Below are 110,544 nucleotides of genomic sequence, written 5' to 3' on the forward strand. Positions count from 1 at the left end.
TATAATTAATTAGAATTATTTAAAATAATTATAATTAAATATTTATAATAAGATTTTTTTTTTAAATCCCTCTGTCCGGCGAATTTATGGGATTTGGCCGGAAAGCGCACGAAAGGGATGAAGTTACCTTCACAATGGCGAGCTCCCGTGGCTGCTTCCGATCAAAGTGTGGTAACTTCCGATCCAATGGGAAGAGCAAGTCGTTGGAGGGAGCAAAGTCGGTCAGCCCTGGTGGATCCGGAGAAGAAGCGGAAGGGAGAAAGTTTCCTTCACACCGAGCGGGCACCCGTTGTTGTTCCGATCAAACTGTATTAACTTCCGGTCGATTGGCAGGGAAAGTCGTCGTTGGAACGAAGTCGCCCAGCCACGAAGATGTCGAAGAAGCCACACGGAAGGGAGATCGTTAGCTTCACGACGGGCTCCCGTCGCTTGCTCCGATCAAAATGTCGTTGCTTCCGATCGCAGGGAGAAGAGAAAGTGAGAGGAAGGGAGAGAGCGGGGGAGGGAAATTGAGAGTAAGAGAGCCTGAGCTCTCTCATTTCTTCGGTCTTTTATGAGGCAGAGGAATCGTGTGAAGTCGTGTATAGACCCGTCGTTGACGCACGAAGCCATGATGCGGGATGTCCGAATGCAGGATTTTCGGGATTTTGCGATCGTGTGAGTCGGCGCCGGACGTCCTCACAGGTACGCAAAAGAATTTTTTTTTATTTTCTTTTGGTTGCCGTATACAGGTCAACAGTTCAATGGTGTATACTCCATCTCTTGTCGAGGCTTATGTCATAGCAATGGGGTCTAGGTGGCAGGTTACCCTTCCCTTATTTATTTCGCTGTAAGAATGTGTTATCTGCTCTTGGTGCAGTCATATGCTTTCTATTTATTTGCTTAAACTACTTTCTATGAGCATTTATGGCTTTATCTGTAGATATTTATACCTCCACACGATGGATCATGTTAGTGTATAAATGAATTGTGTCTCGCATAAGCGCTAAGTAAAAGGGACTAGGACGAAGGCCTCTGAGGAAAACTCCTCTCAACAATTCAAGATCTACTCCTAAAATTTGTTGACCTCAGTGAAAAATCGTTAAAAATACTCATTCAACAATTCTCTTTCACTTTGGTGGATCCTAGAGAGGTTAGAAAAATCCTTAGAAATTCTTCAATTGGCGATGAATTGTTCGACGAACAGTTTGGCCAATTTGAGAAACGTGGGGATCATTCTAGTTAGAAATTAATATAACTACATTCGATCTTGTCCTTTAAGAGTAGCATAAAAAATCTAGTAGAGGAGTGTATCTGAGGCTTGTTGGTATGCTCTATAGTGATCAATATGCTCATACGGATTAGATATTCCAACATAGGAATTGATGCTGGGTAGTTTGAATCCTACCATAATAGGTTGTTAAAGAATGACTTCAGTCAAGGGTGCTGGCTCTTGGAAATCCCACTGATGAATAGATTTTCTTACACCTCCCACAAGGAACTCTTCTTGGACCAATCGACTAAGGAATGTGATATGCAGTATAAACAACAAAAAGGTGGGAGTAGTAACCTATAGTAATTATATTAAAGTAGCAATGACATTTGCCATGCCTCCTACAACATATTCTAGTATACTAGTGTATATGTCAAATAACTACTAATGCCAAATCATTTCAATGCTTAAAACAAACACCATAATAGGTATCCTCGTAGCTCAAAATGACTTATCCTTCATTTATTGTTTTCAATTCATGTCCAATTATATATTTATACATTTATATGTATATAATTATAGTTAGTTATCAAATACCCATCATCGATAAGGTAAACACCAACCTAAGTAAATTTAGTGATGTTGCTAGCCAAAATCCTATAGAGTTCTACTAACATATACATAATTATACATTACAAAGTGCTTTTTTTATAAATAACCAACATGTATGATTTAAATCAACATGAAAAAAATAAATTATATAACCAATATGATTAACAACAAGAGTATCATTTATTAAATTAAACAACACTGATATGCATGAATTGGATTCTATACTACATGAATTATTTTAAATTATAAGAGCTTGTACATTAATAAATCAAGGCAGCATTATTTCTATCACATGATACTTTCAATATGAGCAACAATAAAATTTCTAACATGCATAATGCTAATAAAAATGGAAAATATGACTAACAACCTAATATTTAGAAACCTAGCACAAGAAGCAAGGATAATGCTTTAACAAAGAAGGGTACTCGTATGATCAATATTGAAATCTTGAGATCTTGATACATTTTCATGCTCCCAGGGTGAACTGAATACGGAGCAGTGTGTCTCTCGAAGTATCACTTGTCAAAGTTTAGCGTGATCTAAAACACATAATCGATATTTACATTTTAAGGCACCCGTATGATCAATAGTGAAATTTGACTTTAATTCATTCTGAACTTGATTTCTAATTTGCACAAAATTTAGGCCTTCCATATGAGCTTAACGAATCTGATCGACAATTGTCGGTTGAATAAACACGATAAATGTTTAACATAGTTGCATCCATATGTTATTATCTCAAGCTGAAGTGGCTCCATATCATACACTAACTATTGCTCCTTGGTGATCATCCATATTACATAAGATGAAAACTTTTTGATTGAAGCATCTACCACAATATTAAATTTTCTCGGACATTATTGAATATGTAAATCATAGTCCTTCATCAACTCAAGCTATTGTATCTATCTTAAATTCAACTACTTCTTAGTAAAGATATATTTCAAGCTCTTATAATAAGTGAAAACTTTACAGTGATTGCTATAAAGATAATTGCTCCAAATCTTCAATGCAAAAATAACTGCAGTTAGCTCCAGGTCATGTGTAGGGTAATTCTTTTCATGCACCTTGAGCTGTTTGGATGCATAAACTACTACTTTAATGTGTTGCATTAAGACACAACTCAATCATTGATGTGTAACATCATTGTAAATATGAAATCCATCGTTACTAAAAAGAATTGTCAAATTAGAAGCTAACACCAAGCAATTCTTGAGTTTTTTAAAACTATGCTCACAACCCTTGGACCATGTGAACTTTGGGATCCAACATCTGTGGTTCAAGACCACCTACAACATTTTGATATGAAACACTTGAAGATCTCATGTAAAACCTATCAATCTTGAAAAAAAAAAACAGCGAGAAATATCCACCAAACTCCAAGGAAAAACCAAAAAATAATAATTTTATTGCAATAATCAAATATAAAGGAAAGAAAATACCAAGATATAGTTGATCCTCAATTCGAGAGGAGGATCTATCTCTCCCAATCCCTAGATGCCGCTAGAGCCCAAGACGCCAAGTACCAAAGACACCTAAAACATCCATAATTATCAGATAACCCTAACCCTAATTTTCTCTTCCTATTTAAGGCATAAACTAAAAAAAAAAACTTAAACAACACAAGACAAATCCCCGCCTAGCCCTAATAGCCCCCTCCTTCCTAATTGGATTCCCTATTGGGGTCCACAATTGCCTTTGGCGGCAATTCCTAGGCAGCGCACCTACTTGTTTCGTCTCATGTAAACTTGGGCCGACCCCTTGCCTAGGGCCGACTAGACCTGTCCAGCATGGATTTGCCTAACACATTTTAACTAATAAGTTTTTAAGATTAACATGTTGGCTCCTCTTAAATAGCGCTTGATGTATCGTAAGAAAAAAAAATGGCCAAATATACAACTAATATATATCTAATTTTTAAGGTGACTTTTTAATAAAAAAAATCTTGAACTCAAAATTTTTGTACTAGAAATTTGCTTTTAAAAATAGTAGTCACAAATAAAGCCTTAGAAACAACAAAGAATTTTGGCGTGTGATTCTAGTTCAAAATCTTACGAGACTTTCATCCTGATTAAATTTCCAAGAAACATAAATTAATTGATTGTGATGTTTCAATACAATCCGGCCTATGTTAAAAAATATAGTGATATAACTAAAAAAATTAATTATAAAGTAATAAAAATGATATTTTTTTATTAAATTTAAATGAGAATTTGACTCTTAATAGAACACAAGAAAAAAAGATTCACATAGCCAAACCCACACAATGAGATAAAGACTTATTATTGGTGATGTTTCAATACAATCAATATTTTCTTTTAATTTCTATATATGAAAAATCATTTTAAAATTAAATATTATTATGCATTAAGTTAAATATTGATATCCATGTTAACTTCAATAAATAATACAAATTTAATTATGTAATATTATAATATTTCTGAAATTTTCCAATATTATAATATTGTATAAAATTATACTATTATTATCAATATTTATATCATGATATTTATCTTATATAATATAATATAAATAATAAGTTATTTGTTATTTATATCATAATATTATAATAATTGTTGCACTTATTACGATCATAAAAACGTTTATAATATGTATTTAGTATGGCATCCAAATATTATACTAAAAAATGTTATGTTAAATTATATGAATTTGACTTTGCAATGCCAACATTGCCTATTTAACCATCCAACATTATCAACCATTGTTGGGGGTAAAATTTTGCAAATATGTTATAATTAAAGCATGCATCGAATGACTTGTCACCTTATGCAATATATCAAATAATTCCTCACAAAATTTCACTTCTTTCTTATGCTTTTGTAAATAAATTTGAACTTAGTTGTATACAAATGTTGCATTACCAGTTACAATTTTGATATAATATACAAATCTCATGTAGATAAATCTGATAATTCAAAGCTCATTCAGGCTAAACTTAAATCACTTTCTTGATCCAAATATTTTCCAATACTATATCAGTGTGCTACATAGACAATTATATGCGATTAGTAGATACACAATGAAGAGGATTTACATGAAATGCATTTGGATTAATAGTAAGAGTTTTTTTGTTATGATTATTTTCGATATTATTCAGATTTGGAGATAGCGTCTGGAAGTTTATAAGTAGGAGGTCGATCCGCACCTCTGCTGGAGTACTCTCTCCATCTCCTGGCTGCTGCTGCTGCTGCTTTATTAGCTCTCTCCTTTACTTCTTCCTCTGTGAATAAAGCAGTTTTGGAATAATCAGAATACAAGTACTTCGAGAATCAGAGCATGGGATAAACGGCCAGAATGTAATACCTGTATTTTCATAACGATTTAGATTTCCCCAAAGATTGCTCCAAGACCCGCTTCTATCATAATAATCCTTTTGCTTCATCATTCTCGACTTAGCCTTCTCCTGCATCCATCAAGAAGCTTAGGCAATAATTTTACAAACTGGGAAAGAAATGTTTTAAGTGAAGATTTCCCAGCTATGATCATACATAAAATTCTAGAAAAACTATTGAAGCTTTACAGACTAACGAAATATAGCAAATGAGCACTAACATAAACATTATTTCAAACATTCAATTGCAAAAGACAATCATAGCATGATGTGACAAAGACAAAAACATTAAAGTAAATGATTGAAAAACTAGAAAAATAAATTGAGAGATGATTTTTTTCAAGAGATGGTGGGAGTAAAACCACTAAGTAACGTAATAAAAAAATACATTTAGCTAATATGAGCATGTATAGCAAAGAATAGAAGAGAAACTGATAAGATGGTAAATAAGTTGATGTGAAAGTATAATGAAAGTAAAAGATAGCTGAATGCAGATAAAGTAAGGCATGTAAAATAATTGTTAAGAAAGTTAAAAGAGCCCTGAACTAGAAGATCTAGGCAAACAGAAAATATAGATGAAGTTAAAAGAGGATCATACCAGAACTTTTGCCTGTCGCTTTTCCCACCTTCTATTTGCCTAGCATATGCACATGGAGATATTGTTAGTTGAGCAGAGGCTCAAATGAATTACTAGCGATAAGTAGCAAAGTGAACACCTAAACAAAATTTTAAATCAAATCAATAATGAAAAGCATAATGAGACTCCATTTATCCATGAAAGTCTCCACAAAATTGTTCTCAAATTGAAAAAGAATAATTAAATAGTTTAATTTTTTTGAAAAGACAGATTTTGATCAACTACATGACAGGTTGAAAAAAAAAAAGCTTCATGTTGGAAACATTTGGGCTAAAGATGCTCTAATATGCTAGTGGATTGATGCTATCCAACTCAAATACTTAAACCAGTGAATACGAGCCACTGTTGTTATTGGCAGTAAATCCACCCATTCTTGAAGAAAGATCTGAAGCACTCATATTGGAACCTCTCAAATGACTAAGTTGGCTATTGACACACAGAGGCTATTTTGTACGTAACTTATGAATCTATGTAGGTATACGTGCCGCGTCAAATAATAAAATAATAAGTAAAATATCGTTCCCATGAGGATAGGAACTACCCTAAGATAACTTTAGTACTGCTTATATGAATTCCTAAAGTTCTAATGACAGCTATTAGCTATGGTCTCAAAAAGAAAATTGTCTTTGAGACTTTGAACTTATGATAGTTACAAACTCATGATTTCAAAAGTTAGATCTCTATTAATGTTGCTACAAATCAGAGCATAAATACCATCATATCTGTTGAGTTTGTCGGAATGTCTAGCTAAAATTTCTTTCAACTACAATAATTATATCTTGTGGGCTCCGAAAATTAGGCCCCAGCCTCCGTCCGCTCTATTCACTTTTCTTCGGCGAGGGAGTTTTAACGGAATAAGTTCTGGGGTAAATTTTGGAAGGCAGATGAGTTCCCAGAGATTTCGCCCTCATTTTGCGAGGACTTTATGATTTGAGTTCTGGTTTCCTATAGGCGCAAGCCCCTATAGTTAATTATCCTTCCCGATCACGAGAGAGAACTTTCAATTAAGGCTAGTCGTCAATCAGATACATTATATCCGTAGACACAGTATCAGGTGTATATTAGCAACAATGGGCTTAGGTATTTGGAAATTGTGTTTGAATTTGGGATTTTAATATTTAAAATAGAAATTTTCACCATCTTTCACTTAAAGCGGATGGTGGGGGAATGGATAATGGACCCGATCAAGATCCCATGGTCCGTCGTCCCGGGCCATCATGGTCCCTGGTCTACTTAGTCAGAGGAGGTAGTCGACCCAACCTGACAGAAGATTTCTTGTCGGCAGCCATGGGTTGCTTCGTCCAAGGGGACTTTGTAGACCTAGGGTGAATGTTTGTCTAAGGAGACAAATTTGAATCCATCTTAGCTGACAAAAGGCTTTATGCCCTATCGATTATATCATATTGATTCATATCTCAAGTATTTGATGTTAATAAGGAACGTGCTGGCTCTGGCTATAACCGATATTTCGTGGTGTCATTTGGCGACAAAACCACTCGGTTCAAAAGGCCCCGGGTCATAACCGTTTATCCTGCGGTGACATTTGGCGACAAAACCGCCGGTTAGAGGACACATACTATGTCCTTACTAGCAGCAGATTATTTGAGAATGGGTCCTGGTGATATTCACGACCAAGCATTAGCTCTATATGAGCTAAAGTAAATTTCAATTTGTCCACTTCGGCAAACTGTTGCGGAAGGTGGATGAATTTTGCTTTAAGTTGCTTTTACCCCATTTATTGTACCTATGTGTATACAAACTATGGTGCACATGCGGGGGTAATCCTCTTGGTGTCATGGCCAAGTACTTGTGCTGCTGGCACCATCACAACTCGCCACACAATCCTCAACATCTCGACGCATCCCTACTCAGTATAACTCCGCAGACAAATGACTGTAGGTTTTATGAACTCCTGAGTGCCATTAAATTTCATTACCATGAAACTCATGCAACAGTTTGGGAATGTACCCCGATGTCCTTGGTAAGATGAATCGTCCTTGATATAGTAGTTAGGGCCCCCTCAGCATGTAACTGAGATGACTTTTTGGTCCTGCAACAACTCAACTTTGATCTTCCTCAAACCCTTACCTGTTCGCTCTCCTATTTCAAGGCTTCCTAGTCTAGAAGACTAGAACCATAGGTAGTCATAGAGCTGTCAATTGTGGTTCATTCGTCTTTCTCGATAGTACATCCATGACCTTGTATATCCGTAGACACAGTATCAGGTGTATATTAGCAACAATGGGCTTAGGTATTTGGAAATTGTGTTTGAATTTGGGATTTTAATATTTAAAATAGAAATTTTCACCATCTTTCACTTAAAGCGGATGGTGGGGGAATGGATGATGGACCCGATCAAGATCCCATGGTCCGTCGTCCCGGGCTATCATGGTCCCTGGTCTACTTAGTCAGAGGAGGTAGTCGACCCAACCTGACAGAAGATTCCTTGTCGGCAGCCATGGGTTGCTTCGTCCAAGGGGACTTTGTAGACCTAGGGTGAATGTTTGTCTAAGGGGACAAATTTGAATCCACCTTAGCTGACAAAAGGCTTTATGCCCTATCGATTATATCATATTGATTCATATCTCAAGTATTTGATGTCAATAAGGAACGTGCTGGCTCTGGCTATAACCGATATTTCGTGGTGTCATTTGGCGACAAAACCACTCGGTTCAGAAGGCCCCGGGTCATAACCGTTTATCCTGCGGTGACATTTGGTGACAAAACCGTCGGTTAGAGGACACATACTACGTCCTTACTAGCAGCAGATTATTTGAGAATGGATCCTGGTGATATTCACGACCAAGCATTAGCTCTATATGAGCTAAAGTAAATTTCAATTTGTCCACCTTGATAAACTGTTGCGGAAGGTGGATGAATTTTGCTTTAAGTTGCTTTTACCCCTTTTATTGTACTTATGTGTATACAAACTATGGTGCACGTGCGGGGGTAATCCACTTGGTGTCATGGCCAAGTACTTGTGCCGCTGGCACCATCATAACTCGCCACACAATCCTCAACATCTCGACGCATCCCTACTCAGTATAACTCCGCAGACAAACGACTGTAGGTTTTATGACTCCTGAGTGCCATTAAATTTCATTACCATGAAACTCATGCAACAGTTTGGGAATGTACCCCGATGTCCTTGGTAAGATGAATCGTCCTTGATATAGTAGTTAGGGCCCCCTCAGCATGTAACTGAGATGACTTTTTGGTCCTGCAACAACTCAACTTTGATCTTCCTCAAACCCTTACCTGTTCGCTCTCCTATTTCAAGGCTTCCTAGTCTAGAAGACTAGAACCATAGGTAGTCATAGAGCTGTCAATTGTGGTTCATTCGTCTTTCTCGATAGTACATCCATGACCTTGTTCTCTAATCTTATACGATATTGGATCTTAAAATAATATCCAAATAACTTGGAAAATCACCTCTGATGCTCCTCAATCACTATCCTCTACTCCAGCAAAAACTTCAAACTCTTATGATCTATCCTGACGATAAAATGCCACCCTAACAAATAGAATCGCCACTTTTGGATGACTAAGACAATCACCATCAACTCCTGCTCGTATACGAACCTGAGCCTCACCCTGGTCATGACAACCTAGCTGAAATAAGCAATGGGCCGATGATCCTACATGAATACAACCCCTAGTCCGTATCCTAGTGCATCCCTCTCCACTACAAATGGTCTGCTGAAGTCAAGAAGTGTCTATACTGGCACGTTGGTCATGGCTTTCTTTAGTTGCTCGAAGGCCTGTGTTGCTGCTTTGTCCCAATTGAAATTGTCCTTCTACAGCTGCTCTGTTAGTGGCCATGTTATCATGTCATGCCCTAGTACATACTTCGGGTAGTACCCGGTGAAACTCAAGAGCCCTCTCAACTCTTTCAAATTCTTAGGTAAAGACAAATCCAATATAACCTCAATTTTGGATTGGTCAACTACTACCCCTGCTCTGATAACCACATGTCATAAATATTCCACCTATGGTTGTGCAAAGGAATATTTCTTGAGGTTGGCATATAGCTGGTGCTCCTTCAAAGTTTCTAGCACCATCCTCAAGTAACACACATGCTCTGCCTCCGTACGACTGTAGATCAAGATGTCATCAAAAAAATACCAGGATGAATTTTCTGAAGTAGGGTTGAAAATCCTGGTCCATGAGGGACTAAAAAGTAGCTGGAGCATAGGTAAGGTCGAAATGCACCACTAAAAACAAGTAGTGACCCTCATGGGTCCTGAAAGATGTCTTATGCGCATCCCTCGACTTCATTATGATATGGTGGTACCCCAACTTTAGGTCAATCTTTGAGAAGATGAACGCCCCAAATAGCTCATCGATTATGGGGACAGAAACTTGTTTAGCAAAGTTTCCTTGTTTAGGGCCTATAATCCACGCAAAATCTCTTTCTCACTAGTAAAACTAAGTTTGAAAAGAGGCTCATATTGGGCTTGATAATCTCTGCCTCAAACATCTTTCTTAAGAGCCTCTCTATCTCATCCTTTTAAATCTACGGGTACCAGTACTATCTAACACTGATAGGAGAAACTCCCTCCTTCAAGGTAATAGCATGCTCGTACTGCCTAGGTGACAATAATCTGCTAGGCTGCTGAAAAACCTCAGGAAATTGCTGCAAAAGCTAATGTACACGCTCAGGGATCAAGGTTTCAAATTGTGTAATCGGGTATTGAGGCATTTTTCTTTCGTGAGACGAGGCGTAAGCTTCAAGGCGTTTTGAGGCGTAAGCCTCAAAATAAAAAAATTGCATAAAAGTTTCTATACTTCTAACCATCCTAATCATAATTATTTTTACACTAATCAAAGAACCATTTAAAATATTATGAAATCATCGACACTTATAAGTAAAAGTGTAGAGATTTCGCAGATATGTCGGGGGTCTAAGGGGGCGTGCCCCCTGATGGGGTTCGACCTGCATTGGTAATGAGCATGGTACCTCTCAATTCCAAGCGGTACCAAGCATTGGTATTGAGCATGGTACCGAGCGGTGGTACTAAGCATGATACTGAGCATTACGGAGAGGTACCGACCAATACTGAGCATTTTTTTAATTTTAAGGGGTGTTCCTCCTAGTAGAAATTAGGCGATTCGCGCCTCCTTTAAATTGAGGAATAAGCTTTAAGGCTGAAACATGTGAAATTGCAGTGAGGCGCGCCTCTTATTGCGTAATTTTAAACCATGTTAGGGATCTCAACCGACTCTAAATCTCGGACCTCCTCCAAGCTTTATAGCTTCACCAAATAGCTCAATCCTGCTCCTTGTATCATTTTGACCATGTTTTAAGTGAAATCATGACTCTGCACAGGCTAAATCTCCATAGTCAAATATTTCTAGTCCACCTTCGTCTCCTTCATCGCCTATAACCACTTCATCCTTAAGATCACATCAATGCTCCTCAAATCCAAGGGGAAAAATCTTCCACTATTTGTATGCCCTACAATGTCAGCACAAACCTCATACAAATCCTCCATAACTTCCCTGTCCTTATCATGAATCCAAAGCTCTATGTATCCACCAACTTCAACCCCAACTGGTCTGCAACTTGATTTGAGATGAAGTTATGATTAGCCCCGCTATCCACTAAGATCACCACTAGCCGCTTCCCGATCTGTTCCCTCACCTTCATGGTGTGATTTGAAGTAAATCCCACAGTGGGTTAAGGACATTTTCGCTACATCAAGGTGCAGGTGCTCTCCACCGACTTTTTCTTCCTCCAACTCCTCGCTATTGGTCTCCTCCTCACAAACCATAAGGACCTGGAGTGTACAGTCCTTGCACTGATGACTTGGTGCATACTTCTCATCATATTGGAAGCGTAAACCATTCGCTCTCTTATCCTGCACCTCTTCCTCTGTAAGGTGCTAAAAGTTGCCTTAGGGAAAAGTACCCCACTCTTCTCCCTCGTCACCTCCCGCTGAAATGACACCGTCTGAGTCCTCAGTGCTTGGGAAGTCAAGGCACTCTTGTTAGAGCCTCCTGTGACTCCGCTCCTACTAGTCCTCTCCATCTATCTTTGATCCTCCATTATCTAGGATAGCTCCATCGTCTCCCTCAACCCATTCGGCCTCAACAATTGAAGGTTTGCTCATATTTCAGGCTTTAGGCCCTTCATGAAATTTTTCTCTAACACTGCATTCGAAATCCCCCTTCATCGCCCTGATAGCAACTCAAATCTCTCCCTATACTCCATGACGGTCCTCTCCTACGTCAAGACAAAGAATTGCTCATATAGGTCCCCTTTTAGAATGGCTTGGAAATGCTCCAAAAAAAAATCCTTAAACTCCTGCCAAGAGTGGATCAAATATTTAGCCTCCCTCAGAACCATGCCACGGCTTTCCCCTCTAGACATAGCCCTGAGGTCGTAAACTTCTTCTCCTCAGTCATCCCATTCACCGTGAAATACCTCGCTCTGATACTAATTTGATGCGTCTCAGAACTAAAAACAATAAAATATACATAAGAAAAATGTAGGAATATAAATATGGAGATTAATTTTTATTATTTCTTCAACAATAACAAATGATACCATTGATCTACTATTCGAGAGGTAGTTCGGCTCTACCACAAACCCTAGCTACTGCTAGGAAACTTACACCAAATCCTAGAAAATAAACTCAGCACATATATAATAATAACCCTAGGCAAAACTCCCCCTTAAATATCCTTCACACATAATAAACACAATTGGAACCTTTCTAAATAGCATAACTACAATTAGGAAATATTCCTAAAAAATTAAAACCTTCTTAAATAGCATAAACACAATTAGATTTTTTTTTTAAATAATTAAAAACCTTTCTAAACAACATAAACACAATTAAAAAAACTTCCTAAATAGCTCCCCCTTGATTCCTCCTTACATAATGAATAATAGCTTCCCCATGCCCCACTAGGGGGGTCAAAATCTCCCCCTCTGTTGCCCATGATTCTGCCTAGCCAAAGGGCTAGTTCGGCTAGGGCTAGGCCGGTCGGTTGTGCTGGCCTAGGCCGATCTGGCTAGGCTAGTCTAGGCTAGTCTGGGCTAGCCTCTTGGCATATTAGCCTCACCACAATCTTGTTTAATTTGCCCTTAAGTTTGAGGGATACTTTTCTATCACACAACAAGCCCAATGCATTCCTCCACTTCAACCATCCAAATCGAATTCTACTAATAATATCCCTATCTATTTCACCATCACACTAAACAATAGACCCAAATTCTTTAAAACGTGTATTCTTATTAATGACATGATCACCCAAAGTCACAACCCCCCTAGATCTATTACTACTAAAATTACCCTCCATGTATTCGATGTTAGATCAACTCAAACAAAAGTCTTTAGACTCTAATATTAACCTCCATAATTCAAGTTCACCTTCAACTCCCTCTCTAGTCTCATCAAAATAACAATAATAAATTACTGATACATTTGATTGTCATCCACTTGACTTTTCATGTTCAATGATGCGTGGCTCAATAATAAATGAGTCGAACACATATAAAACTTTTTCAACTCATTAACGAACTTGAGCTCATTCTTACTTGGCTCGATGATTAATGAATTGAGCTGAAGAAGACTCTAGTCCATTCATGTTCAACTCGTTTGCATCCCTATTTGTAATCAAAGATAAATGGCATTTATGATTTTACATGCATTACTATTTAAAAAAAGAATAAATTATCGATGCATTTGATTGTCATCAACTTGACTTTTCATGTTATTCCATGTTCAGCTCAATAATAAATGAGTCAGCAAATAAAATTTTTTCAGCTCATTAATAAGCTTGAGTTCATTCTTATTTGGCTCGATGGAAAATGAATTGAGCTTAAGAAGACACTTGTCCGTTCATGTTCAACTTGTTTGCAACCCTATTTGAGATGAAAGGGAGATGGCATTTATGATTTAACATGCTTTGCTTGAGAGCTTCCAAAGGTGCAACTTTGTGAGATCAGATCGACAAAACTATGTAATAGTTAATTTAATTGTGCTCTAAAATAGTTAGAATCAGATTTGCAATGTTGCAAAATCCATAACATCATGTAGGAGAAACAAGTCAGTGTATCTGAGAGAAGAATGGATTTGGAGAATTAAGGCTAAAATATGCATTCATTTCAGTGACAGCATACCATTGCAAAAACATCAGTGGACGCACCACCCATTCCAGCAAGCATCAGACCAACCTGTGAAAATGGAAATCCAATGCATCAATGAAAATGTACTTTCAAATAACTTTCATGATGGTAAAATTTAATTTAGAAATCAATTTCGGACAAATTTAATAAGCAGTGTTACAGTAAAATTTTATTTTGTCAAAAAATTAATGTTGGCCAAAAAATTAATTTTGGACATAAAAAAACACCATGATATAGAGACGAATAATGTGTGTGTGTAAATATATATACCTCGTTTGAGAAGAATGACAACCCATTTCCCTCTATACTTCCCTATATACTTCTAAGCACAGTACATAAGAATAAGATTGTCCATCTTCTTCAATAACATTTACAATAGTGGTATCGATGATTGCATAAGAAGAAATTAGTCGTTTTCACATCATTAATTATTTTAAATGACATGCAGCATAATATATGGATTGTTATTTGTAGTATAGTTGATGATTTTAAATTGTTAATACATTGGCCAAGGTTATTTTCTCTGTCATTTGTAGTCAAAAGTCCTCATTTTAAAGCATGTTTCATAAAAGGAGTCAATAAAAAAATAAATGAAATATAATCATGAATAAGATGAAATGAATAATCTCATTTGTGGATCCAAGAGATTTCAACATCAATTAGTTAAGTCAAAACACAAGCTCAAATACAAAGCCTAAAGTTAAAGCAAAAGCCAAGCTCAAAGGCCAAAAAGGCACGTGGCTCACATAAGACTACATGGAGGGTACAACATGGGCTATAATTCAAATAACAAAGCTTTGAATTTAAAACCCAACTCCCTCTCCTATGATGGAAGGTTGATCATACAAAAGAAGGACCATTCCTTGTAATCAAAATTCAAAGATTATAACAATCAAGAAGGGCTGTTATCGAGATAAGGGATTTGTTTTATATGATAACCTACAGTTCTCTAATAATAAAGGATTACCCTTATCACTATCTATTTTTATGATGTTTATCAAGGATTTTTATAAGTTTATAAATACCAGACTTGTATATAGGTTTATTTATTCAATTCAATTCTAATCAAGAACCCTATTATATCTTTTCTCTCTCTCTCTCTCTCTCTCTCTCTCTCTCTCTCTCTCTCTCTCTCTCCCTCCCTTTCTTTCTGACATACACATCCTAACCTAGTGGACTAAAGGAGGCTCTCCTCTTGCCAAATCTTGACCAAGGCTCACTTGCCTCTCCAAAATTGATCCACCATCATTCTATCTCTTAGAGTAAACCAACAAATGGACTGAAATTATATCCCTCAATCTTGAGATCAACAAATGGACTGAATTGCATGGCAATGATGCACCTTAGAAAGGGGCCAAATTTATGGACCTTAATAGTAATATCTTAAGAGACGGGACTAACCAGGAGACTTATCAGAATGCTAGCTGATTGAAATGCCACCATTTAATTCTAAAATTCAACAAGATACTATATATATTTTCAAAGTGTGCAAGATTGAAGTTTAACCTTACATTCACTCTTTCCACCCTGCGCATTTCATCTTCAAGTAGAGATAATTGTGCAGCGGAAGTCCAATGGATACAATCAACTGGGCTGAAAAGATATTAAATATTTTGAATGAACCAGGCAAGAATAACCAACAGAAAACCAAAAAAAAAACAATAAACAAAGCCAGAGTTTGATGGATGTGCATTTCAACTTGGTATCCAAAATAGTATCAAATCTTAAACCTCAAGTAACAGAAGCTCACAACAGGACGACATCATATGCAAAGAAAATGGAATATAGTTTCGGGTCTATGCTTTAGTGATCAAAGGCTCACCAGCTATCAATTGCTTCTTGGACTAGGGCCGGATTTCCGGATTGACTACATGCCCTTGCTCTTCCAAAATCTTCTTCAATTCTAAAAACGTCTGATGCTACATTGGCACAATTTTTACAACCTGTATTGCCCAAGCAGAAAAAAAACTCATTTAGACTAGACGTCAAAAGTGAGCAAGAGAATGTTTAAATGAAAGGTTATCCATCATGTAAACATAAAAACGGTTTAGTGGCAATCCATGTATAGTCTAACAACACTTGTATTGTTATTCCGATTATAAAGCAAGGTAACTTTGATCAAATTAACAAACTCCATCAAATTTTATTATTCATGGTTTTGACATAAGAATTAAAAGAACTGGAAAGAACTTCTTGAAGCACTCATACCTATGCAACTAAACTCATCAACAAATACATGATCCTTGGGAGAAGTGTCATCGAAGAAGGGGTTGATTGCACTCAACGCATACCCATGTATTTCATCATATATCATTCGCTGCACAGGATCACTAAGAACCTGCTCTTAAAACAATTTTCAGAGTTAATTTCGAGTTTTGTGTCAGCTTACCTAATAAAAACTTTGAACCGAGCATTGATGAATTCATTTTGAACTCATGTTTGAAACCCACCTCATAGACTTCATTAATGAACATGCAAAAGTTTGTAACCTCCGGATCATTTCCACTCAAGTCTGGATGACAAGACTTCATACAATTATAATATGCTTTCTTTATCTGTTGTGGACTGGCATCTGGAAGCTAGCATTGACAATTTTACGGATAAAATCAGAGCCAGAACATAATAATTTTATAAATAATCTCAAGTGAACTATTCTTGTGACTATTTTGACTTGCAAAGAAGGGATGCATACGCTGCTGCAAATATGTAATGCCGTAAAACAAAAAAATGAAAAACAATGGTAAAATGTTTTAAGTGGTGCATGGACAGCATTTCATATACCTACTTCATAATTTTTAATTAAAGATAAGACCAAACATCAAAGATCAGGATGAATAGGGCAGTTTAGTCCATATGGAAAAATTCGAAAAACCTTTTGAGTGACAGTAAATCCTTCCTTTAATCTTTGGGTAGGACTTACGGAAAACATTATTTCTTTATTTTTTACTAAATATATTATCATTTTATTTGGAACTGCACAATTACTATTAATGGCAATCTGAAGTAAACGAATTAATTGAAGCACAATAATGTCTCTACTGAAGCACCCCTTTCACAGAAATAAAATAAGATACATTCATATTTTCTTGCTATTATTGTCTTTTTTTGCTCTGGATTATAATTAAAATTTCTTTTCGACCCCACGTAGTGGGATAAAGGCTTGATGTTGTTGTTGATCATAAATGCTGTATAAAACAACTTGGGATTTATAAAGCTTCTTTTTCTATCATAATTGCTGCATAAAACAAGTATTGGGCGTAATAAATGAATAAAAATAAAGAAATATTCTTACATCTATGTTTTCATGGAATCAAAGGCAACCTTCCTTTGATCTCCTCTCTTCCTCAGGGCCAAAGAAATCAATATTGGTGCAACATAAATGGACTCCTTAGAAGACTACAAGTCTCTTTACATTCATCACATCGAGTACTTCGTATGTTCATCAACAAGTGATCATCATTTCCTTCAAATTACACAGAATAACCTCAATTGGGAGGGTACCATCTCAATCAGTTATGTTCCTGATCTAAGGGAAAGAATAAATCAGCTACCTTACTAGGACGTCAAATAACCAAATGATGGAAGAACTAGCTACACAATTTGGAGGCCTAGAATTCCACAGCGATGGCTTCATTGATAAATTTTATAGAGCTTAAAATCGAACTACATGGAAGAATTAGGATATGTTGCACGAAATGTACTTCAATCTCAAAAACACTACATTATGCTTTGAAATTTGATATGCTTTTAAGAATAAAGGAATACACTATGGCTATGACCAAATAATTTATTAAGTAGAAAGAGATTGATATGTTTTATGAAACTAATTGGGGTTGCCAAATATAATTTGAAATATAGCCAAATGTATCAGAAAGAACACGTCTTTGAATTCCTTAATGGATTAATAAGGAACTGGATGATAAGAGGTTGTTTAGTGAGAATGAAGCACCATCACAACCTAAGAAATGCCTTTGTGAAGGTCCGATGGGAAAAAGTTGGAAGGGGTTATGCTTAAAATTCTAAAAGAAACAACCTTAGAAGTCAATATCTAAAATTCCTCTCTTCTGCCAGAGGGATTAGACTTGGCATGAACATCATTCTACAATTAGAAAACTAATCAGGCTTGGTGTGATCAATGACAGAACTCTTGTCAAATTAAGAATGATGTTGGAAATTTATGCCAAAAAATTAGAATTAAAAAAACAAAGAAAATCTATCTGAAGATTTCATGACACTACAAAGGAGGACAAGTCAGGCAATATATCTTTCACAAGCAAATAGCTTAAGCAAATATAAGCCTTCCTTGGCCAATCCAAATTGTTTGCGCGCGCATTGATTCCATCCTTGTTCTCTTCTAATTGTTCTATAATACAAAAAGGTAGTGCCAAATTGGAAGGAAGAGGCCCATGGATTGTGGATTTCAAGCATGCAACCATAAGACTAAATATCACACATTGTTTGTCATATAAACCTTACCCCATTAATGCACAGATTCGAGTGCTCGACGGATGTATTCCAACCATTATCAATAAAGGATGCATTAGAGTGGTTTATTTCATTCATTGTACAGATCTTCTTTATCGAGTGCCTTGCAAACAAGGTATAATGCAAAAGCCACAACAATTAGAACTTGTGCGCATTGTTTTGATATGGCATGGAAATTTTGCATTAAGTACCCATTTGTGTTGTTCCAACATGATGAAAAATCTTACGTATTCTCTCTTGGAAGTAATAAGGCTATGTGTGCTTTTTTAAAAGGGGTGGAAATGAAGCCCCTAGCCCCAGTGCCTCATGACACCTATCATGCACATTTTTTTAAGTATTGTGGGAATGCCTAGTACTCCCAATAGATGCCTTTTATGCAAGGAAGATACCAAGAGGCTACCGAAATATATACTAAATGAACTAACATGGAATAATCAAAAGAACCTCTTCGAACATGAATATGATAAAATGAAAGAATAAAATTATAAAATAATGACCAAATTGAATGCTTAAAGTGAGGTGCATGAGGAAGTAAAAAATATATGTACTCCCCAACCAATAACATGAACCAAATGAAATGAACATAAAATTGAATTTGAAAGGACTAAATGAACTTGTAATGATCTTGAAAGCTTTCCACAAGCACAAACGGAACTTCTTCAACGCACTCAAAATTCTCAGGACAATAGAACAAATGAATTGGAATGATAAAATGAACAAGGCAATAAATAGGAGAAAGGAGAGATTCTATGTGGCGGCTATCACATTATATTCCAATTTCCAACCATGTGAAGACAAAAAATGTCTCATCACCAAAACATGTGACAAAAGATTCTAATTCTTCTTCCACACCATCGAATCTGAAAATAGGTATATGCAAGAGAACATAATGAGAAATATCAAATTTTAAAATAAAAAAGTGACACAGGAATTTTAATGCAATACACTCGCGTAAATATTCAAAATTCGTTAAAAAAGGGTCGGTTGGCTATATATGCCACACACATCTTTTAATTGATGGGCGATGTATGGTTAACAAGACATATGGCCGACATAATTTATGGATGTTATAGGGTTGGCTTGCTCGGCTAACCCTCTTTTTTTTTAAAAAAAAATATTCAAAATTCGAATATTTTGGAATAATTCACATGTGTAATGAGATAAATTTAAACTCTACTAAAATACCTTGAGATAAATGTATCATGTAAACTTTTTAAAAGGCATGCAAGGGCATTGACAAAATGCATCAAGAAGCATGCAAGTACATTGTGTTCACCAAAAAGCATGTAAATGCATTATGTAAGTTCATTGAAAATCTTCTAAATGCATAAAAAATCATGCACGTTATTTGAGACATGTCAAATCACTAGAAGACAACGTTCGTATATGCTCTAATAAGCATGCCATCTTGAAAAGCATGCAAGCCGCTAAAATCAAATCAATCTCGATGTGCTCCAATAAATATATTAAATGCTTAAACATAAAGTCTAAAAACCCTGTGTGAACTAAAAAACAAGTTGAACACAAATTTCCCTGCTTTGAAAAGCATGCAATTATTTTGGAAACATATAATTATTTTCATGATTCAAACTCAATTTTGAGATGCACACGCTCTCAAGCGTCTGCCTTGCCTATAGGACAAGATCGTAGGTCTGATATTTCAAGTTCAATCCTCCACATCACAAAGATTGTAGTCAATTGAACCCAAAAATTTGATCATTTGCAAGAAATCAAGCAAAATTGACAAGGTTTAATACAATAAAGTCTAATCATTCCAATACACGTGATTGACGCAATTATTGCACGTCATAACTGGAGGGATCTATTTTCACAATTAAGCTCTCAAATTGTCATTTCAATAATGTAAATGATCCTACCTTGATGGTGGTTGTAGTGATTAGTACATCTTAACCGAAGGAGAACACTATCACTAAGATGCTCTGAAATCACAAAGCAAATCTCTTTGGGCTCAAATATAAAAGAAATTTAAATTCCAAAAAATAAAATTCAAATTTAAAAAATATTTAAGCAAAATATATCTCCTTAAAGCTTAAAACAATAATACATCCATTTTTCATAACAGCTTAACTGGGGTGAAAATTTTAATATTAAGCTTTGCTCATAAATTGCCAATGTTTTATTGAGCGTATCGCTAAAATTTATCTCAAAAATTTTCATGCTAATAAGGACATGACTCATGTCCTAAGCAATGGTTTTGTCGCCAATTAAAATCATTAAATAATAATTACAACCAGGGTCTTATGATTAGGTGATTTCAGCAAAAAGTGACGTCATTATATTACGATCAAGGTTATAGCCAAGATGTTCACCAGTGGCTCCATCCCACTTGAGTTGTGAATCATAAGGTCCACTTAATAGGAAATAAAGTCATCTGCTAGCTAAAGTTGACTTCAAATTATCTTCTTAGGTAAACATTCACCCCATGTCTACAAGTTTCCCTTAGACGATGCAATTCATGGCGCTAATAATGATCCTTCAATTAGATTGAGTCAACTATCTTTTTTTATTAAATAAACCAAGGATCATGACAACCGGATGAACCATGGGATTTTGATCATGTTAGTTATCATTCCAAACCATCAACTTTGAGTTAAAAGGCAATAAACTTCTCAACTCTAAAATTTATAAAAAAAAAAATCATTAATGTCTTATACTAAGCATTTAGCATCTATCAACTAGCCTCAATAGAGATTTCTCACTTGTTATTGGAGAAGTATTTCACCAACCATAGTGGCTTGCACCTATGAGAAATTGAAATATTAAGAACCTATGAGAAATTGAAATTATGTCTTAAGATCCTCGCAAAATAATAGTGAAATTTTTGGGTAGTATTTTATAAACAATACAATATGCCTTTTGAAAATTTAATCCATAACCAAACTTTCTCAAAAAAAATTGGGTGCAAATTTTCTGAGCCCATATATTATTATGCAAAGACTTTTGGAGTTATTATGCTACAAAGACTTAACTATATTTCATGTCTCATTCTACACTCTATTTAATTGCTTTTATGTGTTAGATCAATGATCTATTGAGATCGATATTCCCTCTATGAGCTATGTTTGCAGCGTGCAATAGATGTGCAACAGATATAAAACATAAAATTAAAAATAAAATAAAATAAAAAAGTGAACGCCCTGAAGAACTGTTTGTGTATGTAGATGCAGCAATGCCTAATAAGTACTTCTATAGGGCATATTCAATTTTCACAAGCTACAGCTTACAGAATATTAAGAATTTTATAGCAACTGACAAAAGAATATCGAGGAAGGAAGCAGATTCATTCTCTCCACGCCTTAGTCGAAGTTTGACGCAGATAGCCAAATAAAATAAACGGTTTGAAATCGGACATTAGCTAAGAAGAAAAGAGCAATGAATTTTACCAATCCCAGAACCTCATAGTAACCATCAGCAAAATCTTCCTTGTAGAACGAATCTTCAGCCATGGCCGCGATCACGTCAGCCCGTCGTTGCCGCCTACAGAAGGAGCGGCGGCGCTTGGTCCTTAACCGTCGATGATCCTCAGATCCCCGCAAGCCACCTCCGGAGAAGTTCCGAAATTTAAAAATGACTTCCATCGATACGGAAGAGAGGAGCTGCGCCATCACCGACTCCAAGTATTCTAGCTGCAGCTTCCTACTTCTATTCACTTATTCTCCGCCCTTTTTTTTTCGTTTTCTTTTTCGAATTTCTTCCGATGCTCGCCTGCGCAAGCGAGACCAGTAAATGGCGCAACAATCGTCTCTGTGCGAAAATTAGAAATTTGTAACCTACTTGGGCCACCCCGCAAAGGCGAGTGGCTGCTATCAATTGGTGGCAGCGGTAAGATGGGGAGTGGGGACAGTGGAGACGGGGATGGACCTCATCTGCATCTTCTGGCATCGAATATGCAGTGGGGCGCACCAATTATAGCCAGGATTTACCTGATATATTCAGCTTAAACTTTATTAGCCTGAAATTTGATACTGCCTAATATCATTTTTATTCTAATTTTTAGTTTGTCAGGTGAAAAAATATTTTGGTTAGATAAGATTGTTTTTCTTTAAAATAATTTACACTCATCAGTTTGATCAGGAACTTCTACGTTGATAGATAGGGGTTAGGCATCTGGTTTATCCAATTGAGGGAGGGAGCCGCGGGGGCACGGAAGGCATAGGTAGTAGAACCATAGGCACAAGTTTATCTTTTGACTTGTGGAAAAAAGACATTCTGACCAACCTATCTTTAGTGAAATTGAAGAAATAGGAAGCTCCTGGGTTTTTCATGTTGTCAAACAGTTGAACAATGAAAATAGATGGCAAGTGCTTGATCGAATTGATCAGGTCGTGTAGGAACAAGATTCAAATCTCTCGATCTGTTAGGATATCTCAGCTGCATACATCACTGCACTTCCACTTGACACCTATCGTAATGATAAACGGCTCATCTCGCCGTGACATTGTCTTGGTTTCTCGATACTTCTGTCGCTCCATCCCCGCTGGGGCACAGAACCCGCCACTGTGTCGACTTTGCTACCGAAGGCTCTAGGGAAGTCCAGACTCATCTTGGGGTGGGCTTACTACTTATAAGCTTTCAACAGTTATCTGCTTAGCACTTGGCTACCCAGTATTTATCGTAGACACGATAACTGGTACACTAGAGGTGCATCCTTCACAAAGGGATTCCAATGTGAATTGAAAGACGAGTTACACGATCTAATATACTGAAGAGCTTGGGGGACATGGAGGGCATAGGTGAAGTACAAGCACCATCATTGTTTCTTAAACTCTATTAAATATCAATAATTCAAGATGAATTGCCAATCTCTATCCAATATGAGGGAACCTTTGCATGCCTCTGTTACTTTTTGGGAGGGCTATGCCCCATATAAAATGTCTACCTGAGACTTTTCCTTGGCAAACTGTAACATGTGCTTCTTTTCTTTCCACGATGATAATATTAGTTTAGTTTAATATTCTTTTAAATGTAAATATTATTGTCAAAGGATTCATTCACGCCTAATTCATATCGAGTAGGCCTTATTGTTGTGAGAATTCTTAATTCATGAGTTGAAGGGAGGGACTTATGTCACCACAAATAGAGACTAAAGTAAGTGTTGGATTTCAAGCTGGTGTTAAAGATTACAAATTGACTTATTATACTCCTGACTATGAAACCAAAGATACTTTTATCTTTGCAGCATTCCGAGTAACTCCTCAACCGGGAGTTCCGCCTGAAGAAGCGTGGGCTGTGGTAGCTACCGAATCTTCTACTGGTATAGGGACAATTGTGTGGAGTCATGGACTTACCAGTCTTGATTGTTACAAAGGTAGATGCTACCACATCGAGGTTGCCGACGGGTCAGCTTGATTCATTTGGTAGATCCAGTCGAGGTGGTTTTCATTTATCAGTGCTTAGGTGGTCTAAGTTCCTATAACTGAGTCTTTCCATCCCCTGTGAAAATCTTTCCTGAAAGTTTTGAAGTGGGCATCTCTCTTTCCGGTGAAAAGTGGTAGGTGTCCACTAACTGTTATTCATGGCTCAGCTCCGAGAATGCAATTTTGGGAGGAGTCGGTAGTTGGGCACTAAAACCCTTCAGACCAACATGTGATGCTGGGTCAGGGTTTGGTAAACCAACAGGTCGCGCATCTAATTGAAGTATCCCTTTCTCGTTTCCTAGGTTATACCTTCGAAATATCCCAAACGGGGATTTTGCTCTACTCCCCCCAATCTTCACTTTACGCCATGCCAACTCTCCATCGTGGAATTAGACCAAGGGGAATCCACATAGGACCCCGTCTCCCACCTCCTTAAGTGAAATGAAGAAGGAGAGACCCCTATCCCAGTCTTGAGGTAGGAATCCTATCTAATATTACTACTTCTTGAAGTCAATTATTTTTAAGCTAGCCCTTACTAGCTACTTCTTTGATGCCTCCCGAGCAAAAGAATGAAACATCTAATCTTGTCGGAAAGAAGGGTAGAAGTGAGGATGTTTGACTAATCAATTCTTAACTTCATAATAGAATAGCCCGTTGGGTACTACCGAACACATTGAGAAGAGAAGCGGCTCAACCAGCAACATATTCATAAGGCTTGAATAGCACAGTTGTCACTAGCGAAGCAGTCCAACCAAAGTTAGGGGGCACGACGCGCACTTAACAATCCATCATTCATTTGTTGATGAAATGAAAGAAGATTGTCAATTTTTTTATGGATGACACAGTGCAATCTCAGGGTATCGGTTGCATGAACACGAAATATGAGTGTGTGACTTGTTCTAATTGATCCTATTGAGTTGATAGACTTCTTCATCTACTATACAAAAGAGAAGGAACAACCTATGAGTAAGGGGCAGAATCGGACTGACTTCGTCCCATTCTCTTTATTGTATATTGTTTATACTCTTTAAGAATTACTTGATTCAAGAACTACTAGCAAGGTAATCAAATTTTTCTAACTTTGCTCTTGTATGAGCTGATTCGGCCCCTAGATTGAAAGATAAAAATGTTTGCATTTTCCCCATATTTTTGATCGCATTGACTGCTTACTTTCTTAGGAAGAAAAAATGAAAGAGAAAAAAGAAAAACAAAAAAGAACTAATGAATAGACATGCGATCTCATAGAAAGACATCACGATCCTTTGTGGGAAAAAAAGAATTTGGTAAGACAAAAATACAAATATAAGATTTTTAACAAGATAATTGGAAGTTCCAACCACTAATAATTCTAGTGAACCTAAAAAAAAATGATACATGGCCAGCAAAAATTACTTATTTTTTGAGACCCTGTTAGAACATATCAAAGAAAGATGAATATAAGCTATGCGGTTGCATTGAAATTTCTCTTTCACTCTCTTTCTTTTTTTTTTGTAGGATAAAAATTAAATACACTTTCAAAGAAAAGGAGGAGGATTTATCATAAATACTGACAAACTTTTAAAAAACTTGTAAATAAACATCCATTATAAATCCCCAATAAAAATTTGTTTGCCATAAATTTGATATTTACTAAATATCATAGTTCGGCATATTTAATGTAATTTACAGATATGTAAAGAGCTCTCCCACGGAGTTCTTGTCGTCAAGTAGGTGGAGATCATTTATCTACAGCGTAAGGTTCATGAATCTCTGTAACGTACTGCAAGCTCCCTCATTTGTCTTCCTTCTTGAGTTTTGATTCTTCTTCTTTCTCTCTAATCTTTATATTTCTATCATCTTATATGTATATATGTTGAAGGTATAGTTTCCAGCCTTTTTTTGCATGTTCTATAAGTTGTAATAGTTTATTAGTTTGGAAGTGCTTATTTCTATATGTTTTATTTATGTTATTATGTAGTATGATGCAAATAATTTTGTGAATCCACCTAATTACATAAATCCATGTATTATGTAAATGCTGCAAATTATTTCAGCTAATGTAATCATCTTCCTCCTCTCTAATCTTGGTCTTCATCCTATTGTTGCAAATTATTACGTGAATCCAAGTATTTTATTATATTCTCTCTTGAGTAAATGCTTTTGGTTGTTTTAGTATGATAGAGTATGCCGTATGTTTAGCATGCTATTCAAATAGTTAGTAGTATGTTTGCATGCTTAGTTGCATTTGTGACATAGTAACAAACAAGGGAAATGCTTTTTTTTATCTTTCTTTGTTGTCATTTTCCTTGATATTGGTTGTATTGGTTGGCTAATTTTACCCCAAATAGTCTCTTGCAAGAATCTAGTACACTTTGTATTTATTAAGATGTGGAAAATGTTTAGAGAATCTAACTACCTTGTTCATAATAGAAACCTATTATTTAGAGAAGACCATGGCTAGAAAATCAAGATAAATAAATCATAAAATTTGATATTCCTTAATAGTATTTATTGTTGTACTAATAGTTCAATTATCCTTTTGTGATATGTAAATTTTCGCTAAAAATATATTTAGGCTATACAATTTGTTTCACCTAAATAAGCTAATTTTACAATTTAGGTCACGTAGAACATGCATATACAAGGAGCTACATCGACCACGTACCGACATGTCATTCAAGCATGGGAAAGTAAAAACCAATATTAGGTTGAAACAAACTATATACAATAAGAGATCTAAAAGGAAAAGCTATCATACAAGGATTTTGATCAAATGGTCACCCATGTGTAAATAATGATGTCTCCTTCCACTCATGACAACCAAAAAACTCAACGTGGTGTCCAATATGACCTGAGTAGCATAAGATTATACTAAAGGAGCTCCTACTTAAATAGTTCTTATATTGAAATTTTTGTACTGAAATCTTGAAGAAGGAACAATGGACAAACCTTGCGAAAGTGACCAATATACATCCAAATACTAAGTACAATGAAGCAATAATCATGATAAGGCTCCAAAATATGAAAGCAGACTTCAGAAAATTTTATCAACTTATAAATCAAAGAGGTTGGGAATGGGATGAAGGAATAATTGATGATGATGAGTTGTGGGGAGAAATAAGTTAAGTACATCATCCTATGATTAAAAATATATATGCAGTAATTTATTAGGTGAATAATTAGTTAAATATTTTGAATGATAATAGAATCCCAAGTTGGACCATTTTTTATAGACACACTTTCCATCAATACAAAATATTTGAGAAGATATGCATTGAATATATTGCACTTGGGATAGGTGCATGCTCCAGTAAGATAGCATGAACTATAACTTAGAAGAGGATGAAGTTCCAAATATTGCAGATGATTTCATGTCAGCCCATGGCAATAGCTTTGAGGATGAGTGCATCATTAATTGCGCTTTAGTATATGTTAAGGTCGACGTTGAACCAGAGAACCAACTTGATTAAAGTATAGCCTAAAAGGTCTAGTGAAGAGCATGCACTTACCGAGAGGCATACTAAGAAGAAAGAAGGAATAGATGCATTGAACAAGCTATTAGCTGAGTCAAATAAGAATGTGATAATGTTTAAGGAAATGGTTAAAAAAAGTGATCCAACATCACAACATAATATTTGGCTAAATTAGACAACATTGTGAACATTTCCTCTCAAGAAATTCTTGTAGTCTATGATGCACTCAGATAACACAAGGACAACAAGGCTACCCTTATGACATAGGATGGAGAGCTTCATAAAAAATGGATTAAATATATTGTGAGCTATCACCCATACTTCTTTGCATCCCAACATGGATGCAATAATTATAGTTGTTGTGCTTATTTGATAGTTTGTTATATTTCATCATTTATTATCAATGTATTGTATTCCATATTTCATCATTAGTTGTATTTCATCTTTTATTGCTATAATAATCAAAATCCTTAATTGTTATGTATTTCCCACAATGGTAAATTTCATTATTATTTATTATTTGTTATGTTTCATTAGTTGATGTATTTCAAAGCATCATCCACTATTGATTAACTTCACTTATTTTAATTAATCTTGTGTAAGAATGGAAAACTATTTACATGGGGTACTTTTGAATGCACTTTGTGAAAGAGTTGATATGACATATACATATAAATGAGGCAATTGCTAAATTAACTTTTTCCATCTTAGAAGAGAATAGCTCCTCTGAGGAGGAATTGCATATAATACAACCTATGTTTGATATGACATATATGGGGTCTTCAATAGGAGGATAATGTGCTAACTAGTAATCCAATACTAGCTTATCAATGCTTCAGATTACAATCATATGATTTTGGGTAATTGGGTGACCTTTGTAATATTCGTTGTTTGAAAACCAATGTAGTTAAGGTTAATCAAACTCAATGTTTGTTTGATTTTAATTTAATTTGTGATTATAAGTCCGATAGGGTTTAAGGAGGCACTAAGTGGATCAAGAATTGAGTTGGAGAAGTGAAATTTGAAGTCATCAAAATAATTTTGGAAGTGTCACATCATTGAGCTCTCAGGAGGGGAGGTGAATTTAAACATGTACATCGGAGCTATATGGCACCATCTTAGCTCCAAGGCTTCCATAGTTAGATTCTAGGGGAATCTAGAATTTTCTCTAGGAGCACTGCAGTGTTGAGGAATAGCACTACGACGTCGAGGAGGGTAGCGCCATGGTGTCAGGAAAGATTAATGGTTTGTATATATTAAAAAAATTAAACCATTTTCCATTACGCTCATCCAGCCTTTACTAGAAAAGAGAGTAGGAGAAGATGAGAGAGAGAGAGAGAGAGAGAGAGAGAGAGAGAGAGAGAGAGAGAGAAGAGGGGACTTGGCAATCAAAGCTCAAAATTCATCTATCGACCCGATTAAAGATATTATAATGTACGATGTAGACTTCTGAACTTTTATCTTTGATTTAAATTCCATTAGTTTTATAAAAACTTATGAATAAAATTATATTTTTCTCAAACTTCATGACATTTTCATTGCATAACTTTTAATATGTTGTTATACACTTTATCCTGAATATTTTGACTTTATGACATCATATTTTTACTGGTTGATTTTCCCTACATGAATTTTATAGTATATAATTTGATTGAAGATTTTTTAGTAATTACAATAGTAGTATAAAATTCTTAAAATAATATCCCTTTAAAGTTGGAAGTTAAATAGGAAAAGAGTTTAGTGGGTAAAATGTTATAGAAGCAATGTGACTTTTAACAAGAAATTCATGCTTTATTTATGAGTTATGAATATATAATTTTACTTTAAAATTATGGGAGCTGGAGTATAGGTTGCGGCATGGTACTAATGTTTCTCAAAATCAATTTGGATTCATGACAGGTAAGTCTACTAAGGAAGCCATACATTTATTGAGAGGTTTGATGGAGAAGTATAGAGAGAATAAGGCGGATATACATATGATATTTATTGATTTAGAGAAGCATATGATAAAGTTCCAAAAAAAGTGTTATGGAGAGTTCTTGAAAAGAAAGGAGTTAATAACACTTATATTCAAATCATTAAAGATATGCATGCAGAAGATATTACTTGTGTTCAAACACAAGGTGGTTTGACCACGTATTTTCCTATTTCGGTTGGATAACATCAAGGATCATCCTTAAGCCCATATCTTTTTTGATTTAGTGATGGATGTTATCACTGGAAATTTACAAGAGGATGTACCCTTATGTATGCTTTTTGTTGATGATATTCTTCTTGTTGATAAGTCTAGGAAGGGAGTTGAAGGTAAACTTAAATTATGGAGGTCAACCTTAGAGTTTAAAGATTTCCGCTTGAGTAGATATAAAACTATATATATATATATCTATCTATCTAGAGTAGATCTAAAAATATATATATGGATTATAATTTTAGTAGTAATAGACCTAGTGTGGGGATTGTGACTTTGGGCGATCAAGTCATTAATAAAAGTGTATGTTTAGATATCTTGAATCTATTGTTCAGAGTGATTGTAAAATAGATGAGGATATTATATGCATAATTCAAGTTGGATGATTGAAGTGGAGGAATGCATAGGGCTTGTTGTGTGATAGAAAAGTCCCCATCAAACTTAAGGGAAAATTATATAAGATGGTGGTGAGACCTGCAATGCTTTATGTTGTTGAATGTTGGTCATTAAAAGAGAAGCATAATACTAAGTTAATTGTTGCAGAGATAAGGATGCTCAGGTGGATGAATGGCTTTACCCTTAGAGATAATATACGAAATGAGCATATACGTGAAATAGTTGGAGTAGCTCCAGTGAAATATGAGATTAGAGAAAGTCGTCTTTGATGGTTTGGTCACATAAAACGGCGGCCTTCCGATGACCCAATTCGGAAAGTAGAGGTATTAGATTTGACTTATGTTAAGAAAGATAGAGGTAGACCTAAAATGACTTGGTTAGAAAATATTAAAAGTGATATTTCTTTATTAGATTAAAATGAGATTTGACTTTTAACATAACACAATGGAGGAAAAAATATTCTTGTAGTTGATCCCACGTAATGGGACAAAGGCTTGATGTTATTGTTGTATTAAATATATAATTTATTTATCGTTGCATTTGCATTTTTATAGTTTATAGTATTGTTTTGGGGATATTCTGATATATAAAAAGTATACTTTCTGATATATTACAAGAGCCCTATATTTTCCATTTTGGCTCCATTTATCTAGTGTGAATGTAGAAGGGATTATGACCCCACTTACTAAAAGTGGTTGTGGGAGATTATATGGCACTATTATCTTCTGATTCTAGCCTCACTTGCTAAATAACCATGTGTGAAAGGTTAAAAAGAGGCATACATAGAAGTAGAGTTATAAGCAAGTATAAGGACATGTATATGATAATCATTATATTAAATGTATTAATAGTTTAGTGAATCAAACATAAGTAATATGCTAAATTGAATGTTAGTAATTTTTGATTTTTTGTATGAACCGTGATAAGATGTGAAAGCCAAGTGCTAGTGAATCTTTGATAGCAAGTATTCTATGATGATAGTAAGTGTGATGTAAGGTATTGAAACACTATGTGAAATTTGTTTCAAAGGTAAAAGTGAAAACTCTGAAATCAAGTAAACCCTGAAAACTAAGAAAGTGTTATTTTGTTAATACTTTGTTTATTCTTTATAAGTCATTATATTTGTTTAACAATATATAATATTTTAATTTGGGTATTGATATATGTAATGAGCTAGGGAAAGAAGTATGTTGAACTCCTTATGCTCATTCTATGATATTTTTTGATATTTCAGAAAAAGAAAAAATCTCTTCTATCTCTTGTAATAATGTGAATATAATACTCATTGTGGCACCAATCATTGCATGAAGTTTATTTTATAATTGAGTACATCCTTTTATAGCAAATCAGACTTTAAATTTATCAACACTTTCAATTGTTTTATAGTTCATTGAAAAGATTCATTTGCATCAAACTAATTTTTTTTCTAGTTGAAATTCAAAAACTTCTCACGTACCATTTTTTTTCTAAGGCAAATATATATTTTTTCATTACACCTTTTTCCACTCAAGTGTTTTAGAACTTCATAATCATTACTTGAAATATGCATTTTTTTTAAGAAAAGTGATGAAAACATGAAATCTAAGTGAAAAACCTTCATAAGCAATGTAAGTATAGTTCGAGCGTTCGGTTCTTGACACCACTCGTTGCCTTGCCATAATATGATAGTAGACACTGATATCATCATCTATAAATTTATTTTCAATAATTTGTACATCATTGGTGCTTTAATTAGGTTTGAATCCTTAGGTATATTAGAGATATGTTGATTGCTCCATTTGATTTTTTTTTTTCATATGCCCTCCTTGTATAATAATGAAGCTTATTATGCATAGATTGAATATATTGCAAGGTAATATACATCATGATAGATTTATGCTTCATTTGGGATAGCAGTTGGTGGCTGTTTTTTTTTTTTCCTTGCTTTGAAAAAATTTTGTACAAAAAAGCCGCTTTAAAAAGCAGTTAGAAAACTATCCCAAACAAAATCTTGAGTGTCAAATTTGTTATGGCACTACAAATTAATATGAATAAAGACTTAGGCTTCGTTTGGGACGGCTTTTTTATTGCTTTCTAAAAAGGAGTTTAGTATAAAAATAAAAAAAATTTGTACTAAAACTCCATTTTAGAAAGCAATAGAAAAGCCATCCCAAACGAAGCCTGAATCACCTAAAAATTTGTAGAAGAGTATAAGAAATAATTTTGTTCAAGATTGAATGTGAAGGATTTAAATAAGGATTTGAAATTTAATTATATTTGAAAAATATTCTAATAATAAGTTTTGTAGCTATTAGGATAGTATGTCCCTCAATATTCATAAGAAAATTTGAGGAGAATATTAATAAATCTAGTCACCTGTGAGCAATAAATAATTATTCTCAGAAATTTATTTATTCATTTATAATGTGCCCCTCCCTCCTTCCTTCTTGCGCTTAAAACTGCTGCTTGTTTCCGTGGTCAGTGCACGGAAACTGACAACAGGAGAAGATTCGATCGGAAATCGACACAGAAACCCTAATTCTTCCCTTCCAAGCCCCTTCCGAAGTTCGATCCCAGCGAGAAAAAGGATAGGTAAGGTGCTTTCTTCTACCCTCAATCGATGGGACAATACAACCCCAAACATTAGAATAAAGCCACCCTCTCCCTCTCCGCCTTCACTTATTTAGGGCTGTTTGGCAACAAGTGGGATTTAACTTTAGTGGAATTTAGTAAATCTTGTAAATCCGGATTTAGCAAATCCGAAATGTGTTAAATTCTGAAAACTGTTTGGTATGCTAAATGTTAAATCCTGTTAAATTCGAAGAAACTGTTTGGTAACATATTTCAGGATTTATAGCAGTTAGGCATTTAAATGTGAAGAAGATAATTATAACTTAAAAATAAATTTATAATTAAAAATAAAAAATATAATGTGTTATAAATTTAATAATATGTTAAGTACAAATTATTCATTAATTAGTATTTATACAATTAATTATATATTTAATAATAGATATATTAAGTTATATTAATTAATCTAATTATATTAATATTTAATTACTAACTATATAACTAAGTTAAATTAGATAATTAATTTATGCACTAATTATACAAATAACTATTTAATTAATTTACTTAAGTATTAATAATTTAAATTATATTAATTAAGTTAATCAATATTAGAGGCGAGTAGGGTTGCCTTTCATCTTCTCCTTTCGTCGTTGCTGTCCGGCTCCGTTGCTTTCGCAGGAGGTGTAGGGATTGCAGGCGTCACTTCTTCGGCTCCTTCGTGGCTGTTCGAGTTCGCTCCTGCGACGACTTCATCGGAAGTTACGACATTTTGATCGGAAGCAAGAACGGGAGCTCGCTGGCTGTGAAGGTAACTTTCTTCCTTTCGCGCGCTTCTTCGGATAAATCCCGCTCGGATTTACTAAATCCGGCTACCCCTCGGATTTACTAAATCCCGGATTTAAGCTGTAAATCCGTAAATCCGGGATTTACTGAATCCCGGGATTTAACGCGCGCACAAAAACTGTTTGGCTGGATTTAGCGTAAATCTGACTTAAATCCCGCTGTAAATCCGATACCAAATAGCCCCTTAGTTCTTTGAATCTAGCACAGTCTTCGTTCATTAAGGCTCGATCTAATGGAGGAATGCTTAGGAGAGCGGGGGAGATGGATTCTTGAGTTTTCTTTTTTGATAGTTAATAATCCAGGATCCCTGGATTACGTTTTTGATCTGATGAACAGCTGGGGTGGAATGTTTTGATGATAGATTGAGTTGCTAGGATTCCCGCATAGAGTGAATTTAACAGTACAGTGTGCATATCCATATTTTTTCCGTAATTTTTTTGTAAAAGGCAGATCTTAAAGATCGAGCATTCTATTGGTTATCTGCAGTTTCCTTCTACTGATACAGCATTGTAAGAGTGGAACGAAAGGAAAAGAGGAGATGAGAGAGAGACACGTGGCTATGAAGGAACAATGACTGGAGGGTCATTGGGTCTTCGCACGGGGAGTTATGGATCATTGCAACCGCAGCTACAGAACGGTGTTGCATTGCCAATTCAATCGACTTCGGTCTCTGCACGAAAACCTCCTAAGATGCTCCCTCTTGGATCAAGAGAAAAGGAGAAAATTATCCTGCCATGGATCTGCAAGTTCTGTGGTAAGAGGAAGGTTGGAATGCTACTTCTCCTCATAGCGTCAGTTGCAGTTTTCTTGTCATTCATTTCCGTTCTCAATAAAGGTTTGACCTTTCTCCTTCTTTCAGCTCTCTCATGTTATGTATGGTTTGGGCGTCCTTCATTAAATATATAACCATGAGGCAATTGACTTTTCTTGTTGCATGAATTTTATGAAGGCATTTATCAGTTGTTCCCTCCCGTCTTAGAGTCACAACAAAAACTTGCTTCATAGAGTCATAACAAAAAGCCATCTCATGCACAGTTTTCAACCTTCAGATGTTTATGAACTGCTGTAATTTGTGCCCCTCCTGTCATAGAAGTCACTCAAGCATTATTTCTGCATGATGCGCATGCACAAATTATTCAAAATTACGATATTTTCCATTTATTTTCAGATTCACTGGAAAATAATTGTATTCTAAACATGTAAGTGCTGTTTGGTTGCATGATTTGACTTAAATCTTGCAGAGAATTTTTTTTTTGATCATTAAATCCCATAGTCCTTGTAATCCCTTTTTCTCTCCGTTTTGTGCTAAATCCAGGATTTATTAAGAATTGGGAGAACCAGGATTTAGCAAAACTTAGGAGAACCATTATTTAAGCAATTTATTTCTACTTCTCTCTTGCTCACTATCAACTTAGACAACATGGATCCCTATCTCCTTTTCCTTCTCATGTTTCTCCTCCTCTCCTTTTTGGCATTTGCAAGGTTTTAGCTCGGTACTAGAATATTGTCTACACTCCAAGTACATGCTCTAGTTTTCCATGTTTTAGGTTAGCATAAATTTTGCTAAGAAAATTATTATTTGGAAATCATGCATTTAACTTTCTTTCCAACATATGTCCCATTCCAAATTTTGTATTGATAAGCTACACGCTAACAATCAATGTGACATTTAGTACATTCAATGTTTAATTAACTATTAGTGATGTAATTACTTTACTTATGCAATAGTAATTCCTTACTGCACATAATTAAACTATAATGGGTAGTCTAATTATGATTCATTTCATCCCTAACTAGCTTTAATAATATACTAATCAATAAATATGATTATTTAATATTCAATTAAAATTTCAAGTTTTTAATGCATCAAGTAAAGCCATATTACTTTCTAATTATCTAAGTTAAATATTATTAACTTCTAAATTACATATTAATTAAGTCCAGAGGATCAATAACCTCATAAATTTAGCTATTTAGTTTCTGGAAATTATAGCCAAGCAATTTATCAGCATTCAACCAAATTTAGCATATGCCAAGCTAAAGAATTTTTAGGGTTAGCTTGATTTGGCAGCTGCAATGGCCAAACGGTACTTAGGACAGAACCCCCTTAGGATTTACTAAATTCATAATTACAGGATTTACTTAATTTTGCTCGTGTTAAGTTCTATTTCTAGCCAAACAGACCCCTATAGGATAGCATACACATTTTACGTATAAAAGTATACTCATTTACTTGCAGTGTTACCTTAAAAAATTGATTTTCTTAAAAATAATGTTTTTATTTTTCATTATTGATTCTACAACAAAATATATATGATATATGTACATATTCATATTCGTTTAACACTCCTTGGTTTTTTACTGAGCCACCCTCTTACCCACTCATAAATTCAATGTGGGAGGGGCTTTCTTTATGGTTATGCAAATTACATATACAGTTTTTAATTGGTACCAGTGGTAATTAGCTGAGTTGACTGGTGCTTACATGCAACTGTCTGCTAAAACCGTAACGCTACTCTTGTTGTTTCTGTTTTACAACTATTATAGTTAGAACCGGTATTTGAAGTCTGTTACTGCTTGTTTCTGGATGGTAGCATATCTTATTTTCTCTCATAAAAGATGATTATGTTTTGTTATTGTTTTTTCTTCAGATGATGATGCATCTTCAGGTCTTGAGACTAATCTTTTTTCATCGGATAATGTCTGGACTATCACGAACCATGACATAAAATCACCATACACTTTGGGTAGCCCTTTGGCTTCAGTAAATAATGATATGGACAACATATCATCATCTGGATCTCAGTTTCCTGTTCCAATGTTTTCTCCTAGCATTCTTCCTGTGCGACATCCTTGTGAGAATATTTCCCTTTATCCTGTACAAATTGACAGAAAACGTACGGGCCCACGCCGTAAGTTTTTGGGGACTTTTTTGAAAGATTTCTATTATAGTTTGATTCAAATGCAGGCTAGTTTTTTGTTTTTAAATTATTCTTTTGTCTAGTTTCTTATGCTAATTATTCTTTTTGTTTTATCTTTTTAGCATGCCCGGTCTGTTATGTCCCTGTTGAGCAAGCTGCGTTCTACATGCCAGCTTTTCCATCAAAGTCACCTATCCTAAAGAATTTAACTTATGTTGTTGAAGAAAATTCATTTTCTAATGAGTCCAGTGGTGGCTTTATTTTTGGAGGACACCCATCATTAAGCCAGAGAAATGATTCTTTTGATATTAAGGAATCAATGACTGTGCACTGTGGGTATGATCATTATTTTCAGTTCTTATCCCTTTCCTATCCTTTTTTGTCTATGGTACTTTTATCTTAAATTTTACATTATTTTTAGGCTCCCGTTTACCTTTGTTCACTCTTTTCATTTGTTGTGCATTCATATATAACTGATTGCATCTTGCTTTTAGATTTGTCGGTGGCAAGAAACCGGGGCAAGGAACTGGATTTGACATTGATGACGACGATCTTCTAGAGATGGATAAATGCCACGGCGTAGTTGTAGCCTCAGCAATATTTGGTATGCTAAATTGGCCAGAGTTCCTCCTTCTTGTTAACTATCATATGCATTTCAGTTACGTTTGTCTTGTTGGTCAGGAAAATATGATGTAATGCAACAACCAAAAAACATCAGTGAAGTTTCAAAGAGATCAGTTTGCTTTTATATGTTTCTTGATGAAGAAACGGAAGCCTACATAAAAAACTTTAGTAGCGTGGACAGTACAAAAAGAGTGGGACTATGGAGAATTGTAGTTGTCCGGAACCTCCCTTATGAAGATGCTAGACGTAATGGAAAGGTATCTGTTTTTATTTTCTTTCAATTTAGCTTATTTTTTTGCATAGCCTCTTTAATACAACTTCCACTGATAATTTTCTTGAAGTAAATCAGCATAAGTGATTTGGAGAAGCAACAAAAATTCTGTTCAGATGTCCATTATAGAATATTTAAATATATTAATCTCTCAATCATGTCAAATGAGTGATGAATGATTTTGATTGACAATTTGGTTGCAGAAGATTCCTTCATTATTTAAAAAACTAGTTTTCTCCATGTTATATAAATGCATTCAGATATGATGCTAGATTGAGAATGAGTCTATTATACTCACTAAATCATCTTGTCCACAATTGCGTTGATGGTCGATAGAATGTTGTTGTCCTTGAAGCATGCCTAGTTTAATTTCATAAAGTAGATATACAATCTCTTATTGTTGTTGCTCTTTTTGGCAATAGCAAAGTTAGCGATCTATTATGAGTATTGGTACCATTTTGATGAACTTAGCCTCAAGGAGTTTGTTGACCTCCTTATTGATGAATTTTCTTATTATGTCACGTCTTTCTCTTCTTTATCATCTTAATGCTCGACAAGATGTTCAATCAGTGACATGATATGCTCAAATCTACTTTGGGTATCTTGGATGGCCTCATTAAAAAAATATTTAGTTTAATTTTTATGATTAATTTACTTTGTTAGAAATTTATCTTTGGGAGATTTGAAAGATCCAAATAGGTTTGTTCTCGAACGAAAGCACTTTTAGGACTTCAATAATTATAGATTTGATTTTTATAACTATCTGTGGTAGAATGGAAACTAGGTGAATTTAGCCTCAAGGAGTTTTATGACCTTCTTGTTGCTGAATTTGCTTTTTTCATCAACCACTCTTCCCTTTCCCTGCTTATCTTGCTTACTGCTTTGCTGGACTTTCAATCAATGACATAATATGCTCAAATCTACCTCAAGCATCTTATATGAGTCAAATGCAAAAATATCAAGGTTATCTCATACTAATGTAATTTACTTTGATAGAAAGTTACCTTTCAAAAGGAAACTAGTTTGGAAGGTCCATGTAGGATCCTTCTTTGACTTGACACCTTTGTGACACCTCAATGGGTTATAGTTCTTCACAGTTTTCAACAGTTGTTTATAGTAGGATGGATGGATTGAGCATTTGAGCTTAAATTCGATAACATATCCTGGATTGTACCAGCTCCTTTTCAAGATCCTAGTAAGGTTGTCACCTAATTGGCCATGTGATAGATTGATTTGACTTCTCAGAATACAATAAGGAGAGGCTTGCTGAAGATGGCGTTATATGTCATTGATAGTCTACTTGTATGGTCTTATAACATTGGTATCACCCAATGAATCAGTGTGAGTGATTCATCTATTGAATTGATTCGTGACCATCCTTTTATGCTCCACAAGTTCTTGGAATTGATGCCCAATTTGTCCATGCGTGAAGGAAGAGGATGCCCATCAAACCTTTAAGTTGATGAGGATCTGATGAACTTCAAACTTGTTGATCATAACCTTAACAACCACTTTGATGTAGTTGAAAGCATTGTTATTGGTTGGTAAGGCCTCATTTTAAAATTTATAGGACATGAGTTTGGGTCAATTTATTTCATTAGCCTATAAATGCTTGAGTGTTAGGAAGCTTCCAATTCGGCTTATACCAGCATCTTGTATATGACACCTGTCTATGGTATGGCTTCATTAACCTTGATTTATGAAAAACTTTTTTTTTGCTAGAATTGACACATTTTTGCTACAAATTCCTCTCAGGCGCCCCTCTTTCTATAGTTGCTCCAATGGGCACTACAGGTGATAATATTCTTCCATCTTATGGCCATGGCTGTTAATGAAAAAACTTAAATGGCCCTTTTTCTTGGGATTCCAAGTTTTGTTGGGCTATTTGAAATATTCCTTACCCTCAATAGCACCCAACAATTGGGTCAGATGATTAATCAAATTTAGGTAATGGCTCAGAGAGATAAGATGACCAAAGGTAAAAGGTCAAATGCTCCCAAGTGAGGCGGGCTCCTTTTAGAACCAGACATGTGACATCCACAAGAATTGATAATGTGATCATTTGCAGTATTTTATATTTTTACCTTTAGATGTGGACTAGATGCTGAGGTGGAGAACTAGAGATCCCCTAATGATCTCCTCGGCATTGATGTACCTGCTTGCCTTCTGTAGGAATAAAATAAAAAACTCGTTTGGATTTTTGGCGTCTGTGAACTTGAGATGGCCATTTCAACTCATGCATTTAGGCAACCTAGGTAATAGAGTATTTTAGATATATCCAATTTCTCTCGATTAAACAGTGATGTAAGCCCATGGGAAATTCATTCTTCCTCTTTCGTAGATAAATGTGCATTTGGTGGTGCTTTCTTGGCTTGATAGAGATAGTGAATTGATAACTACGTTGTTTTTGAGATCTTTTTAAATTGCACTAATTAGTGAAGCTTTAAAAGCCAATGAAGCACTGCATCCTTTATAGTAAAAGGACTCCACGCTTAACCACACCAGATACAATGGAGAGGGCTATCCTCAATACCAACGCTTAACCACACCAGATACAACAGAGAGGGTCATCCTCAATTCCAAGGAGTTGCTCTAATGGGTGCGCTGGACATCCATAAGGTTTCAACTAAGGAATCTTGCTTGTGCGGAATCAATTCCTTAATGATATCAGTTGTGAATGTTGATATAAATAGAGTGACGATTACATATAATCATGATCCCTCTGCCCTGATGAAAACTTGCTCTTTTTGTTCGACTCGAACTCTCTACAATTATGTGTTGAAATACCACTGGCCTTAATATTTCAACCACTGGGCTTTGCTCTTAGCTGTAGAGTAGTTTTCTTTTGCAACCACTCTATTTCGAACCTCCTATTTATGAATAATGGTGGCCCCTTGACCTACCATTACAAATTGTGCCAAATCATTGAGCTTGAAACTTAACTCATTTAACTAAACTTGGGTATCACAATCCAACCACCTTGGCTTTTATTTAGTGACTATTTATTTACACTTTCTTTCTTAGCATACAAAAGGTTTCGTAGCATCATCCTACTCACCGAGTATTCTTTTCTTTGTTCTCGCCATGATCTCAATGAGGGCACCAAGAAGGGGTGTTAAAATTTGATTTATGGACTAGAAAAAATTGAGAGAAAAATTGATGGGATTGATTACTTTTAGTAAAGATGGAGTGAGGATATGAAGGAAATGAGGGAGAGATGGATAAAGAGATTGGGAGTTAGACTTGTATTCAAGTGGCGAGCTCTTAGAGCAAATTTTTTGTTAATGCTTAAAAAGATGGGGCCATAGGAAGAAGAAGTCCAATGCTCGTGAGTTACATAGTATTTTTGGTCATGTTCTAGATCAAGCTTGTACTATGGGAGGCTCTTTTTTGTGGTTCAATCATTTCAGTTTGCACATGTCAATGACTCAAATGTAAAGCAAGATAAATCCTCTTTTCTGGTTAATGATTTAGGCTGGCAGATTTTAATTAATATCTCAACATGCAATATCACAGCAATTTGTCGCTTCAAGGACATGGACGACCAATGTTAATGATGTTCTTGCTTCTGGCAACTACATTCTCCTATGCATATATGACTCACGTTCTTTGAGTATTGGAGGAAGAGGGCATCCTACTTTTCTTAACCTTTGCGATGTGTAGCTTAAGATGCTTTAGTTCTTGATCTTTATTTTAGTTGGATGGAGCTTTCAAAGCTGAGCAAGGAGCCTCCTTGAGTTGTGGAGTCGACTCTACTGTTACTGCAAAGTCCCTGAGTTCTTAGTTGACCATGTTTGCCAAGTAGCAAAAGATTGAACTCTCTAGGTGCTTCGAGGCACATGAGCTCTTTTGCGCTCTCTTACCATATTGAATCCCACATCACTCTATTCCTATATTTCATGCACACGAGATATCTTGTCATACGTACATTTCTTATTATTTTGCTAGTGGGAGTAATTTTTTCTCATAATGAGAGTTACATATCTTTATCGACCATTTAAAGGACAACCTTACACTACCATTATTGGCATAATTGACTACCGTTTTGTGTAGCCTCTCCATTGTTTCACTGTAATTGATGCCCAATGCCATCACTATTGTCATCTATGTGGCTTGATCTGGAAGTGAATAGGATCAACTTGTCGATTGACCTTCTCCTTTGGATGTTTCAACTTAGGAGTGTTGCCTTTTGCTACTTCCTCTTCTACGAACCATGAAGGATTATGATGTTGGGGATCTTAAGATAAATTAGTAGGTAGAAGACATGTTGTTATCTTGTTGTAACCTCCCTTATTGGTGGCTTATGTATCTTTTCATTTACCACACTCAGATGCTCCAAATTAAGGACGATTAATGGCACTATTATGGAAGCTTTTGAGGCTCATAATGACATCCTTTGCGCATGAAGACACTCCTTTGGTGGCTAAGTCATCCAAATTCTTCTATGCTACAGACTAGTTGTCTAAGTATTAAAACTTCTCACTAAAGGAGCAAATGGGTAGCATCTAGGTGTGTATATGTCACACCCCATTTTGATCCCGTTCAGTCGACTTGGAGTGTAACAGATAGGGAGAATCCAAATAGATATACTTCTTAATAACACCAGCCTTGATCTAGTTCTGTCAGGATAAAATGAGTAGGAAATAGCCAATATAGACTATCCAAACACCTCAAGGTTTTTTTTTTATGTTTTAAGATTCTATCTCAACATTTATAATTGGAAGCATATTCAAAACACATTAAATAAAATCCATAGTTTACTAAACTTTCAAATAAAATTTAAATACCCTGCATAATTTCCTACTCTTGCTTTTATACACACCCAAAATGTATGTACATAAAAAATGCAGTCATCCTCTTGTCTGGAGTCCACTGGCTCTATACGGTTCCTAAGGCTTAGCTCGTCGGGTGTTTCTCCTTTATTTGTGCTGGTCTATCCCCTATAATATGACTTTTCTCATTTACATTTTCTTAACATACATTTGTATATCCAGTAAACTCAACTAAACAATTGTTGAACAATTAAATCGTACCGTCCCTTGGCTCTTGATCCTATGACCAGCATGAGGATTCGTATGAGGCTCACTTGGATCACACCAATCTCCTTCTATATTTGAGTGGCTGATTTAGGAAGGATTATATCAAGGTAATTATCTATAGTTATTTGTTTCTTTCGTAAGATATCTTGTATAGATCTATAAATAGGGATATTTTTGTATAATAAAATTAAGTTTTTCTCTCTCCAATTCTTTGAATTTAACATGATATTAAAGCTAGATTCCCACCACCAGCCTTTATTGCTGGAATTTTAAGAAATCTTGGTCCTTCCACCGGCCTTGATTATTGGAATCACTGGATATACAAATCGAAGGAAGTGGAGAGGAGCAAGCGGCCTTCATTGCGGTTGGAGATGGAACGAGAGTTAAAGCGGTCCAAACTACTCGTGCCCTCTATTTCGTGCCTGCAACCAGAAGAAGTGGAGACGGGAGTCTCTTGCGCATCCAAGCCTAAGGAGAGATTGAGCATGAGGTCTCCTCTTGCATGCATTGTCAAGTGAAAGTCTCCTCTTGCGTGCATTGTCAAGTGTAAGTCTCCTCTCGTGTACATGCGACTACACGAGATGAGAAATTGTGGTTCTAACAGCAACCATGAACTCTTAGGAGCGATGACTTTGGGCTCGATCTCGTTCTTGCGTGTGACGTACAGAGTTGATCGAGCAGAATCAAGAGGAGTTAAGTGCATGACCTCCTCATGTGTTCGTCTGGACAACGGCTAGGACCTCCTTTTTGGAACGAAGACATCAGCCTCAATCTTTATCCCTGCGTGCAATCTAGAGAGGAGCGGTGTTCCTCTTGGTCATCTACTTCGTGTGTCTCTTCCTGGAAGCCAAACAGAGAGGAGTAAGCAGGAACCCTCATACGCACAAAGGAGACCGAGCCTCTGTGTGTGCATTCTTACCTACACAAAAGAATTGAGCGCTAGGTGGAGCCGTGGAGTCATGCAGGAGTTTCTCTACATGTATGCCTGGGAAGAGCCGAATAGGTTGGATCGGTGCTCTTGTGCGTGCCTATAAGGGACTGAAAGCTTGGAGCCCTTATTGCCGTACTTGCAGCCTCTCTCTTGCACATATGTGCAAATGTCGCCTGCTAATTCAATACTAGAGGATGGGGTCAAAGACATTGGGAATAAGATGGAGTCTCCTCCATCTGATTTGCAACAGCTTCTACTACTTCTTGATAAAGCTGAAAATTTATTGTCAAGATTGGAGCAATCTCCATCTACTTCAATGTTGACTGTTGTTCAACCTGTTGTGAAGTCATTGATTGCCAAGGATCTTCTGGGGCACTCAAACATGGATGCAAAGGTTTCCATTGCATCTTGTTTTAGTGAAATAATAAGAATAGCAACACTAGATGCTCCGTATGATGATGATATAATGAAGGAGATATTTGGGTTAATTGTTGGAGCTTTCAAGAATTTGGATGAGATGCCAAGCCGTTCATTTCCAAAGAGAGTTTCAATACTTGAAATTGGTGCAAAGGTCTAATCATGTGTTTTGATGTTTGATCTTTATTGTGATGATTTGATATTGGAAATGTTTTAGCATTTCTTGAAGACAATAAGGTCAAAGCATTCTGATACCGTCTTCTCCTCAATGGAGACTATTATGACACCTGTTTTGGAGGAGACAGTATTTATGAACAACATCTTTCATGTCTGTTGGATGATGTGAAAGTTATTGAAAAGAATATTCTATGCACAACCGTTAAGCTGCTGAGAAGTGCTTGTTAACTGTTTCTTGAAGCTAAAGTCTTATTTAGCTAAATTATTTAATGGTAATGTTGCTCTGTTAAGTGATTACAACAAAATTATTGTTGTTGTATTTCAGGGGAAACCTAACACTTTGATATAGAATGAAATGAATGTTTCAGGTGAAAATCAGTAAACTGGCCATAAATTATCTGAGTGGTTCCTTTCTAACGACTCGCCTCAGGGATCTGCACAGCAAAAGGTGAAAATTTTCATCCTAAAAAATATGTTGATGCTGTAGACAGATCTTCCAAACCGGTAATGAATAATGGATCCTTTTAGAATGGGAATTGTGATTCCATAGTTGCAAAGAAAAAGGCTAAATTTTGCCATCGTAATGGTAAATTTAGAGTTAATATTGAACATAGCTTGGATTTAGGTACAATAAAGCTTGATAGAAGATCAGATCTAAGCTTTCGCAAAGGATGAAGAAATGCTTCATTGCAGTTGCCAATTAACAATAATCATTATAGAGTTGGTCATAAGAAAGAAGTTCAGAATAATTCTGACACAATTGTTGGTTCAAAGATAAAAATTTGAGTGGCCATATGATCAGATGTTTTATGATGACATTGTTGATTCTTTTGATTGAAGTACAAGAATACATAAAATTTTGTATGATGGTGATGTAGAGGTGCTGCTCCTAAAGAAAGAGCAGTGAGAGTTTATTGAAGGTCAAATCAAGATGCACGGGGTTCAGGAAAAGGATGAAACTTATTTTGCAAACATTCTTATCAATGAACTTGATATCTCTGCCTTTTTAGGACTCATTACCAAATTAGTAATGATAGATATGTATTCCCTGATTTGAGGGGGAGTGTTAAATCTCACCCATCCCGTATCTCTTAATCCTATGGACAGAATGAGGATCTATGGGAGGCTCACATGGATTACGCCAATATCTTTCTATATTTGGGTAGTTGGTTTAGGAAGGATTATATTAAGGCAATTATGTATGATTCTATAGTTATTTGTTTCTTTATTATGACATCTTGTATAGATCTATAAATAGGGATAGTTTGTATAATAAAATTAAGCTTTTTTTCCTCTCCAATTCTCTGAATTTAACATGAACTCAAGTGTACAAGTAAACAAATAACATGATTAATATAGGAATAATACTACCAATTTTTCATAAACATACTATCACAATTATATTTAAATGGCACTATTTCCTATATTACAGATTAGGTATCTCACCTCGGTCTTTAGGGTTGTCCGATGAATTTATTTTCCTAAAATACCATGACTTCTTTTTCTTTTATAAACAACCTAAAGAATACATTTTATTATTTATACATGAATTCAATAAAAAAAAAGGTTATATGAAAATTTATCTTAATTGAACTCTTCCTTATTCAACTTAAAATTTCCTTCCCTCTCCTTAACCTCTTTCCTTGCTTCCCTTCCTTTCCTTTCCTTTCCTTATCTCCTTACACATTTTCAGAAATCAGCCGAAGCAGTCCTTCCCAGATCGCCTCCTGCTCGCGGCCTGGTCTTTGAAGGGAAGGCAAATTTAAGTTGACATGTGAATGATAAATCATTTGCGATAGCAATTAAATGTAATTAGAAGAAGCAATACAATTACCGTAATTTAGGAACATGGTACTCACCTCAAATCTAGGTATTGTGATACTTTACTCCTTACTCTCGCATTGATGGATTTAACACCTATATAAAGACCTTATCGTTAAAATTTAAACGATAAATTGCTCTTGATTTAATTTTTTTATTTTATTTTAAATTAGTTTGTTATTTATTTTAATTTCTCATATTTATTGAGAGGTTTGATGGAGAAGTAAAGAAAGAATAAGGAGGATCTATATATGATTTTTATTGATTTAGAGAAAGCATATAATAAAGTTTCGAGAGAAGTGCAATGCAGAGTTCTACATAAGAAAGGTTTAATAATGCTTATATTCAAGTCATTAAGGATATGTTTGCAGGTGCTGTTACTTATGTTCAAACACAAGGTGGTTTGACCAAGTATTTTCCTATTTCAGTTGGATTACATCAAGGATCAACCTTAAGCCCATATCTTTTTGCTTTAATCATGGATGTTTTGACTATACATTTGTAAGAGTTTGTACCCTAGTGTATGCTTTTTCCTGATGACATTCTTCTTGTTGATAAGACTAGAGAGGGAGTAGAAGGTAAACTTGAATTACGAAGGTCAACATCAAGGTTTTTGTTTAAGTAGATCTAAAACTGAATATATGGAGTGTAATTTTAGTAATAATAGATCTAGGGGAGGAGTGTGACTTTGGGTGATTAAGTCATTAATAATAGAGAACATGTTTTAGATATCTTGGGTCTATTGTTCAGAGTGATGGTGAAATAGATGGGGATATTATTAATAAAATCCAAGTTGGATGGTTGAAGTGGAGGAATGCATTGGGTTTATTGTGTGATAGAAAAACCCCTCTCAAACTTAAGGGAAAATTCTATAGGATGGTAGTGAGACTTGCAATGTTTTATGGTGCAGAATGTTAGACATTAAAAGAGAAGCATAATATTAAGTTAACTGTTGTAGATATGAGGACGCTCAGGTGAATGAGTGGCTTTACTCTTAGAGACAAATACGTGAAAAGGTTGGAGTAGCTTCAGTGGAAGATAAGATTAGAGAAAGTCGCCTTAGATGGTTTAGTCACATAAAATGGCGGCCTTCTGATGACCCAGTTAAGAAAATAAATATATTAGATTTGACTTATGTTAAGAAAGGTAGTCCTAAAAAGACTTGGTTAGAAAGTATTAGAAATAATCCTTCTTTGTTAGATTTAAACGAGAATTTGAGTCTTAATAGGACACAATGGAGAAAAAAGATTCATGTAACCGACCTCAACTAGTGGGATAAAGGCTTGTTGTTGTTGTTGCACTCTCTTTCTCTTTCTAAATTTACTTACAAAATTCAATCGAAGATTCATAACCTAATAGATGATATTTTAAATCTACTATTATAATTAATTCAATTCCATTAAATATGCCAATTATTCACAGTCATTTAATCAATTAATTGTATAAGTTAATTTTTTTATAAAGTTTTTGTTCTCGTATGAAAATAATCTTTCTAATTTTGAATGTATTTTCTAAACTTTCTAATAAATATTAAATTTATTACTTAATTATTTTATTACTTAAAGAATAATTTAATCAAATAAAATCTCTCATAAATTTTTATAATAAAATTTACTCACACACTCTTCTCTCTATGATATATTTTATAAAAAGTATGCTCTACTCAATTAATTAAAATTTTCCCATAATCTCATTTATTACTTAAAATCTCTCACTCTCTCTATATAAATATAATATCACAAATGGAAAAATCATAATCTATTTAGATTTATTTTCTAATATAGTCTTATTTATTAGGATATTTTTAATTTATAAAAAAATACTTTTTCAACCTTAATCAAATACGTTTTAAAAAGAATTCTTAGTTTTAATTTATCCTTTAAATCTCTAATTCTTCGCATTCTAATTAAACTCCTCACTTAAATTCATAAAATTAACAAAAGCTTTATAAATAAATTTTAAATAACTAACTTGAAGAACTCTCTTTCTCCTTCAATAGTCAGTTGAGCCTTAGCCCTCGCCCGCACTTGTCTCTTCCACGTGCCCGTTTTAAGCTTGGTCTCTCTCTCTCTCTCTCTCTCTCTCTCTCTCTCTCTCTCTCTCTCTCTCTTTCTCCCCCCCTCTCCCTCCCGTTATTTCTCTATCTTTCTCTCCCGGTTTCATCCTGTATCCCTCTCTCATGATTAATAAGAACGATGAATCCATCCTTTCGTCTCTTGCAATGCCAAGTGACGAACCCCTCTTCGGCTTCCACAACACCAAATGACGGAAGCGAGCTCCCTCGTCTTCCTCAATAGAACCTGAATTAATGGAAATGACTCCTTCGACTCCAATTGATGAAGCCGGCCACGACCAGAAGGTCGAACAACATCGGCGCTACTTCGTCTTCATCAAATCAATCGAAGAACTCCTCCTTCGCCCAGTCTTCTTATGCGAGAACGAACTTCAAGTGACAAACTGTCCTCTTCGTCTTCACGCGTCAGGACCCAATTCGGGATCTTACATCATAATATGTGACAACAATATCCTCATTCGAAGGAGTGGGAAGGGGTTCTAGCTTAATTGGAGGATCTAAAATATTACACTTAAATGTGGATGATGTCATGATATATTCCTTCGGGCTAAGCATAACATTGGGAGAGTTTGAAGGCTTTGATTTTATAGATCCATGAAGAGTTTGTGCCAAAATTTGTGTGCAAGATTGAGCAGAAGACGGTGGGGAGCAGGAATCTTCATGAGTTGTGATAGATTTTGATTATCTATATGCTCCCCTTGAACCTGACTGCCTCAATTAATTGCGGATGAATTTCTTATTTTTGGATGAGCTTTAAAGCAATCAGAATATTTGTGCCCAAAAACTTTATAAGATGTCTAATGCAATGGAATGCTTTCAAATTCAATATTTTGCCAATCTCCACAAGAGGGAGACTCGATCTGAGACTCTCTATCTAAAGCTGAAATAACATCCATGTCAATTAGAACCCTTGTCATATAAGGCCCATAAAGATAAGTGGTGACAACATTTACTTACAATGATTTATCAAAAGTAGAGCTCATAGAGTATAATGTAGACTAATTGAAATAGTGTTGTGAAAGTTGATGAAAGAAACCTTAATTGAAGTGATAGGAGGTTCCATGGATGAGTCAATGCGAGGAGACTACTTTAACATGCGCATTGAGTATCACATACATGGTAGGTTAGACTAGAAAAGTTTAGAGCAATCTACTTTAACATAAAATTTGATAATAATACGATGGGATCAAGAAGTCTAATAGAATATTCACCAGTTGAACACAGGCAAAGCTTGATGTCATGAGGCATAAACAAAATGTTGGCAAAACCAGACAAGAAATAGAGTGAGAGAGCACTCAGCTAGTCGCGATCGAGCGCAGAGCTAAGCATGAGCATGATTGGCGCAGAAGTGAGGCGTGGAAGCATGTCATGGAGGAGGATCGACAAATTCATTCTGATAGGTGTTTGTTTGTCTATAAATACCTAGTCTTTATTAGCATTTTTATTTAATTCAATCAAGAAGTGCCTTTATAATTTTCTCTCCATTTCTTGCCATAGCTGGCCAAGCCCTCTTCACCAATTTTCGTCAAACTCTCTCTACCACAATTTTCTTTCTCATCTGTTCTCTCTCATCTCTCTCTCTCTCTCTCTCTGTGTATATATATATATATATATATTCACACACTTAAGATGGTGAAGAAGAAGAAGATAGGCCTTTGGATGCATTAAAAAAGGAGAAACGATGGTCAAGTCAGGGCAAAGCCAGAAAGGAAAAACAAGCTAGGCATCAAGGAGGAAGATTATGGATGAATGAAAAGAGAAGCAAGATCAAAAAGCTTCAATTCAAGGAGCTGGAGAGAGGCTTGGTAGGGCTCCTCCCCCATCTAGCTTCTTTATTACTTTCTATATATATTTTTTCCCACACTCTCCTGATTTCTATACGTATCCCTCATCAATCCAGTGGCTTAAGTCCATAATATAAGGGAAACATGATTAGGCTGTCCTGTTTTATAGGCCTATCTTGGAACCCAACAATGTAAAAGAATTTATCTTTTTTTCCCCACATTAAAATTCTTAATCATGGGTAATCTTTTGTAATTCTTTCTTAATTTCATTGGCCTTCAGAGATCAAGGCTAGACTTAGTCCTGCCTGCTCCTTGAAACACACCCTATTTATCATGGATTTAAAAGGAAGGTTCACCAATTACCATCCCTTCAAAAATTTTGAATCACCAAACTGCGCTACTCCTCATTTCTTTTGTGCTGAGTTTTTCTACAAATTTTCAATTCTCATTTTTCCTTATATTTTTTTCTAACAACTGAAGCATGGAATTACACCTGCCCCCCTTTTTCTGGTTACCTACTGCTTGATCTCTGTACAAAAGGTAGAGAATGGGGGTCTGGGAGGTTGAGATTTCATTTTGTTTCAGAATGTTAGTTGCAAATCTAAGGCAGGAGAATGCCTATCAAACCACTAACCTGTGGCATCACGTTATTTGCTTATGCCAATATTGACACCTAACTACTACTACCTAATTCTAGATATTGTTTTATGCTTTTACTTTAATACTTAGGCCCAGTATTTGCATGTTTATTGTATTGGCTTAGTAAGATCCAATCATGAAACTATTTATGAGCATGTTATTTTCGCAGCTTAGAATTGGTTGTGCTGCATTTATTAGCAAAGGTTATTTGTTTCTGTACAAATGATGTTGCAAAATAATGAACTCATATACTCTTGTTGAAGTGTAAAGTGATTGTACGAGCTATGGGAAATGATTATTAAAAATTTAATTATATTTTATGAACTCACCTAACAGAAATTGGAGTAGTCCAAGCAAGAACTAGAACCGAAACTAAAGATTGGAAGGCACTTTCACCCAGATCTTTCAACCTGAGTGAGGATGGATTAACAAATTAACATGACTGAATAGTTTGGACAATTCATTAAGGCAATCTCATGTAATTAGTAAAACTTTGGGTATTGATAGTTTTCATACTAGTTGGAAATACTTGTGTAAAATGCATACATATTGATAGACTGTTAACTTTGAGTCTTGGTAGCATACTAGCATTCATATTGGAAAGAAACACTTGTGTTAAATGCATTCTAATTTAGATAATTCGACTTTGCAAGCTTGGCTATTCAAATACATTTGGCGATTTTATGCCGTTCCTTTTAAATATTATTTGTTAATAAGTTGATTTGCTTTTTACTATTCCTGCTTCTAAAGTTTTTTTTTTTCCATTTATATGAAAAGGACACACCTTGTGCACAAGGTTTCCACTATTTGTGGTTTATGCATAGTAGTTGTTACATGCAGCCTTATTCTTCCTAGCGAAGAGGTTATTTTCATTGTGTATCCATGATCCTGAGGTTAAACCGAGGGCATCCAAACTCTTTCAGTTTTCCTACCCTCCTTTTTTTTGTTGTTCGATGAAATTCTAGATCGCTTAGAAGTTTTTTGAGCAAACATATAATGTTTTAAACAGTTTCTTTACTGTTACGGCAACCTAAATAAATGAGTTTTCTAACTGTGCACTATTTTTTTAGGTGCCAAAGTTATTACTTCATAGACTTTTTCCAAATGCTCGATTTTCTCTTTGGGTAGATGGGAAACTGGAGCTTGTTGTTGATCCATATCAAGTCCTGGAAAGGTATAAACAAGATTCATCTCAAGTAAATGTCAGTTTCTATCTATTTTTAACAATCAATTTAGTTTTTTTGCAAAGTACTCGATGCTGCAATTTTCTTAGTTTTGCTTGTAATATTTGGCCATCGAAACTATGTATTTTACATTTGCTTCAAGTGATTTACTGTCTTTTCGCACAAAGTACTATCAAGTTACAGCATCATAGGCGGATTTCTCTTGTTTTTCTGATCTCCTATGTTGCTGGATAAAGTACTGAGCTGCAAAACTTTCAAAGACATCTGGTGCTAATAAACTTTTAGCTACTAGTCTCAATGTCAGCTTTAATATAGTTATAATCTTCTCACTCATTAGAATTTAATTTATAAGGCAAGACCAGATCATATAATTTCTTGAATGAGCATTTTGATAAGGAATCCAGGCAGCTTATGTATCTCGTTGCACTGCTAATTAAGGTGCATTCTTCTAAAGGGTATCATGGGGTGTTTCCAGTCTTGAGATTATTCATAGATTCTTGTCCGACCTGCTTTTGATTGACAATTTCTGTTTTGGGCTACTTTGCCTTTGCTACGTTCTTATTAAATTATCTCGAGAGCGTATTATTTCAGTCTCTTGTTATTAAGATCTTTCTATGTGAATGTTTTTGATGTGTATGCTAAAGTGGTTTTCATTATTTGATTTTTTTTTAGGAACCACCTATAACTTCGATTTGGGTGGTTTTTCCTTGTCATCGTATCCACTACTATAATCAATATATGTTATGCTCTCTTGCTTCTATCTTTAGTAAACTTTTAACAGTGGAAGCTGCCACTACGCTTTTTATGCTGTCTATGATTAGGTTCTTAAAAATGGATGTTATTATTCCTTTTAAATTAGGAGATTTAGATTGGCTTCTCCTCAAGTGGTTGAATTTGATGGCATTCCCTCCTGCTATGATTTTATAAAATATGGGTCTTAAATATTCAAATTGCTTCAAGGCTCATCCTTTTATGGATTGTATTGTTCAGGATAATGGGATTAATACAAGTGATTAGAGCCAAACTACAAACTTGTAGGTTTAGTTCCTCCTTCAAATTTGGATTGTACTCAAATTGTGGTACCTACTCTATGTCTTGCCATGGAATATGAGCCTTCTTTTACTGTTGATGCATCTGTTCTAAGTATCAAGGATGTGGTAAAACCTTACTCCTCAAATATCAGCATTGATTTATGTTCAAAAAACATTCTCTATCAAATCTAACTCCATTAATTTTACTTTAATTATGCATCCATCAATATTCCACTAAACCCAGTAGTCCTACAACTTATTTACTACATGCCGCCTCATTGATTTGTGGATTTTTTGTGGCATCTCATCACCCCATGAATTATTGTAATAATTATTATGCCAATTCATTAATATGTACACTATTGTAATGATTTTGTAATTTTTACTCCTTGATTTTTTATAGTATTATAAGCTCTCAAACTATTGTATAAATGCTACATAAACGTTGAAATAAAATACTCAACCAATTATTGTCTCAGCATCAAAGTATTAGATTTTTTTCATCGTATTTTATAATCCATAGTTTTTTCACTACATTGCCCAGAACTTTCAAGCTTTAATTGTTGCAAGTCTATACTATTTCTTATAATCTTTTTATTTATATCCTTTGTCGCTACAGCCTTATCTCTATCATTCTTTCTCTTTGTAACCCATTAGTACCATATTTTTCCGTTCAATGAATCACAAAAGTACCCGTGTTCTGTTGGTCTTTAGTTCATTTGGAACTTGAGATCGAAAACCCAAATTCCATGGGAGAGTTACAAAAAATTTATTCAACATATTGTTTGAATGGAAAAAGTTACCCCTGGTGACATTGCGCTCACGCCTTGAAGGGAGGAAAAAAATTAGGCCATTTAGTTGGCATTTTATCTCAGCAAGGCGATCTGACACTCTGTACTTGGGCTGATTAGAACTAATCAGTGATACCTTAGTGTTGCAACTCCATGATTCATGAAATATTTTATACATGCATGTTTATTCATTAAAGAAAATTTAGAATATAGTCAATCAAATATATTCTAAGCCTTATGATGCTGTTCAAATCTATGAGATTACAATTAAGATCTCGACCACAAAAAAGGATGATGATCCATCACATAATACTTCAATCTACCGCCAGCCTTCGATAAAATATGTCTTTTTATCAATGCATCCAAATGGAATGTAGTAAAAATGCAGCCCTCTTTAAAAGTTTTGTTGAAAAAGATTTAATTTATGATTTTTTTTTTGGAAAAAAAAATTTAGTTTGTTGTTGTAAGGGTACATATTCTAGGAAAGGAGGATGTGCACTCCCTAAATGAAGTCATTGCCATCATTCAAATGGAAGAGAGTAAGAAGAAAGCTATGATTTCTAATAACCCCACAAAAGGTTTGGCTTTAATGTCAAATGTTGTGAACATCAAATATCCTGAGTCAAAACTCTTTTCTTTTGAGAAGCATAAGTAGCCCCACAGAACAAAAATTTTCAATAGAAATTCTTTATGATGCACTTATTGTAAGAAGACTCAATCTATACAAAAAAAAAAAAAAAACTAGAATTTTAATGGCAAGCCACTAAACAAAAAATGGACAACACTAGGAGGGCAAGCAAAAGAACAGAAATATGCATATGTAGCAGATGCGAAAGAAGGTAACATAAAAGAATCTCTCATTGAGTTACATAAAAAAACTAATAAAAAATTAAAATATTTCATGATATCAGTAAACAAATTTCTACAGTAGGTACTTATTTTTGCATTCTTAGGCATCATCTCATCTACTAATGGTTTAGAAATGCACAATCCTAGCTGCTGGATTATTGATGCAGGAGATACATACTATATGACTAACATTTCACACAAATTTATTCATAGACTCCGGATTCTAGGAATAAGAAAATGACAATTATTGATGGATCCTTAAAAATTGGTGTTGGTTAAGGAGACATTCCTATAAACAAATCCCTCATACTTTGAAATGTCTTGCATGTACTTTATTATTCACCAATTTGTTATCTATCAAAAGTTAATTACAGTGCTATTTTTTCAAGGTTGTGAAAAATTGATTGGACATAGAACCAAAAAAAAAGGAGAGTTTTAGGTTCAATTGTTCAATCGAGGTTGTTTCAAATGATGCAATAAATAATAAAATTATTTAAATATGATTAATAATATACTAATTTTGTTAATTATGCAATAATATAAATTTGTGACTAAAAATAAATATAATTCATACAAAAATAATATATTCTTTAATTTTTAAATATATTCAATATTTAAATTTGTTTTGTATTTAATTTAAATTTAGTTCACCTATAAGTTTATAAATTTAATATATTACTAATTCATGCTACATATTTAGATATAATATAAACCTAAATATTATATAATAATTTTATATTATAAATTTGTATTTATAAATAATTCATTTTAGATCATTTATCTTTGATAAATAGATAAAAAATTAAATATTATTCATTAAAAATAAACATTATTCTCATTATAAAAAATTAATTACAAATTTTTTTAAAAAGTATTATATATGATTTGTAAATTTGAGAACCTAAATTTATTTATTTAGTCCCAAATCACTTTGGAACTTTATCTTAGTATTTTTTATATAGTTTTTTTTGGTTTGTATATGTTATGAACTTAAATGGGATGGTGGCTTCTGTGATAATGGTCGGTGTTTCTTCAGAAAATGATAATTATATGCATTTAATTCTCATTAAAAAAATTAAATTAATTTGAGTTTAATATTAAATGATCAAGTCAATTCCAAATTACCTGTTATATTATCTTTCTATTTTGAAACTTTTAAATCCAATAATGAAAGGATATTGCTCCAATACCTATGCCTTGGATATATTTTTTTATTATTCTCAAAACTATGTTTTCCTTTTTATTAAAAAATATTAATAATGAAGAGTTTGATTGTGATACTTGTGAGAGCAAAATACAAGTTTTCTAATATTCCAGTATGTAACACAATAAACAACAACATCAAGCATTTGTCCTATTGCGTGGGGTCGGCTACATGAATCATTTTTCTCCATTGTGTCTTGTTAAGAGTCAAATTCTCATTGAAATATAATAAAAAATGTCATTTCTAATATTTTCTAACCAAGTTTGTTTAGGTCTACCTCTACCTTTCTTAACATTTGCCAATTCTAATACATTTACTATCCTAACCTAGTCATTTGAAGGTCTTCGCTTTATGTGACCAAACCATCTAAGGCGGCTCTTTAATCTTGTCTATCAGTGGAGCTACTCCAACCTTTTCACGTATATGCTCGTTTCATTTTTTATCTGTAAGAGTAAATCCACTAATCCACTTGAGCATCCTCATCTCTGTAACACTTCACATAAATTTATGCTTATCTTTTAATTGCCAACATTTTGCACCATAAAGCATAGCATGTCTCACCACCTTCTTATAGAATTTTCCTTTAAGTTTGAGGGATACTTTTCTGTCACACAATAAGCCCGATGCATTCCTCCACTTCAACTATCCAATTTGAATTCTACTAATATATATCCTCATCTATTTCACCATCACTCTGAACAATAGACCCGAGATATCTAAAATATGTACTCTTATTAATGACTTGATCGCCCCAAAGTCACAATCCCCCCACTAGATCTATTACAACTAAAATTACACTCCATGTATTTGATTTTAGATCTATTCAAATGAAAACCTTTAGACTCTAAGGCTGACCTCCATATTCAAGTTTACCTTCAACACCCTCTCTGGTCTTATCAACTAGTTTACTTTCAACTCCCTTTCTAGTCCAATCAACAAGAAGATTATCATCAACAAAAAACATACACCAAGGTACATCCTCTTGGAAATGTCTAGTAAGAACATCCATAATTAAAGCAAAAAAGATATGGGCTTAAGGTTGATCCTTGATTTCCAACAAATTTAGTTTCTCGAATACACAAAATAGTTACTTCCTATGAATCATAATATCAATTAATTTCATTAATTTGTCTATAAGGAAACTTACTTCAAGTTCCTATTATAATTCAACTTTTATGTTCTAGCTTCTTTGCCCACATTCGTCTATGATGTATGAACACTTGCCTATTTAATATTGCACTCGGGAGTCGATGTAGTGACCCTAACACATTTTTCGTTGTATTCAAGTCATACAGCATGTGGCTTCTAGGGAATGCCCTAGCATTAACATATTGTATTAAATTATTCATGTCATGATTATTCGATAAGTTTTATGTTGGTTGTTGACTATCTAACACAACCGGTTACTTTTTTCATCCAAGACTTGGGACATGGCAACGACAGTGTTAGTAACACAGGAAGCCAAAGTCATTTAACTAGAATTTGTGTTTAAAATAATTAATATTAAGATGTTGAAGGCCATACGGCAATGCCATGTATTAGCCAACGAGAGAGGAGACGACAATGTTGTTAAGAGTCGGGCATTGATGCTATGCAGTAAGTATCAGACATCAATGTCAAGAGGGTGTCTCTTATTAATGTTGAGAGGGCGTTGGTCGTCGATGTTAAGATGGTGTTAGACAAAGATGTGCTGTTAAATTGTGTGTAGAAATTGATAGCATCGAGCATCAATGTTAAGACAGTGTCAAACTTTGATGTTGAGATAGTTTTGAAATGTCGATGTTGAGATAACATTGGGTATTGTTGTGAAACTAAAGTCGTGACTCATCAAAGAGGTATGAAAATGAGAATATTCGATGAATGGGGTATTGTGTGCGAGCGATTGATTTGGTGTTGTGTATAAAAAATAAGAAGTTTAGTTTTATATTTTAAATAAAAAAAATTTTATATACAAGAAATTATATTTTAAAATTATTCATAAAATATTTTAGATTCGTTTCCAATTTGTATTTAATATTTTTTTAATTGAACACATTTTTTGCATGTCTTACATGTGTCAGAGGTGTGCTGGATGCGTGTCATGTTGAATACGTGTCAGACATTGCATGGCTCTTTGAGGAAAAGTGTCAGTGCATCATAGGGGGTGATTTGATGCAAAAACGACCACTTGCTAATTGCTTTCATAAGAGCTCTTGTTTTTCAAAAGATTGTTCCAAATTAATATTGGGGATGATGCTTTAACAAAAGCTCAAATTATAATTGATTACTTATGAGGGTCATTGGGTTCAAGAGTTTTATATGAATTATAACCAAATTCTTTCCCCCTTGAACATCTCAAAAACTTTGTTCCCATAGTATTTGAAAATATTTCTTTTATCCATATACATTCTTAAAACAGAAAATTTTGAATAAAAAACAATTAAATGTATCTTTATTAGCTACCCTTCCATTCAAAAAGGGTACAAAAGCTTTCATCCTTCTACAAGAAATGTGGATGTTTGTTAATATCACTTTCAATGAAGAGGATTTCTATTTTGTGACTATTTAACCCAAGAAAGAAATATCATTCACAAATGAATTCTCTCTCTTAAATGGCCTTTCCATACCCTTCACCCTAGCTAACAATTTTACTCAAGGATTAGCTAATCATGCACTGATTAAGCTTACCAGAATCACATTTAACTTGGCCATTATTGGCATACTCAAGGAGGAATACATCTTAAGCGATGCAAGTCTAATCAAACTAATAAAACCATAGCTATAAACTCGTTAAGTAACCATTAAGCCCACAAACAAAAGTACTTCAAGCTAATATCCCTTAAACTTATTCTTTTTAGACAAAAATGTTTCTCATCTTCTTTTCTAGCCTTCATACTATTTTAATCTCTAAAATTTTAATTGTGCTTTAAATAATTAAATTAGAATAATACTACCAGAGCAGAAATGAAAACCTTTTAAATGAACAAAAGTTGGAATTGGTGACACTACTAAAAGAGTAGAAACTAGTATGATGTAGATGGGTGTTTTCTACAAAGTACAAATCCGATGTGTTATTAGAAAGATATAAAGCAAGTCTAATGGTAAAAAGCTGCACTCAAACATATGAGATTCTTGAATTTTATTTCTTTATCATTGCTAAAGAAAATACTATTCAAGTTATTTTATCATTAGCAGCATCAAAGATTGAAAAATATAACAATTCAATATGAAGAATACCTTCTTATGTGGTGATCTGGAGGTGTATATAGATGTCTCATTGGGGTTTGACTCAAGCACAGAACAAAAGATATGGTATTAAATAAGTATTATATAACTGAAGGAATCTCCAAAGACATGATTTGAAAGGTTCTCCTAGATAATGCTTATCATGGGATATAAATAGAGCCATGATGATCATACATTATTTGTGAAACACATGACTTTAGGGGGAGTCTTCACACTACTAATTTATGTTGATATTGTCATTGCAGACAGTGATTTTGGAAGGCATGGAGAGTTTAAAGTACTTGCTATGAGAATTTGAAGTCAAAGAATCAAGTAAGCTAAAGTACTTATTTGACATTGAGGTTGCAAGTTGGTATGCTAGCCTTTCGGGAGCTCTATGAAATTTAATCATAAAGTTTTAGATGCTCTAAAAGTTAGCCATATAAAAAACATTATATCAAAACCTTGTGTGAAGGCTTACCTACTCGCCACATACTAGACCGGGCATTGCATATGTCGTTGGTGTGGTAAGTCAATTCATCAATAATTCGAAAGTATCACATCTTAGGGCTATACATCGATTTTTATATTTATATGAAAGGAACTCCTACCAAAAGAATTTTATGCAAAAGGGGGAGGATTTGACATTTGAAGCCTATATAGATGTTGATTATGCAGGATTTACAATTGATGTGAGATCTATTTCAGGATATTGTACAATACACATTCTTAGGAGGCATACTCGTGGCTTGGAGAAGTAAAAAATAAAATGCAGTGGCAAGGTCTAGTGCAGAAGTTAAATTTAAATGTATGATACTAGGAATATGCAAATTCTTATGGTTAGAACTATCCTACGATATTTAAAGGTTGATATGAAAATGTCCTATGAGATACTATTGTGATAATAAGTTAGCTGGCCATTAATATTGTACAAATTCCATGCAATATGACCAAACTACATATTGAAGTGGTTAAGTATTTTATTAAGAAGTTAGATAATGGTCTAATTTGTACTCTTGTTTCTCCCAAGAGATGGGCAACTTTTTTATGTTATCACCAAATGATTATTAGAAAAAATATTTCAAAAATTAATATGAGCTTGAAATGGACACCATCTATTCATTCGCTTAAGGGGGAGTGAAAAATTCAATCTCCATAACATGCACCTTCATTAGTGTTTCACTGACTTAGGAGTCCACATTCCTTATTTACTTCATGCCACCTCAATGATCCATAGATTGTTAGTGTCGTCTCTTCAATCTGTGCACTATTATAATTATTCTATAATTATTATTCTTCAATTTTATATATTTTTTATTAAAAGTTAATATTGTATAAATACTACACAAATTTTGAACTAAATAAACAATAAATTCTCTCCAATTCTTTTTATTTTAGATTTTCTAGTTATGATAGTGCGTGCTCCTCTTAATAATCCTTAGGTAGCGGATGCAGATGATCAAATATTTGAGTAGTCAATTGCTTATGATGGTAGTCTCCCGGGCTTGAAGAATAAGTGGATAAAAAGTTTCAAATTTTGTTTCGATCGGTGGGGCGATAATAGGAAAAGGTAATTTTTTTTGTTTCTTTAAGGCTTTATTGGACTTCAAGTAAGACATAAAAATTCTCTCATTGACATTGGTACCCTTGACTTATTAAAAATGCATGGGGTTCATCATCGTTAGAAGTATATTTTCTCCCATGCTTTTATGTTATCATTAGTTCTGTATTTTGGAAAACATTTTCTCTCTCGGTAGTTCTTTGTAATTGCTTCAAGTTATACCCGTTATATTAAGATGATCTTTTCTGCTCCTAGTACGAGAACATACATTCTTCTCTGAAATTTGTTGGCTAAATTAAACCATTCTGTTGTCTTCAAACATAAATGAAATCTACATATGGAATTATCGACCAGATTTCATTATTTTTATAGAACAATTTAATCTTTTATCGATCATGCAAATAAATAAGGATGATCAAACATATTAAAACAAGTTGTTAAAAAATGTTGAATGTAAAAAAATTTTAAGATGAGTCCTTGCATGTAATTCTAGGAGAGCTCTAGGACTCTGCCCTAGGAAATTAGAATTTTCTTCCTTTTATCAAAACCAATGATTGAAAAATTTTTCTTATATCTAATGGATAACATATCACAAAATTTTGAATGCCGCTAAATTTGTCTTTGAATCTACCACTTTATATAATATTCAAACTCATGATCACATAATTGATTGTGATCTACAATATAAGAATTGAGGCTCATCTTAAAAGAAATTTTGCCTCATTGCACAGGCCATCATAATTTTGTCAATCAAACCTGCATGACATTACATTTTATGTACTTCTTTTAACATCATTATCGTAAAGTTTTAAAATATACTTAGCTTTTTTTTGAGCATGCAATCATTAGTCTGCATCAATCTCACAAGAAATTATACAATCCTCTTACGCATCTCTTTGCATCATAACTCTGGCTTGAACCACACCGCGTAGTGGTAAATTCATGACATGAAGAAAAAAAAAAAAATTAAAAGAAAATGGTATGGATGGCCTGCTTTGACATTGTACTATTTTTACTCATTCTTTTATTTGCCTCTGGTCTTTCAGGTTCTTATGGCGGAGGAATGCCAGTTTTGCTATATCTAGGCACTACAAACGCTTTGATGTTTTTGAGGAAGCAGAGGCCAACAAAGCAGCAGGAAAGTATGACAATGCTTCTATTGATTATCAAATAGAATTCTATAAGAGAGAAGGCCTGACTCGTTATTCAGAGCTAAAACTCCCCATTACCAGTGGTAAGCATCGGAAACCTCGAGCACTTGAGCAGCTTAATCTCTGAATGCTTATACCGTTTCATTACTTCTGTCTGCAGATGTCCCTGAAGGCTGTGTCATCATCAGAGAACATATTCCAATAACCAATCTCTTCACCTGCATCTGGTTTAATGAAGTAGATCGTTTCACTTCCAGAGACCAACTCAGTTTTAGCACTGTTAGGGATAAAATAATGCTGAAAGTAAATTGGACTGTAGACATGTTTATGGACTGTGAAAGGCGGAATTTCGTCATCCAGGTACAAATTCTTTATCATTGCAGCTGTTTTACCGGTTTTAAAAAAAAAACAGAGCTAAATGAAAGTGGTTCTTGCAATTATTCATTTGACAAGTGCATGTTGCAGGCTTACCATAGAGACTTGTTAGAGCAGAGGAAAGCACTTGCCGCTCTGCGACAGCCTCCACCATTAATGCTGATGAAAGAATCACCGAGTAAACCTGCTCCCCAGATTGGAGTTCCAAGATCTCCATTGAAGAAACTCCCTGTTAAGCACAGGAAGTCTGGTTCTAGAAGACATCGCCCAAAGGCTGTTAATTCAAAAGACCAGTTGAATATCACAGGTCTATCTTAGTATACTGTAGAGCTTCTCGCGGTGAACAATAAGTTGTACTTTTTTTTTTTTGGTCGAAAATCATTGTTCTCCATTCATTTTTGATGTAAATAACCCATTGAAAAATAAAGTATTATTTGAGCTCTCTGCTTCGCATAAAAACTATATGTATCAAATTTTGTTTAAGATCCGCTCATTTTTCCATTTTATTTGATGTGTCTATTGTTTTCATTCATTGGAGTTGTGAAAATTATACTTTCTTTTTTGTTTTTTTGTGAAAATTAACTTTTGTATCTGTTTTGTTCAGAATGTTGCAATATCTTATCCTGTATTATTAGGAATATTTAGGCACATAACTTATAAATGGTTCTTATTTGTAAATTTTTTGTAACTAATAAATTTTTTATGATTACTGGTATTATCTTATGATTTTTATATTTGGGAGAGAGTTAAAAAAATGATTTTAAAGGCATTTATGGTGATTATAAGTTTGGAGCAATTAATGATAGTGATAAGATTAAATTAGATTTTTTTTAGCTTATGATTTTGTGATTCCTAATATGTTATTTAAGAAAAGATATGAGCATCTCATCGCTTAAGAATGAATATAACAAAATTTAAATTGATTATTTTCTTATAAAAAAATAAATCGTTTAGATTGTAAATTTTATAAAGTTATTTTAGGTGAAAATTTATATACTTAATATCACTTATTAGTTTTAAATTTTATGATTAAATGATAAAAAATTAAAAATAATATGATGAAATATTGTTCTAAAATTAAAAAGGGACATTTAAAAAATATTAATAAAAATATATTTAAGAATAGCTTTAAATCTTAAAAATTTATTTGCATAATGAAGATAATGTTATGTAAAAAAAAAAAAACTAATGATATTACAAGTATTGCAAAACATATGGTTAGAATACAAAAGATATAAATATTTTAACTTTTAATAACTTATATAATGGATTAAATATTAAAAAGGATGGAATATATATGATAATCAAATAAAGAAATATAAGTAATAAAAAATTTAGTTAAATTGAAGTATATTAAGGGTAAAGACCTATAGGCCATAAAAAAAAATAAAAAAATAAAATAAAAGACCTATAGGCCTTCTTCATTTTGCAAACAAGGCCTTCTTCATTTTGCAAACACTCATTCTTTATTTATAATTATTACTCCAATGAGGAAATTGACAATATTGTCATAACTCATTATACATATAGTGATTGTATTTAATTGTTTTAAAGTAATTTATAGATGCTGTGCAATGATTTTATATTTCTAATTATGATGTAATAGAAGCATTGAATTATGCTCTGTTTGGCCAAACACTTTAGAAAGCTATAATCAAGCATTGTTCAAAATTTTTCGAAACATGCATTAACTTATCTTAAAATTAAAATATATGATTCAAATATGGTTCAAACAATGTTCAAATATGACTAATTTTTTCTCAGATATTGTCATAACTTTGATCAAAGATTGTTCGAAACTTATTTGAATCAATTTTAATCTAAACATACTAAAAATAATAACCTGCAAACCAGTCTGAGTATTTTGATCCAAAGAAAAATTTCAAATATAATTTCCTAAGAAACAAAATATAAAACATATTTCCCTAATTTCAAATATCATTAACCATATAAATGAAATAAACATTTACAATCAAAGCTAAAAATCACAATAACACTGCAAAAAGACCAGTCCAAAAGGTTTCAACTGATGCAAAACATTCTAAAATATGGTTTAGGACATTTAGACATAGTAGGAACAAGCTGGAAATCTTATACAGTTAGACAAAATTTAAATCATGTAGTCTGCAATATCAGAGTGGCTTAAGATGATAGCACGGAATGGCAAAATGATTGAAGAAAACACAAACCTATGAAACTTTTAATTTTATCATAATATCAACTTAATACTAATCATTCTTCAAGAAAAGCTCGGGACAGATTTGTGGCGAGGGCCAGCCTAATTTCGGTCAGCGCTTCGGGAGGCAAATAGGTCTGAGAGAACTCTGGACATAACTGCGCCATGGATAGCTCTTGCAGTTTCTTCAACAAGAAGTTGGTTTCAGAAACATTCAGAAGAGGTTGATCCTTCCAATTTAACAACTCAACCTGAAATGATAAAGGAGGGTTTGGTCATTATTATGATCTAAATCATTAATGAGTGAATCCAGAAATGAACGATTTGTTTAGAATAAGAAAAAAGGAACAACTGGTGAAGACTTTTTCGTTCATAAAAGGAAACAAAGAGCAATTTAAATGATATACAAAGAACAAACCAAATAATCTGTGATAAAGAATTAATCGCCATTGAATTATGATTAATCACTATTATGCAAAATTTTGGCGCAATCCACCAGAAACAAGTTATGAGCATCTTAAGTACCAGAAATAGTTAGATCTTTGCGCTGGAGCGATGAGTATGAGATAGCTAGGAGTAGCAATTGGACCAGGAGCACATTGGATTGCAATTGATTAAAGAGGTTCCTATCGGTCTAATTCATAGATATAGGTGAGAAGATGGTTCACTATATTTATTTAATCCCCAACCTAATAGAGTTAGCCAGAAAAGCATTTGGACCAAAAAATTATTAAACCTTTTCTCTCCCAACTTAAATTATGTGAATGATCTTTCGAGGAACATAAGCTCAGCTTTAAGAGATCACCCTCACACTGTGGCTCACCACGTCCATTTGCCATGGATTACGGCTCACGGAGGCAATGTGAGCCCATTGCCGCTCATCACGCTCATCCGTTCTCTCATTGCACCGACCATAGCGCTTGTATCAACATCCTCACTCGCACCCTTGGGCTTGCTTTCTAGTGCCTCTTGAAAATCACCTTGTTAAAATAGTATTAGTGAAGAAATTATTTTATATTTATTAATTCATGTTCTATTGTATTTACTCCATTCTTTCTATGTGATTTCATATGTTATATGCCCTTATTTGGATTGAAATGCATGTATTATGATAAAATTAAAAAAAATATGATTTTGCAAAATATTAACGTTTTTCAATTTGATAAGTTGTTTTAACAGGAATTAGTCATTGGACATTTCTTTTGTGTTGTGCTGGCCATTGGAATCTAATTTGAAGACTTCTCCCATATAATTTGCATATAAGTTAAGGGATCATTGAGGGCAATAAATACCACTACCCAAGGTTTTAAAAGGTGAAATCGGGAATCGAGGCGTTTCTTCTAAGCGAGGCGAGGCGTAAGCCTTGAGGCGGATCGAGCCGTAAGCCTCAAAACGATTAAAATAAATTAATTTAAAATTATAAATAATGACAAAAAATAACAAAATATTATGTCAACTATCTTCCGCTCGGTACCGAGCATGTACTGCTCGGTACCAAGCTGTACTGGAAGCCCATTACCTGCATGAGCAAAGGAAGAAAGCCGAAAGATAAGGAATTTGTTCTTCGCTGTGAGCTCCGTCGAATCCTAATGAGGGTCGCCTCACGCTGCCTCGAGGCGTTACGCCTCGACGCGTACGCCTCGCTGAAAAAAATCGCACGCCTCATCAAATACATTGCAGCTTAAGCCTCAAGGCGCCGGGTTAGCGCCTCGAACTGAGTCGCGCCTCTGTTCGCACGCCTCGACCGCTTTTTAAATCGTGGCCGCTACCAAAGCAAAAGAGAAATCCATTGAGAAAATGAAACTTGGAGAACAAGTTCAAATTTTTCAAAGAAAAATTATAAAGTATTCCTCCATCCCATTCCTATTGTTCTTCATGTTAGCGACAATTTAACTTGATCTCTAGGAGCCTTTTATATCACGTTTTTTTTGTATTTAATTTAATTATGATTATTATGCTAATTAAAAAATTAGTAAATTTAGACCACATGAATTATCATGATAGATCTAGAATTTTTTTTATAAGATTTTTTTTTTTTTTATTTTAGTGTTTTTGGAGCTTATTTAATTTGTTAAAACTAATATTAATATACAAAATATTATATACTTGCTAAATTCAGGCTTAATTAATATTATATCAAATTCTTTCCATGCAACTCAATATGTTAAATGATCTAATTTAGATTCAAAGACTGCCCATAAGGATAAATTGTTGGGACTTCTCCGACTAATTGAAGGAGGTGTAATTGATGCACATAGTAGCAAAATCCTAATCCGGACATTCGCAAGGCGTAGATGTAGGTCTTGAGGTTGACTGAACCATACAATAATTATATGTTCATAGATCTATATAGATTTGCATTAATTACACTTATTTAACATCATATATCACTTGGCTAAATTACTTGGTGGAAAATGATATAAAGGTTCACGTGCTTAGTGTTGTAGAGTAAAATTTATAAGTGCTTGCATTATGTAAAACACTTGTATAAGCATATATCTATAGATCATCATGCTTTGTGCTTGAATTTAGTTTGATAACTTTCGTGTAAATTGACATAGTTAATATAGTTTGTGTTGGTGTGAAAATTTATCCAGTTTAAGCTTGAAAGTAATATCATAGATGCACACAATCTTATAAGCATACACCTAACTAGTCTTGTGCGATGTTTAATTTCATTATATACATTTAACTCGCGCATACCTAATTTTATTGTTGAACTCACTTGGCTTTAGTTTGCATACGTTATGTGTGATTAGAATTGATAAATTCAAAAGATGTTTAAAGTGCACATTGCACATCCAATAAGAAACCTCTTTTGACATGCCATCAACTTTCAAAAGTGCGAACCCATTCAACCCATTTACCACCAGCAAAGTACTTCGAGATGTTAGAATTCGGCAGCCATATTTAATGTTCTATTCTTGGCTTTGTCCCGAAGCACCTACACAGTTACTCTCCATGCTATCGTATTGAATTGTCACACACATCATTAGAATTGATGCAAGCCTATAAAATGAAGAGTTACGCACAACTATATATATATATATATATAATTTATTTATTTTTATTTTTTTAACCCAACACAAGGATTCGTTATGGGTTTCAAAACCTGAGTAATTGACGTTGTCATTCAATTCTCAATTTCTACTTATCTCCTCTGCTACAACTCTAACTACAACCCTTTGATGATTCTCACTTCTCATCAATTGCATTGAAGCCCGATGACAAAGATTGGTGACTATATTTAGTACATTTCATAAAATCCATAAAGATCTTTCTGTCAATGTCTCTAAAGGTCTAAGCACGGCCAAAATGCTCTATTTACTTCTTGTTTGATGTAACTATCGTGTATAATGTAATTTCCTCTCCAGTGTAACTCATAGCTATGGTAATTTCATTTCCTCTCCTTTCTCTTCCTCTCAACATTCTCAAGAAAATTACATGGACACCTTGAATTACTGTTTTACTATATTCTCATTATAGTAGATCAATTGCCTTGGCTGAAGTATAAGTATAGATTGAACAATATAAATCTTTGTCAATTATCTCTGTAATCATTTCTTGTCATTGTCTCTACTACAAATAATACATTCTCATCTTTGTCTATCTAAACCGTTGAACTCTGATGTATGCAAAGGGGGGGTCAACATAAGTTAAGTTTTTTCTTGTATTGTGTCTTTTCATCTTCCCCCTCTACTTCTCTTCATTATCTTGTCTTTTCATCTTTCCCCTCTTCTTTTTGTCCTTTGGACTCATCTTTGTCTATCTGAACCGTTGAACTCTGACTTCCTTCTTGGATTACCCCAGGAAGCAAAGTTTCCACCATTCACATAGGTATGCTCCTGTATAAAGTGAAGTCTAATCTCAATGTGCTTGGTTGGTTTGAAAGTGTTGAAGCATTAATACTTAATTATGATGTGGACCGACTTTAGTCTCTAGTTAAGCCTTGGCCAAATTGCATGCCACACAACTACATACATCGACATATCATGGATTGAAAAGAAAAAAAAATTGCTTCCTGCTTCACCAAGACACAAGTGAAAAGAATTGGCAAATTTTTAAAGAGCTTTCTGATCAACTTCATAACTGGAAAAGTTTGTATCAACAAGAACTACAAGATCATGAGAGAGTTCATTTTAGAATACAGTAAGGCTAAACTGTGTGAGCTTAAAACATATCTAATGATTCGCTTGATTATAACTAGATGAGATTACCTGGGATTCTCCTAAAATCTAGCACACAAACAACAAACATGATGTTGAGATGACTACTTGTGAGATACAACAAATAATCTATCATCTTTATCTACCTTCACGAATGAGCTCATGAGAACTCTTATAGACTGGAATCTTCTTGTAGAAAACTTTTAAGCCATTGACTTGAGAGTAAAATCTCTTTAAATCCATCTTGTGCAAGATGTAGTTCAGTTAGGAGGTTCTTATAAGACTAGTGGACAAATCATGTAAATTTTGTCAAACCTTCTGAGGGTTCTCTTTGATAATGATTTGAACAAGTTTGAATGCTTGTCAAAGTAGGCTCCAAACCCATAAGGCTAGACACAAGCTAAAGGGTAGACTTCATTTAGTAAACCCATTGATCCACTTAAGTCAAAAATTTTATCTAATCTTAACTATCATTAAGATGTTAAGTTGGCTCTACACTTAAAAACATTAAGAACAAGACAAAATAAACTCAAAAGATAAAAATCATCCTAAAATTTAAAATATAGAAAATTACTAATAAAATATATTGATAAATAATCATCAATAATAAAGAATTGATTTTATTCAAACAAATCAAATCTGGATTTACAAGTGGGAAAAGGAAACTTAAATTCTAGGAAATTCATAATAAAAATAATTCAAAACAAGGATACTTTAATAGCCAGGTAAAGAGAAAAAAAATCTGCCACTAATTGGGATTATTCTAATATTTTTCTAAATGGAATTATTCTCACATTTTTCATATAGCGCAATAGTAACACGGGCTATAAAATTTCAGCCAAATTGAAACAAAATATCAACTACACTTACACTAGAGTCCAAATAAAAAAAAACTAAAATAGGAACTCTATATAAGAATCTTAGAACAAAATCAAATTGAGCCCCAAACATATATTTAAAGCATATTTCCACTTTGATGGCACAAAAAAAAAAAAAAAAAAAAAAACTTTTCCAATTGTTTGGTGCATGAATTAGAAGTTCTACAAAACAAAAGAAAAAAAACAAATTTCACTAAAAGCACCAAATTATTGAGTGATTAATGCTTAGCAACAAGAAAAATAAAAAACCAATAAAGCACCCATAGAAAAAAAGAATCTAAGAAGGCGTGCATGACTAGAATTACATAATGCATGGCCATTACTTTTTGGTAGTTTACTTATGTTGAGTATGTACTAGAAGGATATCTGGTTGGATGTTATCGACATTTCCATGTTATCTAGATCATAGTATTCTTTGGATAAAAATGCTATCTACCAAATGCAGTATATTCGGTTAGATGTTATCTTAAATAATGTAACTTATATCTAGGATGTTGAATGATGATTATGATATTTATTTATATTGTCAATTATATGAGCCATCATATAGGCCAACATGTAAATGATGACAAATTTGACAGACATCTAAATCGCATCAAAATAATACTTAAATGTTAGTTTCAATTTTATTATTTAAAGATTTCACCAGATCAAATAGTTGAGTTCTACTAGTAAAATAGAATTGAATAGTGTCCAACTTTTGAATAAGGAAAGCATCATTTTCAATAGTTTGAGTTCCTAAACAATGACAGTGAACTTGGATTTTAAACTTTAATATGAAGCTTGTAATTTTAACAGAATCAAAGCATTCTATTTTATAGAAATCATATTGTAACAATCAATATTCTAAGCTCATTCCACATGCCGTCCAACTTCACTGGCCAACAGATAGCATGAAAGGGGAATAACATCATTTATACTTGTGCAATACTAACCACATCATGAAGAAGAGGAAGCCAGAATCGCTGAGGTGTATAAGGACTCTTCATAAGCTGCACCAATCACACAAAAAGAATGAATCCCAGTTGCTTTTCAAGAGCATAATTTCAAAAGAAAATGCTCATAATATTCATGCAGAAGCGCACTGATAAAATCAAGCCAATTGTCCAAATCCCATGCTAAGTAAATGTTTTTTGTCAGATGAAACTAGATGTTATTAGGGAAAGAGTGCAAGAAAAATTGATCAAAACAATTGCTATGGTATTAGGGCAAGAGTTTAAGAAGTGGTCATAATAATCGCTTGTCTATCTTGATGTTTTCATGGCAAGATTAACAAGCTTTAACACTTGACAGAAGCTTGGTTCAACTAATAAACAGTAAAAAATTAAGATTGAGCATTAGTCAATTATAGTTCATGATGATATTTGTTAATGGTCATCTTCATATGCCAGATCACAGTTAATATCCGGCAAAACAACAAGAACATTTATAATTACGTTATACAATTTTGTCACAGGCGCAAAAAAGTTTTTTCATCAGAGCTTGCTTTAGCATTATCTTCTCTTTACTTGGGCCATCTTTGTTCCAAAATTTTCCTTTCTAGGCATACAATCCACCAACCGCTATACTCTATATTTGAACTTTCCTATCCGTTGAAGAATTAAGTTCGATTAAATTCATTGACCAGAGTTTTAACCTATCAATAAGTTTCATCATGTGTATTTCCTTCCTTAATAATATTCATTTATAAGCTCACTAAATTTGATTTGGGAAGATTCAAATCCTTAACCTTCAATAAAGGGTACAAGGGCTTTTGGTTGTTGCCATTAGCATTGTGTATACAAGCATAAACTCGTGTTATTTTACATTCACGTGATTAATGATTGAGCACAAAATAAACAAAGCTTTTGATCAATTAGCCTGGAGCTTGAAGCTCCTTCAGTTGACTAATTTAATCCGTTAATTGGGGTGGATTGTTTTCCATATAGATGATTAACTAAACAAGATTTTTTTATCATTTTCCAGGGTCGAAACATATGAAGCAATCAGCTTATTTGGAACTAAAAGCCTTTTGCAATAGAAAAAGCAATAAACTACTTCTTGCAGCACATGAATTGTAATCTTTGGGTTCAATTTAAGTTATTTATGGGTCAAAATATTAACTAATGCATTTACACTGGATGTATGCCTCTAAATTAGTTAATAAACAACATTTATCCTATTTTGAATGTTATTAAAACTAGCCACAAACAAACTCAGCCAGTGAAAAACAACTTATGTGCTGTTGAACTAAAACAAAGGGCTACATGGTCTTCCTTCATAACCGGTTGATGGCACTTAAAATTTACAATAATAAAGGTAAAAATAGAAGTCGGTACATCAAATTTTGTTGAGGTCCAACAGCCCTCACATTTAAGAACTATAATGGTTTCTAACCCATTAAATAGTTCCATACTTTTCTCAGTGCTAAGATGCATAGCAAATTTAAAATATTGATTCATGGAAAGTTTTGTTAGGTATAGAAAACTTTCAGTATCTGGTTATGCTAGGTTGCATGTGGAATCCATCTCTAGATGGGCTCTACATTGCCAGTTTGCCACATGCCACACTGAGCTGGGTTTCACATTATTGTGGATGGGAACCATTGGGGGGAAATGGAATAAAAAAGAAGACGGTTGAATGAGCAGGTGGGATCGACTAGATGATCATGGGATCCAACTAGCGAACTCAACTAGATCTAGGATTTACATATTCAGGAAACATACATCCTCAATCAATTCAAATAATCCCTTGTAAGCTCTATGCGCAATGAACCAGATTTCTCATTCAAATCATCTTTGTCAATCCACATAACTGGTTGCCTAGTTATTCTAATTCAAAAGAATAGAACTAGAAGGAACTGAACTAAACGAGCTAACAAAATAGAACTAATGTATTACATAACCTTAATCAGAGGGTCAGCCCAAACTTCGTCAAACTTATGGGTAGAACACACCAACGGGAAAAAAATGTCTTCCCATATAAATAAATATTAGAAACAAATGAGTGCTGATACACTTTTGAGGAAGTCTAGAAAAAAAAGAAACAAAACTAGTATATTTAACCAGTAATGTCATAAACCCATAAACTGATGCACTTATCAAAAAAAGAAACTAACAAAATGCGTAATTGTCCAGGTGTAACCAATAATGAAAATAAAATATCAAGACCATATATTCCTACCTGTATGAGTGATTCAACGGTCTGTCGAGCTGCACGGGTGGGCCTTCCATTTTTCACCTGTCTCAGAGATCTCTTAAAATCTCGATATCTGAAACAAACTCAGAGGATGATGAAAAAATAAAATAAAAATCCTCAAATTGGTGAAGTAATTAAATTTTAAAACACAAATAATACCTGTGAAGAAATCCAACCCCCCCAGCAGTCCCAACATCAGAACCAAGCAGTTCAATTAGTCCCTCCCATTGCTGAAAATGATGATTATAGAAATCAGAAAAAAAAAGTTCAAAGAAATCAATCAATAAGGTATTAGCAACCATATTTTTCTTTATATACTTGAGAAGTAAGAAAATATGCAATCCCACCAACTAGTAAGCACCTTAAATGTTTCATCGGAGATTGATCTCCCAATGCATTCAAATAGCTGTTGAGCAATTCGGTTAAGCCTAGCTTCATCACGAGCTTCCTGGAGCCAATAGACTCCAGAACCTTTTCTCCCATGTTTCCATTGGTGCATGCCAGCAATCTGTCCCATTATGTAATAGAGAATAAGATCAACATCTATTGATAAATTATACTTTCCTCTGGCAAACAAATTTCCGCTGCAAATTTCTAAGATATCCATATTGAGGGGCAAAGATGGGAGATAAAAATAGAGAAAGATAAAGATCAAAAGATAGATAGATAGATTGATTGATTGAGAGAGAGAGAGAATAAGGAAAATGGTTATGATTACTCTTGAAGGGATTTGAACCCACACCATTTCTCTGGACGGCTAAGAGAAAAAAATACCATATGAACCTGCAAATCATTAGCCACAATTACCTTCTTAACACATGAAGAAATCCCATAAAGCTCATTTAATTGGCAGATCTCCAGATTCTGTAAGAGGACACAAGCCACATTAAGAAATAAAACGTATCAATTACATTTACAAGCACAGAGAAAAGGGTAAACCTTTTATGATCTATTCAATCACCTTGAGAATCATTGGATAATTTTGTACGGGTTGTTTGGACAGTAAAATCTCTAACAAGCCTAATCCTTGCTTAGGACAAGAAACCAAGTACGTAGGTGCAACCTGAAAGAGATGAGACAATGCATCCGAAATGACAAATAAAACATTAATCATAGATTATTTTTTGTCTGTTTCTGAGTCCATAGGAAAATATTTGGGCAAGAACAAAATTGGAACATAGGTTTACATTACATAGTGAAAAAACTAGGAATATTAAAAGTGTAATTACAATGAGTATTTCATCATATTCATCATTGATGTATGGAAGAAACAACCCATACACTTATGCAATGTTTTACGAGTTAACTCCATATACCACAAGGTGTTGGCATGCTCTATCTATTACATTCTAACCCATAAAAATCCACATCATACCATTTCATGCAAATTGCACACTGAACAAGTGTTTTGTTTGTCAGGAGTTCCGCACTCAGCTATCCTTTTAAAGAGAAATAAACAGGCCATTAAATTCACACATAAATCTCAAATGCACTAGTAATAAATGCGAAGCAATCAGCCAATGGAAATAACAGAAACATTTAGGATGAAAAAAGTCATAATACAATTAAGATTCAATTATTTTTTTTATTTACAGGAAAATCCAGCTCTCCATTAACACATAAGCAAGGTTATTAGAAAAGAAGCCAAACAAAATCCTTGACATCCAGAATGGTAAATAATCCCACCACTGATAGTATAAATAATTGCCGTCTCGAGCAAGGTTTTAAAAGGCAAAATCGGGAATCGAGGCGTTTTTTCTAAGCGAGGCGAGGCATAAGCCTCGAGGCGGATCGAGGCGTAAGCCTCAAAATGAATAAAATAAATTAATTTAAAATTATAAATAATGACAAAAATAACAAAATATTATGTCAACTATGAATTTGAAGATTTGTTTCAAGATAATATTACTGGAATACAAGATTTAAAATAAACTCACTTAAAAATAAAACATCCTCTTGGGATCAAGACCCAAAGCAGTCTCATCATCACTTTGATTGTCTTCAGAATCTTCATAATTAATGTCAAAGTCATCCTCAAACTCTTCTTCATCTATAATATTTTTTCCTTTATCTCATATATCAATTAATATTTCATTAACTCTAAAATGAAACAATAGTAACATACAAAATAATTCATTATATTTAAGAATACCTTTGAATTTTTTTGAAGCTTCAATCTTAGTAAGTTTCTTCTTTTATATACTTGGGCAGTTGCTTCATTATCTTCTTCATTGACATGAGTTTCTCATTCTACTTCAACTTCAGAAACATCAGCATTCTTAGGAGTAACCCATTCATCATCAGATTGTAACTCATCAACAAGTAAATGATCAATTTCATTCTCAATATTTCCTTGATTCTGCAATTTGAGATATCTATCTTTTAATTTTTTGTTAAACATAACATAAACTAGTTTGTTCATTCGATCTGCCGCCAATCGATTTCTCCTCTTTGTATGAATTTGATTGAAAATGCTCCAATTACGCTCGCATGCAGAAGCCGAACACGTTAGGCTAAGAACTTTAACTGCAAAAGCTTTTAATTCAGGAACATCATCAGGAACTTTTACACCTTCTTTACGCAGGAAGAAAACAGGGAACGAACGACCGAGAGCGAAGTCGTCGAACCTGAAGTCGTCGAAGTCCTGGATGTCGTCGAAGTCGTGGATCTCGTCGAAGTTTGTTGAACACGATGCAGGAAGAAACACGACGCAGGAAAAAGAAGACAGGGAATGAAAGTTGTCGAAGTCGTCAACTCGAAGTTTGTTGAACACGACATAGGAAAAAGAAAACAGGAAACAAATGTTGTCGAACTTGAAATCGTCGAAGTCGTGGATCTCGTCAAATTCGAAGTCGAAGTCGTCGTTAGGGAAAGTCGGCGGGAGCAGGGGTCACACGACCGAACGGGAGGAAGAGAATGAGCAAACGAGCAAACGAGCAAACGAGAGAACGAGCAGGAATCACACGTTCGATCAAACTTTGTTGTCCAAGTCAGAGGAGGAAAACAAGCAAAAGAGAGAAAACAGGGAATGAAGGAGAGGGAGCGGCGGAAATGCTTACAAAAGAAGCCCTAAGCTCTATTTACGCATGACTGGCGAACAAAATGATTCGAGGCAGTGCCTCTTTCGCCTCGACGCCTCGCGCCCTGAGGCGTACGCCTCAAATGAAAAAAGCGTGCGTTTTGTCCGAACAACCGAGGCTTACGCCTTAGTTCACCCAGTTAACGCCTCGACTCGAGGCACGCCTCAAGGCTATCGCCTCAAAAGCTTTTTAAATGGTTGGTCTCGAGTAAGGCTCAAACCATTTAGGATGAAAAAAGTCATAATAAAATTAAGATTCAATTATTTTTTTATTTACAGGAAAATCCAGCTCTCCATTAACACATAAGCAAGGTTATTAGAAAAGAAGCCAAACTTAATCCTTGATATCCAGCATGGTAAATAATCCCACCACTGATAGTATAAATACTTGCTGTTCGAGTAAGGCTCAAACCAATTAAACTCACAACAGACCAATGTTGTCAATAGCACACTGCAAAATGCAGTTAAGGTGTGAAATGAAGTGATGCATTGACCCTATGCATTACTTTATCGTGCAGTGTAAGCTCCTAACAAATCAAGCATCTTGCACTTCCTCACCACATCACTCCTTAGTGATGTGAGCTTGGCTCCTACTCATAACAAAATCCCAGTTCATACTTCATGATTTGGTTAAATATTTACCAAAATAACTAGATACAATTGTTGGCGCTAGTAGCTTCTCACTCAGTTGCTTCTTATCAAGAATGCTCTAAATGTCTTATCTTCATAAACACTCTCTTGCTTCACATTATTACCTATCTCTTGATATCTAGCTAGTCATTTAAACTCACAAGTATATTCTTAATTTTAAGATATATTCTTACATCACCTCATTATTTATGTCATTTATATTTTAATTATTTTTTTAGCTTTCAAATAGCTACAAATTATTATTGAGCGTATCATTATATTTATTGCAGAATTATCACCTGATATGATTTAAATTTAGTTAATTAGATAACTAGGACATGTACATATGACACACAACTCACGAAAATTTTAGTTAGTAGAAGCATCATATCATTTTATACTTTGTGAACTTAAGCCAAAAAGAAGTCTTGAGCATTGCATTGCGCTTTGTATTTTGAAAATACTTCAACGAACATAGTAAAATTTTTCCAGATAAGCAATCTACTAAATATTTTGTGTTGTTCACATGTCATCATTATATGTTGTTATCTTTCATTATCTTAATATTATAATTTTACTTAGATGCTAACTTCAATAATCCGTTATTTGGCCAAGTAACTCAATAATACTAAAAGTAAAAACAAATTAATTATGTTTATCAGCTTTTAAAATAAATGTTAGTATCCTTCAATTTGATCAATGAGTTTCCACGCAGGTAATGCCAAATATGAAAGTCATGTTTCCTTTTAATAATATTTGTTTACATACTTTAGCATACTAATGGCATTTGCATTAGTATTTACATTTTTTAAAGAAGCTTGAAGATGGACAAAACTATCCCTTGCCCCTGAAAAAACATGAGAGCAAAATAATAAGAAATACATTTTACATTTATACAAGTTCTAGAAATTTTTTCCTCAATGAAAAGGGATGCCAATTCATAAGAAAATCTGGAGTTCTAGCATTAAACTTAAGGCAACTTCACTAAAGGATTGACTCAGAAAACTGAAGAGAGCATTCATATTTGAATCTCAAGCAAGATAGTGAATGCAATTTAGCTGGCAAAGAAGGCCAAAGGCCTATTGAATTATTAATTGTGTATATATAAAATCTAGAATGAGGTATTTTGTGGCCTAATTAGAAGGTGGATTCAAACGAAATGCAACTTATCAAAAAAGATTTTTTATAGAACGGTTAAGTCATTTTAGCTTAGGGTAATTAAAAGTTTGAAATGAAGCGTGCTTGAAAGGAGGAGAAGTGTGATGTGAAGGAGTCGCACATCACAAGCTTCTCACAAGGATAAGAAAGGAAGTCCTGTGATTTTCTTCATGATGCATCTTCTATCGAATAATGTGCAGCTCTTCTGAGTTTAGCATAGATGCCCAGTTGCATTGACAGTTTAATCAATAGAATAAAAGGAGAAGAGAACCATAACATATGAGATGAAAAAATATGAGCAAGTCTGTCATATAATTGATGAAAGATGGAGATGTCAACTCCGCCGACCATTGCATCAATCCAACTACCATATTAACCCCAATGTTATTTTTGAGGAATAAATCTAAAATATAAGATGGAAAATTGATGGAGGGTTTTACATGCAATGTTTGGCACGTGGGACACCCACATGAGAAAATGGTTATAAATCAAGAGTTCTCTATTTACAATCATGTCTATTGCCGATTTGCAATAAAGATAAGAAATCTCCAGGTAGAATCATTAATTAAAAATTTTAAAATCTTCAGCCTTTTTTATTGGTACAAGTTTTATTTTTCCTTAAATGTAATATTATAATTTAATACAGAAGTATATGGTGCATCAACACTAGCCATATAAGATTGAGAATTAATAATTTAGACTTGGCTTGCAATACTGCCGGCTGTGAGAGGACATGAGTACCTTCAAGCATGTTAATAATTTGTTAATTTTAAATATGCTGAATAATACACAGGTTTTGTAAATTTCATTTCAATTTCTCTTGTACAGATTCATCCGAAGAAGAGAAATCACTTGGGTTAAGAGCATCTAAATGACTTAATGTTTATAGAAAGTTATGACTGAATAAATGGAGAAATTGAGGGTTTTGACAACTTTTAAGTAATGAAAACCTATCTTGAAGAATAATTGTATAAACATCGCTAGAAGTTGAACAAAAGTATTATGTAAGATTTACTAAGTCAAAAACAAGGTGAAATTCATTAACAACAAGAGCCAATTTAACTGAACCCGCACATTTGCTGTTTAGAAAGAATACTAGATTAACTAACTAGAAGATAAATGTTTGAAGATGAAAAAATTCTACATGAAGGAAAAAGAAAATATGTAAATAAAAGATATGATGGATAATTATTTCCCTTGGGTTGCTTTATGAGACTTGAAGTTTCATACATTTCACTTAGCATTTTGTGTTGAACTAAATATGCATTTTTTAATCTAAACTTTCACTTTTAATTTTGCCAAGCAAACTTGAAGTTCTAACATTTTACATCAAACTGCTACACAGCTCTACTCTTTTGGCAATTCTTACACATCATAACCCGTCATATTTATTTTTACTTTTACATCAAGTTTTAAGTCATTTATTAAATAATTCATATTTTCTACTTTATAATTGTTATTGAATACACCATTATATTTGTTAAAAATCACCACCTAATGTAGGTTAAATTTGATTAATTAAATGTAATAATATTCTCATTAGAGAGAGAGAGAGAGAGAGAGAGAGAGAAAGTTCTGTACATCAAAGAAAATTTTTTTTTTTTTGCATAACATTGCATTTAGCACTTTGAAAGCATTGTTTAAACAAAGCAATATATGTCAATTTCCAAAATTATGTTAATAACTGCTCATCTGCAGATAAACAAATAAAAGTTACAACAAATTTGTTTTTTTTTTTTAATTTCAAAGTTACAACAAACTTGGTTATTATATAAATGCAACTGAATACCAACATGCCGAACAATTTGCTTATATAACTTAAAAAAAGATTCTGAAGCATTTTACTAAATGCATCAGCAGATTATTTTAACATACTTGCCAAGTCAATGGATGAGAAGCCAAAACTTGACAATAGACAAGGCGGTGCAGTTCCACTATGCTGATACCACCCAAGTTGTACCTCTCCTCATGCAGAAGAATCTCATTTTGATTGTTATCAGCTGTCAGTAACTCTGCAGAATGGGTAACCATCCTAAAGGGGAATAAATAGTATTTATTTGTGAGATAATGCAGAAAATAACAAGAAAACATATGCCATATTTCTAACTTTTAAAAATAATAATGTACACATACATTTCCTAGCTTACCATGGTCCAAATGACTTAGAGCATTCTGCCATAACAACCTGAACGATAGAGCACTTTATATGCACTTAAATATACATAGAACCACCTAAGAAGCAAACTAACAAATAATCCTAAAAGCAGAACGTAAAAAATTCTAATACTACCTCCGTATTTTCTCCAAGAATGCCAATCAAAAGCCTCATCAAACCATTGGAAACACTGCTTGATTTTAACCGCATAAATTTCAGAGCCAATCCATGCATCTCCTCAAAACCCTGAGAAACAAGAGCAATATGATGAAAAGAACTACAACAGCAAAAAGTGAAGAGAAAGATGGCACGAATAGATTTTACGTTGTTCATAAGCAAAAAAGAGAACATCACAAAAGATTGAAGCATATCAACTCAAAGATGTTTATTTCAGAACCTTAAACAATATCAAAAGCATACCACAAATTTTTAGGTGCTTCACATAATTTACTATTTTTTATGGTGTATAGGAGTCTTTATTTTTTTGCTACTTCAAGTCCTAAAAAGAAAGTTCCCCATGCGGGATGGGTTGGGAGGTAGGGATTTGCCAACAAACGATACCACCTTCTATATCCTCAGTTACATATTTCTAATCAAACCTTGAACAACCCTCACTGGTAGGAGTGTTGATGCCCACCCTTACCTACTGCATGATTAACAAAAGAAGGAAGCATGCCCACTCAAACATGATCATTTCAGGCACTTAAACAATATCAAAAAGCATACCCAACACTTATTAGATGCTTTAAGTAATTTATTAATTTTTATAGCATTAGGAGCCTTTTTCTAGTACTTTATAAGCATTCCTACCAGCGAGGTATTGTTTGTTGGCTACTTAAACATTCTAGTCCCTTAAAAAAATAATAATAAAAGATTCCCCCCATGCTGCTCGGGTTGAGAGGTAGGGGTTTTCCAACAAACACTCCCACATCCTACCCCTTGTTTATAATCCAACCTCCCACAACACTCAGTGGTCTGGGTAACATGAAATAGTAGATAAATATTCCTAATAGTCTTTTAGGTCAAAAGATGTATAAAAAATTCAAAAACATAATGGTGGGTTGAAATACAAAGAACCAAAATGCCAAATGACCACATGTATTCTTTTTACCCGAATAGTTAACAAGGATCTCCCTCCTCCCACCTTTCTCCTTTCTCTAGTGCCATTTTATGTTCTGTTCTGCATTAAACAAAACAGATTAAACGCACCTTGATCTACCACATACAAACAAGTTAGACATTTTTATGAAAGCATTAATTGATAATGACATTTTAACTAGTTTTTGAAGTATCAAAACCTCTGGATTCACTTCAATTAATCTGATTTCTCATAAAACAAAAAATGAATATTTTCGCTAACTAAATCATCAATAGTGGTATTTTCATGTCCTATGTGGAGCTATGTTCATTCCTATATGCACCAAATGTTGTATAAGATGAGCATGAACATCCGCTATTTACCATTTGAATATTGCAAGTGAAAAATCAATCTAACACCATCATCTTACATATGCATGTGTACGCATGGATATACGCATGCACACACACATGAGAGAGAGAGTTTTCCATGCATTTGTTTATTATGGTTATTGTAACTAATGCAACATCCAATTAGATAATAAAGACTCACCACTTAATTCATAACTAAAGAACTAATATGAAGTAAACTTTAGGATATTTGAAGATGATTTGACCATATATGCATGCAAATCATCATCATTAGTTGTTTCCCAACTATTTGGGACCAAGTTTATGAATCTTCATTTATCATCGTTCATGTTCATAAATTATGTTGAACAACTTCTATTCATATTATCTTTTAGATCTACCCCTTTTTATAATCTTTTATCACTAATTTTATATACTTGTCCAATGGTGCATTTTCTATGTTCCGTTGTGCATAACCAAAAACTGAAGAATATTTTCAACTATCTTATCTTCAATAGTTATTACTCAAATGATTCTACTCAAATGATTCTACTAATATAACCATTTTTTAATTCATTATTCCTATTTTTATCACACACCCATCTTAGCATTCTTATTTCTATTACGATGAACCTATATACTAATGATTTTTCTTAATTATCCAACACTCGAATTCATATAAATCACCATCCCAATAGTAGTTTTATAAAATTTAACTTCAAATATCTATGATATATTCTTATCTCATAATGCTCTTAAGGTAATTCTCCATTTTAATCATCCAACCATAACTCTGTAAGTGATATCCACATTCTTTGCAAAATAAATCATAAAATCTTCAACAATCACATCTAAGTAACACTTTATCTTCTAATAATATTGATCGATAATAACTGATATCACAAAGTGACAATCAATCTTAAATCTACTATTTGGAAGCCATGTATACTGTAAACATTTTCTCCATTGTTTAAACATTATGCTTATTTCGGTGGATGTCTTATTGATTATAACTATCTTACTTACAAAAAGTCATACACTAAGACACCTTACTATAAATATCATTTATAAACACATCCACAATCAATACAAAAATAAATTGGCATAACGTTGATTCTTGAAGCATAGCTGTCAATGGCGCAAAATAGCGCGCGCCATGGCGCACGGCGCGGCGCGGCGCACCTACGGCGCCATGTTCATGGCGAGGCGCATGTGTTTAAAATAGCTAAGTACATGCATGATACCACTCGGTACCGCTATGTAAATGCTCGGTACCGCTCGGTACATGCTCGGTACCGCTAGTTACATGCTTTGTACCACTCGGTATAGCTCGGTACAACTAGGTACACGCTCGGTACCGCTCCCTAATTTCCATACAAACGAACTTCAAAATTTCTCTTACAAATAAATTTCTCTCCCTAATTTCCACTCGGTATGGTCGAACCCCGCCAGGGGGTAGCGCCCCCTTGGACCCCCGGCAGACCCCATATTATGTTTCTTGGACAATATTATATTTCTTTCCTTTAACAACATTTATTATTATGATAGTCTGTCTTTCATTTTTAATAATATTTCATATTTATACTTATTATTTTATAATTTTTATATACCTTGCGTCATGTTCAAAATAGCGCGCGCCACGCCGTGCGCTATGCGCCATGGCTCTAAATGGATCTTTGCGCCATGGTGCGCCATTTGCCGTTAACAGGTATGCCTTGAAGTAATCATATTATATTTACAAACTCATTATTCATTCAATAAATACTTCCAGTAATAGTCAAAACATCATAATACATATTTACAAACTCTTTATTCATTCAATAAATACTTCTAGTACTAGTCAAAACTTCATAATACATATCTTTAAACTTAAAAATAGAGATTTTTATTTTTATCGTTGTATTAGTAAAACCAAAACTTTAAAGAAAATTAAGTGCGAAAAGCAGTAGGACTTGATGATATTCCAATGGATGTATGGAAATGATTAGGAGATCAAAGAATTCTTTGCTTACAAAACTTTTTAATATTATTTTGAAGATTAAAACAATGTTAGATGAGTGGAGGAGTGTATTGGTTCCTACTTTTAGGGTCTGCTTGGTTGCCTGAATTAGGAGGGTAAAGTAAAATAAATACATGTATTTACTAAATTCAGCTGTTTGGTTAATTTTGAGCGGAACAAAAGAAAATCCTCCAAAGCATTAGGCGCGTATTACAGGAGGCGTCCCGCGACTTCCAAAGCCGCTCAAAATAAGCGGGTTAGAAATTCTTCGCTGACGCCGCAAGGCAATCCTTGCATCCAAACTCAATCTTCTCATCCTCCTCTTCCTGTTTCTCACGATCCCTTCTTCGCCCTCCACGCTCTGCTTGCCTCTATTCCTCGGATTCGCTTCGGTTGCTTTCTAGATTTGGTTAAGGGCTTTAACAAGTTCAGATCCGATGATTTGAAGGCAACGATGGAGACCAGACGCCGCCGGAGCGGATGCGACTAGCCGGCGGAGTAGCCGGAGCCGATGCCAAGGGGCGATGTCCTCGACAGCGTGCTGGAGACGGTGGCTACGCCCATTGCAAGGATGCCAAGCACAAACGTCAACGCACGCAGAGAATCCAGCGAACTTCCACTTAGAGCAGAGAAGGAGAACAACAACAAGAAAAGAACAGGGTGAGGCTTGTGTTTTTTCTAGGAAAGGTTTAAATGGCGGAGAAACTCTGGTTAATGGTTCACCTTCTAAGAAGCTGGCCTAGCTGATTTGAGAGAAGTGGTAGCCATAACAACTGTCATAATAATTTCTTTGTTGTTTGAAAACTTGAGGTTTTTCTGAGAGGCTTGCAATGCTATTTGCAGCTGACATTTGTTATTTTTAACACTTACATCATCTTCATCAGTGGCTTCCTTCCAACTATTTGAGAATTTATTATGTGAAATCAATGCAGTAACATTCCTTAATATGGAACAGTTTGTTTGGTTGCAATTAGAAGTGATTATGTGTTCTCTCATGTAATGCATGCCAAACATACAGAACAGCTCATCTAGGTTTTTTGGACCTGGGTACGACTGACTATTACTTTTATATAGTGATCATTTATTTATATTTTAATGATTGTTGGCTTTTTTATCTTGCCCAGGCTGGAAACTCAAATAACAGATTAAAGTTTTCCTTTTTTTTTGTGTTACTATGTGCGAATTTAATCTCTACATGCAAAAGTCTGAATCCGAGGCGTCTTTATTGGTAGTCTAAACACATAATTAATAGGCTAAGTAAGATGGACTGCACAAAGACAACTTTTTTCTTTATTGTGATGATCGTCATGACTTTTCTTCTAACTTTTCTATTTAGATTTTCTGTTTTTCATTGATTATATGCCTCTTAAAGGCAAAAATTAGTACTTTAATTTTAAATTAAATGTCTTTTTCTAAATTATGAATGGCATGAATATAATGGTGAAATATATGCGCTTGAATGAGTGTAGGCAGAAATGTTAATTTTCAGTTTCTTGGGACAGAAGAAAGCTTGAATGGGTGAAATATATAATCAGTGTAAGAAGTTTTAACAGATAAAATAATTACTCCAGGAAGAACAGGTTGATTTTTTTCAGAATTTCATTTGTAAGAAACAAGTTTGACACATTGATTCTTAGGCTTCGTTTGGGACGGCTTTTTTATTGCTTTCTAAAACGGAGTTTTAGTACAAAAATAAAAAATTTTGTACTAAAACTCCGTTTTAGAAAGCAGTAAAAAAGCCGTCCCAAACGAAGCCTTAATCTTCAGCAGCAACTGGGTCTGTTGATAACTTTCTTCATAGTAACAGAAGTCTGTCTCAAAACTGAGTTGCCTTATTTATATTTCCTTTATCTATGATGCTAATGTCAGCATCCACAGTCCCCTATATCACTTTCACCATTCTTCTTCTACACGAACTTGTCTCATCTGATTTGAATTAATTCGTTCACTATAGACATTCTTTATCATTATAGCTCTTTTAATTGGGGACCCCACCTTTACACGGGACAAGTCAGGGAATTTTATGCTTACGCTAGTTATAATGACAAAAAAAATTACAAATGCACTGCTTTTACTTTACTCTGGATATATCTAACAAAACAAGAGAAACAGTTCTCTTGCGTTTAACTTGCAGCAACCAAACAGCCTCGAAGTATTTGAAAAGCACTACATTTGCTTTACACTGCATTTACTTTACACTGTGTTTACTTTGCAGACAACCAAACAGCCCCTTAAGAATAAAGGTGATGCACAAGAATGTGCAAATTCTAGAGAAATTAACTTAATATTGCATACATTAAAATTATGGAAAAGAGTAATTGAGCATAAGTTATGACATATTACTAATGTTTCTCAAAATCAATTTGGATTCATGTCGAGTAGGTCTACTATAGAAGCTATACATTTGTTGAGAGGTTTGATGAGAAGTATAGAGAGAGGGTCTACTATAGAAGCTATACATTTGTTGAGAGGTTTGATGAGAAGTATAGAGAGAGTAAAGAGGATCTACATATGATATTTATTGATTATAAAAAAACATATGATATAAATCTGAGGGAACCTGCTATTATAAAACATTTGGATTATTGACTAATTAGGAAGGGCATGATGAGAACATTTTCTAAGAAGTTTCCTAAATCTTTCTCACGATTCAAAAATAGATTCATCATCTAACTGGGTAAAAGAAGTAATGTTGTTTCTAAGTTTGATAGTTTTTTATGGTGGAAAATCTATATCTAAGAACTTATGGCTTGTTGATTTCAAGTTGTTATTGAACCTATGGCTAATGACTTTATTCATATTTTAGCTTTATCCCTAAGTGAAAATGGAAACAACCTAAGTCTAATAACATCATCACTAACACCATTATATTTAAAGGTTGTATAGATTTATAGGAAACTAGCTATGTGTAAATTAGGGTCTTCTAAAAGTGTTTCCCTAAACTTAGAGTTCTAGAAAAGGAAGGAGTTAATAATGCTTATATTCAAGTCATTCAGATAATGTATACAAAAACTATTACTTGTGTTCAAACACAAGGTGGTTTGACCGGGTATTTTCCTTTTTCAGCTGGATTACATCAAAGATCAACTTTAAGCTCATATCTTTTTGTTTTAGGCATGGATGTCCTCACAAGACATTTGTAAGATGATGCACATTGGTATGTGCTTTTTGCTGATTATATTGTTCTTGTTGATAGGAATTAGAGAGGGAGTTGATGAAAAACTTGAATTATGGATGTCAACTTTAGAGTCTAAAGATTTTCGTTTGAGTAGATCTAATCTAAATCCGAATACATGGAGTGTAATTTTAGCAGTAATACATGTAGTCGTGGGATTGTGGTATTGGGCGATCAAGTCATTAAAAAGTGCAAGTGTTTTAGATATCTCGAGTCTATTGTTCAAAACAATGGTGAAATAGATGGGGATATTGTTAGAAGAATTCAAGTTGGTTGATTAAAGTGGAGGAAAGCATCGGGCCTATTGTGTGATCGAAAAGTACCTCTCAAACTTAAGAAAAAAAAATTATAAGATAACAATGAGTCCTGCAATGCTTTATGGCACAGAATGTTGGTCATGAAAAGAGAAGTATAAAATTAAGTCAAGTGTTGCAAATATGAAGTTGTTCAAGTGGATAAGTGGCTTTACACTTAGAGACAGAATGTGAGATGAGTATATACGTGAAAAGGATGGGTAGCTCCAGTGGTAGATAAAATTAGAGAGAGTCGTCTTTAGATGGTTTGGTCACATAAAAAGTCGGCCTTCCGATGACCTTATTAGGAGAGTTGATTGATAGGAAACACTTGAAGATCTCAAGTAATTCCTATCAATCTTTAGAAAAACAACCAAAATCCTCCACAAGAATCCCCACAAAACCAAGAAAAAAAAAATTGTATTATTTGATGAAATAGAAATGGAAACTAGCAAGATACAGTTGATCCTCAATTCGAGAGGAGGATCGATCTCTCCCAAATCTTTGGACGCCGCTAGAGCCCAAAAGAAAACCTAAATCTAAGAGATCTCAAATTTCAGCCAAATTCAAGATGCTCTAACCTTAAGAAAACAAACTATTTCATGCATACAAATCAAAAGGAAATCCCTAAACAGTCCCTACATTCAATTTTCCCTCCCAATTCCCTCAAAAAACCTTCCAAATGGGCTCCCGAGAACCTGGCGGCTAGATTGGCATACGTAGGAGGCGGAGAAGTTCCGCCTCATTTGCGCCTGGGCCGATCTCGCGTGGACCGACTAGACCGGTCTATTAAATACTCCCCTCCCAAAGATCCACCTTGTCCTCAAGGTGGAAGGATGGGACATTGTTGATAGCTTTCTTCAGCTGCTCTGTTAATGACCATGCGATCGTCTACTAGAACCAAGCTATAGCTCTCCCTTCCAAACATAGGGCCGCTACTGTCAATCTCTCATCCTTCGTCACCCCCATTCACCATGAGATACAATTCCACCCGGTACAGCCCCCCATAAGTATCCTCTTTTTTTAAATACTGGCATCCCCAACTTCCTCACCTTAGGATCACCACCACCATAATAGCTTCTTCCTCCTTCAGTATAACGTTTGTCATGATCCCTCCATACTTCCCACCTGTATCGTGGGTGGGAATCCCACCTTCCTTCCCTTTGCCTCACATGACCCGATTCCCATGGTTCGGCCCATCCCCCTCCTTCTGTCGTCCACTTCCCTTACCTAACAGACCTCCCATAGGAGTCGGCCACCCCACTACCTTCACCACAAAAAGCCTTCCTGCTGTACCCCCATCCGATAACCCCATTACACCTCTTATTAGAGCCTTTGGAGGTGGCTCTTGACCCCCTCCTCCTTCGATGGTTGGCTCCCCTTGCCCAAAATACCTCTCATAGTGGTTGTCACCCTATCGCCTCCACCAAAAGATTTCATCTTTGTTGTTCCCTCATCCAGAAACCCTGATCCACCCCTTATCGAAGCCAAAAGAGATGGCTTTTTTGAAAGAAACTCCCCTTGTCAAACTCTCTTGCTGATCTCCTTTCCTTTCGATTCGGCCAAGGGAATCCCGATCAAATCTCGGTTAGGGTTAGCCATTGGAACCACTCTTGAAGTTTTTATTTGCATCTCCGAGAGCCTTCTTAACATCTCGTCCATGATCTTCACAACGTTTTCCCTCCTACGAAATTCAGAATTCATTGTTCTTCCCACCGGCCCCTGTCTTTGATGCCACTGTTTGATTGATTTTCCAAGAGCTTCTTCATAATCGTATGAAGATCATAAACCTTGTCTTCCACAGATGAAATTTGGTCCTCCACCGTTGCATTTATTTAATTCATCTCACTTTCAAGTCTCTCTTCTAGCGCATCCACTTTCTTAGCCCCCATCAATCCCCAGATTTTTGTAGATTAAAAAAATCTAATTTTTTATCACAAAAAACAGCAGCTTTCTCTTTCACAGGCAAAAATTCAGCAGCTAAAATTTGCCAAAATCAGCCCACCAATGGTCCCAAGACAAGCTCTGATACCAATTTGATAGGAAACACTTGAAGATCTCAAGTAATTCCTACCAATCTTTAGAAAAACAATGAAAATCCTCCACAAGAATCCCCACAAAAACAAGAAAACAGTAGAAAATTTGTATTATTTGATGAAATAGAAATAGAAACTAGCAAGATACAGTTGATCCTCAATTTGAGAGGAGGATCGATCTTTCAAAAATCTCTAGACACCGCTAGAGCCCAATTGAAAACTTAAATCTAAGAGATATCAAATTTCAACTAAATTAAAGATGCCCTAAAGAGATCTCAAATTTCAACTAAATTAAAGATGCCCTAGCCCTAGGAAAACAAACTATTCCATGCATACAAATCAAAAGGAAATCCCTACATTCAATTTTCCCTCCCAATTTCCTAAAAAAACCTTCCAAATGGGCTCCCGTGAACATGGCGGCTTGATCGGCATACGCAAGAGGCGGAGAAGTTCCGCCTCATTTGCGCCTGGGCCGGTCCCGCGTGGACCGCCTAGACTGGTCCAATGGACCGGTCTAACATAGATGTATTAGATCTGACTTATGTTAAGAAAAGTCGAGATAGACCTAAAAAGTATTAGTTAGAAAGTATTAGAAATGATATTTTTTATTATATTTAAATGAGAATTTGACTTTTAACATGACACATTAGAGAAAAATGATTCATGTAGCCAACCTCAGATAGTGGGATAAAGGCTTGTTGTTATCGTCGTCATTGTTTTTGTTGTAACAAAATCTGTAAATAATATTTCCTTGATATATATCCTAAATGAATGCAATGATTATCAAGATATGATATAAGTAATAAAAGGCGTAAGTGAGTGAATTTTTCATAAAAATCTGTTTTGTTCATGGGGAGCACACAACAAAAACAGACCTCACAAAGACAGAAGAAATCCTAAGAATGAGAGCAGCCATAGGAGGAGAATCACAATTTGATAATATTTGATTTTCATTGGTGAAATGGGTGGATAAGCGCCAAGGCCAGGGGCTCCAAGGCCACAGGGGACAGGATAAGTGCCAACAATCTCCCAATACACGTGTTAGCGCATTAGTCTTCAAATGCATGAGATCATCATGCAACAAGATCCTTATACAAAACGATTTACACAAATAAGTTTAAAACCTCATGTATTGCTAAGCAGGAATGAATGTGAAAAAATGATTCATAAACCTAATCGCAAATAGTTATGACCAAAATAAAGATGATTGTGATGAGAAACTAGGAAATCCATCTCCATCTATTTCACTCCATTAACTATTATTCCTTCTACAACTGCCAGTATCCGTTAAAGAAGCAAATGATATTGTAATATTCATCTACAATTCAAGGTAATACAACTGCACTCAAACTATTAATCCATGTATAGTGACCAAATAAATGGTGTCCAAGTCAATTACTCCTAAGCACAAAGGCAACCAAGAGTTTTTACCTACTAACCTATACATTGTTGGAGGCAATGTTTAAAATTGCGCAATATGAGGCTCGCCTCAGCAAAATTCTAGTGAAAAAAGCCTTGAGGCTTATACCTCTAGCTTTTTTATGAGGCTTGCGCCTCAACTTGGCTAAGGCCCATCTTGAGCCACGCCTCCCCTTGCTAGCGTGAAGCTTACGCCTCACCCTATTTGTATATTTTTTTTTGTTAAAACAAATATAAATCACGCCTTCATTCACATTAGAGTGCAAAAACTTCCTCTCGATTGCCTCTACCTCTAACCCGCGGCCTTCGCCACAGCCAACAACGTCGTAGTCGTTATCGATAATAACTTGAAAGTTGCACACCACCACTCTAAAATTTTTGGAGCATTTATGTTGATGAAAATATTTCTAAAAGATGAACATGATTGAAATAAATTAATAAAAAGCATTGGGAGGCATTCGAGTCTACCAAATGAGGCAAGGGATAGACCAATTTGTTATTGCGACAGCTCAAATAAAGACCACCTCAGTGATGACAGTGTAGATGATTCATAAGTTATTACCAACTATTTCAGCTTTCATTAAGAATTAAATGTAAATGAATAGAGAATTGAGAAAGAAAAAATTTGAAGTTGAACTTCATGTTATATGATACTTTTATGCAATTTCTATATTTAATATTATTTTGCTCTTATAATATTTAGATTTTAATTCTAATTCATGCAATTTATCACTTGTCACTATATATCTTGTGCAATTTTTTATTTCATATATACCAATTTGTTAATTCATAATTCATAGGAAGTTAATATATTATCATTTAACATATTATTTAAATATTATATAAAAAATCACTTTTGACATTTATTATCACTTTACACAATTTTTTATTGAGGAATATGCATCAAAAAGCCTTGAGGCTTACGCCTCGCCTCATGAACAAAAAATATCTCAATACCCAATTGCACAATTTAAAACATTGGTTGGAGGTATGTCGGAAAGACCACCACCCTCACATAATTGTTTGCCAACTAATCACCCACCAAGTCATACTATCGATGGCACAAAAACTCATATGAGTGGTCTTGCTCATGCTACCTAATTAATATGGAACAGACTCAGAATGTAATGCAAAGTGTTTTTTAGCTATAAATCAAATAAAAAAGTAAAAAACCATAAATCAAGTCAATGTTTAAAATTGCGTATTCGAGTATTGAGGCGTTTTTCATTCGTGAGGCGAGGCGTAAGCCTCAAGGCGTTTTGAGACGTAAGCCTCAAAATCAAAAGATTGCGTAAACATAAAATGATAAATTTTTTATATAGTAATGAGTAAATAATATATAAAACATAAAGGCGGGCCTCAACCAAGTTGAGGCGCAAGCCTCATAAAAAAACTCGAGGCGTAAGCATCGAGGCGTTTTTTACTGGAATTGCGCAAAGGCGAGCCTTATATTGCGCAATTTTAAACCATGAATCAAGTAACTAGCAATTTGTCAAATGCTTATCAAATAACATTTTCCTCTATCTTTCAAAATGTAATCAGGAAGCATTTCCCTCTATCAAAATGTATTCAGGTAAGTAGCAAAATGATGCAAATAACTACTTTGTCGAATTGGTGTTATTAAAGGCGTTAAGCACATCAAGAAGACTTGGTAGCCTAAAATCCAAGGCCCTATGTGAAAGCTTGGGCACTCACCATAGTTAAGTGTAATATCCCAAACTTTCAGTTCCGAATTTACAATTGTTGGTTTGTTCTCAAGTGAGAAGATGAAGCCTGACGAGTCGCTTGATGTCAAGGAAGACAAAGGCTTCTTTTCCTTTTTAAATCGAAAGAGGGAGAAAAAGATAGAGAAACCAAGAAATAGAGAGGGAGAAGCGATGAAGCGAGATGGCTCAAGCAAGGCTAGCATGGGTTCATGCGATCTAAAAGGTGAGAATTTTTTATTTATTAAGATTTTTTTTTAAAGAATATTAGATTAGTGTGCTAAATTACTTATATAATGAACGAAGACAAACTAATGACTTAAGTTGGGAGTTGGCAGCAAGAATCTTCTATAAGTGAGGCAAGTACTCATATTCCTATTTTTGTAGTAATAATATTATTTTCCTATAGTTTGATTGCATTTAACCAATTGATATTTATTTAATACATTATTATTGTAAAAAATTCAAATATTTCTTATCATTTTTTTATTTCAATGAATGGTCATATCAAAATTATTGATAGTAGAATTATACTTTATTACATGTATCATAAAAAGTTTAGGAGTTTTTAGTGGCTCTTTTAGTAAATTGGAAAGGGTTATTGTTAGAAATTGTAGTGAACAAAAGTTAAATAACTATCTATTCGTCGCATTAATTTGAGTCTCTGATGTAAGCAATGCCTCCCCAGGTTCCCTTGCTAGCTGTTCGGTTCCTGCCCGCTTGGCTGTTTGGTTCCTCTGCCTAGGTCCATCGGTTCCTATTTTTGTCCCGGTTCCTGGTTGTGGTGGTTCGATTTCTAGGAGCCTTAAATGATACATTTTTTTCCTGTTTTTGGTTGGCTGTTTGGGCGGCTGTTTGGGTGTCCTTTGGGCTGCTTCTATCCTATTTAAAGGGGAGTTTTGGGAAGTTTTTAGGGACAGTATGTTATGATTTTTGAAATGTAAAACCTGTGAATTTTGATTTAGCTTGCGAGCTAGTCTCCTTCCCCTCCCCTCTTTTATAATTCGTCTCGGGCTTCTTATCTATTTCTTCTCTCCGCAAATTATCATTCCATTGTATCTTTCTTCTCTAAAATATTAAAAGTTGTAAGTTGTCGTTGTGTCTTATTTAATTTTATTTGAGTTTGTGTTTGTCTTAAGTATTTAGAAAGGAAGCATTTATTTGCAAAATTTAGTTTGCATCAAATTGGTATCAGAGCTCTTGGTTGTCATTCTAGTCTTCCTTTCTTCTAAAAAAAAGAAAAAAAATGGAAAATCATGATGCTAAGTGATCTTGAAGTCCAACAAGCAGATGGGTCTTGCCACAAGGAAGCTCTAAAATCATCTCATCAGGAGATGAGAACTCTCAACAAGGGGAGATTTGATGTAAGCAGTGCCTCCCCAGGTTCCCTTGCTGGCTGTTCGGTTCCTGCCCGCTTGGTTGTTCAGTTCCTCTGCCTGGGTCCCTCAATTCTTGTTTTTGTCCCGGTTCCTGGTTGTGGTGGTTCGGTTTCTGGGAGCCTTAAATGATACCTTTTTTTTCCTTGTTTTTGGTTGGCTGTTTGGGTGTCCTTTGGGATGCTTCTATCATATTTAAAGGGGAGTTTTGGGCAATTTTTAGGAAGAGTATGTTATGATTTTTGGAATGTAAAACCTGCGAGTTTTGATCGAGCTTGCGAGCTAGTTTCCTTCCCCTCCCCTCTTTTATAATTCGTCTCGGGCTTCTTATCTATTTCTTCTCTTCGCAAGTTATCATTCCATTGTATCTTTCTTCTCTAATATATATATATATATAAGTTGTAAGTTGTCATTGTGTCTTATTTAATTTTATTTGAGTTTGTGTTTGTCTTAAGTATTTAGAAAGGAAGTGTTTATTTGCAAAATTTAGTTTGCATCAGTCTCCGACAGAGTCCTGACACTAAGTGAGTTGAAAAAAGGCTTATTCTTATTATGATGAATACTTTTCAAGGGTATAATTTGATAATCATCATAATAAAATATAAAAATATAATGGGAAAAACAATATATTTTCAAGTCTTTCATCATTCCAGATACCAAAACATTAATCCTTATCATATAGATTGTATAAAATAAAGTGCTAGCAATGCCAAAAAGTTATTTTTCAAGTTCAAATATGTAAATAAAAACATAAGTTGGTAATTTATGTAGTGTAAACTTAATCTAATCTTCATGGCTATCGATTCATTCTTCTTCATTACACATATGCTTGTCCCTATCATTAGATTTATAGCCTTTCATCTCATACTATGGTTGTGCATGCTTTAAAAATAATAACAAAAAATACAACACTAAGGCAAAAGCTATGCATATCACCTTACACTAAAATACGTTTGGGAGGTGTTTTTGACAGCACTCTCTTGGAAGATATCTAAGAAGTTGGAGCCTTGCCCAGAAGTCTAGGAAAGCATATCAATCATCTCTAATCTTCTAGTTTACTATTTCATGATCATGTGATTATATATTCTCAAACATGATGGACACATTTTTATTTCTTTTTATTTTTCTAATTTTCACATAATCTTATGTCATGCTTTAGTTTGTTGATGCGAGGATATCACTGCTTGTATTGAGATATTATCCTGCACAATCAAGGTTGTGATTCACCTCAATGAAGCACACATCTTGTTTTTTTATTTGAACCAATGCCCAATGCCAAATTGACTATGCATTATACATGCCAATTAGCATTCACTATAGCCCATAGCAAGGAACAAAGGCAAAATAACATGCACTGTGCGCAATAACACTATAGAACATAGTATTTTCTTCATTCATATTTTTAATTATTTTTTAAATTATTTTATTTTGGTTTAAGAACTTGAGCATAAATTAATTGATTTACATAAAATATGACAGGGCTTTAATTTATAGATACAACCATTGTGACATTATTGGCCTTTAATTAAATAAATGATATGAATACATTGTTAACATGAAAATTGGATGATGAGTTAAATGAACTTGATGAAGTGGTGTTCGGTGAACAAAAATTAACATCGAGCAATGATGCATGAGCTAGTGATATCCATGAAAGGAGCTAAAACATTCAAGATTTACCGAGGGGAAAATAATAGGAATCTTCATCTAGGCTCAGCAAACTTACAAATGAGCATTAAATTATGATGGTGATGAAGAAAATTATGGTTTAGCAGATTATAAAGATTGAGGCAAGGGTATTTTGCTGATGATGATTAGCATGATGAGTAGTTTAATTTTTATAAATATGAATCTTGTTAACCAAATATTACTTATGTTTTAATCTGACGTTCCAAACTGTAATAGTCTGTCATAATATTTGTTAAATCTCAACCTCACGATCACAACAGAAACCCACGGCTGTAAACACTAATCCGTGAGAAGACTACCTGGATCACATTAATTCCTTCCATAGTTGATTTATTAATTCAGGAATAATTGTATTCTCATTATTATAGAGTTATTTGTTTCCTTATCAATATACCTTGTATAGATCTATAAATAGGGAGTGGATTGCATAATAAAATTTAAGCTTTTCCCTCTCAAATTCTCAGTTTTATCATGGTATTAGTCTCTTAGAGCCACGGCCTTAATTGTCGTCGGAGAACGATCCTAGATCGTCGAAGGAGGAAGAGAAAAAAAAAGGCTCGGACTTAATCGTGTCGACCCGTGTACGCCGGGATGGACGAGACGAAGTTGAAGCATAATCGGAACTTCCGATCCGAGAGGAAGGCGGAAGGCCAAAGTCGTCGAGACTCCCGCTAAGAGCCGAACATCCGAGAGAATCCGGAGGAGCGTCCGAACGCCATCGTTGGTTGTCTTCTCCCGAGCCGACGAACGAAGGAGCGGACTGAGGATGGCGAGCATACCGATCCGACATGGATGGAAAGATCGTCGAAGGAGCGAAGCACCCCACTCGATCCTCACTTCCGATTGCATGACCAGTCGAAGCCGGAAGCCCGATTCGCGGGAGAAAGCTGCGCCTGCATGCAAGAACCGGGTCCCGTGCCCTAAGTCCAACCCGAGCTATTCCTTTTAAGGCATGACTGGTTCGGTTCCTTTTTTTATTTTTTTATAATTAAAAAAAAAAACTTATCGACCTTTATTGTCGAACAAGGGAAATTTATTCCGGGAAGCCTTCATTGCTAACCAAGGTAGATAGTCTTAATCACTATCATAATGTCAGAAATCAATTCCTCCGAAAGTATTGACCAAACGGAGGGGTCGATAGTGCACCAAGGTGATCTTCAAAGCATGCAACCATAGTTGATTTATTAATTCAGGAATAATTGTATTCTCATTATTATAGAGTTATTTGTTTCCTTATCAATATACCTTGTATAGATCTATAAATAGGGAGTGGATTGCATAATAAAATTTAAGCTTTTCCCTCTCAAATTCTCAGTTTTATCAATATTATTCACTGCTCTAATCGTGATAGACTTATTTGTAAATCTAATTATTTTAGTTATCATGATAATTTATATTTCAATATTATTGTCTTTAGTAAACCTTCATGTATACTAAAATTATCTTATATTAGAGCAACAAGGCATCGCTTATAATTCATGTTTATATATGATTTAGGATATTTTTATAACAATGCACATTGCACACAACATTATGCATTATGCATTTTGGCTTTAAGCCTCCAAGAAGCACTTGCGCCATAGTGCGTTCTCTATTGGCACATATTTTATGCATAGTGAATGCATAACAATAAAATAATTCAAAACTATAAAAATAAATCATAAATAGAATGTTTATCAACAAAGTTCTGAATTTATAATTAGACTGAAAAAAAATAAAGTAAAAGTATACAAAGATAAAGATTTATCCTTTACTTGAAATTTTTTTGATAAACATTAAGGGTGTTTAGAAAGTTTGGGAAAAAGTAAAAAAACATTGAGAAATAAAGTTCAAAGTTGCTTTTAAAAATTACTAACCACAGTGAGAGGTCTAATGTAAAGGAAGTGTGATATAAACAGCTCCATCCAATGAAAACAAGCAGTAGAAATACTGTTAAAATTTCCCAACATAATTTGCAGGAGATTACGCAGACCATCACGAGTTGGGCGGTGACTACATTGAACCCAAAAGGCACTGCAGTCTAGTTTAGTTATCTGACCACGCCATTTTTCCCATGCCTACAGTTTGAAGTAATATGATTGCATCAGTGAAATGTAAAATCAATAACTGGGTTGCCCTATACGCAAGAATACCTTTATAAAATCTGGTTTGGTTTTACAGCATTGGCCTGATTTCCCCACAGGCAAATCATGACGCAAACGTGGCATTGTCGATACAAGAACAGCAACTGTCTCAACCAGCCCATTCTCTGTCTGTATGAAGCATAACAAGTCATAATTGCATTTTATTCATATGCATAAATGTGCTTCATAAATGCATGCAATATGTATGAGTTTCCTTATTTATGGCATCAGTCTTTAAAAACTAGCACGCATTCAATTTTATGTCAATAAAAAAAGTTTTACAAAAGTCCTTTGCTAACCCTGAAAAATTTGTGCATTATGAAATACCCTAAAGCATTAAATGGCGTGTGAATTTTATAATTCCAAAATCATTCTATCAACTGTTGGGGAAACAGAAGCAGAAAGAGCAAATTAGTTAATTCAATCCTACTAAATAAAGAATAACAAAGTATATGCTATTAAGAAACACTAAGTTTTATTTTACAGTTTGTCAATTCTGTCATTTATCATCACATAATGCCAGAATGAGTAAAACTCAATCAATGCAATCATTTTACACACCTCACGACTATCGAGCTGATTAAGATGATAAGATCCATGCAGTCTCAACAATTTAACCTGGATGGTGAATAACAAGTCAAAGGCAATCCATTTAAATAATCATGCATATAAAGTCCATATCATTAAATTTGAATATAAAACTTGCACATAACATAAACTAAATGCACAAAAATGAAAGATCAAATGACTAACCGCAACATCAAGCCAACCGACCGTAAGAACTGATGATAGCCCTTCCCAATACTCAGGATCATTCTCAATCACCTATGTAATATATTTATAGCTAAATCATCCACAAGCATAGCTGCAGGTATGTATTGTAAAGTATAATGTTCTAGGAGTAACCAATAGGAAATTACCAGAAATTCTAACAATTTAACTAGAAGCTAGGACATATAAAGCAACAATTGAACAGTGAAAGTAATTTTTTTCCAGCACAATGCAAGCCAATTTAAGAGAATGAAAACCTGCAAATTGACCAATTTTTCTTGGAGTTTGACAAGTTGTGAATGGACTGTCATATGTGTCTCAGATAGAATAGCATCATACTCCTGTAGAAACATTTAGAAGTAACAGATATAAAGACAATTTAGAAGGGCAATACAGAAAAAATATTTTTTTTCCTTTTTAATTCTCATCAAAATCATATCAAAGAAGATCAGTACCGCTAACCAGTCAACAAGACGTTCTGGAAGCCATGAAAAATAATGTTTATCTACATAAAAGATCTCCATCAACTGCCATGCAGCCTTAAGACTGCTAGGTTTCTCAACAGGCTGAAGAAAAAAAGCTGCCATTAATATCAAATAGGAATTAGAGCAACTTATTTTTAGCTTTTATGGAAAGTAAAGAAATAAAAAAAGCTTATAATATAATAAATAATTAGAAGATCAGCAAAGAAGAAAACAAATATTAACAAATCAAAATACTATTGCTTGGTACAGAATCAATTCAAAATAGGAAGAAACATAATCAATTCAAAATAGGAAGAAAATGGTAGCTATGCTGATGATAGCATCAGAGAAAAACACCTCCAAAACAATCATTGGATCTTCAATTACAGATTTAGCTGGAAGCTTTGAACTCCCAAGAAGTTCTGAAATGCTCCTACTATACTCCAAGACTTGCTGCCACCTGCATGAGTCAGACAAGAGAACGAGAAACATATGAACTCTTATGTATAAAAATTAGCTAGCATATGACGCAGTGGCACCCAAAAAAACTATAATTATAATTTCTATTTGTCAGAATTCCACACAATTTTCCTAGACAAACTCTGCAAAATGGATTTCCCTTAGCCCAATCATGTCCTAGAAAACGGGAAAAAATAATACAACAGTTACTCTCTCACAGAAGTAATCGAATAATCAAGGAACGTGAATTAAACACAAAACCAGAAATTGGTCCTCATTCTAGTAAAAATCAACGTTTAAAAACTCCAAAAATTACCAGTCGGTGGAGGGATGCGAGGAAGAAGAAGACATCCTATACATCGTCAAAAATGCCTTCCTTCGGCTCTGAAGAAGAACAAAAGGAGGGACGGAGTCGTAAATAATCCTCCGCCTCTGTGCTTCGCTGATATTCGGATCACTGGCGCCTAGCTTCACCTCAACTACCTTGCCGCCGAGCCCTGGACCATCAGAAGTTTCATGTCCCTCCCCTCTGGCTAAATGATCCTCAAGAGGTCGGATGCACGCAACTTGGAGTACATTGCCGCGCGACCACGAGATGAAAACCCGGAAGATCGGGGGCTTGACACCTAGCCGTATGTGGTAGAGAGGCACATCTACCTCCGTTGGCAAGGGGATTAAAGCGTTTTCGGGTTCCGACGGGCGGCCTGGCATCTCCACCGGCGAATGGCCAGAGCAAAGAGGGGATTCGAGAGCTAGGGTTTTAGAGAGTTTTTCGTTAAGGGGGTGTTCGGAATTGGATTGGATTCATAGGATTTATTGGATTTAGTAAATTCTGTGCTCTTAATTTCTGAATTGTATTTGTCATGATAATTTTTAAATTCTGTTAAATTCAGAAATCTGTTTGGCAACAGATTATAGAATTTAAAATAGTTAGAGATTTAAAATTGAACGAGTAATATAAAGCCACTTAATTCGCTTCCGCATCAAGTTATAAAGTTGTTTGCCATTAAGGAAATAACTAATTATTTAACTAATAAGCATATTAATTATTTAATTAATAATTTAATTACTATTTTATCAGTATTAATTATAAATTTTATTATTAATTATCTCATTAATAGCTTAAGAATTCTACTGCTCATTAATTATTTAATTATTATATATATTATTAATTATATGTTTAATAATTATATTTTAAATTATACTAATTAAGGTAATTATAGTAATTTTTAATTACTAATTATATTACTAACTATTTAACTAAGTTAAATTAGATAATTAATTTATACACTAATTATACTATTAATTATAAGCATTTGCCATCAGTTCGAAGCAAATTTCCGGTCAAATACATTGAGAGAAATAATGCCTCAGGTTAAAAATTTCTTTCGAATAACATTTATTCTTGTCATATAGCTTTTCTAGTTTTAAAAAATAAAAAACAAATTTTTAGGGTTAGGGTTAACTTACTAACTTTCATTTTAGTGTAAAAATGTGAATGTATACTGTGAGAACATTTCTAATCAATTAGAGTTTTGTGTTTGGTGGTTTGCAGTAGTGCTCGGTACTAATCGGTATTTGGTATTACTGATCGATTTTTATATGTATTTATCGGTATTGATCATTTAGATCATTAATGGAATTTTAAAATAGTGTCTATTATTTGAATAATATACAATTATTGTTCTAAATTTTAAAAAATATGATTTCTGCAATGGACGGTATTATTCGGGGAACATGTTTGTACTGTTTTGTACTACTCGGTACAGCTCGGTATTCAAAGTTAATACTCGGTATAAATTTTAACATGTATTACAATAAATCTTTATATTTGTTATATAATATAATTTATATTTAATAATGTGTGAAATTTTATGAAAGCTCTGTAGTATTGTTCGGTGCTACTCGGTACAGCTCGATACAGAGCGGTATTCAAAGTTAATACTCGGTATAAATTTTAACATGTATTACAATATATCTTTATATTTGTTATATAATATATTTTATATTTAATACAGTGTGAATTTTTTTGAAAGATCTGTAGTATTGTTCGGTACTGCTCGGTACTGCTTAGTACTGGTCGGTATTACTAGGTATTCAAAGTCAATTCTCGGTGTAAGTTTAGAGATATCTTGAAAATAATGTGTATATGTTTTTATAAAATATACTTTTTAGTTTCTATTGAATTAAATTTTTTGTTAAAGAAGGATATTGATCGCTATGAATTCTCTGTAATATTACTCGGTACTAGTCGGTACTTGAAACTCATACTCGGTATTTACATAAGTATTGTTTTTTATTATTTATTATGTAGGGATATTCCCACAAGATTCATTTCAGATGTCGAACTTCAACTTTTAGAGAAGTTTGTAATCAGTTGGTTGTAAAATTTGGTGAGCCGTTTGTTGCAAGACTATGCCAGCTACATATTAATCAGTTCCTAATACTGCCTCGATTCCCTCAGAATGTTCCAATTGTTTTTATATTATTGTTGAAGTGGGATATGCGGTCTAAATGTTTTGTTATTAATGGCAAGATGTTACATTTCACATATGATGAAATTGCTCTGATTCTTGGATTGCCCAATAAAGGTATGAAATTCGAGCCAAGAACTGCTAGAATGAGTGGAGTGACAGCAAATGACATAGGACATGATATTGAGAAATTGGATGTGTCAACTCCAGTAGAGAATGTAGTGAAAGAATTCATTGTTTACTTATTGTCCAACATGTTCTTTCCAATGGCTAACTTTCGTGTACCAATTGCAATATTGAACGTTACGAAGAATGTCAAAAACTTTGGAACATATAACTGGCCCCAGTCCATTAGGGATTTCCTCGTGATTGAATTTAATGCAATTGCCAAAAAACAATCAAAAGGTTATTCATTAGGATATGCCAATGGATTTGTGATGATCGTAATTATGAGTATTTTTTACAGATATGGTTTGGTTTTAATTACATAACTAATGTCAATGATTTTTTTATCATGATTAAACAGAATTGTTTGGTTTTATTTTTTACAGATTTGGTTTATTGAACATACAAAGTTTCACGCCGTAGTGGATGATGTAGCCCGACCCCGTCTCACTCGGTGGGATGGAAAATTTAATTCTAGAGAGAAAGATGTTAACAATTTGTTAATTGACCTTGAGGATGCTGAGGTAGCAAACCTAGGTGTAGTCATTTAAATTTCTGATTTAATTATATATTTCTTATGACTATAAACACATTTTGTGTAGATTTTCACACATTTACAAGAAATTACAGATGCTGAGAAGACTTTACTTGAGAGTTATTCCACATATCCAACAGAAGAGCATCTACAAATTATACTTACCCCCCACACAACCCCAAATATATCTTCTAGGCCCCCACTCCATCTCCACCAAGTCCAGCCAGTCCAATTAGAATGCCAAACCCAACTAAATCTCTTAGCAAACCGCCAAGCAGCAGTAAGACCCCACGGAAATAATCAACCCCTGATCTTGATATAAAACATCCTGTTTCAGATGAAACAAACTTGAAGATCCTCAATTAAGCCATTTACACAATTATTACCTAGCAAAATGTACTGGTCAAAACCTTTCATCGGTCGAACTATCGAATAGTATACTTGAAAGAAGGGTTGCAGCTTTGGAAAAAGTAGTATTTGACATAAAAGATGAGACTAAATTGAATATTGGTGTTATAGAGAACTTCTTGAATGATAATTTTCCTGTCTCTTTTAAATCTCACCGGAGTGAAAGTTTGGTAAAATCTTCTTCAAGAATAGTATCTGACCATAACAATTTGATCCGATCAGCCAAATCTGCCGCCCAAATTGTTGAAGAAATTACAAAAGAAGCATAGGTGGAAGGGATGGATGAGCTTGTTACCCAATCTGCTCCATCTGCACCCTCGCATGAAGTGGAATGTGCTCACACAAAGAATCTGCATTCCCAGGTAAATGAAGCCTTAGAAGAGAAGGATATTGACCAATCTGAAGATGTGTAATTTGATTAATCTATTCAGGGAGGCATTGTTAGACGTGTACAGTTGAGGAATGAAAGAAAGAGGAAACTTGTTAAAACTCCATTCACAGCAGGTGACAAGAAGAAGAAGAGAGTTGAGAGTACTTCTGTTCATGTGCCTGTTCCTACTGTTGAATAAACTAATAAAAAGGAAAATGCACGCAGAGCAACAAAGCCTGCCCTTCGTGCTTTTACAAAATTAAAAATAAAGGCTATAATTGATACTCTTGCTGCTGTTACTGCTTCTATCACTAATGTAGTTCATGACGTTGATGAATCAAAATTAATTGAACGGCTAGCACCAGAAATGTTAGAGTACCCAGCCAAATTATTAATAACTGAGAGAAACAGATTTGCATCGATAATTTTCTGAAGAAGTTCAAGGATAAGTGAGTATCGATGAGTACCGAGCCATGATATTCATTTATTAAGTTATTGTATCGAACAGTATCGATCAGTATAACGATCATAAGCTTATTGTATCGATTAGATAATATGAATACCGAGCAGTACCGAGTAAAAAATAAACTCGGTATAGCTTGGTATTGATAAGTTTCAAATAAATATTGTACGATACTTTATAATGTTTTGAGTCTTACTAGTTTTTATTGATAAGTACCTAGTACGAACATGAAATACCAAGCAGTACCGACCGATTATAAGCTTAATGTACCAAGTATATAATATGAACACCGAGCAGTATCGAGTAAAAAATAAACTCGGTATTGCTCGGTATTAACAAGTTTGAAATAATTAATGTAAGGTACTTTATAATGTCTTGAGTCTTACCAGTTTTTATTGATAAGTACCTAGCAGGAACACCAAATACCAAGCAGAACCGAACGATCATAAGCTTATTGTACCGAGTTCATAATATGAACACCGAGCAGTATCTAGTAAAAAATAAACTCGGTATTGCTCGGTATTTATAAGTTTGAAATAATTATTATACTGTACTCTATAATTCTTGAGTCTTACCAATTTTTATTGATAAGTACCTAGTAGGAATATCAAGTACCGAGTAGATAGTATCAATACCGACATGTATCAAGTAAAAAAATATTCGATATTGCTCAGTATTCATATGTATATTATTTTTTTCTAATGAAGATTACCTGAATTATATAGGGGTGATACTATTTTCTCCTACGGAAATGCAATTATTTACAGAAGCCAATTGGATGAGCTTTTGCTGTCAGAAGAGATTGATAACAATCATGTTAATGCTTTTGGAATGTTATTAATCGAAAAGAATGAATTGATCCTAGGACTCAACCAACCTTTTTATATTTATTTCTAGTTTCCATTGGGTGAGTTATCATTTGTAATTCCTATTTGTGCTTTTAACAAATTCTCAATTTAAATCCTATTTATTCTAGGGTTATTACCGTCACGGAAATCAGACGGAGACAAGTGCTTTTGTTGTGCATATCACTAGAACTTCTGTTATGAATGTTTATCTTATCCTTGTTCCCATCATAAACGAAAAGCATTGGACACTCCTGATCTGCGATCTAAGGAAAAAAACATAGATTTTTTTTGGATTCATTACCCAATCCCACTCACAAGGCTGTGGCTCCTGAAGTTGTAAGTGCTAGTTAGATTTCTTTTTTATTTGAGGAGTTATGATATTGAATATTATAAATTAAATTTTATTACCTTTTCAGATATCTCATATATACCCTTATACACAAAATGCTTTTGACGATGATATACGTAAGTGGCCGATCCTAACGATTCCAAACTTGCCAACACAAGAGAACAACGTTGACTATGGAATGTTTGTTTATAAATATATGAAAACAGTCATCCAAGAAGAAATTATTCAATGGGATGTCCATAAAAACTAGCAAAGTAATATGCTTATATTCAAGGCAGATTTTGCATATGCCCTTTTATGTACTAATATGAAATAAAAATATGAATTTGCATAGACCTTTTCTGTGTTTTTTGTTGTGATTTGAAATAAATTATAATGCTTCGAATAATACCGATTTATACAATGAGGGATAAATTAACTTGGTAGTATAATATTTTTTCTCATTCAAGAAATAAACACTAAATACCAAGTAATACTTATTAATAAAAAAATAATAATAATTCCGAGAAAAATCATCTAATACCGATTAATACCTACCAATACTAAGTTATACCGATTAAAATTTTCGGATTTGTTTTTAAAATCGCAAAAGATGCATACACCATACACAGTGCAACTTTCAATTGAATCTTATAGTAAAATATTTCTCAATGAAGCAAAAAAATAATTAATAACAAGTAATACCTGCCAATACCGAGTTATACCGAGTAAATTAAAATTTTCAAATTTGTTTTTAAAATCACAAAAGATGTATACACCATACGCAGTGCAACTTTCAATTAAACCTTATAACAAAATATTTCTCAATGAAGTAAAAAAGCAATCAATACCGAGCAATACCTACTAATACCGAGTTATACCGAGTAAATTAAAATTTTTGGAATTATTTTTAAAATCGTAAAAGATGCATACACTATATGCAGTGCAACTTTCAATTGAACCTTATAGAAAAATATTTCTCAATGAAGCAAAAAAATAATTAATACCGAGTAATACCTACTAATACCGAGTTATACTGAGTAAATTAAAATTTTTGGATTTATTTTTAAAATCACAAAGATGCAATCACCATACGCAGTGCAACTTTCAATTGAACCTTATAGAAAAATATTTCTCAATGAAGCAAAAAAATAATTAATACCGAGTAATACCTACTAATACCAAGTTATATCGAGTTATACTGAGCAGTTACATAAAGGACGACTGACTTCCTATTTCTCTTGGTGTAAACTGTATACTTGTAGGAGGATTCCTCTATCTAAGTTTCACTTTTTTGCTCATCCTCTTTTCCCAGTTATCCTTTAATCTAGCATTAAAGATGCCTTTTGGCCGGCACTTCTTAGGATCTTTTATAGTTTTGTGCCTCCCCTTAGCTATGCGTTTATTTTTTTCCCTTCCAAAATGATTTGAACATTTCCAGCCATTGCACTCATAGCATTGATCATACATTATTCTGCATCCTCATTACCTTGTGCTTCTGTGCTAATTTGATATGCAAATTGGCAAATATAATTTCTAAAAATTATGTTTTGGGATCCCTGAATCGATGTGCAACTATTATTTCCCATAGATAGGATCTTTCGTCCATTATATAAATCTTTCCGAGCTCTAGATGGCCATCTTGGGAGGAAATATTTTGAGAAATATTAATAATATCCAACTGCCTCATAACTCTCATGTAATGAGAACATAATAAACCTATCATTTCAAACTTTACACAACTGCATTATATGATTCCTTCAGAATAATTAAACATAACAGTCCACTTGTGTAAATCAAAAGAGTGGTCTATGTTCTTGACGAAAAATGTCGATGAGTCTGGTGAAGAATGATCAATGCATAATCCACCTAGACCATGCAAGAACTCCTTTTCAAAGAATGAACAATGCATAATCCACCTAGACCATGCAAGAACTCCTTTTCAAAGAATGAATATAACTTTCTCAAATAAAAATTAGCAGCTTGCTTTAATATTGGACTATTTTTCATGTAAGGTTATATTTTCGTTTGACTACATCTAAAATTTTCATCTTGTTCATTCCTATGCCAAGTGTTTATAACTTTCTCCAACCCCAGAAAACAATCAGTGATAGAACTTGTAACCTTGGAAATGCCATGGCAAACATAATTGGTGGACTCACTACGTTGTGTAGATAAAATACTAAGGTTAAAACAATTTTTGTTGAATGCTGTAAACCACTTCTCCCTTATTCTATACAGATCTTTCAACCATTAATGACTCTGGAGGTTCCCTTCTCTGATCATTTCATTCCACAATCTCTCAAACTCATCCTCAGAATCACACTTACTAAAACAACTATAAAATAGACCTTTTACTTTATTGTTATTATTAAAATACCATACTTTAGAAGGAGCCTTATTATATATATATGCCATTGACACAATCTATGTCGTGTATTAGGTAGTACAATCTCTATCGCCCTAGTCATTGTTGATCATGATCAGTAAATATAGTAACTAGATGTTTTTTATCCATAAATCTTAAAAATGTTCGAAATAGCCAGGAAAAAGACTCAATTATTTACTCAGATAGAAATGACACACATAATATAATGTTTTGCCAATGATTATTCACTCCAATAATAGGGGCCCAAGCTAAATTATATTTGTTAAGATGATAGCTTGTATAAAAAATAATGATGTCTCCAAAGCAGTCATAATCAATTATTCCAAACCCATCAACCCAAAAAAAATTTACCGATTTGTCTTCTTCATCAGTTTGGACATCTCATACAAACAGGTTGTCTGTAGCTGCCCAGTCTTTAAGCAATTCAATTAGTGAATTGGTGTCCCCATTCTCAATTTTGGCTCTTCTCTCTTTCTGAATGTAGTTGTATGCATCCCTCTTTATGAATCTCATATTTCCTACACCTCCCACCTCATTGGATAGGTAGGAATATGCATTAACTGTTCTTATGCCATCTTTAGACATAGATTTTTGAACAGAGGCCTTTTCATCACTAATGTGCCTAGATGATCTCAGCAAATATTGATCATCCGGTCTAGCCAATTCGTGATTGTGACTCTCTACCAATTTTTTCACCATTCAAATCCCATCTTCACTATCAGCAAATCTAACCATAGTTGGACATCCGGTTCTTGTGCTTGATTTTTGGAATTTCACTTTTTCTCCTTCTTGAATCCGACTTTGGATCATACAAAATCCTTTATTTTTATTTTTCGTGAATTTAGCCAGAATGAATGATGTTCTTTCCGAACACTAAAATCATGAGAATGCGCATATTGGTAATATCTATCATATGTTTCCTTTTTAGAGTTATAAACCCCCTGTAAAAAATAATTCAAAGTCTTATAAATTATTGTCAGTAAATAAATATTTATCATTGCTCGGTACGACTCTACAATGAGTTTATACTGAGCGATACCTATCAGTACTGAGCAATACCGATAAATCTAAACATCTGATAGCCTATGTACTATGATCGATTACAATTACTAAAATGTTTGATTTGCTCTGACTCACTGTACAATGAGTGCATACCGAGCAATACCCATAAATACCGAGCAGTACCGATCAATACCGAGTTAACTCGAAAATTTTTTCTCAGTACATATATGTTACTTATTTATAAGCTCGGTACAAGGTACTATATAATCGACGTAACCAAACAGAAAAAAGGAGCATACCGAGCATTACCTATAAGTACCGAGCAGTACCGATCAATAGTCCAGACTTTTTTCTCGGTACACATGGTACTCCTATATTAGCGTGGTACAAGGTAGTATATAATCGACACAAACAAACATAAAAAAGGTGTATACGTAGCTAGAATTTAAAATTTTATATTCTAAAACCTCTTCATAGATAAAATATTACTTGTATAAAATTAAAAAAATCTTCATCGACATTATAAGTGCCAACTGTTTCCTCGAAATCTTCAAAGTCTTCCAAAGAAATAACTCTAGTCGTCTCTTCCATCTCCTGGAACCCTCCGCAAAAACTTACTTTGCATTATGTAAACCCTAAATACTGTATAATGTCTTTAGAACATAATCTGCCAAAAAGGTTATTACACATTTAAAGAAGGCAAGGATTTTTAACGTTTGACGCCCATTTAATATAAACTACGTCGGGCCAACCCGAAATGGTTTAGAACATGTACAAAATACAACGGGTTTGGGTCGGGTTGTCGTGCAGCTACTTGTCGCCATGTAAGTGGTGTCCAAAGGTAGAGTTACGTCCGGACACCTGACCTAATAAAAGTTCCATTTGGGAGGACTTAATTTTGCCTTTTCTCATTTGATTTAGCAAAATTATTTTTCAATTGTTGTTTGAATTTGATACTTCTATAAAAATACTTTTTACATAACTTAATTTTTTATATTATTTTTAAAAGTTTTTTAGTTTTTGCTTCCCCGATAGAAACGCCCATTCTCTACATTAACTCTTTTAAAACTACTTATTGAAAAAGGTACTAGGTAACCAATCGAAGCGGTTGTCTTAATATTCTTCTTTTTCTCTACTTGTTTTAGATTTCATAGTGCAGGTTTGGATATATTATATATTTGATCATTCTAAATGATTTGGTATGATTTTATTGCATTTTAAATGAACTACTGAATGATATTAAATATATGATATAATAACTTCATGTGATATCCTACTTATCCACGTGATTTATGATTGGAAGTTATAGAAAGCTGGAGATTGATTGTGAGTTATAAGACATGATTTAATGGGAGTTATAAGGAGTATATTAATTGAGAGTTATAAGGGGCGATTAATTAGGCGTCATAAATACAAAAAAAAGATACCCTTAAGATACACTCATTGAATATTTGAATACTGATACTAACGTTATTATAAATACTATTTTGATATTGTGACTGCTACTAATATTATTCATTATCATCAACAATATTTAATTTTATTGATTATGATATTAATATTATTGCTATCATTATTACTGTTGATTTTTACTAATATTATGATTAAATTGATATAGATAATATGTATAAACATTGATATATGTATATATCTTTATATGAGTTATAACAACTTGTTCTCTTTTATCTTTCATTGATTTTAGTCGTAAGAATTTAGTTACTTGCTGGGTTATGTGCTCATTACGCGTGGATTTAAATGTTTCAGGAAAGGGTAAAGATTCTATGATATGTGGCTCTGAACAAGACAAAAATATAATTATATTTCTTTGTGATGTTCATTAGTATGTTCTATTTAAATAGTTAAAATGAAAAATAGGTGTAATTTTTCCAATATAAATCATAGAGTGTGACAAAATGGTATTAAAGGAATTGAAATATAACTAGAGCATATGAGCAAAATAGAAATGTGATTTTCAATTTATAATTAGCTGGTTTGAGTTTAAAATTTTGTTTTGAGCTTATTCTCTCTCTCTCTCTCTCTCTCTCTCTCTCTCTCTCTTAGAATGATGTAGAAATGTCAAGGATGTCATCTTTCAAAGGTGAGGATATTATAGTAACTCAAATATGTGAAATAAATTTATTTGAAAATATGAAAATTTTGAAGTAGAGCGCTTTGGTGCTGATTTGTTGAGCACTGCAACATTGGGTCATATTTGTCAGCTCTTTCTGTTACAGATTTTGTTGCATTTATTACATTTAAATAAAGTAGTGAATGATGTTAAATACATAATAGGATAACTATACGTGATACCCTATTGACCCACATGATTCACTGATTGGGAGTCATAAGGAGCTAGAGATTGATTAAGAGTTCTAAGAAGTCGAGTGACTGATTTATGTGATTCAAGGGAAGTTATAAGGAGTATATTAATTGGGAGTAATATGGGATAACTAATTAGGAGTCATAAGTGTAGGAGCAAGATACCCTTAAGATACACTCATTGAATATCTAAATACTGACACCAACACTGCTACGAATACTATACTAATATTATGACTTATACTAATATTATTTATTGTCATTAACACTATTTAATGCTATTGATTGTGATACTAATATTATTACTGGCATTAGTATTGTTGGCTGTTATTGATACTATGATTGATGAACTATAAAAGAATAAATTGATACAGATAATCAGTATAGACATTGATGAATATATTTTTATAAGAGTTTTAACATATTATTCTATTTTATCTTCCATTGATTTTAGTTACTTACTGGGGTATATACTCATTACATAGTTTTACATATTTTTAGAAAATGTTAAAGATCCTATGGTATGAGGCTTCGAACAAGAGAAAAATGCAATTATGTTTCTTTTTGATGTTTATTTGTAAGCTCAAGTTAAATGGTTAAAATGAAAAACAGATGTAATTAATTCAATTTTGACAAATATGAGGTATATAAAATCAAATCCTCCTCCTTCTCCCCCTGCTTTCATAGAAAATACATAAAGAAAAAATTATACTGAAATAATGTTTTTGACATGGAGGCTCGAAACGAAAGTAAAGCATGGAAAATCAAACAACGAAATGCGGCTTGTTGTGTGTGAAAAAGGATTAGTTATGGAAAATTATTAAAATTAGGAAGGGCAGATTACCTAATAACTACAAATTTAAAGCTTTTTTTTAGAGTGGGAGGGAAATTGCCCCCCTGTGCAAAGGAAAGATCCGCCCTTGGATAATTAGTCATTATTTAAAATCTTCCAAAGCTCAAGGGACTTTTTCTTAGTACAACAATCATAGTAGGAAATCCTTGAAGAGAACAATATGCCTAGATGTAAATGAAATCATAAAGCAATCAAATGGCTTTAGAAACATAATTTCTAAATTTCTTTGAAGATGACAAATCAATCATATCTACAACATTATCAAAACAACCTATCATAATAATGTTATTTAATTCTTTTATTATTTTCATAAGATAATATATTTATTTAACTATTTTATTATTTTTACAAGTTACTTTTAAAAATTAAAGAAAATCATAATATAAAAAAATACAATTAAATGTCAATCAATCTCTATTTAAGCCAAATCAACCCAATTTACATATTTACCTTTAAAGCTTGTCCAACAAATTACGAAAACTGAATAACTAAATTTGCATGAGTCACAATAAATATACAGTAATACACAAAATTTTCATGTAAAGATATAAAAATTTTAAATTAAATTATACCCAAGAATCTCAACTTTCTCGAAAGTCATCAATAAACTTGTCATCGCGTTCTACTCGTTGAATGAAGCAATTCAATATATAGAACTATAGGTTCATTTGTGAAGGATTGGAAGATAAGAAATTAAATCTCTTTTTTGTTTTTAACTATGTTATAAAATGATTGTACTGTTTTTTTTTTTTTTTTTGGGGGA

The 110,544-nt window shown here is 34.0% G+C and overlaps 3 protein-coding genes and 2 non-coding genes across 6 annotated transcripts; 3 read left to right on the plus strand and 2 right to left on the minus strand.

The window, feature by feature from the left end:
- Positions 1-4,630: 4,630 nt before the first annotated feature.
- Positions 4,631-22,044, minus strand: LOC110094318 (chaperone protein dnaJ C76, chloroplastic). The gene is made up of 9 exons (XM_020819523.2): positions 21,823-22,044; positions 16,384-16,512; positions 16,142-16,271; positions 15,756-15,876; positions 15,445-15,526; positions 13,928-13,981; positions 5,758-5,796; positions 5,132-5,231; positions 4,631-5,048 (listed from the first exon to the last, which is right to left on the minus strand). The coding sequence occupies exons 1-9, from the start codon at positions 22,042-22,044 to the stop codon at positions 4,918-4,920; spliced, it is 1,008 nt and encodes a 335-aa protein (XP_020675182.1). The 3' UTR covers positions 4,631-4,917.
- On the plus strand, positions 19,391-19,517 carry LOC114579900. The gene has a single exon (XR_003701147.1). It is a non-coding gene; the product is annotated as a U11 spliceosomal RNA (small nuclear RNA).
- A 10,965-nt stretch (positions 22,045-33,009) lies between the features above and the next one.
- LOC110094319 lies at positions 33,010-61,779 on the plus strand. 2 transcript variants are annotated; one of them, XM_020819524.2, is made up of 10 exons: positions 33,010-33,190; positions 33,712-34,060; positions 35,877-36,137; positions 36,269-36,482; positions 36,641-36,750; positions 36,828-37,027; positions 50,994-51,097; positions 60,794-60,981; positions 61,059-61,258; positions 61,364-61,779. In XM_020819524.2, the coding sequence occupies exons 2-10, from the start codon at positions 33,796-33,798 to the stop codon at positions 61,589-61,591; spliced, it is 1,770 nt and encodes a 589-aa protein (XP_020675183.1). In that variant the 5' UTR covers positions 33,010-33,190; positions 33,712-33,795; the 3' UTR covers positions 61,592-61,779. The 2 variants fall into 2 exon arrangements, with proteins under 2 accessions (XP_020675183.1, XP_028551705.1); XM_028695872.1 differs by having other exon boundaries at positions 33,712-33,979.
- Positions 61,780-63,267: 1,488 nt separating this feature from the next.
- On the minus strand, positions 63,268-98,426 carry LOC110094316 (nuclear pore complex protein NUP85). The gene is made up of 18 exons (XM_020819522.2): positions 97,944-98,426; positions 97,526-97,628; positions 97,160-97,270; positions 96,962-97,045; positions 96,687-96,758; positions 96,495-96,551; positions 95,943-96,062; positions 95,667-95,867; positions 78,828-78,938; positions 78,685-78,722; positions 78,413-78,569; positions 72,632-72,733; positions 72,478-72,534; positions 72,032-72,178; positions 71,830-71,900; positions 71,656-71,743; positions 69,429-69,485; positions 63,268-63,700 (listed from the first exon to the last, which is right to left on the minus strand). Exons 1-18 carry the CDS (start codon positions 98,336-98,338, stop codon positions 63,506-63,508), a joined length of 2,166 nt encoding a protein of 721 aa, XP_020675181.1. The 5' UTR covers positions 98,339-98,426; the 3' UTR covers positions 63,268-63,505.
- On the plus strand, positions 84,719-84,825 carry LOC114579899. Its single transcript, XR_003701146.1, has one exon. It is a non-coding gene; the product is annotated as a small nucleolar RNA R71 (small nucleolar RNA).
- Positions 98,427-110,544: the final 12,118 nt, after the last annotated feature.

Source organism: Dendrobium catenatum, unplaced genomic scaffold, assembly GCF_001605985.2.
Source record: "Dendrobium catenatum unplaced genomic scaffold, ASM160598v2 fragScaff_scaffold_699, whole genome shotgun sequence".
NCBI classification, from domain to species: Eukaryota; Viridiplantae; Streptophyta; class Magnoliopsida; order Asparagales; family Orchidaceae; genus Dendrobium; species Dendrobium catenatum.

Bases quoted from the DNA above. Each gene is read 5' to 3' on its own strand.
- LOC110094318 (XM_020819523.2), bottom strand. From the start codon at position 22,044: ATGGCGCAGCTCCTCTCTTCCGTATCGATGGAAGTCATTTTTAAATTT. The intron at 15,877-16,141 runs GTATGAGTGCTT...TGGGCAATACAG, and splicing joins TGATGAGTTTAGTTGCATAG to GTTGTAAAAATTGTGCCAAT. The intron at 13,982-15,444 runs GTAAGGTTAAAC...CCATTTTCACAG, and splicing joins GCAGGGTGGAAAGAGTGAAT to GTTGGTCTGATGCTTGCTGG.
- LOC110094319 (XM_020819524.2), top strand. From the start codon at position 33,796: ATGACTGGAGGGTCATTGGGTCTTCGCACGGGGAGTTATGGATCATTG. The intron at 34,061-35,876 runs GTTTGACCTTTC...TTTTTTCTTCAG, and splicing joins CATTTCCGTTCTCAATAAAG to ATGATGATGCATCTTCAGGT. The intron at 36,138-36,268 runs GTAAGTTTTTGG...TTATCTTTTTAG, and splicing joins AAAACGTACGGGCCCACGCC to CATGCCCGGTCTGTTATGTC.
- LOC110094316 (XM_020819522.2), bottom strand. From the start codon at position 98,338: ATGCCAGGCCGCCCGTCGGAACCCGAAAACGCTTTAATCCCCTTGCCA. The intron at 97,271-97,525 runs GTGTTTTTCTCT...TTTTTTCTTCAG, and splicing joins ATCCAATGATTGTTTTGGAG to CCTGTTGAGAAACCTAGCAG. The intron at 96,063-96,494 runs GTGTGTAAAATG...TGCTTCATACAG, and splicing joins ATCAGCTCGATAGTCGTGAG to ACAGAGAATGGGCTGGTTGA.